At 41.5% G+C, this 144179-nt stretch overlaps 2 protein-coding genes and 1 long non-coding RNA gene across 8 annotated transcripts; 2 read left to right on the top strand and 1 right to left on the bottom strand.

Annotated features, from left to right (window-relative positions):
* The first annotated feature begins 8012 nt into the window (after positions 1-8012).
* Positions 8013-21310, top strand: OTULIN (OTU deubiquitinase with linear linkage specificity). 3 transcript variants are annotated; one of them, XM_062610798.1, is made up of 8 exons: positions 8013-8157; positions 8656-8997; positions 11523-11596; positions 12358-12452; positions 14379-14522; positions 15894-16019; positions 17047-17316; positions 19692-21310. In XM_062610798.1, exons 1-8 carry the CDS (start codon positions 8066-8068, stop codon positions 19884-19886), a joined length of 1338 nt encoding a protein of 445 aa, XP_062466782.1. In that variant the 5' UTR covers positions 8013-8065; the 3' UTR covers positions 19887-21310. The 3 variants fall into 3 exon arrangements, with proteins under 3 accessions (XP_062466782.1, XP_062466783.1, XP_062466784.1); XM_062610800.1 differs by lacking the exon at positions 8013-8157 and adding an exon at positions 9615-9812 and having other exon boundaries at positions 8892-8997; XM_062610799.1 differs by lacking the exon at positions 8013-8157 and having other exon boundaries at positions 8656-8767.
* Positions 21311-36172: 14862 nt separating this feature from the next.
* On the bottom strand, positions 36173-133824 carry ANKH (ANKH inorganic pyrophosphate transport regulator). 3 transcript variants are annotated; one of them, XM_062610794.1, is made up of 12 exons: positions 133106-133824; positions 77176-77392; positions 69025-69143; positions 67899-67982; positions 65366-65536; positions 64637-64771; positions 62906-62998; positions 59410-59505; positions 42586-42715; positions 41457-41580; positions 40771-40870; positions 36173-36409 (listed from the first exon to the last, which is right to left on the bottom strand). In XM_062610794.1, the coding sequence occupies exons 1-12, from the start codon at positions 133199-133201 to the stop codon at positions 36293-36295; spliced, it is 1482 nt and encodes a 493-aa protein (XP_062466778.1). In that variant the 5' UTR covers positions 133202-133824; the 3' UTR covers positions 36173-36292. The 3 variants fall into 3 exon arrangements, with proteins under 3 accessions (XP_062466778.1, XP_062466780.1, XP_062466779.1); XM_062610796.1 differs by lacking the exons at positions 77176-77392; positions 133106-133824 and adding exons at positions 74882-74989; positions 76272-76614; XM_062610795.1 differs by lacking the exons at positions 77176-77392; positions 133106-133824 and adding an exon at positions 74882-76614.
* Positions 54709-66593, top strand: LOC134159648 (uncharacterized). Of its 2 annotated transcripts, none has more exons than XR_009963237.1 (3): positions 54709-55101; positions 62786-62873; positions 66233-66593. It is a non-coding gene; the product is annotated as an uncharacterized LOC134159648 (long non-coding RNA). The 2 variants fall into 2 exon arrangements; XR_009963238.1 differs by lacking the exon at positions 66233-66593 and adding an exon at positions 64288-64641.
* Positions 133825-144179: the final 10355 nt, after the last annotated feature.

Below are 144179 nucleotides of genomic sequence, written 5' to 3'. Positions count from 1 at the left end.
ATACCACATGGAGGAGTACCTGTGGAACTGTAATAAAGGCACACAGTGTACCTGTCCTGACTTTGTTACCTCTAAACCAGCTGACTGGACTTTATACTTTCTGTAAGCAAAGACTCACAGCTTCTTTGAGGCTTGTTCTCTGCTTGTGTGAAATCTTTTCCTTCTAATTTCTTTTATTTGATGTATCTTATCTCAATAACCCAATGGCTTTTAAATTAAACCTGTCTTGTAGGGAACATTTCCTTATTGTTCATGCATGGTAGGTACATCTCTTCTCCCCATAAAAGATTTAATTCATAGCAACTGCTAAACCTAAAGCAAGAGATGGGAGAAGGTATGACAACTCTTTGCTAGGCTGATACATATGCTCAAACGTTCATTATCTTCTAGGTGAGAATGAAGAGCCCAGAATCTTCCTGTTGCAAAATTCCACAAAAAGCACTAATGTTTGAGATAAAAATATGGAAGGTTTTGGGTTTATGTGGAGACTAATAAGGCCTGCAGAAAATGTCAAATTAGAAACAAGTGACTAACACTGCCCACAGTAAATTGTGACTACAATCTCTGTTCAGATACTACACAGATCCATTGGAGCAGAACAGGATGCAGCAACTGCAATGAACTTCATGTAAGGGACCTGAAGGTACTTCTCAGGGTATCATCCTTTATGCTTGATCACTTCTGCTCCCTTGACATTTTGATGACAGAATAACCGGAAAATTCCCCCTTTACAGATCTCTCTCTTAGCTCAGTGTATCTCGTGGATCAGCCCTCCTATAAAAAGATACTCCTTTTTTTTTTTTTTAAACTAAAATTCTTCTGTATATATTAAGAAGGTTTAAGAACAGTACCACAGTAAAGGGTTTATGTTGTGGCTGAGACTTACGGTCTACTTCTTGGTGAAAGCCAAGCATATGTTGCCAGCTGCACTTTGAGAAGAAGAAACAGGCTTATACAGTCCACAGTGCCAATTCTAGTACCACAGTTGGCTGAGGGTTAATGGAGGAGGGCTTCAGTAGCCCTTGTCTTCCTCACTGAAGAAGACTGATACAAGGTCAAGCCAGAAATGGAGAGCTGTACCTTTTCAGGGGGTCAAGAACCTAATACAAAAGACAGGAGCTAGTATTAACAAGTGGGAGTTCGAGGAGGAGCTGGTCTGCTGGCAAGTAGCTGCACAGCAGGTATAAATATATTCCTTGTTTCAAACAAGTATTTGCAAGGGCAGCTGGACCGAAGCAGCTCCAAAGGCTTGTTCATTAGGTAGACTTATGAACATCAGCTGACAGGGATTTGTTCCAAATGAATGGATCTAGTTCATTCTATTAATGAACTGAAAAAGATCTTGAGGCTGATTTGTTGACTCATTAGAGTAAAATGCTACTTTGTTTCTTTTAGAAAATGGTAAAGGGGACTCATTAAATTGAGCAGTGTAATAAAAGCCACATAGTTTCTTGATTTTTGATACTAAACCACAATTTTTATGGTGGAGCTTGCATACTCTTAGAGCTTTTTGTAATGTTTTATTATTTCAGTAACCCAGCTGAAGGCTGCTTCTCTCAATGTCTTGACCCTAATGGCACACTACATCACAAAGTACACTTGACTACAAAAGGTACCTCTCATTAGATTTGAAGTCAGGCTTCCAGGTTTGCCATCTGTACAGCTGATGAGGATGGTCTCTCTGTGCTCCTCGGTGGGTGCACAGATGTGCTTTTACCAGATAACCTAGCAAATGTCATGGATACAGACATGCTGGACTCCCTACGTGGAACGTTACAACTCATCACTTGACTTCATCTTGCACTTCTGGCATCTTCACATGGTGATTTTGCTTCTCACTGTTGGTCTTTCATCTACCTTATTACTCTCAAGTGGTCAGGCAGATTCATGATCGTCCTCACTGAAGAGGAAGTCGCAGCATTTCAGAGGAGAAGGTGGTGGCTCTACTACCAATTGCCTGCTTCTCAACTGAGACTTCAACAAGCCCTACTAGTAGAAAATTTTCCCTGAAGAAGATAATGTGATGCTGCAGGCCAGAAGTTGTTGTGTAGCTCATAACCCAAGTACTTCACCATGTAATCCATCTCATGGGCTGTTTCACAGCTGGGTGTGAGTAACTTCTGACAGCAATGAATTCATTCGCACTAACAGTTCTAGCAGTAGCACCAGTGACCACAGTGTTTTACGCAAGCACAATGTCATCTTCTTTTCTGCTGTCTTATGAAAACAAGACCCAGTTGTTTTCTTCTTTCCAAAATAATAAAAATGTGTATATATTTTGCAGATTTAATGCAAAACCTGGTGCAGTAACTCTTAATTCTAAACTTTTTCTGTAAGCTGAAAGAAAACTGAGTATTCAAGTGATCAATAAAGGAAATATGTATTTGATACTGTGGGTGGAACAGATGGGGCAACCCACATTTCTGTCTTAAAAATCTGATGGAGTTTTGCATTTAGTATCATTACTTGGTTTCTGCAGACCTCTATTTCCTCTTCGTTTTTTTTTTTTAATATGAAAAGGAAAAAAAGACATGAAATATACAAATTATTCTGTATTATTAATTTATTATTTCAGCCATTCTTGCTCTAGCCACCAGACGGTAGGAGGTATTGCCTTATCTGACACATTAAGTGATGAGTGTTGATTTACTGAGGGCACTCTAAAAAAAATATTTCTAGCTATATTTTCCAATTAGAAGACATGAACTACTCTTTGTTTAATACTGAAAAATAATTGCTACACCATGCGGTAACTTCTTTTAACAAACATTTTTATCCAATGCACAGACAAGATCTGTATTCATTTTAATCTGCATGCATTTTCAAATGTGCAAACCACATCTGTTCAGAAAAATCTGTATAGCAGGTTTTTAAAGATGCCTTTGTTTTTCCTTTTTGTAAAGATTTGTTTTAATTGTATAGGCTGGTGCACCATGACAAAGTGACAGTTTTTTAATTTGCAAACAACTGTGATTTTTACTAATGATGTGTAGGTCATATTGACTTTTTTCACACGTTCCATTTTCTGTTCAGGAGACTGAAGAAACCCACCCACTGCACCAAAGCCACAGCCTACATATTTTTTCACAGTCATTTAAAAAAGGAACATAGTATACTGGAACTGTGTTTTTGCTTAACAGGCAGCAGCATGCCAATTTAGAGCTCACTTAGTAAAATACAGTAGAAGACATATCTTTCTAAGAATACACCTCTAAAAACTATCATCAAATTCAGGGATGCTAGAGAACAAAAACCCACCCAAGAAATACGCAATTACAGAAGTATTTAAGGGATATTGTACTGCCCATTGACTTTTACTGGTGGGTTTTCCCCATCTATTTTCTTCTAAATGGTATTCCCCATCTATTTTCTTCTGAATGGTATTCCCCTATAGTCACAAGCAGAATTGATGACCCAAAGCTTTCTAATTGTACTCCTGAAAACTTTGGAGCAATTTTCAAGTAGTGGACTGTAATTAGTTTGGCAAAGAAGACAACTGCTGGCAAGCACCAAGATGCATTAAATAAGGTAAGAGCATCCAAAATTCTTTTTCACAGTGTCTGATTGTTTTTTTTTTGGTATCGAAGTCTGAGTTGCTACCATCTTTTACCAGAAAGTACCAAGTACAAAAAATGTTTCAGATCTACAAAATACGAGCTTTTGTACTACACTGAATGTCTCTGTTGTGTATTTTCATGAACTTTTTAAAGGATGCTAATGTTACTCCATGTAAAAATGAGTAAAAAACCTAATCCAAATTAAACTGTAAGTAAGAAAAACTTCTTCCGTGTAAAGACTGAACATTCCACCTCGTCCTCATGAACAGCAATAATAAAATAGAGCAAACAGTACCAATAAAATAAAACAAAGTCTTGAAGCGAATAATTTGCATGTCCATCAGGAACCTAGGTCTAGTTTCCTATATAACACTTTATGAAATGAACACTGATGCATTTTATCACTGTATGCATGTAACTATTTCAGAGTCTTCCAGGTTAAAAGGTTTTGCTTTGCAAAGATACTTAACTCAGTTCTGAGTTGAAGAAGTCAGAATCCTAAAGTACCATGTGCTGCTGCTCTTTCACTCTGTGCTTTGTCACCTCTTCACAGTGTCAGCCCAGAGAAAACAGTCACAAATTCTAAATGCTTGGGTCAAAAATTAAATTAAACTGCAATATTTTCTTCAGTTTGGGTATCTACTAATGCACTTTTTGCTGTTTGTGTGATTTTTTTAAAATCTAGATTGGGATACATGCTCTTATTGTAATGATAAAGTTGAACAGTTGCACCTTACACTTACAGAAGGATATGGGGAGTTTACAGTAATAAGTAAACCCCACTGAATTAATTCCAGGTTGAATCAGCATCCCAGATAAATGTTCTTGCAAATCTGTGAATTATAACACAGAACTGCATTGCAATAAATTGCTCACTGATCTTCATTCACATATGATTTTGCAGGCTTAAGCTTGGTACGTTGGCGTTGAGAACTGAAAATCTCAATTTTGTTTTCATATAGGAGGCTAAATCTTTTCTCTCCCACAGCTACTGGAACTATATAGCCTTCCCATGGGACATTATGGCAACAGGAGAGCTAGATTTCTAAGTGAAATAATCTGAACTATTAATAGATCAATTGCAGGACAAAAGGCCTGACTTTGGTCTTTGGCTGTAGGCTTCAGTGATACTTAGCTTTCTACTGACTTTGCAGACAGAAGTTTGAAAATACAAGTTTTAGGTGCTTTGGGAAAAATACAAATATCTTGGGTTTGCATGTGTAAATTCTGCTTAAGCCCCATTCTCAAAAAACCCACAAAGTGATTATTTTGGTATCGTCAACAAAAGTGAAAACCTGCTCCATTTTTTATTCTGCATAAATACATCTACCTTGCTTGATCTTATTACACTTTTTTCCGAATGTCAACGTTGTTCTTTCAAACTAACTTCAGAAATTCAACAGAATCCTCTTCTTAGCATCTGTAATTTCAGTATTTTTGTAATTTGTGCACATATATTTATTATTTGCCAATACTGAAAAGCAAGACAGTACTTCTGCCCTGAAGACTTTGCAAAGGGAAACTGTCCTCTGTTGGTAAATACAGCATTGTCTGCCAGTGGATACGGGTGATCACGTATAGCCCAAGCTCTAAATGAAAGTAATTATGATTAACATATTATTCTCAAACATCAGTGCAAAATACTGGAAGCAGGTGTGTGCAAAAAAAAGTAAACACTGCACTGTTGTAGCATCTAATGCACTTAGTTCATGTAATTCTGTTGCTCAGAAATGTTACATACTTTGAGCAAAGAAGACTAATTTGTTTTGTTACACATAGAACATGGAACTGAATATACAAATCACAAAGCAGTCTCTCTGGTTTGAGAAATCTGTTTAAAAATGGATCATCATAGAAAAAAACACCCAGTTCATCACTGCCACAGTCTTTAGAAAGCGAACTTCAGGACTTCATGCTCAAGACCTTTTGTTTTTTTAACTTGGTAGTACTTGTAAAAAAAAGCTACAGCATTCAGTTCCTAAGACACTGTTTTATATTTGCAAGCTAAAACTATTCTTTGAATTTCTGCAACCTGGGAGGCAATGACTAATATGTTACTCTTTTGCCACACTTGATCTTGTGAAATGTGTCATGGAACTTTCCATTATTTCCAGTTAATATACATCTGGTATCATATCAACATTAAACACCAAAATACCCCTTGCTAAGAAAATATACGCTTACAATATGTTGTTTACAAGAGGCAGAGAGAAACACAATTTTTAAAAGTAATCTACATAAAGGCTGGACTGACACATGTTCCCTTGAATCACCTTGAATCATTTCAACTATGGAATATATCCAGTTTGAAGATTATGAACTTTTCTCCTTGTTCTTGTGTGGGGAGCATTGGGCAGAGACTTTTCTGTCAGATTTATTTATTCAGCTAATGACATCTGGGTATTCTTCAGTTAATGCAAACACAAACTTTTATCAGGAAAATCACTCACGTGGGTACTTAGTTTTGGTCTTTTTGTGATGAAGAAAAAGGTTTTAGTCATGTGACTGACGTAAGCCGTGAGGGTTATGTCAATCTATAAGCAGATACATACCAATGAAAAAGACTGAACTCATTTTTTTTTTTATTTTTTTTAAAGTTCATATGGCAAGCATTACTGTAATGCAGTCTGAAATCATAGAACCATAGACTGATTTGGGTTGGGAGGGACCTTAAAGATCATTTGGCTCCAACCCCCTGTCATGGACAGGGACACCTTCCACTAGACCAGGTTGCTCAAAGACTCATCCAACCTGGCCTTGAACACTGCCAGGGATGGGGCAGCCACAGCTTCTCTGGGCAACCTGTGCCAGTGCCTCACCACCCTCACAGTGAAGAACTTCTTCCTAATATCTAATCTAATCTACCTTAAGTTATTGAATTTAGAAGATTCACTTAACTAAGGTGCTCAGGCCTAGCAAAGCACATACCCCTCATGTAATTTAAGCTGACGTCCCCTTGCTTTACAGTGTGATGAAGCCTCAGGCTTCCTTCACTTGCTTCAGTGCCTGACATCATCATAGCATGGTTTTCAGCTAGTAATTCTTGACAAAGTAAATACAATTTGCTTTTTAGGAGCTTTCTGTTACAAGGAATCAGTTCTAAAGAGAGCAAGCATAGCATCTGCAAATTGAATTTCGTAATTCAGGTACAGTTCATGTACTTTGCAGTGTCATTTTGTTGCACACTACTTTGCTCCTCAGGACGAATTAGGTCTAGGTTGCAAGTTTTAAGCTTTAAAACTTTAAATATAATCATTCTGCTCTGTAGTTCTCTGAAGGGTTGTGAAATGGCCACCCATTACATCTCTCCCATAAAGTTGCTGAGAAAGGCAAATGTGGGTAACAAAGAACCTAATCTTAAAAAGCCTGCAAGTCTAATGATTATTAAATGCTACTCCTACTGAGTTATTTTAATTAGAGGAACATGGGAAATAGTTTGGTGTATTTCAAGTGGACTAGCTGTTCAACCACCAATAATTCTTTAACGGCCAATGTGAAACAAGAATGCATTCTGAGACAAACCCATCCGTCAGACAGTTGTTCAAACAATGAAAACTGTCCATCAGTTTCATGTGACTTCAAAATTTCAGGATGTTGGAAATTACTTATCATTGTTAATTCAAATTCCTTTGGGACGAGAGTATTTGTAGTTATTTCCCCCCAGTCTTAGCATCACTGGTGCTGCTCAGAGAAAACATATTCTTACGAGTGCAATGCCAGAAAGACAAACACTTTTCCATTTTCTGGCTCATTTTCAAGGTGAACACCCTCCAAAATGCTCAGACTTCAGTGGTCTTTTTTCTACCCCAGCACATCTTTCCCACTTTTTGCTGTTCTCAGTATTTCATTTTTTATAGCATTGGGTATGCTTTATTCTGCATAGTACGTAATTTCAAAAGGTTTAGCATTTATTCTCTCGGTAGGTTTCTAGCCTGTCCGGAGCCCCTCACTAAGCCGTACATCAGCTGCGGCTCCCACGGGGAGTCGGGGTCGGTCCCACCCAGCTCGGCGGCGAGGTCCCGCTCCCACAGACGTATACCCGCCCCGACACCGCCCCTCCGGGCGGCCATTGCGGCGGGTCCGAGGGTAGCGGCCTCAGCGCTAACCAAAGTCACCTGCCTCTTCACCCCCCCCCCGGCCCGGCACTGGTCTGACCCGCCCTCCCCACGCCAGGCCAGCACGCCCACAGCCGTAGACACGGGGGCAACACTCGCTCCTCCCGCCACCGACGCGCTGCGCCTCGGCATAACGACTGCTGCGCAGAGGGCAGGAAGGGACCACGGGTACGTAGAAACGTTATTTCCGGCGTGATGACGCACACGCCGAGGCAGCTCGGCGGCAGGCGACGCGGAAGCGAGAGCGAAGCTGCCGCGGCTCCGGGAAGTCTCGGCTCTCCGTCCTCCCGCGCTGTGTCGGCCATGAGCGTGCCGTGCGCGCCCGCCCGCCCCAGCCGTCGCAACCGGGAAGGCGCGCCCTGAGCGGGGGTCTCTTCCTCAGCGAGCCCTGGCATGAACGGCGAGCGGCGGGCTGGTGGCGGCGCGCTGCCTGCCCCACACGGCCCCGGCGGGCGGTGTCGGGGCGGACGGAGGGTAGCGGAAAGGTGAGGGAGGCTTCAGCTGCCCCGCGCGGTGTGGCGGTGCGGCTAGTGATTTGCTGTGCAAGGTCTGGCTTGTCCTCGAGGGAGCGAGGCGGGGAGTGAAGAGAGGAGGAAGGGCTACAACTCTTCCGAGCTTTTCTCTGTGAGACAGCTTGGTACCTAGCAGGGCTCTAGCGCGGAAAGACAGTTATGAATGGGAAGGAGAAGTTTGTGGCAGGTCGGAGGCTTTTAATAGTACCATGTTGTAGGGTTTTAAGGTGTATATAGCGGGTATTAAGAGTATCACGGCTGAGGAGACCATATCTATATAGTTGCTTGCCAGAGAGATGGGTTTGGAAATAGCCTGGGTGCTGTGTTATTTTATCCATCTAGTCTGGATTTTTGTTCCCGGTTTTTGAATAATTTAAGTACTCTCTGAGTTCTCAGGATATAATATTCTGAAAGCATGTACTCTTGCTGTTTATCAGAGGTACTCTTCATATATTTCTTCATTCTTCAAAGCCAGGATAATTTTCAAGGGTGGATGACAGAACCAACCGGCCTTCCTGTGGGTGCAGAACAAACACTGAAAAGAGTGAGTGTTGCCACACAGCTGATGAAGCATGAAAAGGAAGTGAGTGTTCCTGTTCCTTCTAATGAGCTTGATTCAACAAAAGCAGCTGCTTACCATGAAGAGCAGTCTCCATCGGAGTTGAGAAAGGGCTATGTATACAGAAATACTGAGAGACCTGAGAAGACAGAAATTATTAAATCCCTTGTGACAGATCATGATGCATTTAGAAACTGTGAACTATATCTACCTATGTCTAGTAATTGCTCAGCAGTGGAGTCATCTGAGGGAAGGTGAGGTTTTTTTTAATGTATGTATATCAGCAGCTTTTCTGTAGAAAGGGAGGGGTACTTTCGGTTCATGAAAGTGAATTTCTTGGCAAAATTTCATGTATGTTAGAGGGTTAGTGAAATAGGTCTGAATGTAAGATCTTGAACTACGAAGGCCACCTTATTTTTATAGTTTATTAATCTTCTTTCACCAGCTAAGGGTATTTAGGGCAAATACGTAAAACTATATTTTGCCCATAGTCCTTTCCCTTCTGTCCAGCTTAGTTGTGCTTGCTGGCATCTCAAACTATGAGGTTTAGGTGTTTGGGTTTTTTTTTGGTGGTGTAACTTTTTTTTTTGTTGGTTGTTTTCCAAAAGCAAATACTAAAATACTCTTAAGTAAAACATCATGTGTAGTCTTTTTTTCCTTGGTATCTTTGTTTCAGGAGAATCTGATTTACTAGTTCAGCAGTTCAAGTGTTTGCACACAACACTATGCACTATTTATTTTTTTCTTTTGTGCATGCATGCTTTCCTTTAATTATTCTTTTCCGTCTGCTATTTTATTTTCACTCTGTTGTTAAATATTAATGTAAAGATTAAAGGAAAAGGCTTAGATTTCCACGTTCTTGTTTCCACAGTTTTACCTAACTGTATGCTTTGCTAGAACAATGTTAAGATGCACTTTCAACTCTGAAATGAGAGTGTCTGGGCAGATGGATTGTACCTTGATTTCAAAACAACTTAGTTAAATTGCAGTATTTTGTCACACTGCATGTTGATCTGTCAGTTTCTGGATCTACAGGTTCTCTTTTGTAAGCTCCCAGAAAGAAGATGAGGTAATACTGCAGAGGAACATGACACTGCTTGCTCTACACCAAGCTTCTTTCTGAAGTAAACTCACTAGTTTACTGAGTTGAGCACTTTTCTCTTTGTGCCTTATAACCTAATGTGTTTGAGGCTGTATCCTTAATTAAGGCTTCTCTCTGCCCTGCCGCCTCCTTTGAGATCTCTTGTAGAAGCAGGTTTGTTCATGCTCAGAGAGGGACCTTGTTGCTTTATATTTTAAGTACTTAGCTTATAGATAAGCTAGGATAGCGATTGCTGCTGTCGAATACTGAGGAGTTTGGGTTTATTTCATAGTGTTTTTAAGGTCATTAATCATTCCTGAAATTCTTCACAAACTTTAATCAGCCTTAATCTCTGCTGAGAATTACACGTGCAAATTAGGGTTTGTCCAGTGGCACACTGTAACAAGGATAAGGACTTGGGATAAGTATTTCTTTGATTTTACTTCTCAGCATGTAGTACTCTTTTTATGAAATCCTGTGCTTAATATCTGCTGCATCTGTTGTTTCTCTTTTGATTAAATATTATATAATGTTGTTATGAGTCAGATTTCAAGCAGCTACTTGAGCACCCAGGAAGCCTAGTTTGACAGGTAAAGGTTTGAAACTTGAGTAAAAACTAAACTGTAGTCTCGTATGACTGCACAGTAGATTACAGTTTCCTGATATTAACCTATATTTGTCTTCATACTTCTCAAGGGAAATGTATGCAAATGGGTTAGAAATGTTATCTTTTTTTTAAGTAAGCTGGTTTGGATGAGAAGAAATATAGAGCCATGATTTACTGGTGTAGTCTTTGAAGTTTAATGGGAGTAATTAATTAACAGCTGGCTGCATTAAAGCCTTTCTTGCACTCTTTCTAACTGCTTATCCTGTCTTAGTTATTTGGTAGAGGTGATTATATGACCTGCCACTCAGAATCATGTTTAAAGGAATGTGCAGTTTATTATTTGTTTTTTAATATTCCATGAACCTTAATTTTCAACAGTAATGTTTATACCCTATCTTTGAGATCATTTTCTTGATAATGATAGGCTTTGCATAGAAACAGTGTCCTTTTAGGCCATCATTTCCTCTCTCATGGTCATAACTTGACTTAAGAATCTTTGTGTATAGGCTCAGATGGAGACATTTGACTCTTCAGACAGCAAAAAAGCCCATATTATTAAAGGAGGAAGTATTTGTCTGGATTTCAGTAAGGCTGTAGGCTGCAGTTTGGATTGTGAGAATTTTTGATGTCTTTGAGTTTGTAATGTTCAAACCATCTGCAGATAGCTGGCTACTTTTCATTGTGATATTCTGTCATGTATTGTGCTTGTTACTAGGCAGGTTGCTCAGCCTCGGTGGAGCATAGCTACAAAGCTCTGGTGATTAATGCGTTCTTAGTTGCACATGTAGGTTGTAGTATTTGTATACTCAGCTAATAGGATCTTGGCTTGTGTCTTTCGCAAATTTATCTGTAAGATTTACAGATATAAAGGGACTTTAGTATTCTGTTGCCTCATTACACTCAGAAGAAATTCAGGCAGTGATTCGTTACCAATGTAGTTGTCATATATGAGGGAGGTGAATAGATGGAAAGTAAACTGAGTTGAAAAAAATTGGAGAAAGAAGTATTTTGCTGGGGGTTGAAAATGGGGGTAAAGGCAAGTGGCTAAGATTTGTGCTGTTACATGAAGCATGTTTTGATGCTTATTGCAGTGAGGAGGACATGTATCGTGATGCAAAAGAAATAGAGAGAGAGAGAGTATTACTTTGTGCGACAAGCTCTTCAGGTATGTTCAAACTTCTTGTGTTGTTTCAAATACAGTATTATAATTCTGTATGCTAATTAGTAGCACTAATTTGTGATGATTTGACACCCCTGTTCCCAAGGATTTTTGTGCACAAATGTCTCTGTGTGCACTAGAAGTTACTTATCAGGACTGAATAGATTGTGGAGTTTATTTCATGAAAGATAGGTTTTATGTAAAACTAGTTGCTCTTAGTATATTTTCCCCATGTTTCAATAATTATTTTACAAGAGGATGTAAATCTTTTGGCAAGCAGTCATATAGCCTACATTAAGAGTGTTGTGTTTGAAAATTACTGATTTATAGTCATTATAGCAGCATCTGTTGCTGGGATCCCTTGATAAACCTTAGTGCTATATGTTTTGAAATGAAGGCTGAAGGGATTCCAAGAGAAAACTGTTACTTCCTCTTTCTACTGTTGTTTCTGGCTTCTTCAGAAAGATCTATTATCTTTCTCCCTTGACAGATATTTTTCTGATTGCTAAGAAAATGAGGAGTACTTAACTAATTTCTACTCTTTGCCAATTAATATTTTGTTAAGAGAGGAACATAGGAACAAAATTATTTTTCTTGTCATTTTCAGAGCAAGCTTTTTTTTTTTCTTTCCTCTCGGCTACTATTAATTACTGAGTGCTACCAGTCTCCTGTGGCACCAATGTTATTTTAAAGTGAGAGTGCATTTAGAAATTCAGTTGTTCTGTTTCGTAGTTCTCTTCCTAATGTTACTTACTCTGTTTTGACAGAATATAAACTAAGTGTTGCACCTGAAATGGACATCATGGAGTATTGCAGAAAAGAATGGAGAGGAAATACACCAGTAGCAAAAAGGATGAGAAAGGTATCAGTTCACTTTTTGTTGAATTTTGTTGGGGCCTTTTGCTTTCATTTGTATGTTTAGTAGGTGATTTCCTATAGGAGCAACCTTTAAAACAGGCAGTGCAATTGCAGTGTTTTCCAGTGTCTGGTCTTAGAAATGGCTGACAACTGGAAGATAGTTTTGTTCATATGTTCAAAATGTGTTTTTTAATAAGGCTACTTGTTGATAGCGTAGTGTTTTGACTAATACTGTTCTTCATTACTGGTTTCAATTGAAGTTCTAGATTTGGTTTATTACCATAAAATGGTCAATTTCGTGGGCTGTTGAAATGGCAGAGCAGATCACCAAATTATTTGGCGGAAGGCAAATGACTGCAGTTGATGAATTGCATGATTTTTAAGATGGAGAACTTTAATGAATAAGCTCAGTTTTTCTTAAATTTTTCCTGGATTTTTTGTAGGCTTTGTGCTAGTTTTCTTAAAATAGTCTTGAACTAGAATGGTAAAAAATAAAGCATAGGGTTGGTTGGCTTTTTTGTTTTGGTTTGTTTTTTTTAACACATTTTTCATGTCTAATGGTATGCAAGTAAACCTAAAAGTACTTTCCATAAATTGAAATATCAGTGTGTCACCTTCAAGAGATTAGTAAGAGAAATACAAATGTATTGCTGAAGAGACATGCTGAGCTTCACAAGTTACATTTCAGTGCTAATGCTTCTGCTGAAAGTGTATGTAATGGGAAAAGCAGGGAGGGGACAAATGTGCTGATTCATGTGTCAAGATATTTCAGTGTAAACAAAAATTTTCCCTGAGGCAGAAACAAAATACATGTGACATATATTGAGTAAGTAGAGACCCCACTTGGAGTATTGTGTGCAGTTCTGGTGTCCTCAACATAAAAAGGACATGGAACTGTTGGAACAAGTCCAGAGGATGGCCACGAGGATGATCAGGGGACTGGAGCACCTCCTGTATGAAGACAGGCTGAGGAAGTTGCGGCTGTTCAGCCTGGAGAAGAGAAGGCTGTGTGGAGACCTCATAGCAGCCTTCCAGTGTCTGAAGGGGGCCTATAGGGATGCTGGGGATGGACTCTTCTTTATGGACTGTAGTGACAGGACAAGGGGTAACGGGTTAAAACTTAAACAGGGGAAGTTTAGATTGGATATAAGGAGGAAATTGTTTCCTGTAAGGGTGGTGAGGCACTGGAATGGGTTGCCCAGGGAAGCTCTGAATGCTTCGTCCCTGGTGGTGTTCAAGGCCAGGCTGGACAGAGCCTTGGGTGATATGGTTAAGTGTGAGGTGTCCCTGCCCATGGCAGGGGGTTGGTACTTGATGATCTTAAGGTCCGTTCCAACCCTAACTATTCTGTGATTCTACAGTGATACTTCCCTGGGCAGCCTGTTCCAACGCCTGATCAACTATGCAGTAATTTTTCCGAATAGCCAATCTAAACTTCCCATGGCACAGCTTGAGGCCATTACCTCTTGGTCTAGTGCTTGTTATTGGGAGGAGATGGACCCCCACCTCACTACAACCTCCTTTCAGGTAGTTGTAGAGAGTGATAAGGTCTTTCCTGAGCCTTGTCCTCTCCAGACTAAACAAGCCCCAGTTCCCACAGCTGTTCCTCACAGGACTTGAGCTCCAGATCCTTCAGCAGCTTTGTTGTCTTTTTCTGGACCCTCTCCAGCACCTCAGTGTCTCTCTTGTAGTGAGGTGCCCAGAACTGGACACAGTATTTGAGGTGCAGCCTCGCTGGTGCTGAGTACAGAGGGGTGATCGCTTCACTTTCGAATTTTCAAAATGGGTAGTGGGTCAAACTATTTTTTTTTTTTTCCCTAATAGCATTAGCATTTGGATACTAATATATCTTTTGTGATACCAGTGCAAGATGCTAAATGTTTCATTAATGCTTTTATGTTATTTGGATTTTGTGTGTTTTTTTTCCTAGGGATATGAAGCAGTTGCTCAGAAGTTTGCATCTATAAGGAGAGTACGAGGTGATAACTACTGTGCTTTCAGAGCAACTCTTTTCCAGGCACTAAGTCAAACAACCCAGTTACCAAGCTGGCTGCAGAGTGAGGATTTTACTATGGTACGTGTCAAGCTCTGATCTCTGACAGTAAAGGAATGTTGGTTCTAACCTGTTTGATAATTTTGTGATCTCATTTTTCTGTTATGCTGTATATGCTCACTTCATAATATCCCCTAAATTGCAAAGTGGTAATGTTGAATTTTACTTGTTTACAGTGATTTTTCCAACTTGAAATTGAGTCCAGGTCCTGTTTATAATGTATAAATGTAACTGTAGTGCTGACTGTAATGTAACTTGTTTGTCTTCATCTTGCCTTCTTGTTCTTCTTACTGCATGTAATATGGCAGTAAGATATTTTCCACAATACAGCTGGCAATAACAAAAGTACAGACAACTTATTCTGAGCACATTTGAAAAAACAACAAGTTTTCAAATTTACTGCATGTGTTCTTGGGTGCCATATATGGTTTCTCTAGGAAGTAGATTAACAAATTGGATGTTGTAGGCTTTCCAGAATCTGTGTATTACCTGTTTCTTAAATGTTACTTAAAATAAGTGGAGGAACAGCTCCAACCTGATATGAGGAACAGATCCTATGGAGCATTGATGGATAAGCAAAGTGAGGTGCCTTCCTAAAAGCAGAAGAATGTTCCAGAAATTGTCTTGTGGCAACAAAGTCTATTTGATGATATTGGTGAACATGGAAACATATAAGAAGCTTCCTATACAAAAGTGGCCCCTTTCAGGGGAGTAAGGTTCCAGTTGTCCAGGCTGCTGCTGGAAGTGTAAATGATGAATGTCTGATGCAGACTCTGTGTAGGCTCGCAGTCCAGGGTTAATAAATAAGGATAAACTGGGCATGCAGCTGCCAGGATGTCCTTCAAGAGAAGTGTAAAAACTTTTAATTGAGCAGGTGTAGCATGTGAGCATAAAAGAGGCAGTTCAAAGGCTAAAGTATGATCTGTCAATCAACTAATGCCCAGGTTGTTTTCTTCTTTATAATAAAACCTGTCCCATAGTGTTTTAATTATGTTCCCTGAAAAGAAAACACAGTTTGTGTGTTCTGGGCAAAGCAGTTTATACTCCATTGAGAGTCCTGGATTATCTGGTGGATATCATCACATCTTTAACCTTCTCTTCTCTTGGTTTAGGGACACTTTCAAACATGGTCAGTGTCATCTGCTGCTGGAGTTTTGTTTTAATTAAAAATAAAGTAATAGACCACTATTTGGCTGTTATCCAGAAAGTGTTAAGTAGAGCCAGCTGTGTTTAAATTATGGCCATCTTACTGTGACATCTGTTTAGAAGAACAGATGGTTTAAGGATCTTTTTAAGGTGCAAAGTGTTTTAAAAAAAAAATCAATAAAAAGGTGCAAATTGGTGGCTTTTCCTTTCAAGACTTATGCTGCCTTCTCTTCTCTTGACTTCCAGCTTCCTGAAAATCTGCTGAGCAGGTATGACTGGATCAAGCAATGGCAGCTAAAACAGAAACTGAGCAGGAGGATGGGGGAAATAAGTGATGAAATTAAAGACTATTTAATACTCCTAAGGAAAAAGGTTGGGATTTTTTTTGTTTATTCTTGGTCACTTGTAAATAAGAAAAATTACCAAGTTTTTTGAATGTGCTGAATTTAGCATAATAGAGCTTTCACTAGTGAAAGTCACTTCATGTATACTGCAAAAAAAAAGGTATTTTATCATTTCCTCAAGGAAAAAATATGTAGATCTGTGTGAGTTTTCTGGTCTTTCACTGCTTGCATTAGGCTGCTGCTGGAATTAATCTGTAAGCAGCTGTGCATAAAGCTTTTAGTTAGACAGGTTTCAGTGAAGACATAAATATAATAGCGTTAACATTTTGCCGCAGTTTCTTGTATTTATTTGAAGGAACAACGTATACTATGGGTAATGCTGTTCCTGCCTTGAACAGACAATGTGAAGAAAAACAACAGAATAATGTTGAAGTAGTTTCAAAGGAGTAGGTTTTATTCCATGTTCATGTGTTTTTGTTCAAGGGTAATGGAAAATGATTGTGCCCTTTCAGTGTTCATACTATATTACCTAGCCCTATCTTTCAACCCCTTTAAACTCTGGAACCTATGTAAGAACTCTTCAGTTGTTCCTATCTTAATATGTATGCGTATTCTCTTTTGTGAAAGGCTTTTAAGAATATTGTAAAGGCAGTTTGAGGGCCGCTATGAAATACTGCGTTCTGAGTAAATGGAATGTAAAGAACATGATGGATGTAGGATTTATGATACAGGAAGTAAAAAAGGTTATTACCTTATTGATTATTGTCCCATGTCAATATTGGATTTTCCGCCTTGCACCAATTTCCAGCATCCTGTTCTTTTGCTTTGCTTAGGCTGATTTTGATTGAATTAATCTTTATCTCAACTTGACCATGAAAGGACTACAACTGTGGCGGTATTCTTGGTGGTATTTAAAATCGCACAAAGCCTTTCATAAGTTAAATTCAGAGTGCCTGCGCTGAACATCTGACAATTCACAAGCAGCTTTTTGCAGCTCTTGCATAGTGATTGCTGTTGGTAGATGTTGTGTGTTATTTCTTTTTTTTTTTTTATAGTGGAAGAATATAAGTGAAATCAAGGGTCCTATTGAGAAACAAGAAGCTTGTGATAAATTGTTTAAAAATGAAGAGGAGGAATACAGTCTTTATGAAGCACTGAAATTTTTGATGCTTAACACTGCCATTGAATTATACAATGATGATAAAAATGGAAGGAGAGTTCCTGTCTTCTCATGGTTACTGTTTGCACGGGATACATCTAGCAACCCTTGTCAGTTAATGCATAATCACTTGAATCATATCGGTCACAGTGGAGGCCTCGAACAAGTAAGGAAAAATTGCTCTTACACTATTATTTTCCTGCGTTGGAGATTTTAGTTCCAAGTAGTTTAATGAATCACAAAACTTTCGTTGGTCTGGCAAAACCTTATAGTGTACTGTCTGGTCTTTTGTTGGAAAAACATAGTAGAACCACTAGTTTGTAGTAACAGTATGTAAAGGCCTTCCTCTTAAACACTGATTTTTGTCTCACAGCTGACACTTAGGTAGCATCCTTTGGACGTACGATATTCTATTAATAGTAACGTAGTCTCAGTCATTAGCTTTTTAAAAAATATTATGATAAAAGCTAATACTCAAATTATGAAGAGAAGGTGGTGTGTAGTATATGAACTTGGTGAATTCTGATAAATTAATCACAGTTACTGCCTTATACATTGCAGAAATGATATGCATGTTACAAAAAAAGTCCAAAACCAAAATGTTGTGGTTAATGAGCTGAATTGCCAGAAAGATTTTAGAAACATCTGTTTTAAAAAATCCCATTGAGGATGTTACAAGTGTGGTACTGAAGTTAAATTCACTACTTAATTGCAGACACTGGAAACGTGGAAGTACTATGTTTTGTTTCTGTTTATTGGCTTAAAAATCTGATGACTGTAGTATAGATGACACAGGTTGCTGTTACTGTTAAATAACAGTATGCATGGACCACTCTGTGGATAAAGAACTGGCTGGATGGCTGCACACAAAGAGTTGTAGTCAATGGCTCGATGTCCAGCTGGAGACCAGTAACGAGTGGTGTCCCTCGGGGATCGGTGTTGGGACCGGTCTTGTTTAACATCTTTGTCGCTGACAGGGACAGTGGGATTGAGTGTGCCCTCAGCAAGTTTGCCGATGACACCAAGCTGTGTGGTTCGGTCGATACCCTGGAGGGAAGGAATGCTATCCAGAGGGACCTTGACACACTTGTGAGGTGGGCTGGTGCCAACCTCATGAAGTTTAACCATGCCAAGTGCAAGGTCCTACACCTGGGTCGGAGCAATCCCAGGCACAGCTACAGGCTGAGCTGAGAAGAGATTCACAGTAGCCCTGCAGAGAAGGACTTGGGGGTGTTGGTCGATGAGAAAATGAACATGAGCAGGCAGTGTGCGCTTGCAGCTCAGAAAGCCAACCGTATCCTGGCCCGCATCAAAAGGAGCGTGACCAGCAGGTCAAAGGAGGTGATCCTGCCCTTTACTCTGCTCTTGTGAGACCTCACCTGGAGTATTGTGTGCAGTTCTGGTGTCCTCAACATAAAAAGGGCATGGAACTGTTGGAACAAGTCCAGAGAAGGGCCATGGGGATGATCAGGGGACTGGAGCACCTCCTGTATGAAGACAGGCTGAGGAAGTTGGGGTTGTTCAGCCTGGAGAAGAGAAGGTTGTGTGGGAACCTCATAGCAGCCTTCCAGTGTCTGAAGGGGGGCTGTAGGGATGCTGGGGAGGGACTTTTCATTAGGGACTGTAGTGATGTTACATGGGGTAACGGGTTCAAACTTAAACAGGGGAAGTTTAGATTGGATATAAGGAGGAAATGCTTTCCTGTGAGGGAGGTGAGGCACTGGAATGGGTTGCCCAGGGAAGTTGTGAATGCTCCATCCCTGGAATTGTTCTAGACCAGGTTGGACGAGGCCTTGGGTGATATGGTTTAGTGTGAGGTGTCCCTGCCCATGGCAGGGGGGTTGGAACTAGATGATCCTAAGGTCCTTTCAAACCCTAACTATTCTATGATTATATGATAAGTAACCAATTCTTGGTTGACTTTTTTTGCTGCCACGTTTAGTCAATAACTAATGTTGTCTGTGTGTTTTGTGCTGACTAGATTTATTTATTTCAGTGCTACTCTTTTTAAGTTGTTATTTGTAACGGGATACACTTGCCACTGTAGCAGACAAGATAGACTGTTTTCCAGCTGCTTGTTCTGAATTCCTTCTAATATCAACTGGCTTTATAAGGACTTTCCATCTGCTTTTTATTTGGCTAGAGGATTCAAAGTAGCCTATAAGAGGCAAAGGATCATTGCCTGAAACTTGTTCTTGTCTGGTTTAGTGAATTAACAGGATGAATAGTGATATGAGAGAATGTCTTTCCGCCTGTTTGTGGCAGGGCAGTAGGGAGCGGGATTCTCTGTGTAAAGTAGCTTTTCTTTAGGACTAATATCCTACTATGCCATTGGGTCTGAAGAGCTTCACATTAAAGCTATGGTGTCTTACAGATATATGATCAAGATACTGAACTAGAGCTACACTCTTCATTTTTTTTTTTTTTTTTTCCTTTGAAAAAGTAGATCTGATGGGTATTAGTTTACTATTTCTATGAGAAAAATCTTGTAAAGGATATGTGCAATCTTACTCATTGTATTTCTGCTTTTTTCCAATGTAGGTGGAAATGTTTCTCCTTGCTTATGCTCTGCAGTATACCATCCAAGTGTATCGTCTGTATAAATATAGTACTGATGAATTCATCACACATTATCCCAATGACCCAGAGGAGGACTGGCCTGTGGTAACTCTCATAACTGAAGATGATAGACATTATAATATTCCGGTCAGAATGTGCCAAGAGACTATGCTATAAACACATGGTTTTTGGCAGATGCTGCTTGCTGAGTTTTCCAGTCCCATTTTGAAATGGGATGACAATGAAATCTATGTTATTAAATCCACAGCAACTTTAAATCCATGTTTTGAAAGTTGACATCTGAAAGAAAATATCTAATAGATACTAGCTTAGAGTAAAAACTTTGCAGGTATGGCTTTTGTTGCCCATAAAAATAGGAAATTCTGAAATCCTTTTTTTGAAGGGCTTACTCTGAATAGGAATGCAATCACTATAGATTACCTTGATTTAAAAAGCTAGGTGAGGCTCTTATCGTCAGGCATAAGCTGACTGCCTGTTCACTACCTAATGAGATAATGATGAATTGAAATTTCTGGAAAAGAAAGCTGTCAGTGTCCTGATTGTTATCTGTAATGCTGCTTAGAAGCAATCTGTACAAATCTTGGGTCATGGGAAGCAATGTAATTCTTTTGCAGTTGGAATTTAATGCCTGCCATAGTTTATGCTATAAGAGAGATGTTACTGAAAGTTTCCTTATGCTTTGGGGTTTTTCATGCCATGGGTATCTCTTACTTAGAAGCCTGTTGTCTGGTACACTGAAAATTCAGAGCTCTTCCCTTTCAACCCATTGAGAGGATCATGGCAAAGAGAGGTGATGATAAAGGAGTATGAAGGTTGTTTGTTAGCAAGTCACAAATTCAAACCCTACACAGAATTCCCTCTTCAGGTACGATAACTCATAGGAGATAAGCAAGTGCCTGCTAACTTCCATGTCTCTTCATATTACTGTTCTTGTAATGTTAGTCCTCACTGGTAGCTGCTGTGGAGGACATTAGAATCCTTGTTTGTCTGGAGAGTGCAGTAGAAGGAACTCAACATCTGGTGCAGCGTCTCCACTCTTTGGAGGAGTATGTGGGAGGTTCTGTTTCTGCTTAGAATTGTTATGTTCTGAATTGAATAGTGAATATATCAGATGCTGGGAGTGCCAACATACCTAAAAACCACAACAAAAACTGTCACCTTTTAGCTTAAAGTGTAAATACACTCTGCAGGTGATTCCTGCAACAAGAGAGTGGAAGTTGATTTGTATGAAAGGCTGCTCTTAAAAGGCTTTATTTAAAAGGGGTAAGATTATAAAAACTACTTATCATTTATGTATTTTGAAGGAAATGACATGCAAACTTCCTGGCATGCAAACCTTCAAATTCTCCCATTTTGTTTTACTTAAAATTAATTTGTTAACTTTTATTGTGAAAGGTAGTTACACAATGGAAATGCGTATTCATTATGTTCTAAAATGTGTTTTAGACTTGCCTTACTGTGAGGTCTGTCATGTGTTTGGTGTTATATTTACCATATTGTCTTTGCCTTTCAAAACAATTAGTTTGATCTGTAACTGAAAATTCCTGGGAGCTACAAGGGAATAAAAATAAACCAGCTTATGTGGCAGTGTTTTGTTTCTTGGTTTATGGCTGGTTTTCTCTCTAGCTTTGTATTTTTTAGTTTTTAACTTTGAAATTGTTGTGCAAGTCAGTTATTTCTTAAAAGCTGCAAAACATAGTAACCTATGTAAAACAATAAGTTACTGTTCAGGGGGTCTTCCAAGACTGGGAGGAGGGCAACAAAGTTGTGTGGTAATGTGTAGAAATGGTTGGCTGAGGGGTGGAGTGGTATGCTGAGCTGGTGACGCAGCAGGCATAGTACCAGAGCTTAGACAGGAGTGTTGGTTCAGAACTGTAACTTCCTTCAGACAGCTGAGTGGAAGCTTGACCAAACCTTGGCCAAATTTACTTTTGTGTGGCTGTGGCAACTCCATTGTCACAAACCTGTCAAGGAGGATGAAGAGCAAGGTGGAAACTTGTATCTTGCCAGAATGGCAGATATGATCATATATCCTGTTTTAGGTTTGAGAGGGAGCTCTTGCACTGTACATCGAGTATAGGGCTCAATTCTTGTTTTCCTAGTATCTCATAGCAGTTGTTGCACAGCCCCTGCATCTTCTCTTCTGGATGTGCTTGCCATTTATACATTCAAGTCAGGATATACCTAGCAGACAGGATAGCCTCTATTCCTGACTTCTATTTAAGTTGATGGAAAGGCAAAAAAGCACCCTGAGATGTACTCACCAGCTGCTGCCTCCAGGGGATTGTTTGCACAATTTGCCCCTTTTTGGAACTGTGTCGTTTGGAGTTCTTCACCAGGTCTGTGATGGGATCGATTTCATTTGGGCTCTTGTTGCAGCCAGCAGCTGCAAGAGGCTGTGGTAGGTAGGCAGCCTCTGCGCGCACTCATCAGGGTCAAGTTTTCAGTCTGATGAAAACCCAGCAATTTTTTTTTGATCGCCGAAACCTCAACCCCCTCATTTGAGGGAAATTATATTATTATGCAGGCTGAATGTGGTAGGCCTGTCCGTGTGTCTCCCTGCACTGCCTTACTAAAATGAGGTAATTCTGCAAGTGTTGGTAGCTTGCATGGGCACTGCCCGTGTTAGACCTGTGTGCACCTGGCCATCTTTAATCGGGGGGCGAGAAAAGGTAGAAAAAATGGAGAGAGAGAAAAGGGAGAAGGGGTTGGAGGAAAACAAAGGCACCCTTCTCGGGGAGCGGTGCCGCGTTTCCCCGCGCGCCCCGCGCAGCTCCGTTCCACCGGCAGCCCGCCCCGGGCGCGGCCCGGCAGGTGTCGCTGCAGGCGAAGGGAGGGCGCAGCCGCCGCCTGGCTGTGCAGTCGGGCAGGGCAGGGCACGGCACGCCGGGGCAGCGGAGCCCGGCACCTCACCGCCGTGTGGTGGCGATGGTGAGGCAGGCTGCAAATGGAGGTGTAGCTGAGGCGTGTGGGTTAAGCCAGCAGCGCTTCTGGGACCGCCTACTGCCTGACAAACGCGAGGCCGTGGTGTGCCAAGGGTAGCGTGTGCGCTGAGAGACAGCGGGGTTGGGCCCTCAGGTTGTCCAAGAGCAAACAGTAACTTAAAATCATGGAATTATAGACTGGTTTGGGTTGGGAGGGACCTTAAAGCTCACCCGGTTCCAGCACCCTCCACTAGACCAGGTTGCTCAAAGCCTCATCTGACCTGGCTTTGAACACTGCCGGGGATGTGACAGCCACACCTTCTCTGGGCAACCTGTGCCAGTGCCTCACCACCCTCACAGTAAAGAACTTCTTCCTAATATCTAATATAAATCTCCCATCTGTCAGTTTAAAGCCAATCCCCCTTTTCCTGCTACTAACTGTCCTTGTAAAACGTCCCTCTCCAGATTTCTTGTAGGCCCCCTTTAGGTACTGGAAGCTGCCTTAAGATCTCCCCCGAGCCCTCTCCTCTCCAGGCTGAACAAGCCCAGCTTTCTCAGCCTGTCTCTATAGCAGTGGTGCTCCAGCCCTCTGATCATCCTCATGGCCCCCCTCTGGACTCGCCGCATGAATGCACTTGCATTTTGGAGGATTGCGTTCCTTTTTGCAGCATGCCGGCAAGCAGGAGTTAACAGCAGTTTCTGTTCTCTCACCTGAATGCGTCTTTTGAATTTACGTTGTTGAGAAAGGGAGAAGAATCAGTAATAAAATTTCTCCTCTGGGGTCATCATTTATCCGCTTGGTTAATAGGGTTGAAACGAAAGAGGGAAGGAGACTTTTACAAGTAAAACAGTAAGAAGAGCCCCAAACTTGTGGGAGTTGGCAGTTTATTTCCCTTGCATTAAATAGCACAGTGGCAGCCTGTGATGTCTCCTGCTGTCTGCCTCAGACTCTCATCTGCTGTTCAGGCCCCCTAAGGTCATGCCCAGAAAACACCGAGCTGTGGTGTCACCAGCCTCCTGCCCCTCCTGCAGGTATTACCACAGGGGGCTGGCATACAGTGCTTATGTACTAGCTTTTAGTATCTAATATTAATGTTACTTTTAGACTATGGAGTGGTTCCATAGTGTTCATTTACTGATGAGCCCCCTGTAGAGCTCTCTTCTTTCAGATGTGCTGGGTTCTGTCCTGCCAAACCATGCTACAAACAAAAACCCTCTTTTAAATAAAATGATTGAGTGTTTTAAAGGTTCTAGGTGATTGGGAAAAAAAATATTTAAGAAGTTAATTTGGAGGAATGCTAAGGGCTGTTTAAAGTAAATCTGTGATGGCTTCCACAATCACCTAGTTTGTAAGACATCCAGATGAAAGGTCCAGGTGTTACTACATCCCTTCATCCCCCCCATCCCATGAATGCTTCATTCCGGTGTGTCTGCCTTCCCGGTTAGAAGATGGAAAACAGCAACATGGAAAAATGAAACAAAGTGATGGTGTGAAATTTCCTTTGAAGTACTAGTATAAAAGGTGTAAGAGCTGCGGCTGTGACAGTGGTCCTGTTGCACTACAGAGGCTACCTTGTCATTGTGGGGCTTGCCACTGACACACCTGGCTCTTCAAAGAAATGTTGCACTGAATGATGTGTGAATTAACTACCAGCTTGTGGTAGGTAGGCTTGTCATGAGCAGTCTATTTTGGCTGTAGATTTTGGAAGCGCTGGCTCCAGATGCTCCTCTGCTCATGAGACACAGGAAGATGTGCACCTTTCAAGTCACCTAGACAAAGGAGACTTGCTTTTCAGAGCTACAGAACAGCCTGTGTAGAGCATTAATTACTGCTTGACTTACCTCTGGGTAGTATCTTCCTCCACAACCACTCACAGACATTGGTTTTCCTCCCAGTGGGTCTCTGTGCCATGTCTCAGGGACTGGGAGAGTGTTCACGGTTGTCTGACACCTCGCTTAGAAGTGCCATTACAGACAAGCCCTGCCAAAGGATGACGGCAGTGCTTCTGCTCTCTTTGAGCCATACCTTTGTTAGTTGCAGGATTTTTTCACCTGTCTGTGGTAAAGGAGCAGTTTTCTCTTCCTTGGAACAGAGCAGATAGGTCTCTAGCGGTGGTCATATTGTCCCACACCTTTTTCCCTCCTTCTATCATTGATTATTAGGTGCAAAAGCAAATGCTGTGCAGTGCTGCCTGTGAGTGGGATGTCTCTGTCTGTGGTTGAGCACTCTCTTGTCTGAGGTCTGTGTGTGCCCTTTGGGGAAATAAACTGGTTTATATTTCAGTATACCTAATTGAAGGAAGAGCTAATTGTCCTCTTTACTGATGGAGGAATAGTCAGAGGAGGGTTTGCTGATGGGAGGGAGGGAGGGAAAAAGGGAGGAAGGAAAAGAGACTTTCAAGACTACAAGTAAAGAATGTGAAGTAATAATGTGATTTGCCATCATAGTGCATGTCTTGCATTTAACTGCTTGCAGTCTGACCCTTTCTGTTTAGGGAGAGAGAAACAAAGCCTTTGTGGTCCCTGAAAGAGAAGGCTTAGTTTGAGAAAGTCAGACTCTCCTCATGTGACTCTGTTTACACTTTGTGGCCGTTCTCAGTCTCCTCAAAATGAAGCACCATGGCAGTAATCCTCATGCCTGTTTTCAGACAGGCCCTGGCCTTCCAACCTATTGGCCCATTTGCCCTCATGGCAGGCACCCAAGACCAGCAGTCACAGAGGCAGATCTTTTCCTGAGCCCTCTCTGACACCCCCCTGTTCTTTTTCCCTGTTTTCCACAGCGTGGCCTCCTGCCAGGCCAGCACCCTGGGCAGAGAGAGCCAGACAAGGTCAGGCCATGCTCTGGGCAAGCGGTCGTGGGGAGGCAGCGGTGGGTGCCACCAGCTAACAAGCGTGCGCCTGCGAGCAGCTAAAGGAGTCACTGTTTGCTGACACCCTAATTATATTCTCGGCCTTCTCGGCATTCCTTGTCTCTGGCAGGAATGTGATGAGACATGAACAGATATTTTCTCCAGCTGTGGCTGGAGAACGCTTACGGGGAGCTGGACATGGCAAGAGCCACAGCTGGTTCAGGGGTCTCTGAAGGCCCTGTCCAAGTGGAGAGGCCCACAGAGGGCCAGGAGAAACAGATCTGCTGTTCTCAGCCCCATCACAGGGTACACCCTGTGGAGGCCAGGGGACTACCAGCCCTGCGCTGCATGGGGCATGTGGCCACAGACGGCAGGGGAATGAGAGGGTACACAGGGAGCCCCAAGGAGAGGAAACAAGGTGAGGTGGGCAGGATTTAAAGGGCTCACAAGGTACATGGGACCTTAGGGCAGGCCAAGCTTTAGGGGTACATGATGCTGGAGATTGCAGGCTACTTAAAAATACAAATTAGTCTGTGAGACAGTCATTCTATGGGCTGGAGAAGCTGTACTTCTCTCTGAGACCATCATCTGGATATCTGCTGTGGTCTGGAGTGGGCAAAGGTGAGGCAGCAGAGTCTGGGGGATGTCAGTCACAGGTATGAGCAAAGCACTACCATCACACCTCTCCAGGTCCTTTTTAAAAGCAGTGGCTGCTCAAGTGTTTCAGGAGAGATGTTTAAGGCTGTGTTCCCATATTCAGCCTTCTTGCTGAGTCTGGGTGGCTCATATTCAGTCATGCGTGAGTACCCAGGGGATGTTCAAAATCAAACACTGAACATTTTTTGGTTAAGGAATGTTTTCACAGCTTCGTAAGAACAGCTTTGGTGGCTTGCCAGATGGATGGATGAAGCATCTTCTCATGACATTTGAGTTTGCCCTTGCCTGATGAAAATAACAATATCCTTTTAAATACTAAGTGTCTATTTCACAGGAATGCTAAAACTTTTAGAGTTGGTGTGGAAAAAGTATTCTGACCATGGTATTCTCATATCAGCAACACTTGGAGGCATTGTAGAAATAGTGCGCTTGTCTTGCATCATTTTATGGATACCCTTGGATTTCATTAACTTCAAGTTATGACAGTTGGCAGCATCATGCTCGTAATTCAAAACCAATTTGCCTGTTGGATTGATTTCTCACCAGGAGGTATACTTTGCTTTTCCCAAATGAGGACTTTAGATCACATCAGATTATCAGAATTAATAACAGAAACAATCAGAATCGTTAATCATATGCAAATTGTTAGAACTTTACTTAAAGTAATTAGAGTATGAAAGCTATTGGACAATATTGGAGCACAGATCCCCACCAAAGAAAGCATAGATCGTTCTTTTTAACAATGCAAAAACATACATCCCTGTAAATACATAAACAGCACTCAATTTTAATGCAACATGTACTTTTATACATTTGACCTTAGCAGTAATTTTAAAAATGTACAAAGTTTTAACCTTCATTGGTTTTTTTTAGAGTTTAAAGAAAACCCATGTTTAAAGCAAAGCAAAATGGCCATTAAAAAACAAACCAGTAGCTTTAGCATGTGTACAAATTACAGAAAGCAACATTTATTTTGACAGAAATCAACTGGAATTCTACAAGTACGACAGAAAATGATGCATGAGGTAACATTTCATTTAAAATCTAGGATCCCTGTACTGTAGTCCCGAATACTGCTCTGGCCTGACACCTACAGTCCTTGCAAAATTGACTTGTTTAAGTAGTTGAGGATAGCTATTAGGCACACTGCTTTGCATAAGGATAGCTTTATCCTGAAAGAAAGAATCTGAATCTGACACTGAAAGATATTCTGAAAGAAATGAAAACCAAATGATACCTCTCAGGTGAAATATGCATTTGCCTAGTTTTCAGATTTGCCTTCAAATTACAGAAATTAATTGGAAAAAAGTGGGCCTTTTTTCTCTCCAGAAAGGTACTTAGAGAATTTAATCCCAATGCAACTGCAGCATGCCTTAAAGTGTAGCCAGCTACTGCTCTTGCTTCTTTCAGTGTTGTAAGCCTGCTGAGAACATGACAAGATATTGTCCTGCAGAATATGCCATGGTCGAAGGACCAGGTCAGGAAAAGACAAGGCCCCTCCCAATGTCCCTTCCACTCATTTCCCAAGCAAGAGTCATCAGACTTTGGGCTGCCCTTTTTTAGGATGCTGCATCCAGACACTAGTCCCTGCTCTCAATTTTAAAAGTATTTTCATGAAACTAAAACCAAGTCAATTTTAGAGAACCCAAAGGCACAATTAGAACATGCAAATATGAATTCAGTATTTTTAGGCATTACTGTGGTGCTGTTCCCTGTAGTATCCAAACATCTCACTAGCATTAGAAAATTCTATTCTTTTAGCACCTCTTGCTAAAAGAACAGAATTCACTAATATACCTTGTAGTATAACTCTACAAATGGTGCTATCTGACCTCACATGATGTGGTCAAAGCTACCTTGAACCTTGGTTCAGAAACTGCATCTCCTTTGAGATGACTGAGACTTTCTGGAAGTTGCCTCTATACAGTTTAGTTCTCCTCCATGATGATTTCCTCCTGTGAAGACAAACAATCCAAATAGTCCTCATTTTCTACTCTGCCCTTCAGCTTTTGCTCAACCTTTGTAGTTTCTAGAGTGACCTCGTGGCTGGGCCTGCTTAAGTATGCAAAGGTGGAAAGAGCAGGGTATATGAAGCTTGCTTCTCCATTGCAAAAGGCATGACTAAGTTTGCTGTCTTTTGTGCTCCTAGCACTATAAAGTTCATCTTTGCCTAGTAACCACTATCTAGTAACACTGCCCAATAACCTTTAAAGGCCAGTGAACCTTTCAGTAAAGATGATCGATATAGGGTTTACAGTTCTCTCTAACCACCGGTATGGTCCTAGCAGGGTAATGCAGTGTGGGAGAATTGCAAAAGACACTTCAACTCCTTCATTTGTTCCTCTCTTTCTCTCTCTACATATACATACTCACTGCTCCACACTCACTTTCTCACATGTGGTCCTCCTCAGGAACTCCCAAAAACTTTCTGTCCAATACAGATGAAGCAAGGCTTTCCCAAAGCTTGGGAACACTGTGAGGCTGTGCTGCCCAAGCATCATTAAACACATTTCAGCCATTCCACTATGCAGAGTTGAGTCCTTGGTCTCCAATTTGGATTTCTGTGGCCTGTAGTAGCAACATGCTCTGCCAGCATTGCAGAACAAATAACACAAGCAGCACAGAGGGCTCCAAACACTGCCTGTAATCCCAACTTCAAATCCACCAGCAATGAGCAACATCTATTTCTCCTCCTCCTCCCAACAGCCAGCTCTGAGAAGGATCACTGCCACCAGCTCATGCCCAGGGGAGGAATGACAAGCCATCACACCACATATTTCTAAAGGAGCTCTGTGCTTTCAGCCTCAAGCCACTCTCCCTTTCAGCAGATGAGCTCTGGGGTTGTCCAGCCATGCCTGTCTCTTAACCACAAACCCTTCACAGGTTCCTGGCTTTGAGAAACAAAGGTGGAGTCAGCAACACTGAAAGCTTTATAACAAATAACAAAGCAGTGACAGCAATGTTCTGAAACATCAAAACCTCAGGTGATCTAAGCTTAACTGCCTTTGTGATGGTGGTAGGGTTTCTGCCCAGTTTAACAACACAGGTTAAATTTTGCATCTTGTGCGTTTCCTTTTGAAAAATAGACAAGATATTGCAGGTAGATTTTTATTAAACCTAAAGTAAGTGAAGTGCACTTTGAACTATGTTAGAGAGTGATTAGATTTATTTTAAAAAGCTTACTGATGGTCATAAGTGAGGGTATGTCATCCACAAAAATGCATATGTACCTTCAGCTTCTTTGGAGGTTTTGCTTTTGCAATTTTGTGGTGCTTGCGAATTCTGCAGATGATAAAATAATTTGATCTAAGTAACCAGTAAATTTATAGCCTGTAGCTTTGCAACTGTTTCATTATAGCTCAGTAAGGATTTTTTGTTTATAGTAATAGGTCGGACAGATAAAAGCAGAGTTACATTAGTGCTGCTTCAGAGAGCAAACTACAAAGTTGAGCAATGCATGTTAGTTCCAGGCTCTGCTGTTTTCTGCATGTGTATATGTACTTTACTTTCCAGCAGGCATTATTCTCATTAAAAGTTAATGCAATTAAAATGATTTTTTTTTTTTTACAATTTGTTTTTTTTTCTTTTTTTTTCCTTTGCTGTTCTGTTGCATTTTTGATGAATTATGGATAAAGCTGTTCCAATTTTAAAATACATCCTTTCCTAAGAGGGGAATTATATGCTCTCGTTTGTAGATAGGCCAAGCTGTTTTATTACATAAATGCAAGTCTTTACTTTGCATTACATTGATTACAAAGGGAGCTATGAGAAAGGGTAGATTTTTTTTTTTTTTAATGGTGAAGAGAGATTTTAATGAAGAGAGATGGGAGGAAGCAGGTAACAGATGCAATTGCTTGCTATTTCCGGGTGGTTTTGCTTAGAGAGTTAATTGGAAAAGTGCAGTACAGTGTTCAAATATTTCATCTGCAGATACAATAGCTTATTTTTGCTTTACCCTCTTTGTGGGTTCCCAGAGGGTGGGAGGGTACTCTACAGCTGGCTCTGCAATAAGAAAGGTTTGTCATCAGCAAAAGAATCTGCACAGCTCAGATTTTTGCTCAGATATCTGCATTGTTGAGCCCTAGTAGGCACTGTCTCTCAACCCTAACTGCAAGCCTAAAAAAGGCAAGCATTCTTTAAGTCCCTTAAGACGAAGGGACCTCTCTAGGTTCTTGATTGAATCAGAGAACAATTTAGGTCAGAAGGGGACTGCGGGCAGTCATCTATCCCCAAAGCAGGGCCACCTTAGACATTGGATCAGGCTGCTCATGTCCAGCTGAATCTGAAACTTAATGGATTGTCCCTGTTAATCAGGCTCTCCAGCTCATTAAGATATACATTTAGTTATGAAATACATGAAGTCTTGTGTTGCTCAGTGCTTCAAACTGTTCTGTGCTGCTCTGGGTACGCAGTACTAACTTTGCTGGAAAAGTCTGGGTTGTGGTCTTATGGATCCTTAGAAAGTCACAAAGTGGCTGGAGTTAAGTAATGAACTTTAACTATTTTCATTCTTGTTTTTAAATAGACTTTCAGCAATTCCTGCTACTTTGCGACTCTCCTTTTCACCTTAGCAAAAAGATGAGTAAAAACCAGTCCATCAAAGAAGAGTTTTGTTGTAAGCTACTTTTTAATCACAGCACTACTCGACATTCAGTCAGCATGACAATTACAATTTCAAAATGCCAATAGACAAAGTAAGCCTAGCAGGAGCCTTCAGAAGAAAATAAGGAAACATCTGAAGATGCTGAACTAGGAATGACAGAAGATAAGGATGAGGTAAGACTAATAAATTGATCTGAGCACTGACAGGCTTGGTAATACTAAGGAAAACTATCTCCTCAGGGCTACAAAGACAAAAGAACACTTAAAATTATAAACCAGTTCTCCTGTTTTACTGAGATAGAGTGGATATCTTGATGATGAAATGCTGAGACTGAAGCTCACTCTCTAAAAGTACAATTAACTTGCATAAGCTGCAGCCAAAATGCCGTTCTGTGCAAGTATGCACTCCAAGCCAAGCTTAAAGCTTGATTTCTCTGCCCCCAAATTTTGTCTTTGGCCTTTTTGTTCAGAAGGTGCCAATTACTGAGGAGTCTGGCAATGGTTTCTCTGAGGAGTGCATCTATGCACTGACAACTGAGCTTGGCTCTCCAAAGCGTATCTACGCAAGCTGTCCAAACTGAAGCAGGGAGCCAGGGCTCCCTGCGCCCCCCTGCTGCTCTGCACTGCTGCTACAGGCCAGGGCCATGCTTGGACCGAGTTTCCTGCTAAGCTGACAGTTCTGCCTCCTTTCAGGACACTGTCAGGCTGCAACTAAACACAGTGTGTTGCAGGGTGCAGAATAAATGTGGAGCTCCTCTTCCCACTGGGGCTCTCCCACAAGACACACACCCCCCCCCCAAGGCTGCTCTGCACTGCACCCCCTCTCCACAGGAGCTTACTCCCTTAAAAAAATACAGTATTCTGCACTTGAATTCTAGTAAAAAAAGCAAACATGAACAAGGGAAGGGAATCTTAACATTTTATGGTTAAGCTGGTATTAGGGAAATGACAGTTTGATACCAAAACTGAGATAATTTTGTCTTGTGTTTAAGTGATATTTATGTGACATCTATCGAATGCAACCCTGCCAGTTACTCAGAAACACAAGCTATGTAGTGCCTCTTTTCTGCATGTTATAAAACCTGCATGCCAATTTACTTCTGCTTGAATAATCTTCTAAGATGTTTCATACTCTTCTCTCTGATGGCTCCTCCACTCAGAAACCAAAATACTTAGAGGTGGTACCTCATAGATGCACTGCTCCTTGCCCTTCAATCCCCACCACAATCACAAAACCTCAGTGAGAGACGGAGCTGGTACTGCCACCTTGCCATCCCCTGCACTGTCTTGAATTTCACCAGCGATGCTGGCAGTGGGGCTGGGATGCTGGAGCCACAGGATGCCCTGTTCCTGTTGCCACGTTGCAGCCCAACACCAAACTATGCCCAGCAACTCTGGCGCCTGGACCCGAAAGCATTTTTTCTCCCTTCTGTTTAAGCACAAGGCACCATCCCACAAAGGAAGGCACTCTGGCCTTCAAAAGGTTTCTGTTCATGGCCTGCCCTGAATCAGCTGCATTCATCAGCTTGCCCTCTGTCTTGAGCTGCTCTCTCTCTGGCTGCAGATTCGGCAGTACACCGAGCAAGAGCCAGATATAAATCTCTCCTGCTCAAAGGAAATATTTAGTAGCAAAATGAGTAGAAGACAAAAGACATCTCTATTACTCACCCGATCCTCTCACTCAGGGTGGCTCTATCTAACAAGCGGGCAACTGAGTGCTCCTGCCTGGAATGGCTGTGCCAGGGGATGCCTGGGAACCTGCTGGTGTGCCCAAATGGCCTCAAACACTGGCTGGGAAATGCAGAGCTTTTTCCATCAAGTCCACTGCTTGGTAAGCATGAAAGGCCTGCTTAGGGAAGTGACGGGGGAATAAACCCCAGTGTTTCCTCTTAATTCTGCAAAAGGAAAACTCAAGACAAGTTAACACAATTTTATGTATATATTAAAAGCCAAGGAACATTAATCCACAGTTTATGAGTGTTCTTATGAGAGTTCTGCTCTTATTTACAGCTGTGTGAGCTGTTCTGAAATTTAACGTGTAGGATGCAGATCAGCTTTGTTCCTCTTTTTATTGTATGTTCAATTGTATAATTCCTTAATTCTCAAGAAAGTCTGGAAAGGCCAAGTCTTCATGTGAGTTCATTGAGATGACTGAGCTCTGACTCTTCAACACAGAAACTTAATAGGTTTCTATTGTAAAATATTTATCGTAGAGATAGATAGCCATTTCATAAGCAGTAACACAAGAGAGCCATTTTATTAGAACTCAGAAGAGTCCTTTTGGGAAGGAAGAGGCACAGGACAGGGCACACACCAGCAACTGCCTGACGGAGACCCTAGAACCAGTGACAGCCTGACTGGAGCTTCTAGCTGAGTTGATCCGCTGCCCTTTCCCAGCCAGTAACCCATCAGAGTAGCTGTTTAACTAGCCAAGCTGAATTTGCCACAGACTGAGAGCTGGAGCACTGAGGTTTCAGGTGGTCACTGCAGCTCCTGGCAACAGTACCCCAAAGCAGAGCCAGGGGCAGCAGGGGACACGTTGATCACCCTGCCTCCCCATGCAGTGAGCACCTAGCCCAGCCTAGCACAAGCGGCTGCTTTGGACTTGCTCATCATGGACATGTCAGCATGTTCTGTTAATCCAGCAGAGCAATGTAAAGAAATAAATGACCTGCAGGAAGCAGAAAGAGATGCATTGCATGCGTGCTTATGTCACTGCTGGAGTTATTGCCCAAATCCTACCACTCCTGTGCTCATTCAGTATCTTGCAAAGTAAATGACTATTAAGGGTTAACCACACAACTGAAAATGTATCTTTCACAATACCATTAGTTTAGCCCTGTATGACCAATACTTCAGTTTCTTGTATTTGTTCATCTTCTATCTAAAGCAAAAATTTCATGTAATTTGTTTTTTGAAGTTTTACTTTTTGGTGTAATTATTACCTTGAAACTACATAGGTAATGCTCAAAATTCTTCAAAAATACTGCCATTTGAATTTTAGTCAAGAAATATTACACAAAAATAGTTTCTTGCTTTATCTCTACAGCTCCTGAAAAAAACTGCATCTTGTGGACTTGAGTAGAAAACATACTGGAGAAATCAAAACCACTTGAATAGAGAAGACTCAAATGGCCACTGTGTCTGTAACAGTCTATATACACATTATATACACAGGACTGTTTGAGAGAGCCTGTGTTCATGAATGTGTACAGTATACATACTGCACAAAGTTAATTTGTCTGAGTCATTTTTTTAAATTTTTTTTTTCAATCATTGTCAGAAACAAGAACAAACTTGTGGTGGCACAGAAAACATGTGGCTACTGGATTTACTCTTGCCCTCCTAGTGTCACTGCTCATTAACTGTGAACTGATTTTGCAAATCTATCATTCAACACACTAATTTTTACTTTTTTTCCTTATTGCATTTGTACATGTAACAAATTGGTACAAATGTTTACAATAAAATGTAAAGTTCATTGATACAATGCCTTTCATGATGGCTGTAACTGGATGGCCGCAACTAGCCAACTCTGTAGCTTTTTTGGAGATGTTTTTAGCTGAACTTCAAAAAATAGGAAATGTAACTTAAAATAAATGTACATAATATACAATATATATATTTATACACATGTGTATGTCCACATACACATATATTGATATAACATTTAAAGTAATGTTTAGTTTTAATCAGTTCTCTGAGTTCTGGGACTACCTGGCAAATAAATCTAGAAATGGAATTTGTCCACAATTAAATAAAAATTTTCACAACTTAGAAAAATATACTTTGACTAAATAAGGTTTATGGATGTAGCCTGGAGGATAACAATTTCCAGACTGTGGCATGATTAAATCTGACAGAACGCGAGCTACTACAAGCCAGAAACGAGTGCTGCCCCGCAGCCAAACGCAGAAGTACACAGAAATATGAGCTGCTGCCAGCCATTATCAGTGGCACCCAAACCCTCTCTGGTCTGGTCACATTTTATATACGTTTCACTTCCACCTGATACAAGTCACCCACCCAACTTCATGCTCTGTGATTTAAGGCCCACTTCAATCACAACCACACAGCGCCTGTCGTCTTCCCCAAGTACAGCACTTGCTGACTGATGTGAGCAGCTTCCCACTTCCACAACTCTTGCCTTGAGAACTAACATATGATCACAGTCCCTAATTAATGACCTGGAGGACCATCAGTACTTGAGCTTCACCATACAGATTTTGATCTACTGCATAGTTAAATACATAATAGCAAAGCATACATAGAAGTGTGTGTGTAAAGTAGATGTACATAAACACAGTGGGAGTGCGTATGTGTACATCTCTATATAAAAACTTTCATGGAGCTATGTGTAGTAACGTGATATACCATGGTATCCTGCAAACGCTATCTGATCCTTCTTTTTAAATATATAGGCACCAGAAATAAGTAGAGCAAATCAACCTTTCAACATTAAAGTTAAATCAGTGGACAAGAACTTTGGTAAAGCTTGTCAACATTTATTTCTTTTAAATTCAAATACAGTCAAAGTCTATCAGTTGCCATCACCCTCTTCACAAGAGGAAAGTGCAGTCTTTTTTCCTAAAGAAAATTATAGGTAAAGTGGGGCTTAACGATTCAAGAAAATTCTGAATTAAATGTCTACCTTTGTCAAAAGACTACTATCTTTCTGATGGAATGAAAGCTAAATAGAGTTCTTGTCCTGTGTGCATTTATTGTATGCATATACATATATAAATATATAAATAATATATATTATTTATATATTTATATATATTATTTATATATATTTATATATATAAATATATATGTATGTCTCTGTTTATGTACCTGTGTGTGTATATACACATCCACACTTTTAACACAAGAAAAGAACCTGTTTTTCTCCACTTTGTATGTGGAGGCTTACATGTTCCTCCCTGTCTTGTACCCTGTGCAGTATAAGCTCTAGTGATGAAGCCAAACAAAAAGATACAGTTTACCATAGTATATTAGTTTATGTAGCAAAGTCATTTTCAAGCAAGTAAAATAAAGCTCTGTATTCCAAACTTCTTTTCCTTTGCATTTCTCATAAAGAAAAGGAAGGAAAAGCAAAGAGGGGAGGGAGCAGGATCCTGGCAGTAGCACTAAGCCAGTGGCATGTGTGTGTGTGCAAGCGTGCAAGTGCATGCACGCACACACACACACACATGCACAGAAAACAGGGCTTTGGTTGACAAATGCAGATTGTCCAGAGAAGGTGGATGCATAAGGAAGACTCTACAGTGATGCAATTGTATCTTTTATGGTTGCATGGATTGAGAAAACAGATTCAATTGGAAAAAAAGAGAAAAAGCAAAGACCTCTTTTTAGGTCCCACATCAGTGAGGGCATACTCAGTATGCTAGAGAATTTATCTGAAACCTTTTAAATCAAGGCCTCTTTATTACAAAAATAAAAACAAACAAACAAAAAGTATGAGAGACGACAAGATGCTGAAGTGTCACTCCAATCGTCCCTGCAGAGAACAATTGCATCCCATTTATTATTCATTCTCTTCTCTCATTTCTACGATGTCTGTCATTTCCTCTGTGTGAGGCATGTCGGTCATTGCAGAGTCTTCACCTTCTGTAGCTGTTTCATTCTCATTCCGCTTCTTTTTCTAGATTGAAACAAGCATTCAGAAACCTATCAGTAAGTTGTGCATGAACACAGTCCTATGGACTTTAGGCACTGGGAGAAGTGAGGTGGTAATAATGATTTTTTTTTCTTTTATAGTATGTTATTAAAAGCTAGAATATTTGTGTCATAGTTGTGGCTTGTCACTAATAACTTGACTAACTTAGAAGGTTTCCATAACCTTCTGGGGCTCAGCTTTCTCCTTTCTAACATAAATTCAATAACAGAGGCATTTCTTATGCTAAATGACAGCCAAAACAGGCTTCAGCATGACTAGAGGGAAGAGAGCATCTGGAATCTTTTACATCACAGACTTTTTATTAAAATAAAAATAAAACAAAACAAAATAAAAACATGAGAGAAGATAAGCTGCGCTAGGGGGGAGACAGAGGTGCCAACCTAGTTTCTCAAATGTCAAAACTTCAGGAATTTTACAAGATGTGAGCACTCTGGCTTTTCTTGGTATTGCTGATCCACTGTGCTCCTCACCCTACCAAGGCCAAGGAATATTAGAGTATTTTTGGCTAGCAGGAGCAGGAGGGCATTCAAAAGTCCTATGATTCATCCAGGATGTCCTGGATTAGTAAAGCTAAGAAGCATTCAGCTCCACTACAAAACAAGTTGAAGCATCTGTTCCTTATTACCCGTTTCTCAGCAGGCTGACTGGTTTTACAGAAAACACTTGTATAGCTGACAAAAATTCCCCTCCAGGTATAATTGATTCAGCTGAGTTGGGCATATCAGAGATTCAAAATTTCAGAGGTGTCTACACAGCACTTGATTTGCAGCTCTGAAACACTGCCCACTTATTACCACTGTAGGTGAAAACAAGTTGTATACAGATACCAGTTTGCTCTGCCACTGTCATGCTGGCTGTTGAGACAATGCTGTCAGCTACATACTAATTCTGCTAAGGGAATAAATTAGGTTGGTACAGTTATTATTACTACTACCTGCACTCACCACTGCAAAAAATTAAGCATCATGTCCCTGGCCAGAAATACTCTACGAGCTACTACTGAAACAAGAGACGAGGAGGTTGTTGTGCAACCATAGGCCAAGAACAGCCATTTCAGTGTCTACAGGTTTTACTCTTTGGCTCCCAGGAAGAGCATGACAGACTAATCATGACAGAGATCAACTACTTCTATTTTCTTATGAACTTTGTACACTTTGTACACATTAACAGTGTGCAGGCCCACTGTTAATGGCCTGCACACTGTTAATGCATATCAAAACTGGGTTTAGTTTGTTCCAACACAAAGCTTTTAGATATTCCATCTTCTGCATATTTTTGCTAAGAACAGAACCAATGGGCCTTTAGTATGAAGTTTAATTAAAAAAGAAAAAAAGTAAATGCATAGGTTATATTTTCTGCTCCCATCCACAGGGTCCCTCTGCACTATGTAATGCTGTATACACCATGCCATTTCTGCTTGGAGCTGGACCTGGTACCCTACTGGGCTGAAACCACAACAGTTCTTTTTGGTGCCCAACGTGGGGCACGAAGGGTTGAGATAACGACAGATCTGACCAGAGTGTGTCTAACTGTATTTGTGATAAGCATTTATTGGTTTGGATTAATAGTCACTCATCACAATGCTGATTTATTGGCTCTCAAAGTTGTTGCTCTTGATCTTGGAATTTCAGCATGTCGTACCTTACTTACAGCTGGTATTTGCTGTTTTAGTGTTTATCAACCCCCCCTCAAAGCTGGGGGGCTTGGGCTAAGGTTGTTGTTTCACTGTACTTTATGGTAATGACTTGTGATACAGTAGAATCATTGATCATGAAACTGATCTGGCTTGTGTTCCCAGTGTGGTCGCCACCTCTATACTTTGGGAGGTATATAATAGAAGTGTTTAGCAATTACACATCTTTTTTCCCCTCCTCGGGTGGTCAGCCTATGAGGGAGACATTCCCACACACCCTAGTGACAAGTACAGCAGCTACTCAAACTCTGACTACAACAGATAACACAGCTACTCCAACTCCAAGCACAGCAGCTACAATAACCCCAGCGACAAGTACAGCAGCTACCCAAACTCTGACCGCAGCAGACAGTGCAGCTACTCCAGCTCCAAGCACAGCAGCTACACCAGCCCCAGTGACAGGTACAGCAGCATCGTTTGAGAGTTCTGAAGGTTTTGAATGGCCTTTGAGTACCTTTGAGACCTGCCTGCTGATTGTGATGGGGATCACCATGTTGGCACACATACAGAGTGTGTTTTATGCACAACTGTTTTGTCTGATGTCAAAAGTTAAGCAGAGTCATGTTTCGGTCTCGTCTAGGGTTAGATGACGACATAGGAGGACCAAGAGATTTTCCCCAAGGCTGGACAGTCATGAGTGACAGGGTGTGTGGGACAGTATGGGCAAGTATCTAGTCCACTGGGCCCCACCAGTGCTTTGGAAGTGTCGGAGATGGAAGGCAGCTGTATGGAGTCCCCAGCAACAAGCTGCAGAAACTGCTGAAGGGAAGGGTGAATTTTTTTGAGCCTGGTGGGCCCATGACTCTTCAGGCCATCAGGGCAGAGATGCAACACAGAGATGGACTCATGACTGAGGGGTGGACTTAGCAATGGACTCTATTGCCCAGGTTATTCACGAGTGTGAAACATGTGCTGCAATTAAGCAAGGCAAGCAGTTAAAGCCTCTTTAGTATGGAGGACGATGGCTGAAGTACAAATATGGGGAGGCTTGGCAGACTGACTACATCACACTCTCTCTTCTGCTCTGAAAGACTCTTACAAGAGATGGAGCCCAACATCATGGATGGGATGGACTCAGCAGCTTTATAGGGATTGGTCCATGCACTACGGAATGATCTCTCTCTCTCTCTCTGTGGATGTATATATATGTATATGTATGAGATAAGATTGATGGTATATTGAAAATGTGGGATCTGAGCATGACATGAATGGCATGGAATAAGGGGTGGATACTGTCCTGGGTTCATCAGTAGCAGTTATTTTTCTCCTTCTTAGTAGCTGGTGCAGTGCTGTGTTTTTGACTTTCAGCCTGGGAACAGCACTGATAACACCGATGTTTTAGTTGCTTCTCAGTAATGTTTACTCTGATCAAGGACTTTGTGAGTCTCATGCTCTGCCAGGGAGGAGGGGAAGCCAGGAGGAAGCAGAGACAGGACACCTGACCCAAACTAACCAAAGAGGTATTCCATACCACAGCATGTCATGCTCACTATATAAACTGGGGGCAGTTACCTGGAAGGGTTAGATCACTGCTCGGTTGGGCTGGGTATTGGTCGGCAGGTGGTGAGTGGTTGTATTCTCTTTCCTCGTTACTTCCCTTATCATCATTATTATTGGTGGTAGCAGTAGTGGTTTGTGTTATACCTTAATTACTGGACTGCTCTTATTTCAACCTGTGGGAGTTACATTCTTTCGATTCTTCTCCCCATCCCTCTGGGAGTGGGGGGGGAAGAAGGGGAGGAGAGTAAGAGAGTGACTGCGTGGTTCTGAGTTATGGCTGGGCTTAAACCACGACACCTACACAGTGCCTCGAACACATAACTGGAAAGACACAACATGCAGGTAGTGTGTTATCCCCAGTCACCCAGCTGACATTTATCCAGTGTTTGCCTTCATTTAATGAAATATTCCTTGAAACCCATGTATCACTACTGCTTTGTACATATAGAATCATAGTGTGTGAAATAAGTATGCCTATGAGAAAATCTCACTTATTTCAGTGTTTGTAAGATCCTATCCTCTACTGCAGCAGGTTTTAAGTCATTTGTTTAGATGGCAAAAAAACCCTAACTACTTTTTGTCCATTTCCAGCAGTGCTGGTTTTATGAGGAAATAGAAGTATACATATAGATACATATACACACACACATAGAATCATGGAATCAACTAGGTTGAAGAAGACCTTTAAGATCATTAAGCCCAACCCTTACCCCAGGACTGCCAAGTCCACCACTAAACCATATATACATATACAGATAGGTATGATAAGCTTGGATGAGTAGTTCCTACGTCTACATAAAAAAGCTGTATTGTATTGCAGTAGCTGATCTACAGCACAAAATAAGTGGTGGTAAGGACATGTTATCCATGATATCCACGAGGAGCAGGAGGTTAACTTCAGGCCAGCATGTGTCATGGCCTCATCCCATGGCCTAAATGCCCACTAGCAGCTGGAGGAAACCTTTATTTCAACCCAAAGAGTTCCTAAGTTGCACATTCTTGAGAAAGCAAACCAAATTCAGTAAGCAGGGATGGTGGGGAGCTACATTTCAAAAGTGAACTCTTAATCTGAACTAAAATCCACTATATTCATCAACTGCTTTCACTGTATCCTGCAGAGTCTTATTCTTACCTGTTTCCGATAGACATAACAGGCTGCTATTGCAACCATGGTCGATTCTCCTACAAAACCAGCTAGAAGGGATCCTACTCCAAGAGTGGCTCCATGAACTCTGTGGGTGCCATAAAAAGAAAGTAGTCATGGTTATGTGAGAATGCATGATTTGTCATTATATTTTCCCATATAGAACCAATTTGTTGTTAGAAATATTTCTTTCATAGACATAATAAACAGGCAAAGAGAATAAATGGTATTTTAAAGTTCTTTTTTGTTTCTTAATGGCTTCACTGTTTAGTAAAAGAGCCACACTCTGAATCAAATTATGGACTAAGAATTTGACGTCTTGTTCAGAGTGCTGTAGAACAGATTATTTAACTTATAAACAGGATATTCTTCCATTAGCTTTATTAACAGTGCACTTAATAGCAAGGAAATAAATTCCCCTTAGGACATGATTCTGCCTCTTTGACATCTGTGTATTTTTTCAAAAGGGACATCACTATTTTGCCTGCCTACAGCAGTCACACTTGTGAATTTGTAAATGTTTCTTTTCCAGATATTGACACTGTTTAGGATTTATATTATAGTTAGTATTGGGGGAAAATGTTCTGAGCTATGCAAATTCAGTTATCAAGTGACAGGGAACAGGAATGAAGAGGAAAGCAAACCTATCAGCTCTGTGCAAAATAATGATTTACCCCAAGTAAGGCAGCACAATGAGACTAGTGATGAGGACGATAATCCGCAGCACTGAGCTGGGTGCCAGCACAAATGTCTTCTTCAGAGTCATCAGCCAACCCGTCAAGTGTGCTCTGACAGTCACTGTAAACAGGGGAAGGAGAAGGAATGGGGATAAAGGAAGCAGGAGTAATAAAAAATCAGTCATCTCACATGAAGTTTTTTCATGCAAAGAGCACTGTTCAGAAATAACCACGTGTCCGGTAACTTTGCATGCTGGGAAACCCTACTAGAAATGAAGATCTTGTACCCAAATTGCTTCAGTATCTTGATTTTTGAAAAAAAAAAAAAGGGGGGGGAGTTACAGACAGCAATCCTTCCTAAGAGCTGCTCTCTTCAACCAACGTATTAGATGGTCTATTCTGTTTTCTTCACTAAAAAAACCTATCCCCTTTCCTAAAGAGGAATCATACCAAGGAAAATTTCCACCTAATTCCTATGTGGTATAGGGTATAACAGCTAGGCACAAAAAAAAAAGTATCTACATGTACTTGTTCTTATGTTTGTAGTTTACCTTATTACAAAAAACTGTCTTGTCATATAAGCAGAAAATACTACATGATGTAGCATTTAATTATGGAAGTTAGAATTTTTTTGAGGGGAAAAATTTTGATTACTGCTGTCAAGCTTGCCTCTCTCTTGACTTGGGGCATTAACTTTTATTCTATGTTGTTTATGCTCTGATGATATCTGAAAAAGTCACTGAGTCTGGCAGCTGACAGGAGACTAATGGAGGTGATGATACTGTGGAGGTGGCCCTAGATGCTATTCCAAATAGTTAATTTCAGTCTTGGCATAGTGTCGCTATTGCCATTCATGTGTGTGTTCTTGGTCAGCTACAATAGACAGAATTTAGGCTCCACTTTGACAGTCAGAAATCTGCCTAATGACAGACTGTTCTTACTGCAATATTTATCTGGACTATGAATGTAAATGGTCTTGGTCTCTTGGTTTCAATAAAAACGGTGTTACTTATACTAGGTATGCATTTAGCCACTCTTGTAAGCACAGCCATGCCAGAATCTATGACCATGCCTCACAGCTGGTTTGATTTTGAGGTTACAGAGTTCTTATTTTCTTGGTTTTTACCTGGAATTGGAAAGAAGGAGAAGATGCGCAAAGGAACAACACACAGCTCTGCAAAAGCGAAGTCGACTCCGATTATGTCAACTAAAATCTTCTCTGACACGTTTGGTGTCCAAAACATCACAAAACAGAGCTAGGAAGAACAAAATGAAGCAATGTTTATATTTCAGAAAGGAAGCACAAAAAAGGATAGGCCTTCCTGGTTTAAAACATTTGTTTACTAGTGGGTAGATAACTACTGATGCTAAATACACATATATTTATAATTAGCTTGCATTCAAATATACAGAGTATACAAGTGTACGTAAGATGGCATGTTATATTTCAGAAGCAATTCCTACTCTTCATGTTCTTACATACCAAGACTGATGCACATAGAAAGAATTTTTATGGTGCATGCAAACGGTTGTACTTGAATGGTCTAATTGTTACAAAAACAGTAAGAAACTTGATTTTTATAGTACTTGCCCTGGTTAAGACATCCATATTCCAAAACAGACTAGCAAATGTAACTAAAGATTTGAAGTACTCCAAGACTGAGAGATCCAACCTAAATCTAAGACTAGAGGTTTAAGTGCACTGCTGATACTAGTACTGTTGCTAGGTATGTAACATACCTGATTAGCAAGGCAAAGGTGTCCTGCAGACACAGAGCGCTCAGGCCACAAATCCACTAAATCTTGTTATTTTTATTAAAGAGTGTGCTGATTAGTCCATATATGAAAGGAAAACATCCATAACAACCCCACAGTAAGTGGTACCGCAGTAGAATACGTTAATATTTTGGTCAGTTCTGACACAGGGCTCCAGTCAGAGCTGAGGGGGCTCCTGGCAGCTGGCAGGTCCAGCTTCACTTCAAGGCGCTCACTGAAGAACAGGGCTGACAGCCCCTGCAAGGTTTTTCCTGTCAGAAGGGGTACCTGACATCCTTTCAAGTATAACTATTTTGCTATTTAACTTGGTTTTGAAGTTAAAAAAGGTATTTTTTCCCTGTTATTCTCCCAGTAGAGCAGATGTTAGGGAAGTGAGCTGATTGAATAGGGCAAAACTTGGAACCTTAAATGCTTTGGCACTCCTCTTGCCAGGTTACAAACTGATGTAATAGGTGAACTATGTGCAATGGCTGTAAAATATTAAGACTCTATAACCACTCTCTTACAATTTAGCTTACAAGCTAGTATTGTAGTATCTAGCTTTTTTCTTTTTATCCAGTTGTCACATCCCTGCATGTTCAGACAGCTTTCAAAGCTAGCCTTTGAAGTCCTACCACCTCCAAGACAGCTGGGATTGCACTCTCATTCTTTGCGTGCCACAGATAGTCCTTTCTGTTTAGCCTACAAGCACCCAGATGCACAAGTTTCCCAAGGCTTGTGACCGAGTGGCCCATGGAAGGTCTCATGTTCTGACCACCTGTGCAGTCAGAACAAGACATGTCACCTTCCCACAAAAAGGTTCATCTTCAGTTTTCTTCTCTGCTTCTTGCAGTAGAAGACACTATTTTTTTTTCACAACTGAATGTTTCACTTGACTAATTTGATGCTGTCTTGCAGTATATCTCCATCACATATACAGGGAATAGTAAGTGGAAGAAGGTAAGAGCAGAAGACAAATGAACTGTGCATGGATTCTTTTCTGCTTTAGCCAACACTTCTCTCTCCCTGCCAAATTACTTGTACAGGGTACAATGGAAGCAGAGGGGACAATCTAGAACAGGGGTTGTCCAGTTGAGAATCCGGTTACTAAAAAGTAACCGTACAGCAACAAAGCAGGGCATATTTTGTCAAATCTCTCTTTAAAGTCCAATAGAGAAGACACAAAGACGCCCACTCTTCAATTATAATTTGCTGCTTTCATAAAAGCAAAAACCTTTACGCTGCTTGTCCTGCACAGTGCCATTAGCATCCTACTGAGCAGTATAGTTAGGGCTGCTTTGAGAGTCCATGCATCTATGCCAACAGTGGAGTCTGCCCACTGCTAGCAAAGGCAAATAGAGCAGTCTTTTCCTTCTGGCAGAATATTCTAATATGGTTAGACAGACAAGCAAGCAAATAAATGACCAAAAGCATTGTTCTCAGCCTTGTTCTCTCTGAAGTTAGTTTGTGGCCTTAATAAGAACAGAGTCAACCTCCATCCAGCTGCTACGAGAGGAAGGTCTATTTGCAGATCGGGGTAATGACTTATACCCAGGTGGTATGCAGTCATTCCTCCTCAACTGCTGCAAATTGCAGTCTTCCCCACTTCCCACTCCCCTGATCAGTAGAGTCAGTGCTGATAAATGGCTTCAAGAAGCACTTCTTATACAGCAGCTGGTGGGGAAAGATAACAGTGACTCCTAAGCTGAAGAATCAGCAGTTTGAGGAGGTGAGGCATGGCAGCAGAAGGACCTTCTATTTCTGTCTCAGCATGTTTCCATCTTTTTTGGTTGCAATGTTGATAATTAGTTTCATTTTGCTAAGAGATTCCTCTCTGTCATCTTATGAGCAGATGATATTCTCATTGCCCACAGGGAGCAAAGTCTCCAGAAAAGAAATGAATGCTTTGCATCATGCAAGCCCTATTCAGTTTAACTTCTAGAGCACTTACAACTTGGGAAATTTCTCTATTATTTCAAAGACAAATTCAAAATGTAGTGTGTGTGTGAAAAATAAGTTCTCCTTCAGGAAAACAGTGCCACTAATGATGCAGAGGATGGAAAGATATTTTGGCTGCTGATTTTATTACAGATAAAGCCTACTGGAAATAGGATGAAGTCTTAGCTTTTTTTTTTTATGCTGACTGGTCTCTATAGTGTTTGTGAAGGTGGAAACTGGTAAAAAAGGAGACCAGAGCAGATGATAACAGATGAAATGATACAAGTAGTATGGTGAAACAGAGAGCGTGGCATGCAGAATTAGAGATGCAATCTACCGGATCTTACTTGGAGTAAGTGGTGCTAATTTCAAGATTTTTAGGAAATGTTTACCCACAGTATGTCTCCTCTCTCTAGTTAAATGCTGTTTCCCCCTCCCCCTTACATCTTTCTGCATGTCTGCACGGTTAAAAATAGAATAAATAGGCTTGGGTAAGGTTACAGTTCTACCCTCATTTAATCTAATCAAGAGGTGAAGATTAAACAGTAAAAGCTTCCATACAGGCTAGCAACACGCATGCATAATGGTACTGCAGCTTCAGGTTGCTATTGCAGATGGCTGCAATGGCTTTGCACAGTAATGAAGATTGTACTTGGCAGCTCTGCTGAGGCGTTTTAATGCTCTGGGGGTAAGCATCTTGCTTGTGAAACTGTAGCAAAAGTTGATTTGATTTTCTGCTGTCTTAGGGTAGAAGTGCAGCACGATATTGAAGGATAAATTTGCTAAAGCCTTTGATCATTTAACCGTAATTTTAAGTGAAAAATGTTGACTGCTTTAAAAATACAGGAAAAAGTTAAGATCTAAACATGACAGTGGAATGATACAGAGAATATGCAGGCCTGAGTAAAGACAGTAATATTATGGTGGTGTTGCCTCTGTGTAAACAACAGTACACTAAAGCATTTCTGGAAGTGTTTTAATTATTTGAACTGATCTGAAGGGCTGTGCTATTTGGTAGTATGTCTTTACCTGATCTACGTAGTACAATTTGAAAGACTTCAAAGAATCATGGAAAGATTTGGGTAAGAAAGGACCTTGAAGACCATCCAGTTCCAACCCGTCTGTCACAGGCAGGGATACCTTTGACAAGACCAGGCTGCTTCAACCTGGCCTTGAACACTGCCAGGGATGGGGCCGCCACAGCTTCTCTAGGTGACCTGTGCCAGCATCTCACCACCTTCACAGTGAAGAACCTCCTCCTAATGTCTAATATAAATGTCCCCTCTGTCAGCTTACAGCCATTCCCCCTTGTCCTGTCACTACTTGTCTAAGTATGTCAGTAATTTATGGCACCGTAAGATAATCAGCACAGCTGTGCCAGAGCAGATCAAAGCCCCCGTCTCTCTGCTAAAACTTGCTGTACGTTGCCTCAGGGGAAGGGTACAAGGAGCAGGGCAAGTGCAGAGTAAGAGATGCCCTTCCTGGGCTGTATGGTCTGAGCTGCTGGCAGTTACAACTTCAGGAGTTCAGTAACTGTGGTGCACCTTCATCCGATGCAGCATTACGCTGTGCACGCTACATGTATCATAGGACTTTTTTAATGCAGTTCTGCATTAAAAAGAAGTCAAAGAGCAAAAAAGAGCATAGATGCTCTCCATAAGTAGTTGTGCTTACTTTCATGTGGGACCTTGCTATTCTTAGCTAGCAAATCCAGTGTCTAGGCATATTAAAAGGTTACACATCAAGAACTACTATCGACAAGCCTGAGAGAATGCACAGATCTTTGTTTCAGTAGGGAAAGTACACTTCAGGCATTTGACTTTCACAAATGACTGCAATTAAAGACTGTTCATGAGATTTTGTTTCAGTTGCTGCATGTGTGAGTTTGAATGCTAGTAGTTCTTGAAAACTAACAGTCTTTTCATAGGCTCCTAGAAACTATTTCCATTTATTCTGGTTGCTGACAGGGATTACTAAGCCTCAGAGACCCACTACATAATGCGTTATAATACATTATGCTAACAAAGGCTATTGTCATGTGTATAGTAATCTGCAGGGTGCTAGACTGATTTTTCAGCATTTGTGGAAAGCTGCCTGTCTTTTGGGACATTCATTGATAAATATAAGGCACAAAAGAGTATTCCAGTGAGCTATGAATAGCAGTACAGTATTTCTAGACTTCAGTGCAGTCTTCGGTTAGAAGCAGCAATGCCTGATGACAAATGACAAAGATGTGATATGGCTCTATGCTCCTCAGGAAGAAGCTGCAGAATCCAAAATAGATTACACATACACCAGCCTGGAATGAGACTGAAATAACAATATTTTGCCATGGGGAAGCATAGCGTTAACCTGTTAAACCTGTTCCTGTGATGAAATGCAGTTTATATTTTTTTTCCTGCAAAACAACTCTCAGCAGATGTTTTCCACTATTTGTTGAGCATGCCATGTTTGCAGAAATATGGCTGTCCAAGAGAGATATTCTACTTGCAGAATATTCTTCTGTGTATCTATTGAGGATTTCATCTTTACTAATTTAACATATGCTGTATTCGTGATCTCTCTATTCCTACTTATGCTACATAATGCCCACTGAGGGCAGAGAAAATCTACACCTTCTTACCCATCTTAGCTTTGAACTACACCATAGATCTTTGTGGTAGCATCAGCTAAGCATATCACTTCTGTTAATACGGAAGAATACCAGTCATATGATTTTGCCCTTTGAAGTGTGCAATAAACAATTCCAGTTTTGAGGAGTTCTTGATATACAGCTTTTAAGACAAAAAAAACCACAAAACATCCGCCCAAATGGAGGCATTGAAGATTCCCACAGCCTGATGCTCTGTTGGGATATATCACAATGACTGTGCTCACATGTCCTGTAATTCTTAAGTGGGCAGAAGGTGGGCCCTTTTCTTGTATGGGAAATACAAGGTTTTCAAGAGTAGACTGGCCGAAGCCCCAGGGAACCTGCCCTGACCTCACAGCTGACTCTGCTCATAGTCAGAGGCTGGACCTCATGAACTCCCAAGGCCCTTCTAGCCTGACAATCCTGTGATTTTATGAAGCAGAACGCCCTGAATCTGTGTGCAGAAAAAATGTCAGATGGCAGTTGTATGTGAAAGTGGTTTATCATAATGCTGATGACTTGAATCACCAGGACGTTCTCTTATAGCAGTTATGCCTCAGGCACACAAAAGTCAGTATAGATTTCTGTGAACTTTGTGTACTGCAAAGGTGGTGTAAAGCTAGAAACAGCAGTCATAAAATCTGTCAAGCAGCAGGGGGAGCAAAAGAAACCAGAGCCTGCCTGTGGGGAAACCCCCAAACTTCACATCTCCCGAAATAACTGGTTTCTACAGACCCAAGTCCCCTACCACCTCCCACAGCTTTCCTTATAGTTCAGTGATGGAACTTAAGATTCTTCAGAAATAAAGCTAGGTCCAACACCTGCACAATAATATGCTCACTCTTTGCTAGCATTAACATGATGCCACATCTGCTTTCCTCTGAGCTGACAATACTTACGAGGTATTTTTCAGGCTGGGGTCACCAAATTAAGGTAGTCATTATATCTCCTCATTGAATTACGCTGCTTTATTTTTTACAGAAAGCAAGATATTTTACTAGGTGCAGCTTCACATTTAAAAAGCTCAAATAAACCAAAGCCGGCAGATTCCTAGGCTCTCTTTGAAAACTGTAGACTTCACAACTTTGTCATTTTCTTCTGTCCTGAGTTTTCTCCGTCTCTTGCTGCTTCCTACTGTGATTAGGGTTTAAGCAGAAACATGCTGCAGTGAGTTTTTGACCCTTCCTTTTCTGCTTCGTCCAGCCACTAAGGCAGAATAGACTCTTTGTGTAAAACCTGAACAATCACGAAGAGACATTAGTCTCCACCTCACTGGAGCAAACAGAAAAGCTTTGTTCTGGGACAAAGGCTCAGTGCAGTACCATGGATGGGACAAGGCCCTCGTGAGGATTTTATAAAGTTCTCAGGCCCAGAATCTTCCTGTGCAGGCAGCAATGCTTCCACTCGCATCTTAAGTAATTCTTACTGAAGCAAGAGCTAAACTTGATAGTGAAAAGGTAAAAAGCTTTCTGAGTGACTGTCTGCCACTATGTCATTTTCCAATTGTTATTTGTGTGCTGGCAGCTTGAAGATAAAAAAAAAACAATCTGGGAGTTCAGAGACGGGCAAAATCAAAGCAGTGAAAACCAATTCATTCACTGGATGAGTGGTATTACTCTAAAAGCATCTTGGCATCTATATAAGGTATGACAGTGAAGTCAAAAGAAAGTTTATGCTGTATTTAAAATGTGAATATCCTAGATAGGACTTATGCAATCTCCTAAATACAGTGACGCTGTAAAGAAGTAATTGATGAAATAAGAGTGGGGGGTATGGGGGAAGTCTGTTCCTCTTTATTTATTGCCCTTTTTTGTATGCTCATGAGAGATAATGACACTGAACTCAAGTCATCCAGGGAATTCTGGATACTGGCACTGCTGGCAGCTGGGGCTGTATCCTCTGAAAGGGATCAGCTTCTTGTGGCATTCCTCCTGTGGATTTTGCTGCCTCTCAGTCCTATTGTCCTATGAGTCTAATAAAGCCCAGCTGTAACCTTTGATAATAAAGCAATGCAGAAATGTAAAATAAAGACAGCCAACAGAAGACAAAAAAAAAAAAAAAGAATGAACCTTGAACACAGATCCAGTGGCCTTTGCAATGGTTTAAACTTTTGGTTGCTTTTTGATCTGTGACAGGTCACAGGTATATATAGTGGCAACAAAATATGGTTCCTTCACCCGTTTCCCTTCATTTACCTTTTAACTTGTGAGGAAAAACTACATGAAAGGCTAAATAATGTTATATAGTACTTCAGTTCTGAAGAAAATGCAGTTTGTATTGTTTCTTAAACCCAACTGCTAGCCATGCCTATGCTCTTTGTTATAAAAAGATATTCCTGAAAGCAAGCAACAAATACCCAGAATGGAGATACATGCTGCAGTAGCTACTCCAAGTCTGAGGCTCTTCAGCACTACACAGGGGCAATTTGTTATTCTCACAAGCAGAAAAGGAGATATTCAGGGAAAATCTCCTGTTGAGGAGAGCTGTAAACATGACCTTGGACAGGGAAGGATGAACTGTACAAGGTACTATAAAGTGCAACTGCTTTAAATTTGGTGGAAGTGGGACCAGGGTAGACAGTATTAATTTACAGTCTGATATGGTGTGATGCATTGAAAAATATCAGTTATTATTCAAAATCTAAAGTCACAGTCCATAGTCAGAGTTCCTACAAAAACCCAAACAAAACACAAAAATCATATAACCTTGGTCAGCTTTAGAAAATAACAGAGGCTTGCCCTGGTTAATGTAACACAAACCACTTTAAGAAAGTTGGCTCTTAAGTAATCTTCCATTTCTAAATTCTAGTGCAGTGGCTGGTTAATTGATGTGCTAGAACTGCAAAGCTGCAAAACTCTAGCTTATGTCCCTGGCCATGTTTGTTAAAACACAAGCATCTCAAAACCCAAAAAGCATTACTGCTATCAGAAGTCACGTTACCTTTCTGATCCAGAATTGAAATTCTTTATTTCTATAGAGTCACTTAGCCTGTGCAATGTTATACTGTGAGCACACAAATACTGATAGACTCACACATTTCATTGTTTACATGAAAGAAGTCATCATGATGAATCCTGTTTTCCTTGGTATGGCTAAGCTATTTCTTCTAGTAAGGTAGAAAAGTAGCCAAATCCTCCAGACAGAAGAGATTAATGAGGTTTATAATTGGGTGTCATACAGCATTCTCCTTTTGCAGGAAATATGTAGAGTATCTGAAAGGCCAAGGCAGTTGAAGTACGGCTCGTCCTTTTCAGACCCTGATGCTCTGCCCTTGACCATGAATCACAAATTCAAGGAAAAATTGAGGCTTTGTTAACTTCAGTCCATTTGGAGCTACTTGTTCAGCTGCTGGGCTCTCCTGCACCGTCACTGCACAAAGACTACATCTTTGGCTCTCTCTTCAGTATTAAATACTCTTATATTTCACCCCACCATCTCCAATACCTAACTTGAACTCGATGGACCATCTTCTGAATGTCTGCTGTCAGTCATCTATATAAAATTTGAGATGGGCAAGTGGGAAACTTTCAGTATTGCATACAGTTAGGTGTAAAGCAGAGCTATAAATGCCTAAATTAAGGACCTCAAAAATCACCACTTTGTTCTGAAAATGCTTTCTTTAGCTTGTGAACTAAGAATTAGCTCATAATTAGCATTAGCAGCCTGGAATGTATATAGCTATCAAAGATATATACCTGGTAATAACTGGGTAGCAACTGTCTCTCAATGCAGAATAAAACTGTGGCATCAGTCACAAGGAAATAGAAACAGTATTTTTTCTTGCTCCCCTTTCCAGCATCTGAATCACTTGAAATCATGGGGATGAGGTGACAGATACTTGGCTAAAGGCCTTTTAAGTGAGAGTGAAAGAGGAAGAGCAGATTAAAAGCCTTGATAGTCTCTTGCATCGGTCAGAACTTGCAAATCACTTTGCTGTACTCCAGGTTGATCTTTACCAAACTTATGTTTGGACACAGAAATATTCTCATTCTGTTTGCTCAAGCTGATGAAGGTGAGGGCATGAATACCTGTATTCCTGTGTTTTCTTGGTACCTGACATCCGATATTGATTCACAATTGTATGGTAACTGACCTTATTTTCTTTAGGAAAGGGTTAAAAAAAGAACGACAGTTTTTCTGAAAGTATGTTCATGTATACTGCTTGTGGCAAATTCTATTTTAAAACACTTCTTTGCACACCCTCTGGCTACAGTGAAGCTGCCTAAATTATCTGAAAATTAAAGCTCATGTCCTGTCAGGCCCTGAATGCAATTTACTGTCTCTCAGGCTTGAAATAAGACCCTTCAGGTGTTTTGTCTCCAAAGATGGAAACAAAAAGCGAAGCGCACGATGCTTCTGTAGGTATCACAACTCATTAAGTGCATTCACAGCAGCTGAATGTCAGCCTGCATGGGACTCCAGACACCAACCAAGCTGACACCACCCAGTGAGAGCTGCATACTGCAGGGAGCTTCTGTGCAGCTATTTTGTGGACACTAGTAGCTATGGGCACTACTCTTCTGCCTTCAAAAGGTTTCACCAGTGAAAACAGGAATATGTTCCATGGCATTTCTCAATAGGCAAGCCTAACTGATACTACCCTGATGCAAGTGCAGGATACTGAGAAGTCAGTCTTGCTGCAGAGGTGCAAAGAATCCTTTAACTTCTCTCCTTTAGCAGCGGTTAATGTCTTATTGTTTAGCAGGACAGCACAGCTGAAAATTCAAATACATCATTGGCTTATGTATGCAAGAGCTTTACTCAGGTTACTTTATCATCTGGAAAATGAACTTACTGGTAAATGCAGAAACTGATATGACATGTCATATTTATTAAACTAGAGATTGAAAATTTGAGAGCAAATGGTCTATTGAAAACTGGATAGTCTTTGGTGCCCCTCATGGGAAAAATCAGCTGCCAGCCTGATGGCTGGAAAATAAGATTTGCTGAGAGTTCAGCCGGAAATAAAACAACTATTGAGAATAAAATAGTTGCATAGCATCAGGGAATATGTCAATACAGCAATGTTACTGCAATAATACACTGAGCTGGTATGAATATTCTGTCTTCATTCATGCAGGCTTCAATTTTATCTGCCAATGCCTATGTTTCACTGGCTGGTGAAGCCTTGCTGATCAAGAGGGCAGAAGTCACCTCGTGGTATCCACTTGGCAGTTCCTAGCTTGGCATAACTAAATCCAAAGCAGAGTACAAAACCTCAGGCATCTGGAATTGCCTTTTAAATAGACATGGCTTCTCAGCCTGAATAACACACAGCTGCTTCTCTTCCACAGCAACTGGCTCTAGCTCTCACAGAATTAAGGAGTAAGTAGAAAGCAGCAACTACTGAGTCCTGAATTCTGCACTTTAATTCTTTCATATAGGGAATTTTCCCTGTTACACTGGCTCCCTTGTTCTCGATCAGTGCTTTCTTCTTATCTCCTATGTGCTTGATGATTAATTATAGAATATAACCAAGCAGACGACTGGAGATCAGGTAAGTGATGGGATGGCTTGCAGCAAATTGTCATCAGATGGAACCAAGAGTTTTCTCCTCTCTTCTCCAGGCTGAAACTGAATTATTGCATTACAAGGACCCAGCAAAAGAAACTCTGCAACTGCTGTTTTAATACTGTGATGGGGTCCCTCTACTGAATCTTGCAAATTCAGTAAAACAGCTTGTGGTCCCCAGCAGTGTGTCCCATTTTTTTGCCCATGGTTGAGGGAAAATAAGATGCACAGGCAAATGTTAAATGCTACAGCTTAAAACTTTTGACTGTTACAATAAAAAAACCCCACTTGTCTATAACTACACTGCATATCACTATATATTTATCAGATACATATCCATAGATACACAGACTACACATTAATATGTAAGATGGATATAACTACCAACTGATGGTAGCTTACGCTGCTGTGCTACAAGAGATGAGCACTAGAGCTGATGCAATGCATGCATGCTGCTCTTCCAAAGGGGCTGATAACTTCCATCAAATGAAAGAAACAAGACAGTTTGCCAATAGTTATTCCTTAAACTACAGATGTTCACCAGCAGGAGCCCTTAGAAATCAGTACATGTTTTTTCCCCTGGCAAAAGAATAAGTCGAGATACGAATCTAAGTACTGCATTCTGTTTACAAAAAAATGTAATGTTTTCTTACAGAATATAAAAAATGGCCTAACATATGACACAGAAAGTAATGTTTTAAGTATTAGAAACATTTTAAAGCTATCATTAGATTCCTCAATTATTGACAAACCTGACCATAAAACAGGTGACATTTTGACATGTATTGACACTCACATATTCAACAACGGAGCCCAAACACATAAACCAGTAAACTGACCAGCTGTTTGCTTCTGAGTACAATAAATTTAAGCTTTCACTGAGATTTAAGTCTCATGTAGGTTACCCGGCATTTGAATTTGGTTACCACAACACAACCGATGCATATGGATTTGTTCAGCTTAAGTTCCTAAGCCTTCACTTCAGTTGAAACTTCATAGCAATTTTTTTTCTTAAAAAACCCCAAAACAATGAATATACTGGTTTGTCTGTGGTTTGTAACACGTAACTCTGAAACCTGTAAGCTTTGCATAAACCACACACACACAGTGGTGTAAACGTGAAAAGCTTTCTCTCCACTCTTTCAGTCTCCTTTTGGAATATAATGGAATGAAAAATTACAGGGCAAACTCAAACATCTGGATTTAGTTTCTCAAGAGGAGTCCGCTAATTATATGTAAGATAGTATTCTACACAATTAGCTTCTCCCCTTAATCAGTTTGCTTATTCATGAAAGCTGCTACTTTCCCTGTTTGTCTGTAACTACCTGTCTGTTTAAAAAAAAACCGAAAAGCAGCACTGAAATTCCTTTTATGATAGCACTGGTGCTACAATACTTAATGCTGGGAAGAGCTTTGATGTATTTCTAATAAACAGATGTTAAAATGGAGGAGTACTGTGCAGCTCTCCTGCTGCACATTAACTTGGTGACAGACGCGTGAACATGGCGTGGGGTGCACAGCGTGTCACCCTTGGCACCTTGAGCCTGTATAATTGGTAAGGGAAAGCCTGTTGCGATGCATGAGCACTCAAGAATATGAAGATATAAAAGACCATGTGTCTTGACGTGTGACCTGTTAACATTAGTTAACAGGAATGATGCAGCTAATGAGAGCTGGTGTTTGGAAATGTATTGCTAAAGGCACCTTGGTCTGTCCCAGCTGAGGCAGCTTGAAGAGGAAGCTGAACCAAATAGTGTAACTACTGCTGCAAGCACTGACTGCTCCTTTCCTGATACAAACCAACAAGTAAGTACAAGACTATTCAGGGTAATTTTTCATGACGGTGAGCTAGGGAGCTTCCACAGTGCTGTCTGAGAAATTGCTTTGTCTCATCAGTACCTTGTACACTCATGCAACAACCCTGCTTCAGCCACGCAGCGCTGGGCATGATTTTACCCCGAATAACAGCAACTTAAATGAGGGTGCTTGCAACTCTTGTTAAGTAAGACATCACTTGACTTCCAAGCTCACTCCAAGACATGAACAGATGCCGCCACTGCCAGTCTCCTCAGAGAATGTCCCACATCCCCTAATGCTGCTTTCAACTCAGGGCACACAACCTCACCAACTTGTGCAGGGTTTGCACACAGACGTGTTCACGAGGGCAGTGCTGTGACCCGCACATGGAGTGGGCAGCAGCTGCTGTAAGTGAAGGAGCTTGTGCCCTCCCAAGGGAGCCCCCTCTGTCCAGCACTCTCATAGAGCAGGCATCAGGATGAAATCAGTCTGGAAAACCTTGCAGCTAAGAGGCAGATGACCAAACACAAATCACGTGTCTACCAGCAGCTGGCATTAGCCAGAGAAAAGCATTTTAACTGACTGCAACTTCTGTGTCATCACAGAAGACCTAAGGAAGAGCTCAACTGGGAAGTGGAGACAATTAGAAAAAAAAAAAAGAAAGCAAGAGAAAGGTAATTTGGCAACTGCTGTGCTCTACACGCTGCCTTGGAAAACCCCAGAAGTCTGCACTGTGGTGTGTCTGAGCTCAGAGACACTACCCACTATTCTAAGAAAAACCCTCACTGAAGCACAGCCTATTTGCTGTTACTCCTGCTAAGCAAGGCAAGGTTCCCTTGAGCAGCTCACTCCTCACACAACCTGCCCCTCTACACACTGCTCACAAATGAGAGAATGCTCGCCCCTGACAGAGCAAACTTTTGCTGCAATGGATAAATGCAGTAATTTAGCACCCAGATAAATTATGTTGGGAATTCTGCACTGTATGGAGGCTGACACATCCCACAGACAAAGGGATGTGTGCTATAAATGCACCAGTTTTCTGTGTCAGGAGTCTGTGTCTTCACTTAGTGCAGTGATCTCAGGGTTGAACTGTAGGGTCATCTAAACAGATCTACCATTGAACCAAAATGTTTAGCTCTTGACAGCCTTAGCTGGCAATGGCAGCAAGACTGGCATTTGGAGCAGTATCTCTACTTATATATAGGAAGGAGCATTTTTTCCTCAAGTGCCTAATAGCAATGAAATAACAATGGCAAGCAGCATTAGGCACACTTCTTCAGCTGACAGTAATTAACCAAGCATGCCCAATTTTCTAAACTCAGAACCAGTTCCTTAATTGCTTGGGCAAAATTCTTCAGCTGAGTCTCTCCTCTCTGCTATACAAATTTTACATTCAGTTACATAGCCACAAAACAGGACTGTTGGAAGGAGTTACCACTTATAATCAAAAACACATCAATATGACTAATCACATCAGCTCTCTTACATATTGGGAGTCTAATAGCTTCTATTTACAGCCTTTAAATAAAACGGCTTCTCTACACATCTTTCACTAAGCAATATAACTTATTTCCATTTTTTGAAGAAGAAGCTTTAATACCCACCTGATGCTTCAAAGCCATGAGGCAGAACTTACGATCACACTTAGCAGAACACATTTGCATGCTGCCCAGTTAGTCTGGGAAAGCTCAAGTGCAGTCTTTCAGATCCCATAAAGACTAAAAAAAAACCTCCAAAGTTATATTTCTTAATAGAACTATGCCTTTTTTTGTGCTCTGACCCACTATCAACAAGGGTGAAAAAGTGCTTCTGCTGTAATAGTAGGTTCATCATACTTGTACAGGCATGACTGGTCTGTGGAAGGAGGTAGGACATTTTTCTTCCAACTCTATGAAACAGCATGTCTTCAATGACTGGGAGGTTTTTCCCAGGGGTTTACACTGTGAGGGTACTTTCGTGCATGGCTGCTGCTCATACTACATGTTCCACTCTTATTCCAGTTGTTAATGGACTTTCTTTATCTTTCCATCTTCTGGAATCCTTCTATAGATCATCTACTGGAGGATGGATTCACATGACTAAGTATTTGACATGTTTTGATCTCTTGGTCAGCCTGGGAACCTGTTTCCCACTTTCCCACTGATCCCAAAGAGCAAGATGTTTCTACGTGTGACGCCACTAGTCCAACTGCCATTCACTGCAGTAGAGCTCCTCCAGAAAACCTCAGCCATCACCAATGGCCATGGGAGCTCAGCTACAGTAGCTATCTGACCTGGCTGTGACACACAAATTGGAAGTCCAGTTCCTTAGAGCTGGTGGCACATGGTAATTTCAGTCATACCGATGTCTACTGAGCTTGTGCACTGAAGCAGTTCCAGGCTCAGGCCCTTGAACCAACCTGAATCTTTAGAGCTCGTGTATTTTTCTGCTCTGTCTGTTGACAAGCAATCCTAAGAATCTGTCACTAGTAGGCAAAAATAGAAACAGGACAGGAAAAGCTATGGACCTCAAAAGTGTTTCTGGAATTTCAGTGCGGACAAATCTCTCATGATGAGCTTATGAAAGAGCTGCCCTTGCAAGTACTATGGAGAGCTTCTGGGAAAAAAAATCCTGCATTCACAAAGCCTACTGCAGTAATTAAAAATTACTCTGCAGAGCACAGTGACGGTAATGTGAGAAGTTCACGATCTATCAGAACTGGAGTAAGCTGGTAAATGCCCAAAACACTGAAGAAAATAGTTCAGAAAAGGCTTTGAGATTGAAGTACTATTCTCAGCACAATTTATAAAGCAGAAAGCTTTCCCCTTCATGGGTCTCTAACAACACTGACAGATTTCAAGAGAGTCTGCAGCTGTAGAGAACATAACCTTGGCCTGGCACAGCACACAAGAGAAAACCTCAGGGTGTGTGTTGGTAGATTACATGAGAGCTGGGTCTCCCCAGACAATGGCCAATCCAGTGGAGAAATATGTCTCCCTCCATTACATGCTGTAGGAAACACAAATTAGCGCCAGAGCTGCTGGCCTCTAAGCCACATGAAAGGAGCTCAAGCTTAAGTCTAGGAAATTAATAGACAGAAGAGATGCCACACAAGCTCATTCAGTTCTGCCTTTGATGCTGGCCAGTTGTAGCTGTTTAAGGAAAAAGAATAGGAAATAAAGACCGGAAGAAATCTCCTAATTCAGCTATGAATGGATTGAGTTGCTTCATTTTCACTGTGAAATAAGACAGAGTACATTATCTCACTTTCCCAGGTTGTGACAAGGGGGTGGGGATGGTTAAAAATACTTCAGGCTGGTGAACTGTAAGGTTTCCTTTGATGTAAATTAGTTACCCTTTACGCACAGGCCATGTGCAACTCAGTCCAAAAGACTCTATGCAAAAATGGAGGGTAGAGAGAAATTCTGTCAGCCCTTCATTACTCCACTGTAAATTTGTGAATGTGGGGAGAAGAGAGTTACAAAGCATCAAGCATCCATATACTCTGTGGATGTACACAGCACTGGGGATAAAGAGAAAACCTGTGTGGGGAACGAATTTTTTCATTTTTATTATAGATTTATTATTTTTATTTATATTAGGTTCAATTTTAGGACTCTCAGCAGTTGTATCCTAAAGCAATTGCAGCATTTCCCATTTACTTTTCTACTGTGAGGAAGGACTTTTTCTCCAAGAAACTTATTTTCTAGGTTCTCCTTGGCTTTTGTCCTGCTCATGCAGGTACTGAGGGGATAAGCTGTGATAGCCCTGAGGGCACTGCCAGCCCTGACCATCCTGCCCACCCTCTGGAGCTCCACCCACCTTGCCCATGGTCCCAGACCCCAAGTCAGCCCTCTGGGGCCGTAAGTCCTGCCCAGCAGTGGTATCAAAGCATGCCAAGCGAGGCAGCAGGGAACCACTATTCTCAGTGGATGAAGGATGCCCAGGGACAGGCTGCCATCCCACCGCACATGTGACAAATGCAGTTTTTCATTTTCCTGATGCACTGGTTACCAGATATTTTTATCATTTTGAAAAAAGAGAAGAAAAGCAGGTCTCCAATATCCCCTTGTGTGGAAGCTGACTTGAAATGAAAAGTAGTGAGAATCAAATAAAGTAACTCTAGCCCTTACGATATCCAGCCTGAGCTAATGACAGCCTATTTTCTTGATACTCCAGTACTGTGACCACACTCCCTCTTCCAGATAAGATCAACAGAGTTTCATAAGAAATGACAACTCACCTTTCTTGAACTGCTATTGCTGTTAGCATTAGGGAGAGGAGATAATTTTCTGTTTGAGATGAAAGGCAGAGAGTTGAACAAAGGTTTCTTACCGTTAAGGACAATGCCATGCAAACAAAAGTGAACTTCTTGATATGTGTTGCTGTGACAGTACTGTTGGTGTTCACCAATTTATTGCTGGGGTTATTCTAGGTTAAGAGAAAGAGATAATGAGCATTAGTTTGGCTCCAGACTGCTGTGAGGCTGATGGCACCAGGGTCATGTGCTGGACCTGACTGTCTGTGCCTGTGCATGCCTGCCTTTGTTTGCTTTTTAACCTAGAGCTTTCTGAGTACTTTGCACCGCTAAGGCATATTTTCTGCTTAAGCTGACAGCAACTGCTCCTATAGTCAGAGAGGGCTGAGTAATGTCCCTACTTTTCTAAGAAATAAGTCCTATTTAACAAATTCAGCTTTGAAAAAGGGTAGTAGCTCTTTCTGAGGAAACTCCACATGATTTTCTTTTTTACCTTAAAGTTTGTAGCATGTTTTCACAGGAAAAATAGGACTTCATTCCCTTTTACCACAGAGTGGTATCAAACCCATACACCAATGAAAGCACCCTTACTGATTCAATTAGACAAGTAGGTAATACAAACAAAGCTCCTGGAACAGCTGGCTCCATTAATGCCATTTAATGAACAGAACATAGTTAGGACTATTAGGTGTTCCACCTTGAACATGGGCTCTGTACTCACATGGCAGTGAAGTTTTATTTAAAACAACAAAAGCCCTCTTCCAAATGTCTAATATTGCAAATGAAGCTGAAGATTTAAAATTGCCCTCAGGGAACACACATAAAAACAAACTAAATGGTCTGTGAAAGGAGAGGATGGGTATCAAAAGCAGGGCACCATTAGGATCCCTGTAGTAATAATCTGCACTCACCCTGGAGCTGTTTGAGATACACAAGTATGCGCCCACGCTGATAAAACCTGTACCATGAGATGCAGTACAACATTTATTCATCCTTGATGCAACTCAGGTAGAACAACAGTATCTTGTCACACGATCAGCCTCCTTTACTGAAATTACTTTTAAGAGAAAGAGGAGCTCATGCCAACACATCTTGGGAGTGGACAAACCAAACGTGAGCTCTGTGAAGGGTATGCCATTTCACACACATTCAAGAAGCTGATGGAATTGTGCAATTTAAAGCTTTTGTGCTGACCACAATCCCGCCATCCAAAGGGGTTGTGAAGAAAAGGGCGTCTTGTTCATTCCCACCCTGCTGCTGCTAACTGTGCTCTTGCTCTACTCCACCCGTTGCTCCAACTCTTGACCACATACTCTTTGTTCCTCTCTCTTGCACACTGTTTAACACTTGGATCAAAACACTATGCAGATTATGTAGCAAAAAGAGTATCCATTCCCGTCTATTAAGTGTTTATAAGTCCTCTCTCAGCCAGTGGTGTTGCTCTGAATCAGACAGCACAGTCTGAGTAATGACTTTATCACCATGTAAAACAGCAGTCAGAGCACAGAACTAGGATATTCCTGTTTTCTTTCAGAAAATCAATAGTAAGCCTTTACGTGAGTGTACCTGCTAAACCATGAGGTTGCTCTGGATACAGAGTCTCATAAAAGACTGAAACAGGACCATGCATCTCTGTTATGAATGTGAACAGACGGTAATGATTTCCCTGTGAAGATAAGAATCTGACTTCTCCAGCAGAGCCACTGAAGAGGGGCATGCTATCAGTCTGTTGAGGCAATGCAGTGTGCTACCAATGGCCATCAGCCTTGCCAGCTTTCTGAGTAACTGACAAAAGAAAATGAGAGTTTGCATGCATGCAAACTGTTTCAACATCTGAAAATCACAGTAAAGAAGGCTTTACAGAGCCTGGAAATTAAGAGTGTTTCTACCTGGACTCTTCTGAGAAAGCCTCAGCTTAAGGAAATAAAGGTTTTGAAAGGCATGGTGACATGAGAATGGCGTGTGACCGAGGGTAAAGCAATTCTCACAGCTATCTAAAAAACCCACTGTGGTTTCTGGTTTGGTATTTATTGTCTGAAAGGTACGGTGGAGGCATTTGCACACATGGTTGCCAGAATGAGATACCCTTTATACTGCTGCTACCTCACTTGGCACATTTTTATGCCAATTTGCTCTTAAAACATATAATCCCCACTGTGTATTTTTTCGGCAGTTAGATAAATGGTATCTACTTGTGCCTTACTCCACCTTTTTCTTCCTCACATTTGTTCCACAAGAGCACGATGAGAAGCCTTTTAACTGAAATAGACAGACAAATCATGGTCTAATCCTGACACCACTAAAGCTGTCAGCACATCTTCCACCAGCTAAACAAGACCTGAATTTAGGAGTCTTAATTGCTGTTAATTTTACTTGGCAATAGTGCATTTGATTGTGGCTCATAACGGATGAGGTTAGCAGCCCCTGTGTTTCCTGTCAAAAACCACTTTTATCTTTCAATTCATTGGTTTTGCATCTGCAGTTCCTTTTCAGCAACATGATCTGGCTGCATGTTGTATTTTATCTCATAGGTCAATTTAGCTGTACACAGGCAGACTAAGAAGCAATGACTGATTTGATTTTCCTTTGGTTTAGTTTTAAATTCTTGGAAATATGGTGGATGATTTCAAACAGGGCTTGTTTCAGCTAAGTACATCCTGGAGCAAGCAAACATTTTCGTCATCAGTATTTGGAGCTAGAAAGTTCAGTTACTAATTGGTAAATAAAGGGAAGGAGAGGATTTGGTAGTTGAATTAAGTGTCACAGGACATGACTGTTCTTTGCACAACATATGGGCTTGTGAATACCAGTTCTAAAACAGAGCAAAAAAAGACCCTAAACAAAATTCATTTTGATTATGTATTTACTCTGTGCTCAGTTCCAGGAGCAAGCCCTGTGTTCTCACATAATTACATGATCAGTGCTATTAAAATAATGCATGTTATCTGTGTTACTGTCAGTCTATGAAACAACCTTTGCTAAATGTTAACATAAGCAAATGAACCTAAACCCGCGAGAGATACCACAGAATCAGGAGCAGAGATGAGAGCTTGCTTACTTACTAATGGACACTTTGTGAGAAGTCACTTCATTAGCTAAGCAGCTACATCATGGTAAGTAAGTGAGGACTTTTTTTAATCCTTAAAAACACAGCACGTATGTAGTCAGAAGATAGCTCAATACCTTCTAACACAGAGCTAAGGTTAAAATCATAAATTTTTTCAAGACAAGAGCTTGAAGCCACCTAACCCAATATTTTAACTAGGCTTTTTAAACCTTATCAGTGGGACAAGGAACAATAGGTATCAAAAGCAACAGTAAAGAGAAACCAGAGAAGACAATAGATGTCCATTAACACAGCCCTAGTTAATCTTTGGTTGGTTTATTTTTTAAAGAATCTGTTACGCTTTGCTATGGAGCCATGAACTAACTTTCTTAATATTTGTTTGGCAGAAATCCCTCTGACATCACTGAAGACACCTTAGATAAGAATGTTGTAACATGGAAAGATGAGGAGCACGCATGCAAAACCACACAAGAGGTATTTATTACACCCCTAACCTAGGCACTCACCTTGTCAAAAGCAGGGTATACTGCTCTGATCTCTGTCAGCCAGCCATAAGGCATGTGTCCCACAGGATACGTAGCTGTTAGGATTGCCACCGCCTATGAAAAGAGACAGGGAAACATGAACACCCAGTCTTTGACAGAACAATTAAACTAACACAGGTTGCCACTTCCTACCAAGATCATCACCAAATTGACCTTGATACAGTGAGAAACCATGCAGGTGACTGGAAGCTCTTTGTTTCAGGAAGACTGTCCCAGTGGCCACATTTGGCCTGGTATTTTAAGCTTATGAACACTTTTGTGCCATGAAGCTATGGTACTCAGCTTTGTCGTTTCATCATCCCTCTGATACTTTGGGATTATAGTTAACTTGAATTGCTATGTGCCCCTCAGCCAGCTAAATACCTCCCTCACTGCACCTGAGTTATTTTACCTACAGATGTCAAGAGTAGCAGAATGCCTTACATTGCTTCAGATGCTTCAGATGAAACGTCATAATTTTAATTTATATATATTTAACTTGGCTATTAATAAGTAAAACCAGGTTTAAGACAGATAGACTACAGAAGAGTAGGCCTCGGTGACTGACTGTCTTCGGACATCAAACTGCTCTGGGGCAAGACACAAAAAAACTACCCTCTCCTCATTTTGGTGCTCATCAACAAACCAAAACAAAAATCACTCCAGATGTCCATTTTTCCCATGAGAAACAACACACTGCCTGCAATTTCAAACAAGTCCCTTTTTTGCTTTCACACCTACAGACCCAAGAGGTATGTCAAAGACACAACCCCACATGCACATATTAGGTGTTTAGGGAGCTCTTCCTGCAGATGTTTTTACACATGTAAAAAGCATTACACTTCATAGAATCACAGAATCATAGAACAGTTAGGGCTGGAAAGGACTTTAAGATCATCAGGTTCCAACCCCTCTGCCATGGGCAGGGACACCTCACACTAAACCATGCCACCCAAGGCTCTGTCCAACCTGGCCTTGAACACCGCCGGGGATGGAGCATTCACAACCTCCCTGGGCAACCCATTCTGGTGCTTCATCACCCTCACAGTAAAGAACTTCTTCCTTATATCCAATCTGAACTTCCTCTGTTTAAATTTTAACCCATTACCCCTTCTCCTATCACTACAGTCCCTAGTAAAGAGTCCCTCTCCAGTATCCTTGTAGGCCCCCTTCAGATACTGGAAGGCTGCTTCCTAAATTCTGTCTCCACAGCTGTTTATCTGCAGCCACTGGCAACTTCCGAGCAAGTGAAACACACAGTATCAGGTATGACAAGTTAGCAGTGCTGACAGAATGTTTGTTAGGCATCAGCTGTTTGAATTTTCCTTTCCATTTAGTATCTTACAGCTTTGTCTTTCCTACAGAAAAACTGACATCAAAGGTCCTTCCACCTCTTAAGAGAACAGGTCAGTTCATGGTGATCATTGGTGAAGGCTCTGCACCACAATCACAAGCCTGGCTCCCATCAGCTGCAGGAGACTATGGGAGTGATCTGAAATTCCTCAGGAGAAACAGGGTGCATTTCATATCCCAGCCAGGAGAGATATTTTTTTCAATGTGCTTCAAGACTGTTTCAAGCTTCAAGGATAGAGAGAGCACTAAACAGAAATGTATTTAAGACAACTTTTTGCTTGTCAGTATGGCTATGAAGAGAAATGCCAAGGTAACTCCATGTGAGTGACCATTTGCAGTAATGGAGAGCACTTTTCTTACCTCTGTGGCTGCAGAACTGCCGCCTAGGTCCCGGGAAACAAAAAGGTTGACAATGGGCCTACTTATTCGCTGAGTTGCCAAAATTAATGCCAAAGGCCACCAGAAACTCAGCATCTTCCTTATTGTAGCCTCTCCCTGCAACACATATGAAGAAATAAATAAGCAGAAGTGGGTTTGAAAAAATTCATGCAGAACTGAAACAAAAGCACAGAGAAAGGATTTTTGCTTTCACCACCCATTGTCAGTTTGGTACATTCATTTCAACAGTTTTCATGATGAGCCTAAAATATTTTTCACTCATGTTAGTAATACTGATTCAAAAGAAGCTGTGTCATGGATCTCAATAAATAATGCATAAGGTCCCTATCTGCATAATTTGTTCTGGCTACCAGACAAAGATGTGAAAACCAATATGACATTTGAGGAAAAAGAGTAATTTTGAGACTTTCTTCCCTCTGATATAAGGGAAGTTCATGCTGTACTGTTCATGCTGTACTGGCTTACAGCTCAGTATAGAGATGTTCAGTAGGCAGCACATCCATACCATGGGAAGCATTGCCTCATGTGCACTGTCAGGGATAGTTTTCACCATGTCTCTTTAAGTGAAAACGTTTTTTCCTGCAGGATGGAGAGAGGAGGCCCTTCAAGGCACACTGGTTTTAATACAGTATTATAACACAAAGCGCAAGTTTTAGATTATTCAAAAAAGTGCAAAGTACTGAGACATACCCCCATTTCAGGCCCACTTCTGTCAGGAATGACATTATGTATGTTCCTGTAGTATCCGAGGCATAACGTGGTACATCGGACAAGTGCTCCCATGTATAAGGACAAGATGGGGATCAAGAGAGGCTCCCTGCACTCCAAGTGACTGTGAAGCAAAATGGCTACAAAAACAACCTGCAGGGCAAACAAATAAATGATTAGTAATCTCTCCGTGTGTTTCTTTAGGGCCAGCATTACCTCTTGTCTGACTCCCAGATACTACAGTATCTATCTGGCTTTGACCTTATGGCATTTGAAACTTCAGTCAGGACACCCCTGCATTCCGTCATACAAATGAAAAGAACAATAGTTAACATCATACAGAAGCTCTATTAAACCGTACTTGAAGGTATGGGTAGGTGTCAGACTAGGAGCCATAAATAGGTTAGCATGAAAGTCTGGCAAGGTCCATCAGGAACCATGTGGCTGTCACACTTCCCAGGAGAATGTGCTATTCTGATATACACTGAGGCTGGAAACATGCTTCTGGTGTCAGCTTGTAAGCACTACTTTTTTTTTATTTACAGGTTGTGGGGCAGTGGCAATTAAAAAGTCAGCTATTTTAAAGTATCCATTCCAGCATTAAGAAGCAAGACGTCTTACGTCATCCTACTTTTCTACTTTTTTTGAGTGAGATTTCAGTATTTCATCATTCTCTTCTCAGCTACCTGAGCACACTGATGTAAATGAAATGGAAACTTTTGAGCTAATGAACAGCTCATAATTCAGTCTCCTAAGATTAAATTCCCAGTCCAAAAAATGCAAAGGAATTAATATGACATTATTCTCTTCATTAAGTACGGAGCTGATGGTGTGCCTGTTGAATTCCAGATGTCTCTGGATTGGGGGCACAACTGGAAAGCCAACTGTGTTTTGTCCTGTGAACAGCAGAATCAAGGACAACCCTGCTGTGACATGCTGGCATGCCAAGAAGTACAAAACACATTCTTCAGAAGCAGGTTCTCTCTCCTTCATTGCTAAAGCTCAAGAAATACTTAAGAAAAATCACACTGTGCAAATGTTTATTAGGCAGGCCATGCTGCTCATGAGGGTTTGCAAAACTGCTGTTCTGAACCCTACAAAGGAATTGTTTTTTCAGTAAACAGGAGCAAAGGCAGTCACAAAAAGTGTGCATATAAAGCGAGCCAAAGAGAATCAGCTACTGCCTGCGCATCTATTGCTTGTGTAGGGAGAGCATGTAGGTGTAGGGAGTTCTGGGGTATGGAGAGTCACAGCTTCTTGTCTTCTGGATTTGCTCTTGCTCTGTGCAGTATTTTGTTAAGCGAAGATGACAGGTGTCTTATTCTGCACAGTCCTGGCACCCCACTCACCAACCACTGTTGAAAGGGCATGTGTGCCATGGCCAAAGTAAGAATTGGTTTTCTGTTTTTAGCTGTATATGACCTGACATGCATCTAGGGTCAGCAAACTTTGCATGGTTGCATCAGAACAAGAGCATATCCTGAGGGCTAAGGTCATGTGCAGTAATTAGGATTGTCGTCTGGGATTTAGTCCAGTATTGTAGAGGGGCAGACATGCAAAACACGAAACAGCAGCTGACTGAATGGTTCAACCTGGTTTATGGTTTGCTCATATTTAGTGGGAGGAAAATGCTATGGAAAATGGAACTACATGCTGTTGACTTCATATTTCCTTTGATGCTGTACTGTTATTAGCCTCTTTCTTACCCAGTCATTACACCATTAAGCTGGTAATGGGACAGTACAGAAACTGTTTTACAAGTGCTGGGACTCTCCATTTAGCAGTATTTTTATATATGCTTTAAAAAGAGGGTGGTGTATTGGTTCTCAACTGCTGCAACACTGGCCAGCAGCAATGTGTATGAATGCTGCTTTTAAGTGTATCTAGTACAAAGCAACAAGATAATTAATACCTCCCCCACAAATAAAAGTTGAAGCAACATTTGGTCTTCTCTGCATCACCCAGGATCTATCAGCACAGATCTCTTCTGCTGCAGTTCTGAGCCTTCACTTTTTGGACCATTAGCAAGGACAGTGTCATAGTGGCACTTGGAAGATGGCTTACACTACTGTATTTCACTGGATCAGACAGCATGGGCAAAACTGACAAGTGAACTGGAGAATCAAGCCTTCATTCACCTCCCTATCTACAAGCCCCACTCAGGATTTCAGTGCAACTGTGTGATGCATGTCACACATGAGAATGCACAACATGTTTCTGCCATTCTGAAGCATGGTTGTGGAGGCGCTGTAAGACACAGCCCTAGCCCAAAGGATCCTGGTTCCCATCTCCTGACATTGGTTTGGGACTGAGCTGATCCAGCCAAGTGAGACCAGCCTAAACCACAGCTGTCAGTAAACAGCCTCCACATGATGGAGCAAGCAGTCAGAGAACAAACCACAAGATTACTTCCTCTGGCTTGTTGTTCAGGATAGAGAAAGAAGGCAGTCTCTGTGCAAAGGAGTCGGTAGTCTGTAACACAACAGAAACAGTGACTGCTAAGTGGAGTCATTACCTGAGCTATGACATCTGAGATGGAGGCACATCCCACTAGGAAACTGTACTTGTGTTTCAGCAGAATCCCAGCATGGGTCCATGCCTAAAAATACACAGAGGAGAGTTTGGGAAATGATTATGATATTTGTGAATGATTTCAGGTCCCAGAATACTGTTTACTGGTTGTTACATTGTACACAAAGAACTTTTAAAGCTATTTTCTACCAGCAGCATTTGGTGTGAACCTGGCCAAATGTTAAGCTAATAATACATAGAAAGCACTGCTGCATTCACTTCCTTACAGCCAGGGCTGACAGGGAGAACGGGAGTAACTTTATAGACTTCACAGAGATTTCTGAGCAGATCTAATAAGAAACTGCTCCTTATTCATGAAACAGGTGCTGCACAGGATGGCTTATCATAATAAATAATTCAAGGGAAAAAAATATTATCCTTCACCAGCTGGATGCACCTCTGAAGTGTAAACCTCATTGGCCCACTGAGATATACTGAGTCCTGTGTGTGTATACATATATATATATATATATATATGAAGAAAAAACTTAATGATCCAACTTCTTATGGTCAGAGACTGTTTCAAGCAGACAACGTGGTGGAGGTGTGCTGTGAGAAGGCTGTTCTTTACCAGTTTTACACAGAAGTAGAGTCATTAAAGACAGCTGCTGTATTTCTATGTGCAGGCCACAAGCAGTAAGCCTGGTGATCTGGAAATCAGCAGCCCACCCCACGTGTGGGTGCTCTTTCTCACGCTTTTGAGATATATCGGACTTAGCTGTGCTTGTAAATATGATCATAAAAAATATATTTTCAACAAATGCGCTTTGAGAAAATACTGAGCTTATTCCCTGAGCTCTGCAAGTGCTTTCCAGCATGCACATAACAGTAACTCTAACAGGACAACTGAGGTTTTTACTTTTGTTATGAGCTCTGTATGCCCAACCAGATGATTCTTCCAGGCAGCAGGGGACAATGTGTCCAGATATATCCAGAGCTACTGCTTGCAAAGGACACACCTCCCTTCTGCCCACCTGCAGCCTCGCACCAGGTAACAGACTTCGTGAACCAAGGTCACCAAAGAAAAAATAACCTGAATATTAAAATTCAGCTCTGTATCAGGCACTCACCATGGCATCCATAAAAGGGAAGGCAGCAAGATAAAGGAAGGCCCTCCGAGTTTTACTTCCCACTGATTCATCCACATGGTGCAGCTTATTAATAATGTAATACCCCAAATCACTATATGCTGTAGAGACACAATAAGAGAAATGAATAATAAAGGTTACATATGGGCTCTGGGTGAGCTACTCACAATTACCTGAAAGGCTGTGAAGCCTAGGACATGCATCTTGGTAAACAGCTGCAGGGGCTTCAGGGTATTAAGGTCTCACCAGCTGCTGTTTATGACTAAGGAATACTCTCACGGTTCTTTTTCAAGTAACCTTTGGCAGAAGAGTGATAACAAATGGCTGTGTTGGGACATGGGTATATTAAGTGCCACATCTGTTTGCTAAATGAACACACTGGTACTCCAGAAAATCTACTGGTCCTTCATTAACTCAAGGCTCTTCGTTAGAAAAGCTGTTTTCACTAGACATTGTGTATTTCATGGGATGTAGTAACTTATAAATACCAACACTATCTATTGGCACTGCATTCATATGACATTATCTGTAAACCTGCCCAAAGCTGTAAAAGAATACTCTGAATTGTGAAAGGATGCAAAAATCACACTCATTAAGCCTCTGCCTTACTCTGCCTAATGATCACCTCTACTGGGACCTGTCAGGGCACTGCACCCTGTACAGTCTCTGGGCAGCCCTGACCAGCCTTATTTTCCTTCCTTATCTACAGCCCACATCTCAGAAGCCACAGTCAGAAGAGGGAACCACTGGATGTCAGGGGTTTGCCACTTCCGACTGCCAGTATGTTATTTCACTGTCCTGTTTCAACCCAAGACAAGAATTTTTACTGTTGGGCAACACATCTCTTGCCAGGTCTCTCTTCCCAAGGCGTTGGGTTAAAGACAGCACAGATGCAAGGATTCACCACACAACTCTCCGAAGAACTCCTCATACCTCTACGGGTACCCATGTTATCCAGCTGTTTTAGTGATCCCAGAGTCCTCCCAGTGACCAGGAATAATGAAGAGCTAGCTATGACTGCAGTCTCTGAACTATGGGAACTTATATGCACAGTTAAAAATAATACAAATAGTTTTTAATCTTTTATAAACTATGTTCTAGATCTGCATATCGTTACTTAGTTTCCTCTATACACTTGCAATAGCTATTGAAAGAGTGACTAGTTCATAAAGTCGACATTCCAACACAAATAATGGCAGCATTACTTGTGAATAGGGAACTTTACCTCAATTCTCTTCCACTAGTGTCTTTTCTAATTATTTCAAATATTGACATCTGATTTTACATATATAACAATTCTATTATCATTGTACAGACCTTCATACATGGCATTTCAGGAAAGTTCTTATTTTCATGCATGCAGGTCACATAATCAGATTGACAAATACTAACATTAGTTGCCCAATTCAACCTTTTTAGCCTAAAACTCTCTCTTGTAACTCACAAACAAGTGTTTGGAAGCAATTAAAGAGGAGTTTAAATCCTCATTGTTTTGTGATGGCTTAGCAATCGATATAGCAGGTAAATGTTTAACAGGACTGAAAAGACTTTTTCAGTCCAAACAAGACAGTGTAAGCAAGGTAATAAAATAGAAGGAGGTGGTTTGACAGCATTTGGAACAGGTGTGAGCCTCATTCCAGATATCCAGGATGCCCAAAAGATGCTAAAATGTTAAAAACTCTACCTTTCCCTATGCTGGTCCCTATCTACATGTCTTTTATCTGAACTATGACTGTTAGACTCGCAGTCTCCCAGTTCACCCAGAAATCCCCAAGTTGCTTAGCCGTACTCCTGAGGCACTCCAAGCCTTGTTTCCTTTTGAATGGGGTTGGGGAAGAACTTTAAACCAGGACTCCAACCTTTCCTCAGTTCAAGGAGGCCAGTTTAGTTCTCAAAGTGTTGATGTGCTTGTTGCAGTCCAGCCACACATCAAGAACAGCCCCTTTTTATTTTCTGCACGAATAACCATACACTGATTTTTGCTCAGTATCTTGAAAATTCTCATTATCCATGGAATTTTGTGTGGTAATACCCTGTGGAAAGCTGCTTGTCTGGCATGGCAGTACATGGACATTTAAGAATTGACTTATTTGAATGAAGAAGTTTGGAAGGCTGCTGTGAGGGTCAGACTCATCCATCTGACTCTCAGGTTCTGCTGAAGCTGCTTTATACTTCTTCACAAAAGCTTTAAAACTGCTGTGGGAAACCAGGAAACAGAATCAGAAGGGTCAGAGGCTGAACTACTCTCACTTCTAGGAACAGACAGGTCACCAGAGGGTTGTAGTTTATTGTTGGCATAGCGCTCTCAAGGGACTTGTACCACCACAGCCCACAGCACCACATTTTTAAGATTTCCAGAGATATCAGCACTGTGCTCTGTAAGAATCATAGAATCATAAATGGTTTTGGTTGGAAGGGACCTTAAAGATCATCCAGTTCCAACCCCCTGCTACAGGCAGGGACACCTTCCACTAGACCAGGTTCCTCAAGGGCCCGTCTAACCTGGCCGTGAACACTGCCAGGGATGGAGAATTCACAACTTCCTTGGACAGCCTGTTCCAGTGCCTCACCTGCTTTAAGATTCTTTTTTCTCTCTCCCATCCAGAGAAGAAAAAAAAACAAACCAACCCCCCAAAAACTCTAACTGTACTTTTCAATGTGATTTTGATTTTAAAATTGTAATGGGAAAGTTTAATAGCCAGTTTTAAAATGGCCAGCTGTTCCACATGGCAGTGAAAGCACACAATCACTTTTGCTGATGTCCAGAAACATTTCTATCCTCAGAAAAAGGACTCAGCGAATGAGATTTACTGACAAATATACAGGCATGTGTCTCAGAGCTGTGAATAAAGCAATTGTTGTGATGCAATTAGAATTTAACCTTGGCCAACCTCACAAACTTATTATGAAGCATAGTACAAAATTAATAACACAGACAACAGAGCTGAAGAGTATTACATGAATCTAAAGCAGATGGCTCTTCCCATTCCTTGCATAATTTCAACCAAAACAGAGTAGTCCAACCCCAGGACAAGCTGTCTGTTTGCACTCCTCTAACACCTTATATATTTTGATATGTCTATGGCGTAGTTTTGCTACAGAATCTAAGCAGGAATTCCTGTTTTTGACTTTTACAGTTAAGTTTTAAGACACAGAAGCTTAAGAAATTACACTGAAAACTGCATAGCTAATTGGATCACCTCTTCTCTACACTGATTCCTCTAACAAGGCAATTACTACCATAAATGTCAGACATTCTCAAAACAACTGAACATACTCTTAATGATGCCAGCAGTCTCAACAAATAGCTGTACCATGGTCATTTTGGAGTTGTCTACTACCCAGCATGTTACACTTACATCATAAAGAAAACAAAAAGAAACCCTCATAGGAAGTGATACCATTTACTTCCAGACAGTTACATATGTCAATATTAGCTTTGCTAGAGGGAAAAACAAATCCAAGAATGTTTTGGGGTTAAAGTGTGTTCTCTTTAGATACATTCCATTTCATATTGCACTGCCAGTTAAAAAATGAACTGGGAGACTTGATATGTGAAATCTGTTCTGCTGTTGGTAAGAAGGACGGTTCACATGGCCAAAACTGGTGCTGGTCAGGGGTGTTTGTTCAGCTAAGTGATTTGGGCAGACAGATATATGCTATTTATAAAAATATAAAAAATGAATGGCAAATCTTCATTTGGAGATAGCAGAGGGTACAAAAGATTCCTTTGTCTTTGATTAGCATTGTGATTTTTTTTGCTTATAGTAATAAATAAACTAAAAAAAAACCCCAAGAAACCAAACCAGATTAGGAGCATCTCAGGGCAGTCTGATTACTGCAATCATCTTTTCCTGTGCTAAGCTCTAGTTCCAAAATGGCACTGTTGATTTTCACAAATCTATCTATAAGTGTTGGTCTCTGAAATAGCTTTAGGAAGGCCAACATCTCATAAGTCTCAAAATTAGCCTGTTATAACTCCAACTCAATTATTGCTATCCTAAAATCCACAAATGCTTTGATCATAGTCTTTCTTCCTTCTTCCTTTGCCCTGAATACCTTGCTGATACGAAACTGCCTCTGCTGTGGAAGAAGGGGCAGGGACAGCTGGGGAAGCACATTGCTGCTTTAGCAATGGCCATCTGAAGATGCTGAAATAGGACACATTTTCAATGAATGACATTTTATCATCTTTTAGAACAAAGAAAAAATGCAAGCCTGGATTATATTCTGCTCTGTGTTCCTGTGCTATCATCCTTTTCAGAGCAAAATGTTTAGCACAGGCCATTGCAGTGGGCATACCAGAACAAGACTGACTGGAAAAAAAACCCTCAGGTTATCATAAACAACTGTTATTACAGTAGTGTCACTCTGAAAGGTGGGATTACACCTGTATCCCACTTGTTATGCAGATCTTTCATGTAATGCAGTGACCATGCACACAGGAAGTTCAATGTAATCAGCTGATTTGCTAGCAGCTACTCAAGATTTCTCCTGCGCAGCCTGTGCAGGCAGTGGCCCATGTCCAATAGCCTGTCAGTAATAAACTGGCACAAAACAAATCACTCACATGTCTCAACCATTCAGCCTGCTATAGGTTCGCCTGGTTACTAAAGTTTTTAATCAGTAGTAGTAGGCTCCAGTTAAGGATGTTTATTTAAGCAAAGAGGATTTCTCCTCAAAGTCACTTCTGCCTTGTCATTTCCAGAACCTCAGAGAGCTGTGGAAAGTAATATTAATATGCAAAAGGAAAGAATCTTTTTCAGTATACTATTTCTCAGTAAACTAGTGAAAGGCTGAACAATGCTGTTTTATTGCCAAAAAAATGTGCATGTCTTTCATGACACTAGTGTTAGAAGGACACAGTACGGGGGGGCTTACCAGCAACACCATGAATTGCATCATGTTAGCATAATGGTATATAAATTATTTCTTTCCTCTGTCAAGCTGGCAATTTAGTAAGATGTCACAAATATTCACAGACAGGCTTAGAGTCTTGAATCCCTTCTCTTACAGCCAAATATTCCCACCAAAACCCAATCTCTGAAGTAACGAGATGCTTTAGACCCTGGCTACACAGTGAAGCTCCCACCAGGAAACGCTAACTGGTGGTAGTAGCTGCCCTCAAAGTAGCAGAAGGGAAGGTAGGCAGCATACTATCTTCTACTTCCAGATCACAACTGAAACAGTAGACTCAGAAGTACTGTCCTGACCAAGGTCTGAAGCAGCATTTTAAGTGGGATGAGAATATGGTTTCAAAACCCTTTGGTCAAGGTCAACTTGCTTCTTAGTTCTTACTGCCACCTGTACAGGGGAGTGATAGGAACTGTTGGTGAGGACTTTGTGGATATTCATGGGAATGTGGTGTGGTGATGAGTGAGGGACCCAGAGCTGTGAGTTGGAGTGGTTTGGCTCAGGCAGTCACTCCCACAGGGGACTGCGTTAGCTGCGGTAGGGAGGCAGTAGTGGGGAGCTGGCGCTGAAGCAATTAAGCATGAGTCAGGTGGGAGAAATGGTCTGTTTTGATATTGTAACTATGCAGAGGCTGCTGTTTGTGAGGAGTTGTGTGTGCAGACTGCAAATAGTCTCTATCACAGTTGGAAATGTGGTGATTCATTGTGGTCACTGTGTTTCTACCACGACTTGTTTTCTTCCTTCCAAATTCCAGTACTCCTCCTTATTTCATTGGGCTTTTTGTTCTGTGTTTCTTCCTGGGCTTCAGCAGTCCATAGCAGACAGTCATGTCATCTTCCTTAGCCCCATAGACATGGCATGTGGAAGAAACTCAGTCCCCCCAGCATTGTTTGTTTCTCTTTTTCATCTGCTGAGCATCAGTAACCTGTATTTGGGTCCTCTATAGATAGCCTGTGATAGGCTTGCATGTCCTAGGAGGCTGCTTGTCTGTCACTGGACTCCTTCTCTTCCTCCTGCTAGGCAGATTGTGCATCTGTGGGTCAGAGAAGAATAATCAGGATTTGAAACAGGCTCAGAGAAAACTTGGAACATAAAACTTGGCAACATCACCCAGGCAATTGGTGCTGGAATCTGACTAACTCCATTCTCTCGGGCGCTCTGCCAGTCTCTGCTGTGGCCTTTGCATATTTTCAGACATAGACAAGTTAAAATACTAAAAAATATTTTGCAGTCTGCCACCATAAGCAGCTGAAAGACTGCGAAGCCCTTTATTCAGGACCTTTAAGCATGGTAAGTACAGCCTTCTTTTTTCTTTCTTTCCTCAATATCTGCAGAGAAGGCATTTCAGAGGTTCTGAACTCAGGCAAGTTCTTCTTCCCAGAAAAGGCAAGAAACTTATCTGGCATGCTTTCCAATAGTTGCCCCAAACACCTCCCTTCAGTAAGAAGTCTCACACAGAAAATCCAGCTATGTCTTTCCCCTGGAAACTGAATAGCTGTTCTTCAAATTTTCTTAAAATCCATCATAGCTTAAAATAAAATACTGGATGACTACAAATTACTTCTTTATCCAGCTGGCAAAGCCAAAATCTTTGACCAGCACTGACAGGAAAACAAGTGAGCAACTAGAAGAGCAGCTCTGGGGGCTGAAGAAACATTCCAAGCAAAGAAATATGAAAGCCAAATGTACAAATGGCCCAAAGTTTATATTACTGACTCAGTAATGCAGCCTCAACTGTAAACATACTGAGGAATTGACTGACTGATACCAGTGAATTAAATTAATTCAAATGCATGAATTCAGCTTATAAAATTAGCAGCAGCTTATCCCTGGCCATGGCTAGTGAGCTGTTACTGTATGCATTTATTATGACTGTAAGATAAAGGTTAACAGCACAGGGCTGCTATATCACTGGTGGAATAGAAGACATGATGGTCAAACAAACTGGAGTGCTTGGGAGGCATATAAAGCTGGTGAATATAACTGGCAGCCTTTTAAAGGGTTAAGAGCAGGGGGCATTTGTATTTACCGGATGGGTCTTGTACCTACTTAGGCAGCCACTAAAATAGTCTATCCTGCTCTTGAGATACTAACAGCCTGAATAATAAATGTGTCTCACTTACAAACCACTCTGTAATTTCACAGCAACTCCAGCTATCACCATCATGCTCACATTTCCCATCTTTCTGCAATGGAATGACCTCCTACTGCTAGTCAACCAACTCTACTGCCTGTCAACCAACACATGCTTTCATAGGCTGTTGCATTACCTCCTTCATCCCTTCCCTTAGAGTTCCCAGCTTTTAGTATTTTACCTGTTGAATGCAATATACTCTTTGCTTCTTCCTCCAGTCTCTTGTTCCTCCTTGTTGAGGTCCAGAGGTTTTGGCTCTGTAGAATGAGCCAGAAGGTGCAGAGAATCTGGTGCAGCTCTTGGAGAGGATGAAGCTGAAGTCTTCCAAGTCACATAGCTTTGTATTGCTGTGATTGATGCTTGGGTTGATATCTCATTTCTCCAGGCTCTCAGAAACTGGCAAATCCTGTGGCTGTCTTACTTTTTATGTTCAGTTTGTATCTGCTTGTGTATTTTGTTTGTTCCAGAGTACACTCAGGGAGCTGGGCTCAGTTTGGTGTAAAGTGCTTTTAGTAATGATTTCTCTTACAGAACAACAGAATATTCAACAGATCAACTATTCAACAGAAGTGGGTGACAACTAGCACTAGTACTGGGTTATACTGATATTTTAATGAGGATGCTGGCACCTACTTGCTTAGAGTTTTGTACTGTGAGATAAATAGTAAACGGATAGGTACAGAGGCAGTACACAAACAAACACAAAAAACACCAATGAGTTCTGACAAACAGACCTACCATGAAAACCAAAACCCATTTGTGACAATACTGCTAGAGTAAGACTGAGCTCTCAGCTTCATGCAACCTGCCAACCTTGCCAAAGTTTTACTCACACACCTGACCGAAAGAGAGCAGCAGCATGTTTTGCTGCCAGGCAGGAGAGCCCTGGAGGTGGAATCTGCCACTTAACCTGTTTAAAAAGTAATAAAAATTGTATAGATGGGTGTGAAACCTGCCCAAGATTTAATCTCTTTTGCATCTCCTGTTGCCCTTACAAATGAAATCTTAAACCTACACATTAATCAGTTTGAAAAACAGGTGAAAGAAGCAAATTAAGACATTAATTAGATGTGAAGTGACCTTACCTATTAAGGTATGAAATACAGCAGCTACAGCACCAGCCACAACCATGCACAAAACTGCTTTGATCCTGTCTCGCTTGCTGTTCACAAACACCAGACCTACATTTTTGAAGTCACTCATCGGACCCGTGAAGAACTTCATCAGGGAGTATGCCAGCCCATAGCTGGCCAGCATCTCCACAGCATCTTCCTTGACAGCAGCGATGCCCCGATTCAAGGCCTGTTGAAACACAGAAAGAGCAAATAATGTAGCACATGTGGAAGTGAACCCAAACCAATCTTCAGCAGCTGGTTTCTGAAGGACCAAGCAAGTTTAGCTCTCATCGTTTTCATCCTGAGTTGGACCTTATTTCTCTGGGTTCAACAGCAGTAGCTTGTGACTTGTGACACAGGCAACTTCATAATTTGATATGAACAGTAAATTCAAGTCAAGTAGACTTGAAGATAAGGTAAATATCTATTTGTGAAGTATATAATGGAACTCCTGCTATACCACAAGTCAGTGTCTCTCCTTTTTACAGTAATTTTATGACCTGCTAATAATCATGGATAGTACAAGACCATTTAAATTCCATTTTGAGGCCTCAGCCCTAAAGCAAACAAAGCACAGTCCTTGCAGGCCATCCTTACAGGTAAAAACTCTGACAGTATTATATGCTAAAATTTTAGCTCAATTCATTTTTTTCAGTGTAATGACCTTTTCATTATATCCCATGTAATTGTGGATAGCTGATATTATCCTGTGACATTTATTATGAAACTAGGCCAAATATGCATGTGCCTAATTGTTCTCCTTTCATGAATTTCGCAATGTTCCAATCCTATATTCATTTATATCTCCTTGTACCATATTTGAAAAGAAATACAGCCAGCACATATATTTCAAGACATTCAGATTCAACTAACCTACTAATTCATTCTAGGTCTGTATGTAGGAAATGTCTGCCAATGAATCACTGAGAATTAGAAGGATTATTTTTATAACTAAAGCGAACCATAGAAAAAAATGTGTAACATTGCTTTAAATTCCAGCTTGCACCAAAATGGTTCTAAAATATGGAGCAAAAATTACAGAATGATAACTTTTATCTTCATTGTGACAGCATCAGTCATCTGGTACACCCAGCAAACTGTTAAAACAAGACTAGGTTCAAAAAGCATGAAGGATGGAATACGACTTGTTGGATTTAGTTCCTATGAGTTATAGCTGATGCATGCTGACAGGGCCATGGCACTGAGGCCAACCTGGAACATCTCACCAACCCACCCTCCAAACTTCAGTCAATCCACTTACACAGCAGTTCTAATACTGCTTTTTCTGAATGAACAAACCAGGCAGAGTATCATCAGGTAATCATAATGAAGTTTTTCTCTTTTAAATATAAGCATAGTCTTTTTGTTGCAGTCTTCTGACTTTTTTTTTCCCCTTCCAAAGACCATGTAGGCAAGAAACTACCACTGACTTCAAAAGAAACCTCATCCCCGTAGCAAAAATGAGCATTTTTCCTACTGTTCTTTTCCACTATTTCTGTGAGGAGTGCTTAGTTTTTCCAACTAAAACTGCACTGTCAGAACAAGAAAGAGCTGTAGAAAATATCAATTTCTCCATCCTTGGTATCTGCAAAATCTCTCTCTTGCAATGTGCTTTGACTTGAACACCTGAAGCTCCAAATGTTTTCATTTGTGTCCCTCCAGGTCCCATCCTGAAAATACTATATAGAATCATAGAATCAATCATAGAATAATTAGGGTTGGAAAGGACCTTAAGATCATCTAGTTCCAACCCCCTGCCATGGGCAGGAACACCTCAGACTAAACCATGTCACTCAAAGCCTCGTCCAACCTGGTCTTCAACACTGCCAGGGATGGAGCATTCACAACCTCCCTGGGCAACCCATTCCAGTGCCTCACCACCCTAACAGAAAGAATTTCCTCCTTATATCCAATCTAAACTTCCCCTGTTTAAGTTTTAACCCGTTACCCCTTGTCCTGTCACTACAGTCCCTAATGAAGACTCTCTCCCCAGCATCCCTATAGGCCCCCCTTCAGATACTGGAAGGCTGCTATGAGGTCTCCACGCAGCCTTCTCTTCTCCAGGCTGAACAGCCCCAACTTTCTCAGCCTGTCTTCATACGGGAGGTGCTCCAGTCCCCTGATCACCCTCGTGGCCCTTCTCTGGACTTGTTCCAACAGTTCCATGTCCTTTTTATGTTGAGGACACCAGAACTGCACACAATACTCCAGGTGAGGTCTCCGAAGAGCAGAGTAAAGGGGCAGGATCACCTCCTTCGACCTGCTGGTCACGTTCCTTTTGATGCAGCCCAGGATACAGTTGGCCTTCTGGGCTGCAAGTACACACTGAAGCCGGCTCATGTTCATTTTCTCATCGACCAACACCCCCAAGTCCTTCTCTGCAGGGCTACTGTGAATCTCTTCTCAGCTCAACCTGTAGCTGTACCTGGGATTGCTCCGACCCAGGTGTAGGACCTTGCACTTGGCATGGTTAAACTTCATGAGGTTGGCATCAGCCCACCTTACAAGCATGTCAAGGTCCCTCTGGATGGCATTCCTTCCCTCCAGCGTATCAACTGAACCACACAGCTTGGTGTCATCGGCAAACTTGCTGAGGGCGCACTCAATCCCACTGTCCATGTCAGTGACAAAGATGTTGAACAAGACCGGTCCCAGCACCAATCCCTGAGGGACACCACTCGTTACGGAATATCTGCAGTCGGTACATGAACCTTTTCTGGGCTATAGATAATTCCATCTATTGCACTGATAAGAGTTAAAATTATATTTAATCTGTAGATGCCAAAAACACTAGAGTGTGCATAAAACTGTATGCAGTTTGTGAAAAAGACTGTGGCCTTTGAAATTAATAGTCAAGTTTAGCTGTCTTTTGTGATGATGCTTTTGATGATGTTGTAATCCATATCAAGGTGTGTACAGAGTTATAACCTTTTCATTTATATTTCCTATAGATGCTGAATCTCCCTTCAGCTGTCGCCAGTGATAGACAAATAGCCTTAGATTACACCATATAGAGGGCTTCTTGATCATGGCTTTCACCTCCTTTTTTGTCAACAGTGAAGTATTTCTGGCAGCTCCACTTTAGAGAGGAACAGCTAACCAATTTCAGGTAGTCTGGTTTAAAAGCCTTCTGTCACATGTAAACAGCTGAATTATTTCCAGCACAGTTTCACAAGCACAAACGCTTCCTTCCTGCTTCAGACAGCTACAGAATACCAAAGTATGTGGAGGATGGTAACCCAACTTCTGACAAGGTCCCTGGGATAAACATGGCTTTAAGAAATCACATTCTGTCAAGGAGCACTGTGATACCTCTGCAGAGAGACAGATCTTTACCAAGCACAGTACCCAAACCAGTGAAAACAGCTCTGTGTGACATGGGCTATCTTAAGTTTTTCCACCTAAGGAGGACAGGCAGAAAGACTTGAGCAGCTCTCCTTCTCTCCCTCTCTGGTTTTACAGGCTGAACTCTGATCTCTTTTGTATGAAGAAATGACAGCCAAGTAGATACTTCTGAGTAATCTTCCCCAGAGACACACTGTGTACCAGGTAAGGCAGACTGGCAAATTCCAAAAGGAACTTTCATAAGAGGTATGTTACCATTAATTTATACTCCTGTGGAATGGCTGACATGATGAAATACTCTAGAGGGTAGCCCTGAAAAAGCAATCCTACCAAATGCTTCTTTGGAAAGATTCTTAGGAAATGAATTGTTAGTAAGGCTGCGTACAGATGATTTAGCTTCTGTAGCTTTTTTTTTGCTTTTTCAGTTTAAGATGACAACGCAGAAGGTTCTTCATCCTCATCTTCCAAACACTATATATGAATTTTAGTAGCTTTTCTACCCATGTACCTTAGAATATTTTCACTACTGAAGCTTCTGATGTCATATCTGATATCCTTAAATACACAAGAAATCCCAAATACTTCATAAAGCATCTTAAGTGCAGTATGAAAGACAGAGGCACTTCATCTTTCATGGCATGTCAGCCATGAAGTTGGTAATCTAATCTCCTGTTAAGTTTAATTTCCTTTTATATTTTCAATTAAATCTCTCACAAAGTAAGAAGAATATAAACCAGGGCAAGGTCTCAATTTTTTTATGGGACACTATTTTGTACACTTTTTGTGTGAACAAAAATCAATAAAATTTCATCAGTAGCATCCGTATTCCACGTTCGTTTCATACACAACAGAACATATCTCTAGAAAGATTTGTATAGCTTGTCAATAAAATCACACAGAACTAGGTAGTAATAAAAACAACTATTTAATAGAAGAAGTTAGCTTGATCATACATATTTCAGATGTCATCCTACTTTCAGATGGCTTATTCACATCAAACTTGAAGGGAAAACTAAGAAATCCAGATGCTGGAAGAAAAGACTGTTGGTGATGGTACCTTCTCCTGCGTTTTTAATGAACAGCTAACCTAATAGGTGAAAATGACACAGTAAATTGCTATTCATCAAACGTGATTAAAACAAAGCCACTGACATCGGTGACTCCTCTTTTAGAAATAACAGAAAAAAAACCACAGAGTAATTCCAAGCTCAGCACAATCCGGTAAGTACATGAACAGGTTAGTAGAAGTAAGTCTTATTCCTAAAACACCTCTCAAGAAGGCAGACACCAAGATCTACAGCTGGTATTATGCAATGTCTTTTTGTAACACATTATTTTATCGCTAGGAAAGATAAAATCTTTACTAGGGGACCAGGTACTAACCTCTTGAGCCATTTTTTAAAATGAGTAATTGTGTGCTGTCCCTAATGTTCATTAAAATCAGAGAGAACTAGCATTTATATAAACTCCCATCAAAAAGATTCAAGTCAGAATAATACACCTAATGATATTTCAAGCCAGTAACCACGTCTTTACAATTGGGTACTACAGCTGGCTTTATCCTCTTAGAAGGAACATATGAGACCTCTATCAAATTCCTAGGACATGCATAATGGATGAATCCAACAAACTTCTGTATGCAAAGGCAGTGATTCAAAAAGCAACAATTCTGAGAAAAATGTCAAGTCTAGCTTTGTCCTATTTTGCCTGAGCTCTCAGCACTATTCACTAATGTTGGCAGAAAAGGTTTGGTTCGAGTCTACAGCTACATACCTCTGCTGCCAAAAATTCAAAGTCTGTCCATTAATTCAAAGTCTGTTGGTTCTACAAATCTGGCCATTTCTCACGTGATCCTCTCAGAGACTACTGGATGACTGATATCATATTTTTTATCGGATTAGACATATAAAGGCATTAAAAAGAAAATCCACTGAGAAAGCCATGTGTATTATATGTTTTTTTGCTGCTTTTTCAAATGTTTTAGTACCTACATACCACATAAAATTTAAACAGTCTATATCTAGAAGGGAACACTTTCTACTTCATTTGATGTTAACTATTGACTATGCAGTCAATACTTGACCAGTGCATGTGTTCCAAATAAGAGCAAGTAAAATCCAAGAAGTGTAATTCTTGTCAGTCCTCAGTTTTGCTTATCATGGAAAAGCAGACTGTGACCTAGTGGAAGCTGGCCTGTTCCTATGGTTTCTTTAAAGCTGGGATTCTGCCTAAGATGTTTTCAAGTCAGTTTTAGCTAGTTACCTACTTAAGCATGACAGCAAAAACTCACTCAATTTGGAACTATGTTCAGTTCAGTGAACATCTGTAACATGTTTTCCCTCCTCCTACCTGCCCTCTCCTAAGAAAACGGAAGAGAGACAGAGTGTTCAATCAAAAAGCAACCTGATGTAGGGGACAGTCTTTCTCCTGTGTCAAATAATCTCTCTCCCAACAACTGTTGGCTGAGTTTTCATTTACTAAATCCTGTCACAGTGAAATCTTTGGTATCGGAGGTACAAGCCGGCTTCTGCCTCCCCTCTCACTGCTGCAGAAACTGTGCTGCCAGAAGGACACCTGACAGACCCGGTGCTCTGTACATATGGCATGATCAGACCGCTGTGTCCATGCAACCTGGGCGATACCACATCTGCATCTCTGCTTCTGGATCCATTTCTTGTAAAGGCAAGGGCCCGTGGTAGGCAATTAGAGGGAAACAGCTGGTACTCTGACATAGGTGTGTGTAAGACTTCCATGGCCATAGGCACAGGAGTGGGAGGAAATGGGATAAAAATAGCACAGCATATTTATTCTGGCTGAAGAAGACTGCACATACATAGAGTATGAGGAGATAGCCCTGAAGGGGTGGAAGGAGTCTGACCTTGTAGCTTGAAAACTGTTACTTTTTTTCCTTTTGTTTTGGGGTTTTGTTTTGCAACACTTTTACCCTAATTCAGTATCTCTAATTTTGGTTCAGCATCTGATGTAGATCATGTGTCAGATGACTGAAATGCCATCTGAGGTCAATTCCTGTTAGCCCACTATTAAAATACTTTACTTCCTCCCTGCTCCCCTACTAAAGCTGGCAGTCAGCCTTGTCCACAGTGCTGCAAATGCTGACACTGCTTCAACCCACTGAAATAATCTCAGTCCCCAGCAAGAGACCGTGTCCCAAAACCATGATCTGAAGGAAGAAGAGATGCCCATCCTGAGAGAGGGACACCTGGACAACCCAGTGGTACATGGCCTGTCTTTGGAGAGGCCATTCTTGGAAGAGCATTAGGACTGCCCTGAAAATAAGATCTAAAATTCTTGTGTCTCTTGCTTCTTTGCCATTCAAAAGAAACTGCAAATGCAGGCGTCATGGTTTTGTCTTAAAAAAGAGTCAGTGTACCAAAATTTCAATCAAATTTACCCTGCATGCTTAAGTAATGAGAATATGGCCTAGAAGAAAGTCAATATAATCTGTGAAACAAAAAACAAGCCGTGAAAACTGAGTGCAACCAGTAGCATTTTTTTTTTCCCATTCACCTTCCTGAGCAGCAATGGAAAGCAAGAATAAACATTTTTGCAAGATTCCTACTGTTACTTGAAATACCTATTACTGTGACCATGACCAAGATTTCAGTTTTACGTGTTGACACTATCCATTCACCATCCAATATCAAAGCTGTATGAAAGTGTGCCATGGGAGAAGTTTAAATAAAGACTCTAAATCCAAAATAACATCATTTCAGAGCACTCACAGCTTTCACTTGACCTGGGTTATATCAGGGAACAGCACTTTTTAATAGGCGCAGCCAGGAGGCACAGGAATAACTAGGGCAGCAGTTACAACAGTGAAAATCAGTGAAAATGGAAATCTTTCCCACTGCAAGAACTAACACAGAGGAGAATGTGTTGGGGTGCTGGAAGAGTATCTATTGCATGCTGCCCTAGGGCACCTACCGCCTTTGTGTAGAGTCATGAACAACTGGCACAACAAGGCAGAGAATAATATAAAAAACACACAAGACTGCAGAAGATAATGGTGCAGGACCATGGGAAAGAAAACAGCTGCAGTGAAGCCAAAATGTGCCTCATTTAAAGCTACACTTAACAAAGTGCCAGAATATTTATGACAGGGAGAGATCGTGGAGGGGTGAATCAGTTGCTGCAGATGGTTGCCTCCCCAAAGGACATGGAAAACACTGATCCTGAAGCCAAGAGAGCTATGAGCCGTGACAGTGGGAAGCCCTTCGGAACAAATTCCCTGGGTAGTCCTTACTGAACAGGATGTCTGATACCTGTATGAAAGAGGCCAAAACCACTGCCATTTCCACTGATGGCTGTGGAGAAATCCATCCCCTAAGGTGAGACCATAACCACTAATTTTTCTGGGACTTTTTTTAGGCAAGCAGTGCTTGTAGGGGCACAGAACAGAAGCAAAATGAGCACGTCAGAGATATTGCCCTGCAGTATGACTTTCTCGCTATCCTCTAGCTGATGCTGATCAATCATCCAAAATGTATGTAAGTGAAACTCACAGGGGCATACTTTGATCTCAAAGCAGCATGCAAGTGTTTCATTCAGGTTTTCCCAAAGCTCATCCACAAAGGTGAAAAGCATTTGTGATTACATTACAGAAGTATGATAAACTCCAGGCTATTTGTCTTCAGATCTTCCTCACGTGGAGGCCAGTGATTCATTTCCTCTCAAAAGCTATTTCTATTTCTAAGTCTATGAGTATAGACAAATAAAATTGAGACATAAATTGAGACACATAAAACTAGAAGAAGGTCAACTCACTGTCTCTTCAAAATGCCCTGTGGAATAGCTATCATTTCTTCACCAAATTCCATTTTGATTACTTTTGAGTGCTAGAAAACACTGGGGAGGATACAAATGCATATCATATGTATCCACACACAAAGAATATTTGCCTTAATCACAAGTGATAGAGTATCTGCATCAATGCTCCTTATTTTCTCACAGGGACAGGCTCTGTTCTCTTCGTCAGATTATCTCCCCAAAGTAAAAAGTAAACTGATTTACTACCAGTTGCATATTTCATAAAAATCCCATTTTCTCATGTTTATAAATTAAATCTCTGCAAGGACTGTTCTAAGACTTGTTCGCATGCACACAGCAAATTTAATCTACACAGGTCCCATACCTGTCAAGTCTCTCACAATTCTGGCATATTGCCTTTTTATTAGCATTATCTCAGTTTTTGGTGAAATACTCCTCATGGCTCTCTCCTCCTGAAATGGAGATTGCCACTTTCTCCATGATCACACCTTCTCACTAGGCTCCAAACAGAGAGATAGGTTTGGGTTGGAAGGGGCCCTTGGAGGCCAGTTTAGAGCTGCTGCCCCAGGTTGAACATCTGGGAGACATTGTGCAGGAGACCCCATACCTTCCCAGGGCAACCACCCTGAAGGCCACCCTCACCCTGAACCTTAACATGTAACCAGAAATGGCATCTGAAGATCCACGGCTGTCTCCTTTGCATATTAAAACACACTCTCAGGCCTGCAAAGTTCATTTGCCTGAATCTCCATGTCCCATGTTTGCTCCTCCTTTCCTGAAGGATCTTTTGCCTCATTGCTTTGTACCGCTTCTCCCTGCTGCTCCAAAGACTTGCTCTGTACCCCTTCTTCCCACTTTCACCAAGGATCTTGACAATAACTCAAATATACCTTCACCTCATGGCAAGAAATGATATAGCTCCACTTGCCTTCCAATTTTTACCCATCCTGTTCTGCTGGTTTTGGCTTTTTCATATATAACTCACAGCACTTTTCAGTGATGTAGATGTTGTATTTGTTTCTTGCATTGCACATGAAGCTAGGCTTTTGCTTTCTCATTTTTTCACATATTATTAAGCAGTATTTCTTCACATAAGGTCACCTGACACTCCCAATTACAATACCCTGTATTTAGTGTAAGTCCAATTTTAAACCCTTTAAAAAAATCAGCCTAGGCAAAGACCTAAATTAGCAAGAAAACAAAACCAAACACAAAACCCCAAGCAAATACTGCAAAAATACTTTTGCAAAATGCAAAGACAGGAGAAATCAATGAGGTTTGTCCATGGCTTTGTAGATTTTATACCCACTTTCCTTAAACTTTTGATGTTAAACAAATCCTAACGCATTCAGCATTTGGTGAAAACTCCTGAAATTTGGCAGAGGCTGCCGAACGTGACTTTAAAATGGACCAACATTTGGCCAGCCATCTGCAAAATATGAGTTGCAGGGATTCAGCAGAACTAGGTAAAACTACTTTGCCTGCACAGAAATGTTGTCTATATTTCAGCTGTAACAAGTCTACTCCTGAGCATTAAAATTAGACAGTGAAGGTCAAGCACCACACAACAGATACTGTATAGGTTCAAGTCCTCAAGGTACCAGGAGACAAGGAAACACTACTTTTTTTTTGCTCAAAGCAAAAGGGAAAGTACTTCCCTTTCCATGGACTGAAGTTGCTGTACCCTACAAAGACTTCCTTCTCTCAGGAATTATGAAGTGGGTTATTCTCCTATCTTGGCTTTCATAGAAAGGACCCTGGAGGCCAGATCTGTAAAATTTACTTTCATCGCAGCTCTCTTACTTCTATACACTTTCTACTCTTACTTAGTGATTAAGATCCCATGTCCTCCTACTCGGAAGACAAATAATTGTCATTTCCTCTCTATTTCCTTTCCATGTGCTATTTAAGTGATGCAGTAATCATATCCTGCAAACTCTGTGAGAGCCAGCAATCAAATTTAAGGCTGTCAATACTGCAGCAAAGTATTTTAGAATCATCACAGGTAGTATTTTATGTACCCCCTCATGGTTGCTCTAGAGAATACCCTCCTGCTGCTGTCATTTAGGGTTACTAATTCTGCCACAGACAGAGCTGGTAGTCAGATAGGAGAGTTGTGTTACTTCACTGGAGTATGGCCATGCAAACAGGTATTGGGGTTTGGAAGCCTCCCAGTATGGATGTCCTGTGAGGGGAACCTTCTGTTAGATCAGCAGCTGACCCCTTTGGGAAATAAATCCTTGAGACACCTAGTTCAGTGGTAGATGTCCATGCTGTTTGATTGCAGAAGATCATGAAGTTCAGCCTCAGTGACAATGTGCAGGATGGGACAAAAAAGGTTTCATACAATGGGGGTGTAAGGGAAGTGGTGAAAATGTCAGAATTGGGGGGTGGGGGGTGGGGGTGTGTGTCATATTTTGTTGTCTACCTCTTGCTCCCTCCCTCTGTCCCCCAGTGTAGCTCAAATTCATAGGTAGCCAGCAGCAGACCAAAGTAAGCGCAGCTGGCAAACTGCAACACCTCTGTTGTAAGTGGGGCTCCTCTAAATCATTCAGAGCAATCTGGAAGTGTCATCACATGTCTGCTAGGCAAAACATGTAAAGTGACTGAGAATCTGCCACTTAATGAACATCACTTGTACATGATGAAGAGTTAAAGCAAACTGAAGCTAGGGTCTGCGGGTTTTGTTCATTAAGCTTGGGTAAATGTTCTCTCTCACTGAAGACAAGAGAGATAAAAAGCCTGCTGAGCAAGTGCACAAAATTCTTGGCTCGTCATATGGCTGGGCTTAGGAAGAAGAAAGGCAAATAACTGCAGGTTGGTCTTTCATCTTCCTCACTACTGCACTATGTCAAAAAATAAAAGAACAACTTATAAAGTGCGTGCCAAAGCTACCACTACAAAAATACACAGAACCATTAAATAAGGTTTCTGTACCTGACTTAAGAAGTGGGAACTTGCCCAGCTGTCCCTGAACATGTAGTACAGCCCTACCTTTATGTGTACTTAGTGCACTATGCAATTATCTACTGTCCATTACCTTACTCGTAAAGCATTTACCTCCTCATGTGGCCCAGCACTGACTTCTTATTTATGTTGTAGGGCTTTGCCCAACATCAGCAGAGCACAACATATTTGAGGTCTGTGATTTTCATCAGCTGTTGTGTCAGGAGCAGGGAGCATGGATGGTTATGGTCTGTCATTAAGCAGCTGTTCCCTCCAGCATGCTGCCGGCTAGGCAAAGCACAGTTTGGGCTACACAAAGCAGAGTTTGTTAGGTATGAGTGCCTGAGACTGCAAGTGTAGAGCTGCCAGATTAGCTCATGTCCTAATTGCTTAGAAGCGATAAACAGAGGGCACCCAGATCACCAGCCTAAATACAAACTTAGTGTTTCTGCTGCTGGAAACACCCGTCATAAACAAGCCCATAACATCAGTAAGAAAGTCTTTCATTTGTATCTATCTGTTTTCTTTCCCTTCTATTCTTATTCTTTGAGGCAATTTTATTAGGACGAGGTTACTCAGTTGAATTGGAAACAAACTGGATAGCGATAGTGATTTTCCTTCTCTAGGGCTAGTGAATTTATTGCAAAACACACTTTGAAGCACTTCTAGTTACTACAGCACTTTCCACTACTCCCATACCTGCAGAAAGCAATGGTCTCACTAAACCAGTAATTTTGTCTCTAGAATTTAGCTGTTTAAAATAAATGGGAAATGGGTGATAAAGACGAGGGAGTAGAGGAAGACAGAAAAAAAAAGGTAGACTTGCTCCAAAGTGAATTCTTTCTCTTGAAGATCTAACCTTCTATGCCCCCAGCTTGAGTTTTGAGAAACCTGAACTTCTCTCCTGGTTCTTGCAGGTGGTGTGATAAGATTGGCTAACGTTTCTTGTTAAAAATAGCTCAACCAGCTCTCTCAGTATCCAATGACATGAAGTCAACAAGTGAACTCACAATGAAATTATAGCCCATGGTTTTTTTTCCAGCGGGTGGGTGTATGGAGCACAGTAACTGTAAAGTTTCTCTTGAAATCATGCACTCTTTTTGGAACAAGGGGAAGCACAGTTATATTTCTACACAAGCAAGGCTGAAAATACCCCCTCTGACCTAGAAGAGCAGGAGGCCACGGGAGAACCTGATTACTGTTGCTTATGTGATCTCATGGCAGCTGGCAGCTGTTGCTGTTATAATAAATGGCTTTCCTTGATACCGGAAATATGGATAAAATACCAGTTAATCTGAAATGCAATCAGGATAGATATGCTCTATTCTTACTGGGTTCAACAAAAAGGGGAGAACTGGAATAGAACTGGAAAACGTATCAATGCTTCAAGCTTTTCTTCTGTACCTGTTGGCAACACATAAGTTATGGAGGGAGACAAAAAGGCATTACTTCTGAATATACAGGGACATACAAACCCTTGAGCCAGGGGTTCACTGGAACAGTTCTCTGGAACTTCTAAATACCTGGCAACAGTCAAGCCTGGTGTACCTTCAGCAAATACTTGGCTAATGTTTCTACTCAGAATTCCTTAAGCAGTACCCAGGCAGCTGTCTTCTCAGAGAAGAAGAGACTTAGAATCACCAGTGGAGTTGTAGCAAGCCTTGTAACTTATTTCTGTGCGTCTGGCAGGAATGAGTCCTAACCAGAAGTGCAGTCACAAGTGATTTTGTGAGCCAAATATGTGGAGTAATTTGATACCTAATGTAGTTTCAGAGGTGTCTACCTTTAGGTTCACAAAATCCAAATTCAAAAGATATATATATATATATTTAAATCTTTTCCAGCTGAAGAGGTGATCAGACACACAGTGGATGGGCTCCTCCACTGGGGAGCTGTAAAAGGTGTCACAGTAATCCTTAAATGTCTTCAGCTGGTTAACAGCATCTCCAAAGACACCTTCGGCAACAGAGCCCTCATCATCATAAGACACTTAATTTGTAAGCTCAATGCTCTCCTCATCCTTGTGCCTATACCAAACTTAACTCCAAGCTTAAAATTATCTTTACTGACATCCTTTCACATTCATGCACTCCTTATGACATGATGCAATGATCCCATCTTATCAAAAACGATTCTTTCAATAACAATGGACATTTTTCTACTAACCCACTCCCTCTAACTCCTCAACTTGAATTGCATGGTTGAAACATATCAAGTGTCTCATGATGGTCTTTTTTTCTTCTGTCTTTTTCAGCCTTGTACCTTGTATTGTATTTTGTTCTCTGGCATTGAAGATTTCATCAAAGGATAAACTGTAATCTGTTGTTCTAGAGGGATAAGTGTGGTGAAGAATTCACTGGGTAAGACAAGCTTATAGGTCATACGATGCTATCAAAGCAAGCTAGCTCAATTTTTCAGTCCCCTTAGTTGAAACCTATTAGATTATTTTCATTTATTTTATAAAAGCAGAAGACCCTGACTTGTTAAGTTCAGTAAAAACACCAAGGGGTTCTCAGAAGCTTAAGTGAAACTGATGCTGAAACATCACAGTGCAGCAACAGGTAATTTTGCCTAGTAGGGCTTCTGTCTGAGTCACTGATTTTAAATAATGGATTTCCTTACTCCTGGATTTCAAAAGTAGCAAGAAATGTGATGTGATAGACTTATCTACCATTCTTTCATGGTAGTACTCTACATTTTGCAGAGGTTTCACTGCGAGAACAGCCTCCTGTCACAGTCCCTCTACCTCCAGACCAGTCTTGTTCTGTTTTCTGAATCATTAACAACCCGTTTCCACTGAGCAGATGCAATCTCTTTTCTGTCTTCCCCCTAGCTGGGTTTTTTTTTTGTTCCCTGGCTGACAGGCAGGGGAATACACAGGATTTAAAACAGCTAATTTAATTCAGCACAGCTAAAATTTATCTCTGAGCTGCTTTAATGTGAAATACAAAATTGGCTCCAGATGGGCATCCTGCCAAGATTCTTACCAAGGAGGAGAGAGTCAAGTTGAGTGTCACACTACTGACAGTGTGGGGATTGAAAAATTGAGCTGACTTGCTTTGATAGCATATTATGGCCTATAAGCTTGTCTTACCCAGTGAATTCTTTATTACACTTCTCTATCTAAAAGAACAACAGATTACAGTTTATCCTTTGCTGAAATCTTCAATGCCAGAGACAAAATACCACACAAGGTATGAGACTGAGAAAGGCAGGAGAAAAAAAGACTCTCATTTGCAAAGCCCTGGATGCACCTGCAGTAAAAGGACCTGTGGACAAGTGCTGCTATGAGGACAAGTAACCATAGCAGCCTTCCAGTATCTGAAGAGGGCCTATAAGGACACTGGAGAGGGACTCTTCATTAGGGACTGTAGTGACAGGACAAGGAGTAACAGGTTCAAACTTAAACAGTGGAAGTTTAGATTGGATATAAGGAAGTTCTTTACAGTAAGGGTGGTGAAGCACAGGAATAGGTTGCTCAAAGAAGCTGTAAGTGCTCCATCCCTGGAAATGTTCAAGGCCAGGCTGGACAGAGCCTTGACTGACATGGTTTAGTGTGAGGTGTCCCTGCCCATGGCAGGGGGGTTGGAACTAGACCTTAAGGTCCTTTCCAACGCTAACTATTCTATGATTCTATGATTCTAAGTTGATGGACTCTGTAACTAGCTGTATTTTCCCTTAACAAAACTTGAAAACTTGCAGGGGGTGCAAAACCACAAACATGGTATTTTTCTATCATAATCTACCCAAACTACTTGCCTTCTGTCTGACCACACTGACGACTCTGGTGTGGTGCAGCAATAAAGTGGGAAACAAAGGACACAATTCAGCTCAGCTCTGGATTCTGAAACTGGGGGTGTAAATAGCTTATGCTGTATTTGGAGTCCTCAAAAAAGTGTAGCATAAGCAACTCTAATGGCTTCACCCTTAGGGTTTAGCAACACGGTTTAAAACCTTTTTTGCAAACATATCCTATCCTCATTCATCTGTTTATTTAGAAACACTAATTTTCTACTGAAAATAATATCCTCTACTCATCATCACATTTCCATGGACTCCAGTATTGGCAGAACTCCAGCCCTTGGAGGCTGGTGGGCTTTCTTTGTTCAGGCTTCCAGGGCAGTCAGAGAAAAACATTAAGTGCTCCCAAACCAGACCACCAGCTTGAACTGCAATGGGCACACCATCTTGAGGTAAATATAATGATGAAGCTCTTGTAGCAGTGGCGCGCAATATTAGAATACAAAATCTCAGATGCATGCATGAAGCCAACAGCACACAGTGATCCTGACAGAACTCTCCTTCTATACTTGCATGGTAGAAAAACAGAAGTAAGGATACCCACAGCAACTGTGGAATACTTCTGGGAAGTAAGTGCCAGGAAGGCACAAAGACTACAGAGTCTCCAGGTGCAGGTCAGGAAAAAATTAAGTCTGTGCTGGTCTTGATGAATAAATTCTTTCTGACATCAGGGAAATGAGGTCCTGGAACATGCCTTGTAGAGCAGAGAAAAGGTCTGAAGTATTCTGAAGCAGTCAAGACTGGCTGATGCCTTAAAACAAAAGCTGGAAGATACACTTGCAAAGAAAATGAACATTTCTTTGAGATAATGCCGTGTGATAGTTTTAATTGCTACTCCCTCTGGCCGTGTTCCCGCTGATAATCTAATATGTTTGTTCTGAGGAAGGCACATTAAGAACATTGCTCATACTAGTCACAGGTCTCAAAGGAAAATGTATAACTGGAGCTAAAACTAGGCTATATTCTCCTGGAATGCAAGAAGTGCTCTAGCTTAGGAACTGTGGTCTAACAGCTGTAGGAGTATTGTGTGATGGTCCTCCAAAGCACTGTCATATGGGAATGGTGATTCTAAAGAGAGAGATCGTCAAACCCAGCTTACTAGAACTGTAAAAGCATAGGTCTCTATTCCAGGTATTTAAGACATTAATGATGCTGCACAGCATGTACCTTTTTTAAACTATCTATTTGAAACTCTTTGTCTCAAAGAGTCAAAAGTATGGCTGTCATAAGAGTAAAGTCAAAGCAGGTGTCATGACAACTCTCTTGAATAGTATAACCTGAAGGTTAAATGATCTGTAAAGGTCCCTTGGGTCACCCCAAATTTACTGCAGGCAGAAAATTCCCCAAAATTGGTTACAGCGTACAGCAGGACTCTTAACCCGCAGAGCTCTGGAGACAATCCCCAGGAAAATACACCTCTACACCTGTTGCTAGTGGGTAACATACAAGACCAAATGAATTTGTCCCTTGCAGGTTGATGTAACAGCAACAGATTCAGCTTTCTTTAGGTCATCATGCACTTGACCACAGAGCGGTAGATGGTGTCACAGAAAACAGCTTCTCAGTGCTGCCCACTCTCAGATGCTTTAGACCTTTTCCATGCTTTCCTCCTCTCACCCTCTCCATCCTTGGCTGCATCTCTGGCAGCTCAGGCATGGGGCAGGGATGTACCCTCTCTCCTGCTTGCTGGCTGAACCAGACCATGGTGGGCGCCCACTGTTCTTAGGTCTCATCACAGATAGCTGAACTAGCTTTAAAAGCACTGCAAATTGCCTCTTGCCCTGCCATACAGTATGATCAGACTGCCTTAAACATAGGAAAAGTACTGTATTTTCATAAACTTCAAAGCAGAGGAAATATATCTCTTTATGCATATTCCATTGTCTGTAAGACAACTTGCTACTTCTTCTTGTCTTTTTGGAAGACCTGACTTTATGGTTCAACTTCATTTTAGTGTTTGATATTGGAGAACATCCTTTGTTGAGGCTACAGAGGAGGAGGACTATTGCTGTCATTGCTGTCTGCAGATTTAAGCTACCAGGGGTGACTGATTTGTCAAGTCCAGGCAAGAGTGCCAAAATCTTATAGTAAGAACTGAGCTGCAATAATTCTGTAACTCAATTAACAATCTCTTAAACAAATACAGCTAAAATCTGGGTGAAGGATTTAATTTCTTTTCTTAGCTATATGACTTATTTCACTCTGAACAAAAGAGAACTCCTCAATTACACATTCAAATGCTGTAAATTTCTTTTTGCAGCCAGTAACAAAGCTGCTGCTGTTGATCAGAAAGGCTTAAGGAAAAGAAGGTATTTATTTTTATTACAGAGCTTTTGTTATGTCTTCTCCCAGGAGACTATCTTGATTCTTTTTAATAAAGATGCCTTCGAGGAAGCAGATGCTTGTCACAGTGGTATCTAGCGGACTAAATCTTTTCTCCCTGAAACTGGGCGGGGATTTATCACCAAAGAGCCTTGAATTAAAGGCATTGCAAAATTAAAAGGCAATTCTACTCTGAAGCTCTGTTGCATGCTTATCTTGAAACCCACATAGCATATGACAAAGAGTGATAGCTGAACCTCCTTCAGTCATGGTATTTATCTGAGCTCCAGTTTGGGGATCAACTCCTGAGTCCCGTTTGGGCTAGCACAACTGTGTTCCCCACCACTCTCAGGCTTCTTGAGAAAGATCTACAGCACCAATGGATGTACTGTCAGTAAAGGTAAAACCCAAATTTTTCTGCTAACTACCAAATGGACTGGTACACTCTTCATGTTTGTGCAAGGAGATCTGCAATGCAAACACTCAGACTAGACCATGTGGAATGAGATGGGGCTCCAACCAGTAGTACGATAATAACCTGAAGCACAAGCTTCTTTTTTCAAACTCACGTTTCATGAATGGCAAGTAAATGTACTTAAAATGCTAATTTATGCAAGGGGTAGGACCTGATCTGGTAGTCTCTGAACTCGGAGCTACTCAAAAGTGTATTTTTGCCTTGAGGAGTAACTTTCCTTGAGTATTTTTGCTTTCCCAGATGTCTTACCAGAAGATATGGAAGGATGTAATGACTGTTGAGACCTCCCCCTCTCATCTTGTCCAGCCTCACAAACTTAAGCAGATGAAAGTATATCAGCAATGGAAAGAAGGAACACTACAGTTCTACATGAAGTGGTGATGCTACGCTTGGCTTTGTTATATTTAATATTGCTTTTAATGTTCCAAAGGTAACAGATTTTAAAGATTGCTATTGACCATGCTACCTGTGATCATGACAAAAGTCACATCTTCTTTTGCATGATTCGGACACGTTTCTTTTATAGTTGTTATATGAACCTGTCTTGAAGTTTCAGATACGTAGTAGCCTTTGCTTTCTGTCCTAAATTCCTATGTTGGACATTTAAGGGCTGTTCACAAAGTCTTCCAGACATGTTTACATTTCAGAGCAATGTTTACCTGGAGTACTTCACAGTTTACCTTGTACTATAATAAAATAATTGTATAAATGCCATTTACTTATTTTAGTTTTAAAATACTGGTTCAGATTGGGGTTACCATTCTTCTGCAGAGATCGGAAGAATTAAAGTGGCTTAAAGCACCAACAAACTCAAGAAGGCTTTGTACCACGTCTGTACACTGTGAAGCAAGCCACGGTGCCACAGCTACAGCACGGGGCTGTGCAGTGGCTGGTGACCGAGACAGTGTCCGTATGGATCTGGAAGTCTTCCACAAGGGTCTTTCCAACTTTCTGATTCCAGGCTGGTTTGTCTGCCTATAGCAGATTAATAAGCTGCAAAGCAAGCCTACACCAGACCTAGACAAAAACACCTTCATCATACTGGCACTAAAGGGCATTTCAATAATTTGTCTTTAACTAGAAGTCATTTTTCTCTTTCCTGCTCCTAAAGAGCTTGATGTTAACATCATACATTTGTTTGTTAATTATTTCAGTGACAGCATTATGTCATGCCACAGAAGAGTATGATTTCCCATCAGGACAAATTAGTTTGGAATAAATAGATTTTAAAAGAGGAAAGTGAAATCTAGATCAATGCAAGAATGGATATTCTGTTTTGAAGCCATACATACAGTCTACATCCTTATGCTTCATGACTTAACATTTTTGCACTTTTGGATTGAGATTTATTGATTCGGTAACAAGTCAGCAAGTTCTTTGGGATGCTCAGCTATGTGAATTCAGCACGCTTACCAAGCTCACCTGCTCACCACGAAACCTGTGATAGGAAAACAATTTGTTAGCTGGGAGCCAGCAAACCCTATGGAAACATGCAGGCAGTTATGCTTGTGCTGGTAGGTGTGAAATGGAGGGAGAGGACAGGCTTGGAAGATGCAGTGAGAAAAGGTTTATTAGGTTTAGAGGAAGAGACTTGAAGACTTCAGGCCATAAAATACTTGCAAGTATGGCTCTGGCAGACACTCAGTATCTTTCTATGTTCCACTGCAGCAGACATATCTACCTCTGCATCTCCATCAACAGCAGTAAGAACAAAGGAGACCTTGAAGTCAACTGAGGGAAGCAACGTTGCATGCCTATCGCAAATGCTCTTTTGACAAGCCTGTTTGGCTGTACACACACATTTATTTTGGAGGCGACAGTGGATCTCATGGTGGAACACTACCAAGTCAGTGGGAAGCAGGACTGCTGGTTTCAGCTCACAAAAAATCCCACTCTGCTGTGGATGCCTTTGCACAGGTCTGTGGGAGTACTGCTGGCACTGGTACTCCAGTGCATTCTGAGCACGTTGCATACTTTGCCCACATCAAGTAAACAACCAAGCTTGCATATTGCAGCAGTGAAAACAAAAAAAAAAAAAAAGGGAGGAAATCTTCCAGCAGTGCTTACATGGGAGAAAAAGTAGTGATGAATACTTCAGAAAATGGCCAACAAAGTAAAACATTCTGCTCCTCTTATTATCACTTGAAATGGTTCATGTTATAATAAATTCAAAAATCAAAAGAATATCTCACCACTGTATTTTTTGGCAAATACAGTGATGTTGAACACAGGCAAAGCTGAGGACTGAAGCTGTACTCCATGAGATTCCTGCAGGGTCCAGACAACAACAGCTAGACAGGCGACGCTTCAAACCTTCAAAAGAGCCAGTGCATGAAATTGCAGGGGATTTAATTAATTTGTCATGCTGGCGTTTGTACAATCTGATTAGGTAACAGCATCAGATATGGTATCACATAGGAGAGGATTCATCAGACTGAATAATTACATGGATTAGAAGAGGACCTCTGAAATGCTTACAGGGCTGGCTCAAAGAGAAATGCAATCAGCAGTGCTGAAAGGGGATGCAACTGCCTCAAAGGAATTCACTGGTGGGGCTCCTAAAGATGAAGCTGATATTCTTTTGCACTTTCATTAATTTTTATTCACCACATGACAAAGATTATGAATATGCAGATTACATATGCTAAGGATGCAAATCTAGTAAGCACCACCAGCACAGATGACTTTGAAACTTGTGTAATAAAAATGGGATTAAAAAAGCATAAAAGGCTAAGCCAAATACTGGGGACTAGTAACAAGAATTTCTGCCGTGAGCCAGGAACTCAACAGCTAGACTGGGTGTACACACATGCTGCCAAATGGCTGACCGGGAGGGCGATGCAGCCATGGAAAAAGGCAAATGCAACTGGAGAATGGGTCTGGTGAGGCATTTCTGGTAGAGACTGAGAATTACTTTTGCTGGTTTAAGGCCTTGTTAAGATACCAGCAGGAATAGCTCTGCTTCGGATCAAGGAGGCTTTCAGAGCATTCCCAGTTCAGTGCGAGGTTACTAAGCTGAACCGAGGGTACAGGGAAACCTGATCAAGTGAGAGGAAACCAGAAGAGCTTGTTTTCCATAGCAAAGGGAAGGCTGAGAGGCTGCTCTGTTTCAACATAACCATGACGGAAAAAACAGGGAAGAAGAGCCATTTGATTCAGAAGACGATGCTGGCATTAGAACAAATGGGTATAAACAGGACTCGAATACATTTTAGCTGTAGTTTAGAAGGTGTCTCTCTAACCACTGGAAACATAAAACTCTCTTTCCTTTAGGGGTAACTAGGGCAAAAAGATATGTGGCACAATCCCTTTCGGCAATATATAACTTGTGCACTTGAGGGTAGGGAAACGTGACCTGGAAAACCAAAGGAGTGAGTGCCTGTGTCTTTTTTTTCAATTCTTTCCACAGGTACTATTGTTGCTTCAATCTCTCATCCCATTTCACCTCTTCTTTCAGTAGAACATGCAGCATGAGGATGAGAAAACACCCCCAAAAGCCCGCTTTCAAGCAAGGGGGCTTTGAGCCTTTTTACAGAGGATTGCTCCCAAGGACAACTTCAGCAGAAGGCTCAGGCTTAGATGTTCCAGGTCCCATCCCAGTGGTGTTTTCCCCTCCTTCCCCAGCTGTTTTCTAACACAAAACAGCTGGGCCAGTCTCTGAGGCAGCATGTTTCAGTGCTACTAAGAGCCCAGTATGTGTGTGCAACAGCTCTACTACATAGAGGGAGGTTGTTGGGTTCTGGTTTCTTTCATAGTCCTGCCTTGTGCTGCAGGTTACCCTCCACTATGCTGACAGCTTCCTCTTTGTCTCCCTGTTTCCTCTTTCTTTCCAGCCAGTAACGGGGCAAATTTATAGTCTTTCAAAAAAAAGCCTGTAAGAGAGGGATGGGTCACAACCACATTGCCCCTACTTTCCTGTGCTCCTGACCACCACAGCCCCAGCTCCTCTTTCCCTGCACACTGCATTCATGTTGTACCAACCTGCCAGCACTGTTCAACACCGTTATACTTGCAGGTACCACCTCTTTTTTTTTTTCTTTAATCATTCTGGCTTCAGCATTTATTAGCCTTGCCTCAACTTATCTCCTTTAGCATCAGGTAAACCAATATTTTATCAGCATTATTGTTTTTACTTGACTACATGTACAAACAGAATAGATGAATATATATTAAAAGATATAAAGGAGATAACTGCATGTGAGCTGCAAGCCAAGATAATGAGAAATTTGATTAAGGATTTTTGTTGTACTTTTTAGAAGTAAACATCATGAGGACTCTGTATTCAGTAAGGTGTTCAGGCTTGGAAGGGTGTAGGCTGTGAAGCTTATTTTAGTAAAAGTGGGACAGGTTCTGTGTCCTTATTCCCCTTCCAATACGTTCACCTGCTCTAAAGTATTACTTTTAGAAAATGTCTATACTGGCACAAACTTAGTCAAAATGCCTAGCAGTAAAAGTGCCTGCATTTGTTTTCTGGAGCAGCTGCAGAAGCTTCAGAGGTGAATCTCAAGAATCCTCTCTGACTTCAGAAATCCTTTCCAACAAGCTTCTATATGAAGAACGCAACAGGGGAAAGCTTCAGGGAGGATTTTTCACTGCCTTCTACTTTCTATAGGTGTTTGCATCTGGATAAACTGAAAAGAAGAAAGCTCTCCTCCTGAGGCTGTAAGATGGAGAAGAACTGAAATGGAAAATGAAATAAATCTTTCTGTTTTGACTTGTGAGTAATAACTGCTGAAGCCAACCTTTCCGCACAAAATGCTCCATCGGTTTATGTGGCCAGGATGTTTTGCCACCAAAATCTAGGTGGAGTCAATTGAAATCTGCCCTGTGGGTTTTGCGGTACGTTAATATGTTTTCTAAATTTAATATACTCCAAGGCAGAAGGCCTTCAGAATTCCTGAAGATAGCAACTCTTGTATTTTTTTTCCTTTTTCTTTCTTGCCAAATAGACCCAGATGGAAAGGTTTCTTACAGTTTTCTCTTTCTTTCTACCACAGGCCAGTCAATGAACCAAAGTTTATTCACTTTGTCCCTCTGGGAGTGGCATTCATCTGCATGTCCAAGAGAGCAAACGACTGCTAAAGTAAGGATAAACATCCTGTAAATGTCTGGAGGAAGAAGCAGCAAACTTAGACATCTTTTGAGTAATTAAAAACTGACTCTATCTCCTCCATTTTTTCAGTGCTTTGAAGAAATATGATGAGCAGTGAGCAGTTTACTGGGGAATCATGAACTTTATTCCTCTGCATTCACTGCTGAAAAACTAATCAGCAGATCAATAGTTCAAAGAATGGCACTAAAAAGTGACAACAGGAAAGGCAGAGCTATGATTTGTCTGGCAGTGTACTTCCTGATGACTAAGTATTCACAGCACACGAGTGGAAAAATCTGATACTACACATGAAGGCCAGAGGCCATAGTCCAAAAAAACAATCTTCTATAACAAGTAAAAGGTCATCAAGACTAAGATTTCATTTAGCCTATGAAGAGTGTCTTCAGTTTTTCAAGGGCACGAGGGTAGGCATGACTTCAAATGCCAGACCTGAAATTGTGATACAGCCAATTTGGCAGAGGATGAATGAAAACCTACCATTCTACTCCCTAAAGCCTAAATAGCTTTAAAAGGTATCTGAGAGAAGAGAGCATTCACTTCTAAGTGAAGACAATACACTGATCTAAGCAGTCACACGGGTTCTGCAGAAAGAAAATGCTTTCCCGTCTGGCTAGAGAAGTTGAGTGCTGCTTGTCTTCTGTTCAGAGGTGGCACTGTAATGCCAAGAGACAAAGGGCGATATTAATGAAAAAAAAAACTAAATCAAACAATCCATCTGCATTTAAGTAAAAGCTCACAACAGAATTACATTATGGATTCTAACAACACTTCCAAAGGCCTAATCTGGGAGCCAAACCAAACAGTGGGGCTTAAACCACTGCTATGAAGCTTTGTTTAGCTAAGGCTGAAACTCAACTGAACAATTTGAGCAGATATGAAATGGAAAAAGGCGGTTTGCTCCCTTCCCTAGTGACTAGTCATACCTTTACAGGCCCTTCTGTTAGAGGTTAACCTCTCAAACCTCTTTCCCTTATTTGCCAAAGAAGAGTCAGGATACAAGCTATTCCCTAGAAAGCCAGTAACTTTTTTTCAGGATGGTCAACAGAAAATAATGCACATACATGATGTAACTCTAAGGAACTGGAAGCCAGACCACAGCCTTACTTACAGATGCCACAGTGTTTTCTTCTAATCTCCTTGCTCCTCAAGGACCAGACCTATGAGGATAGGGAGTGCCTCCTCTGTATTTGAACAGTGCTTAGCATCACTGCACATATTTGTTTTTAAATGAGGACAACATGATAATTGAAAATACTGTTCCTAGTCTTTTCTGATGATGGAAAGAAGACAAAATAAACAAAGGTCTGAAATGTACCGACTGAAATTTGGACCTGCGGCGGTGATAATCCTATAACCAGAGATGTATCTGAATAGTTTTGTGTGTATGAGAAGTCCTTTTCAAATTGGTAGGTCCAGTCCCAGTCATGACTTTTTCAGCATTTAGTATTTCTCTCACCTTGAAATAGGAACAGAAAGCCCTCAGATTAAAAAAATCAATCAAACAAACTGGGGCACTACAGCTTTGAAAGGTATCTTCACCTGCTGTTTCAAAAAAGCCTATCATCTGTCACTTGTCTACTGTCCTATTCTATGGTGAAGTATAACAGATAACCTGATGCTCCCTGAAGGCAGCAATGAACAATTGAGCTCCTTTCATTTCTCCAACACTGCATAGCCAAAACAAAGCACAAATAGTTGCTATGTTTGAAGTTTCAAACTATCCTTTTATTCACTCATCATCGTTCTGCACAGCTCTGGTAAGAAAGCTGGAGGCAGAGAAAGGGGAAATACAGTGTTTGGGTTTTTTACTGACAAGCTCAGCCATGCGTGGAAGAAATGGTTTTGCCAAGTTTTCTTACACTCACTCTTTCAAATCCAGTAAATTCTTTCAACCAGCATTACCTATACACTTGCCATATCTGAGTTAAAAGTAAAAAACCAAAACATACCAGTTCTAGTGCTTTAGAGGCACTAAAGCAAGAAGAAAAAAAAAAAAATCAGTATCTGATACAAAAATATCTGTTGATTAGCTTAAAAAAATTGAAGTTTGTATTTTTTTAATCCTTTGAAATGCATGCTTTCAATTTTTGATTCTGGAGTGCTGCCAACTTTGGAAAGACGAACTGTTGGTAAAATCTCAAAATTTAAGAATTAGCATTTTAGGAAATGTCAAATATAATAAATTTTGATTACAGTGAATGCCCAAGCAATTTTTTACTTTGTTGTCAACAAGCCTAAGTATGACTTATCCCTGTAGTTATTAACCAAATTACTTCACCATATTACTCCCCTGAAGGGCTGGATTCCAGTGCTAGAATACTTTCTTATTGTCCAAAGGCATTTCACTTCTGTATTTGCATTTAACTGAACTGGCTTACTTGTCCTAAGACAAGTCCTCTCCTTCAATCTACACATCAAATGAAAAAGAGTCATGAGCTCCAGTGCTGTTATTAGCTCCATTAACTGGATGGTGTCTGGATGGAAATCTGGCTTACTGTGTCCTAAGCTGACTCTTTCGATGTGTTTCTTAGCAATGTGCTCAGCTGGGATTTCCTAGTAAGAAAAGACTTACTTATTTGTTTCCTGCTTATAGCTTAGATGCTTGTTAGAGGCCAATCATTAATAACTAATTTGGCAGTATCATTACTTTCTGCTGCTGTCTCACTATGTGATTCAGCTATTTTACCAGCAGAAGCCAAACCAAAGCGTATAATGATGTGATGTTAATTCTCTTCAGTGAGACAGGTAAAATGCAGAGGTTGAAGGGAAGCAGCTTTGGGAAGTGGCAGCTATCCAAACAGCTACCACTGCTGCCTATTTCAGACTTCTTTAAAACTACTGCCTTGGCAGAAGGTAATGCCCTGAGCAATCCCTCCAAAGCTATTGTACTGTGCTCCATGAGGTATTGTGCAGCCCACATCTGTATGGCAGATATAAATTTCCCTCCTGAAAGGAATAAATCTTTCACAAGTAAGGGAATGAGGAGATATGGTTTCTAAATGAATGATTCACTGTTGGAGGGTGCCGTCTTGATTTGCTGGAGTTGCTACGATACCACAGCAGCGATGCCAACTTGTCATAGCCCTTAACGTTCCCTGGAGCAAGCCGAAAAGGCATTGGTGGAAGAAATTATGTATTTTTAAACAGGACATGTGTATTTACCACAAAACTACTTTCAATCTCTCACCTTTCCCCATAGGCTTGAAATTAGCCTTTTTTTTTCCCCCACTGCAGGTTCTGGGGGAGTGAAGGGCATAAACAGGAAGGCAGCTTACACTGAGAAAGATGGCAGGATGCCCCAAAATGGTAATTTAAAAAACTCTCTTGCTGCGCCTGCCAAAGCTTGGGTTCGGGCCCTTTTATTTTTTTTTTGGATAAAAAAGAAAAATATTGTCAACAACCTTCTGCTGCATTGAAAGCATATGTGGCTTTGCTGATTCATGTTTAGCTAGGAAAAGTAGGAAAGCGTACCGCGTATATCCTTTGTGGGAAAGCACAGCAAAGCTATATAAGAATAAAGTCAGAATTTCTTTTGGGAATTCTTGCGCTTAAAAGTTTAACTGCAGTAATACCAAATCTGTCTTTCAGAAGCATAAAAACGGAGTATTATGCAAGCTGACACTTTGAAGTCCTGCAGAAAGGGCTTCTGCAGAAGCTAACAAGTACAAAAGTACAAAACAGGGATGGGCACTAACTGAATACCAGACCACTGAACTAAAAAAAATGGCTAGCGAGGCTGTGAGGTTATAGGCAGGGAGAATGAGTTAAGTACCAGCATGTAAATGTGGATGCAGCAAACTGGAAAAAATACGGAAATGAACTGCTATTGCTGCTGAAGGAAATTTGGCTCCTACTGCAGAAGAGCCTGTGACGTTCCTGGGAAGATGAAAGCTCTGGAAGAGGAAAGCCTTATGTCACATCCTTCCCATGGGATGTAGTCTTTCAGAGAAAGTGAAACAACAAAATTAATTTAATGAATAAACAATGCCAGCAAGTTATTTCATAAGGATCATAGTGATAGAAAGATGACAGCCTCTAGGTAAAGCACACTTCTCTGTTGCAAAACTAACTCAGGTTTCGTCAAAGAGCTACACCGCAAGCTGCTCCTCCTTTCTTTTGAAGTTCTCCTTAGTCCTCTTGCATTCAGAAAATAGAGAGTACTACAAAAGTGGGAGGTCAGAGAGGACTGCTATTAAAAAGTCTTCTGCTTCTACACCACGTCCCTACCAAGTCACAAAGTCAAGTGGGATGGAAACCAAATAGGAAAATTGCTTGTATAGAAGAGACCTGACCAGGGAATGGATACCCAGCCTCTACTGCCAAAAGGAACTGACATTATTTTGAGCTTAGCTTTTGTTTTTACTTCATTTTTAAAGACAAGAAGGTTTTCTTTCTGAATTCATGACTGAACTGGCATGAGAACCGTCTCTGGGTGGTTCTTCACCAAACTGAGTACCTTCTTGCTTAGGTGCTCCCTTTTCCCTGCTAAAGACTGGTAAGTGGCGTCTGCTTTTAAAGAGGTTGTACTCCTTGACTCACAGGTCCATCATATTTTACTTTCAGAACATACTGAGAACTGGCTCAGGTTGGTTTTGTGGGAGGATAATGCTTCACTGTGTGCTTTTTTTCTTAAATAAAATATATTTTAAAATTGCCATTAAATCTCTCTTTTTCACATCACAATTAAAAAGTCTCATTAAGTTACGGTAGTGGTCTCAGAAGGACATACATGAGCTTATTTATATAGACGACTTCTCAAAAAGTAATTACTGGTACCTGCTCCTTTCTGGTTGTTCTGTAAGATCCTCTATGCTGATATCCATTAAGAGATATTCACTATGCTGACCAATACTGGCTAATTACATACAAATACCTATGAAGTTAATACTATTACTATTAACATCCACATAGGATTAGTGTGTTTGATTCTATGTGCCCTCCCTGAGCCCTAATCTTACTGTATTTTCTTCAAAATAAGAGACTTTTACATTTTATTGCTGTTTCCTACAGGTGACTGACTGGTCAAAAATACCCAGTTAAAGTCTACAAAATGACCCAACTATAACATACCACTGGCATTACACTGAACACATATACTTCAAAAGACACAGGTTTAATCTAAATAAATGGAATCTGCCGGTGACTTGTCATTTTGGAGTTTGCTCTTAAAGCTGAATAGGCAGATGTTTCATCCTTGGGCTGAACGAGGATATTCTCTGTAAGTCCTGTTAACTTCTCAGTCTTTCCCCCTTGGTATTGTAACTTCTGAAGAAACTGCCGAGACTTCCTATTCTTTTGGTGCTTGACAGTAGCAGGAAAATAGGGAGGTTAAAAGAGCCATAATGCTTGAAAGGGGATTCAAAGGATACTTAAAAAGACTTGAAAGGAAGTACCAGCAGTGTCAGGAGGAAAGCACACTCTCTGAACGAACACACTGCTTCCCTATGGCATCTCCAGCCTTTGATTAGGCTTAACCCCATGGAGCCTCCTGGAAGGAGCCTAAGGGATAATTAGAAAAATGACATGAAAGACTGAGAGTCTTCCCAGGTGGTCTTTATCCTTTGCTTTCCTTCTGAGGGGAACAGAAAAATAGCAAAAGGAAGGAACACCAGTCAGGTAGTAATGGAGCTACATTTGTTATGGTGGTTATTCTGTTGGATTTGTGTCGCAGTCCCAAGTACTGAGCTGCGTGAAAGGAGGCCACAGTATTAAATAAGGGTCATTCCCTAAGAAGCTGTCCATTGGAGTGTGTGTGAAAGGCTGCAGGAAGAAAGCAACTCTCAGGCAAGGCTGTGCTGTTGCTACACATTTTCAAACACAGTTCAGCGGGAAACAGCATGAATAATTCACTCAGGAGATTTGCTGGACTGAAGTGGGAGAAAAGATGAATTTCCTTCCCTTACTGCAAGTGTTTACAAACTGTACCTTGCTTTAGTTTCCCTTGTTGATAATTCTCACTGCTCTCCTCTGACACTGGATTAATTATGAGTTGGACACGATGTCTGAGAAGCAGACAGTGCAGTGACGCAGCAAAAATAAATAAATAAAATAAAATAATCAGGAACCAAAACTGATCTGCTTGCACCAGCAGCTGAAATAGTAATGACAACAGAAGAAAACAGCACCTACCATATAAGCTGCACAGACTGTGGAGTATATACTTAAAGGTAGCTCCACCTACAAATAGTTACTGCTGTAATTTATTACATTACACCTTGCTTAACAGGAGCATCCTTGGATAATAGCAGAGGTAAGAATCAATCTTCCTTGGTCTGGCATTTCAGCTGCGTTACTAAGCCTTGTTACTGGGTACATGACAAAGGAGGAGAGAAAATAAGTGACAACAGCTGTCCTAGAGGAAAGAGCTGTACCTTTCAGCCAAGCATCTTAAACCACTTCTGTATTCAATGCTATATGAGAGGCACAGAGTAAGATGCTAGTGGTGGTTGTCACAACTAAAAGCTTTAGCATGATGTGGCCCCATGTCACTCATCTGAATCCTGAATATCACAAGGGTAAGGATGATATAACCAAATTGGGCCCCATGTGCAAAAGAAGAGCTCTGTGTATAAGGAATGTTCTCCAACAGAAAGTGAAATCTGCTTCTCTTAAATTTAATTTAAATGCTATTTTAATAGGAAGACATTGTAGCTTTTTCACTGATGAGAAGAACACAAGTCTCAAATACAGGACCTCAGATAATACAGATGTAATAGACAGAGATGTGCCTATTTGCAGGGATGTGCACATTCAGTTGGAAGTGGGAAGAAGCAGGCTATTAAAACCAAAAATAAGAAAGTGACAGTATCTTGCTGAAGGATGAGATGTTCAAGAGAGAGAAAACATGTCCCAGAGTTTTTAAGGATGTTGGCTGAAATGCTGAAAGTGGGTCCTGTTTCTTGTACAGCCCTGGACTTGTATGACCTTGTCATATGACCTTGTATGGCAGTGTCTTTGCAATGTGCATTGAGAATTAGAGTATGCAGAAACCACATAGTGGAAAATGCAGCAGTAGTATAGAAATAAAGAACACCCCGTGACGATCTTCACTGTGTGGATCTGGATATCTGATTTCTATATGCAAAAGCTGTGATTTTCAGAGAACGATGGCAGGCTTTGCACTGTGGCAGGAAGAATAAGGCACCTTCATGTGGAAAGACAACTGAACGGTTTACAAAAAAAAAAGGTATGTGCAAGCCTCTGCATAATACAAGTGTAATGAAATTGGAGTTCATAAAATCTGAATTATAAATTATTTATATATATATATTATCAACTAAAAGCAAACGAATGCTAAGTAGTATGGGAGATTTTACACGATGATCCTCCTTATGTCAATATGTGAGCCCGAATGTCCACTGCAGTATCACTGCCAATGACAGACACAACCTCCCCACTGGACAATATTCCACAATCATCCCTCAGCATCAGCTTCTAATAAATGTTAGCAACTGTGAGAAGCAGTTGCTAGACTAGCGGTCAACTGAGTGGACACTGATGCACAACCAGAGGGACACTGGTTGCTCTGGTGTTAATAACACACATTTACTCCTCACTCATACCATTTGAAATACTACTAACATAACTCAGAGGATATTTATCAATATCTGAGGTGTGCTTGGAGATAAGAGCCCTATGCACAAAATATGTACCTAAGTTTAAGGAAAGTAATCTGTCTTCTGTGAAGGTATTTAAAAGAAGAAAATCTATATATGGAATGCTGGTCAAAACAATTGTGACAAGAAAAATCACAAGCCCAGATCATTCAGCATTTACAGGGTTAAGTTTTTTGGTAAAAATTACATTAAGTCACACTCTTACATCTGAAACCTTCAGATATTTTCTGAGGTGCTAAATCAAGTCATTTCTATGATATACATATAGGAATGAATAAATTGACATCAAACAATTTGCACTAATTGATCTGTTGGTTTTTAATGTATACTCGATGCTCCAGTTGGTGGTTTTCCTCAGTGCAATTAGGAGAGAGAGGCTTTTTGCCAAAAACCCTCAAGAGAACGCAGCACCCAGCTGCTATGGACTCACAGCAGCAGGCACCCTAAATCCCTCAGCTGATTCTAGGCTGGAGCATTTATTACCTTCCCAACCTTTACTGCTGTGCTGTTGAACCCAGGTATGATGGGTTGTTCTCCTTCAGCAGGCAGGAGCACCAGGCTCATTTTGGTCTCTCCTGAGAAGCTGGCTTCTCACTTCAGGGGTGTTTCATCACTGAACAGCAGTAACCATCTCACCAAGTTGTCCACTATTACTTTTGCTCATCTCCCCCTTTAGCTTCCAGTGTAAATCTTAAGTCATTTCCCATGGGAAGAGCAGAAGACACACATGCTAAAAACACTGCATGGATAAGTAGTCCAGAAAGTTCAAGACAAGGAACTACCTGATCAGAAAACACTTAAAAATAAGCCAGGTACCAAAGGAAGAAGAGACATAGAATCACAGAATCAATTACATTGGAAAAGACCTTTAAGATCATCAAGCCCATCTCACAATCTCTGTCCCCCAAAAGCAAGCTTTTTACCAATGAATTATGTTTTGCTGTGTATCCTACAGAGACAGCATGTGACAAGAAATCTCACAATGAAGTAAGTGTCATGTCTTGCTCAGTAGCTTTTCTGGCAAACTGCAATACTGTATATGAACAACCACTGCTCTTTTACCGAAAATATAGGTTAAAACCCCAGCACCAGTTATGGAGATGCTGGGCGCTGCCAGGCCACATGGCCACAAACACAGGCTCCACCATGTCAGCCTCCCTGTCACTCTTCCTCCTGTAACCCAGCCTTAAGTCAACACTTAAAACACTTCTTTGGCTTCAATCAGTATTGGACCATGTCCCCTATCACCAAGTGAACTTGTTTGTTTTCTCCTGGAGCGACTTCTGTATTTGCAGGAAAACTGATTGCGATAAGCCTAAATTTAGGTGGAAAAAATAACCATCTCATGGTCCATCAGGCTGCGGGCTACAGGGAGATGCCTCCCCCGCCACAGAAGAGGGAGGAGAGGTTGGCCCTCTGCACCTTTCAGCCCATGTGAGAGGTGGCCAAGCATAGCAACTCAGGCTGTGCGGAGGAGGAAAAGAAGGGCCAGAGATGAAACACCATAATGGGGATGCCATAATCAGTTTTGGTCCAAATTGAGTCATGGAGGGGGCTGGTGGTGCTGTTAAAGAGCAAGACTGGAAAAACACATTGGAGAGCTATGCTGTGAAGAATTTGAACTTAATTTTCTCCTAAACCGAGCGGACACGTAGTTAACCTATTCACATTGTCTCATGCTCCTATGATGATACTTCATTAAAACGTTTTTTAAAATCTTTTTGAAGTATTTTCATTAATAGAAATGTCAGAATGCTTCAGGTTCTCCAGGGGAAGTTTATGACTTGCTATTATGCAACTTCAATAATTTAAATGCCAGTGTAACAATCCAGGAATAGAAGAAGTACGTTCCAGGAATGCTGCAGTGAGTTAGTAATCATGTTCTGCTTGTAATTGCTGATAATCACCATGAATTCTACCCAGACTAGGAGTGCGAATGTTTTTTAACTGAGGAAAAGAAACTTGGGAATAGTATTAACTTAACAAAAGTCAAATCAACAGTGGCCTTATCCTGCTTCCAACAAGGTTTTGACTCTCTTTATCAATTATATAAATAATTGCAGAGGTTCAGCATGTGGAGCAGGAGAGCCAGGCCAGGGCAAGAGACACGTACCACTGTACATGTAAATAGGGGATCCCGTTACCAGGCACTTCCATTGCAATGTCAACACAAATACTGTCGTTAGGGGAAGGAGAACAGCCAGCAAGGTTGGAGAGGCAAGGCAGCTGGACAGAAGACAAGGTAGCAGAGCCATGTGTGACCTGGGCAGTTTGTGCGTATGCCAGATAATATTTGAATGATGCATTGGACATGCTGCAAAATAGCATATGTTCATTTGGATGTGGTTTTCCTACTGACTGCCCCATTCACTCTCATTTCTCCTTTGACAACATTTGTTTTGAGAAAAGCATTTGTGGTTTGGAGGGGTAATAAATACAGCATTGGCATAGACTTGAATGAGCAGATGCTGGGTTTTTTGCATAGCAGGTTCAGAGGTCAGACACACAGTCATCAGGCAGTACCAATAAGAAAGCCTGAGAAAACAGGTACAAATAGAAAAAATGTTAGGAGTCCAAGATAACAGATGGTTACAATAAACAGAAATAACAAAAGTTATTTCTAAAACAGAATAAACAAAAGTTAAGGAGACTAACAAGAGAGAGGGTATGCAGTAAAGAGTGGTGAACTGCAATACAGACAAAAGGAAAGAAAACAGGAAGAAGAAAGCAAAGGTTTAAAGTTTTGTCAGTAGTCACTGTAGATGATGAAATTAATTTCGCTGAAATGGAACAGATGTCAGTAGTGAATTCAAGAAATTACTAATGATCTGAAGACATTAAACAAGTCAACTTTTGCAGATGAGCAGTTCACAGCACTGGCGCGCCAGCAGCTTGTTGATGCCCAAGGGCCATCAGGAAAATGAAAGAGAGGTAGGTGAAGGGGCAGAGGGAAGGTGACCAGAAGCACGGATGAGTAGAAAGTACAGTAGGAAAAGCTGCATGGAAACAGGAAAGATGACTTTAGTAAAACTCACTCCGGATCATGTTGGACAAAATATGCAATTTGGCATCCTGGGTTGTGACATAAGAACGCGCTCACCCGATACTGGATCCATAAACTACAGTTGGTGCCTTTTGCTATTCTACCTCTGAGCCTCATTCAACCACACTTGATTGGTACCAAGTGCCTTCAAGCCTGACCATGAAATAATCTGTTGAGGCATGCACAAAGCTGCTTTGAAGTCAGTGGAGCACTGCAAGCATATGCTCATATGCATCGTGCCAGCACCAGACTGACACTGACCAGTACAGTTTTACTTGCAGACTGCTTGTGAGACACTGCTCAAGTACATGGTGCATTTTGACTTTCAATTTTTAAATTCCTATATGGCAAATCTAAATAATTTGTGAAGATTATGGTTATTACATTCTGTGAAGAAAGTTGTGGACTTGATTCTCCTTTTAGAAGTATTTATGATGCTTGAGAGTTAAAGTGAGAAATGTCATGTAATTTATCATAATTATGGCAATATTAGGAGGTTCTAGCTGAATATTGTTCTATGATAGCAAGTGATTTTCCTCACTTGAATGGAGATGCCCAGTGGTATTAAATCTGTGGTGGATTTGAGGCAGGAATAAAAACACCTCACAAATGAGAAAGCTTCCAGGTTCTTGGAGCTCAAACGCTTACGTTTGTGCTGAATGACCAAGTTTTCAGAGCCCTAAGACAATATGTAAAATTGCATAACCTTGCCTGACCAACATTAATTCAACTGTAGGTTGTCTAAAGAGACAAAAGACAAACCACGATTTTACAAAAATCATCTTAAAGCAAGATGCAATAGGAATTAAGGTAAAATAGAAGAAATAGTATAGATAACATCTTTATCTCCTGAAACAAAACTTCACACAAGAGAGATCACACAAGTGATGTTAACACTGCCTAAGTCATGCCATGCTAATAATTAGTTTGTTAATTGTTGAGAATGTCTTGTTATTTGAACATGTAGGTTTACCTATTAACAAATGCTAACTTAAAATCTGACTCTGAAGTATCAGCCATCACTGATATCAGCACATGAAAGAGAGAACAAATAAACAAGCTTTCAAGTTTGGATCTGCTTGCTGCTACCTCAGAGCTCCTCTGTGTCCAGTCAACTTTAGTGTCTCAACATTTTTTACTAGATGGTGATCAGACTCATGAAGTGTCCAGAGTTTTATGCTCACCAGATAACTGAGTTTGGATGTGGACCAGTATATCTTTCCTTTGGTCTGGGGTAACTTTAAGGGAGAACCTTCTTTTGTCTCCCCAGTAGCCCTGAGACGTACTTCTTTCACACAAATCCTGACTGTTAACATAGAACAAAGTAGAACTTTATGGTCCAAATGTCCAGTCAGAGCTATCCCTATTCCATATGTCTGCCTTTACATGCACACACATGCACAACCATCCTTATTATCTGAAGCACTAGACTTTCCATTTTCTACATATTTGCCAGTTGGTGGTTTGTAAGTGCAGGAGCAGATATGGCTGAGATACAGCACAGAGATTTTGCAATTTATGGTTGCATAAGAAATAAACAGAATTAGACAAAAGAAAAACTGCTGTTTGCATTTCCCAGCTTTGGAAATTTTTCCTTTTGATCATTGTTTGCCAGGGAATTTGGGGGCATTTGAAGTATTTGGGAACCTTCACTGACATAGCTTTGCCTTCTGCATCATTTCTTCTCTTGAAAATAACTGGCAAGATAAGTTCTTCCTGATAACCAAGGGTCAGGTTTAGTGACCTTCTGTGGACACCCTTGCGACATCACTGCTTGCAACTGCAGCCAGATGTGGACTGAAGAGATCATTAAGATAGCGGAAGGAGAGATTGGGCTTACAAACAAATGGAGCCTGCTGTACGAAAAAGGTGCTTACACAGAGCTCAAAATCTCTGAAATGCAGCTCACAAGTTGCACTGTCCCCAGACAGCCTCAAGTGAGAAATCCTTTGTCCAGTACACAGAGGCCAGCACTCCTGCTTGCCCTCAGGAAAGCACAGCAACAGCAATGCTGCAATGCCACGTTTATCTGCCACAGTTGGCCTCAGCAACGCAAACACCAACCTTTCTTTTTGGTGTGGTGGGTAAAGGGGGAAGGGAGGTATTCTGACTTCACATATTACTTTATGATGTATCTCTTTAGTCTGAATGAACCCGTCAGCAGTACCACCATGTGCTGGGTGATGGCTTCAGAGCCACCTCAATATACCCAATTTGGTATGCCAGGTCTGTAGTGACCTCCACATTGGGATGCACAGCTCCCAGGCTCCACGGGTGGCTCCGTGACCCCTGCCGCCAGAGGACAGTCAGGACCAAGTGCCTGCTACTGAGCTGCTGCATCCACAGCAGGAGATCTGTTTTCAAGGTGGCACATCTTCTCAGTTCACTTTGTTTCGTCAGCTCAAAAAATTTTGGCAAAGGGCAATTCTTACTGTTTCAGTGAAGAGCAGGAGGCTGGTGGTCACAAGCTGTTAAGTGAAACTTGAAGGCAAAAAGGAGGAAGCAAGATTCAACTCCTTGGGCACATTCCAAATATGTTATTTATACTTTGCCTTTTAAAGTCCACTTCTGCTGTTAGATACAGCTCATTCTACATGCAGCAGCCACAAATACAAAATGGCCTGGAGTTCAAACCATGAAAAAATCAATGCACAGTTTTCATTTCATCACACATACATGATTGGCTGGATTTGCTTCCTCTTAACAGCCTGCAGCCCAAGGATCGTATTTACAAACTAATCCACATTTATTTTTAGGTTAGCTAAGTATTCATTGAACAGGAAGGAGGAAATTGAGCAAAGTAGCAAGTGATTTGCATCACACAACTCCAGGTATTAGACAGGACAGGTGAAATGGTGACGGTCCCTAACAGAGAAGGAAAATCTGAAAGCAGACTTCTTAATTGTGACAGATGTTCAGCAGCGAACTCTACTTGTCATCGTATTTGTTTACAGCACTCCTGTCCCGAATTCTTACTTCCACAGATGATGACCTAACAAATAGTTCAATTGCTTAAGCAAAAAATAGTTTTAACCCGAGTTCTGGCTTGGTTAGCTGCACACTTACACTGAAGTTGCCAGAGATAGCTTTGGGACCCAGGTGAGAGCAAGAGGGTCAGTAATGTAAACACCCCTCGGTGGTTCCTGGTGATGACTGGGAAAGTGAAGGGAAGAAGCTCAGGTGCCATTTGAGTAAGAAGTCCTGAGATATGGTGAGGGGGGGGAGGTGGTTTTTGTGGAAGGGAGGGAATTTCCTTTAGGATTGTGAGGTTCTCTGAGGCATGTATTTTATGCATTTTTCATCTTCAAAGACACTGGCTGCAGAGCTATGAATTACCCCAGTGCTGACATCTAAACTGAGACTCCAGCAGCATCGCTGAGACCAGCAGTACCCCAGAGTAAAGGAAGCAGTGAACAGGTAGCTATAAGGTAGCAGTGTAACATTAGGTCAGCTCCATATTTAGGGAATTCATTACATCTTTCCAGAGAAGCATGACTCAGATACATGTGATCAAGAGCATCTGCATAGAAATTGGAGGCAGATGTTTGCTAGCAGTCAAAGCGCAAACTTCAGAAGCAATGAGCTACATTCAAAAGGTGGGTCTTTAGGTTTCTGGAGGAAATAATATTTTTTTGACTACTGCTGCAAGAGCAAATAAGGGATTACAGTTACAGTACCATATGAAGTAGAAGGGGAATTTTTTCCTTTTTTTGCTGACTATGCCTGTACATGTGTGCAGGTTATATCATCTCATCACCTGCAACTTTATTTGTCTGATCTTCTTTTCTGAAACATAATACAGCAAATGATGCTGCTTGCTCCCCATGGCTGTTGTATAGCTTTCCCAATTTTAAGCTGTTTGTTTGCTACCTGTTACTGAACTGGGCTAGCCTAATGCTGTTTTCTGCTCCTGGTATTAGTTTTATAAATATAACTGAGACAATACAATACTGAAAAATTGGTTCTTTACCCATCTTCCAAAAAGGAATGAAATGTCGCTTCAGAGCAGCCTGTTTCATGGACAAACTAGCTTTCCTCCTTTGTTTAACTATGTTAAGAACGGGTATAGTCAGCTGTATGGTTTTTTGATCTTCTCTAAGTAACATAAACACATATCTGTATAGAAAATTGTGGAAAATAGAACTATTCACATAGCGTAGTTCTCAATTTGGAGTTTCAAACAGAAACAACGCACTTGCACGAATCGCTGCCTTGAATTTAATCTTCATGGAATTAACGTTAGGGGGGATCAGCTTTATTCCCAGAAAACATCTTACACTTATGTATAGTGAGAATCAGTTTTTGGCTTGTTCAGGTCCGAGCTTGTTCTTCCCAGCAGACGCTATCCAGATCCTCCAGTAGGCAAAAATGACTTCCAATGGAGGCACTGCAGACCACACTCCTTCAGTACCCAGTGAAGGCAGAGGCAGTGTTTCTTCATCTCTTCTGGGATCTCTTCTGCATCTTACTATAATGATACTAATGATTTCTTCACAGAAGTACCTTTCAGTTAAAGATAAAGACCAGGCTATTGGAGCAGTAAAAGAAAAGAACATCCTTTGCCTCATTTTGTTAGTTCCATTAAAATCTGTGAGCTTCAGTTACTGCCTTCTACAATGGACATCCTTCAGCATCCTTAGGATTATCTGGTAATAATTCTTAAGTAAAGATGCTTTTTCACTCACTGCTGCTGTGTCTTTTTCTGTCAGTGATGACTGCCAGCTACCTTCATTGCTGGCTTCCTGGTCTATGGCAAACAAGCCCTAGTGATAGTTGGTACAAACAAAGGCAATAATACAGTAACAGGTGTTTCAAACACTAAGTTCTCTATTCTTTTCTCTCCTTCCCTTCTGAAATACCTAATACGCAATAAGCACTCAGTAGTGATTTCAGCTCTACATTACTGGAAGCAGAAGATGAATTAGGTTATATGAATCCGCAGATACCGCTCACTTTTATAACTGCACTAACTTCTGACAGAAGCTGTGGAACTGTTAGAGGCTTTGATGTTACAAGAGAAATTGCAAAGGCACAGGTGGCGTTTTTCCGTGTAGGTGAAAAACTAGTGAACCTTCGTCTTAAATGCACATTGGTCTGAAGGGTTAACAGACTGCTATTTGGAGCCTTGCATTTGTTCCTCTCTCCTGATCTTTTCTCTTATTGTCTGAAAAGGGGAGATTTGCTTATTGGCATATCCCAGGCTCTTGAGTTTTATTCTTTTTACATAATAAGTTCTTTGTCTGAAAAGCACAGCAGTGTGATGACTATAGCTTTTGTTCCAAGGTCTGGACTGACTTTTGGGCTGTTAAGACTCCTTCCAATTGTAAGATCTTGTTCCCTCAGGCTTTTTGTGTACTGGGTGATAAAAGAGTTGGAAAGCAAATTTATTGCCTGTTTTTCTTAAAGGCTTTCCTTTTATTCCTTGACAGTGGTAATGGGACCTTTACTGCTGATGCTATTGGGTTTCTCCTCAGTGTTGTGTTCTTCGGTGTCATTAACAAGATAAGTTATCCTTTCCTAAATCTCCTCCTCCTGCTCACTTTCAAGGGTCATATTTTTGCATGGCTTCAATGTTAATGTGAAGAAAGTTCCCACTGATCACATGGAAACTCTACAGGCTGTCTTGGGTTAGAAGTGCACTTACTGGTCATGGATCTTCAGTTATCTTTTCTGTGGGTATCAGATATTACAGACAGCCAAAAACTTCCAGTGAGCCAAAAAGAACTGGAGACGCTTTTACGTCATGTGATAGTCCTTTCTTTTTCCTAGACTTCTGTCTCTCCATTTTCAGTTTGGAAACCCACCACATTGCCTGATACTCACAGCCCAGTGAGGAAAATTTCTGATGACTTCACAGTTTCATAATGACACTAAGCAACGGCTGACATCTCCCAGCACAGGCTGCAGCAATTTCTATTTCAAGACTGTCTTTATTCTGCTTGGTTAACAATGATACAGCAAATTTCAAATTCACTACCAACAGTGAATAAAACAGATCAGTATTTTAAAGAGACGTGGAAAGAAAAAAACACACCAGTTCTCCACTTTCTAAGGACATTACTACCTTGCTATGGCTACGGGAAGCACAATGACTATTCAAGGAGTGAACGTATTCAGGGAAATGTGAAATTTCCCTACACAATGAATAGAAATGAAGAGTGATCATTAGAGATGAAAAGGGAATAGTTATGTTGCAGAAAGATTTCAACCTTTCCGAGTCTAGGATACAAGTATAAAGCAAACAGATCTGCCACTTTAATTGTGCAAGAACGAACTCTGCTCTGATTGAAAAAAATATAAAGGTCAACAGCCTTTAAAGAAGCCAGAGAATTCACCTGTCTGCATGTACAGCAGTGGCAGAGTGAGACAAACTTTTTGCCTCCCCCTGTCACTGGCTGCCCCTCCTCAGCATGGATGAACAAAGAGTAAAGCCAAGTAATGGCTGTAGGTCAAAGAAGGTACACACACCTTATGGTCTGGCCATTTGTTTCTGTCTGCTCTCAGCAGAGTAATTACACCATGCTCTCTATCAGCGCTTGGACACCCACATGTACATGGTGTAACTAGAATGAATGCAGAAGCCCCCAAGTCAAATAAAGCTCCCTTTTCCCTCAACCCCAACTCAGTCAGATGAAAATGCTTTATCTTTCAGACATAGAAGCAAGCCTCTCATATTTCAGTATTTGCTCTCCTTACAGGATGCATTGCTCTAGTCGCATCATGAAAACATTTCAAAATCACATTTTTAATTAACTAGAGCAACACTAGTAGGGCTTCTTACTTGACACATTTATGCAGAGGCTAACAAATGTAATGCCTGCACTTCTAAAATGACACATTTCTGCAGGTACTGCCTGCATTTTACAAAACTTGTGATACAGGTTTTCTTTCAGTATTTCATTGCTGTATTAATTGTTGCTTTGTTTTCAGAAGAATCAAAGCAACGCAATTCAAATGGACTGAAATACACAGACTGAGACTTTTGAAGTGGCCAGTGGGAGTTAAGCATTTCTCTCCTGTACACTCTTCTGGTATGCTCAGCACAGTCTGGATGCTTCCCTCTCCGGCACACTTTTGGCACTTATTTTCTACTAAGAATACACTACAGCAGCAATGTTTAAAAGGATCTTCAAATTACAATGCCAGCCTTTTATCTGAAATGCTGGGAGAAGCCATAAGCAATGAGAAATCAAACAGGTATTTCATATTTTGAGATCGTCCTAAATCGGGGTCAATGACAACCACAAAACAAACACTGACACTCAGCTTTGATTTATCATTAGCATGTGAAACAGCAAAAATGAACAGATAAGCTATCCTGTGATCAGCGATAAAAGGCACTGCCAAACCCTTCCAAATTTTAATGTGTTATCATTGAAAGCACTTCTTTATGAACCTGAATATACACTGTCTTCTCTCATTATATTTTTCCTCTTTGGATTAAGCAATCTCTACCCCCAAGATCATCCTTCTCCTATCTCATCCCCCACCCCCCACTCATTCTGCTGGAGCTGAAAATGAACAGAGCTTCATTTGTCTGCTGGTGCCAGAAGGAGCAGCAGCAATGTCAGCCCCACAGAAGCAGCCACCCTGCCTCTGTGGCCCCGGGTGAGGGCACACATCATGGTTTTAGGAGTCGTGCATCCCAATGAACTGCCATTCTTCTGAGAGAACAGGGCTTGTGGGGGCCTCAAGTAAGCAATGATTTATTTATTCGTTCATTTATTCATTTAATCTAAGAAAGAGATTCAAAAACAAGTATTAAGTGTCCAAGGCCAGGTTGGATGGGGCATGGACTCGTGGAAGGTGTCCCTGCCCATGGCAGGTAGGATGGAACTGGATGATCTTCAAGGTCCCTTCCAACCCAAACCATACTATGATTCTGTGATTCCATTCTAGAACAACAGCATATTCAGAGAGATTTTAAAAATTGTGATGAGAAGAGAAAGCATTCAAAGTTAGAGCTTAAGCAGCAATAGCAGGTTCTCTTAGTAATAACAGGACAGTAGCACCTTCACTCAGGGTCTCCTGTTCCTTTTTGTGTATCTAGGGATCATATATTGGAGATACATACACATATATGCCCAATGTATACACATATATACAAAATAATATTTGTTTGTACCAAGTTCTGCATTCTCTGTTTCTTCCCATCATACAGGGAATGGAAACAACTTCCAAGGTTGCAGGCTTCAGTCCTTTGCTGCGCTCCAGGCACGCACGCAATAGCATGTCATTCATTAACACAATCTTTACAACAAGTAGCTCAGCTTCCCTGCTCTTGCTGTTTCCAGAGCCTCATTCTTCTGGTAGTCTGGAGACTTTCTCATTTCTATATTAAAAGTACTCACTGCCTGTTTACAGTCAGATGTTGCTACCCAATGTGCTCGTTTACAGTACACTAACATCTTCCCTTACCTACTCAAAGGGGACAACTTTATTCATGCTCTCCCCATCTTTGCTTGGATACAGGAATTAAAATTTTTCAGTTTCTCGTTCTCAGACAGGATGATTTAAAAAAAAAAAAAAAGAAGAAGAAGAAAAGCTAATACCCAGGGTTTCTTTTGCCTAATCCTTAGAACAAGCTTGAATTGACCTTATACATGTAGGGCCAGAACTGTGCAAAGTATTCCAGGTGAAAATCTCACTTGGGGCATATATTCTCTCTACTGGGAGAGAACTCATCAGATAATCCTGCAAGATCTCCTATCATCTCATCTTTATGTCATTCTCATGTATTTCATATTCTTCTTTCCCCTCTCCCAAAGAAAACACGAGCCCTTTGTGGTTATATTTCAGGCAGTCTGCAGTGCCTAGGTAGGGAAATACTCATTAATATTCGTTAGGAGATCCTGCTTTAGTAAATTTACAAGATTTGCAGTCTGAACCCTTGAGAGTGTTAGGCAAGCTAAAAGCTAACTACTACTGAAGCTGTTATTTCACTACTTTTTTATCCAGAATACTTTATCCAAGTTGTGTGTTTTGACTCTTTTCATTGTTGGCTTCCTTAGTCTCCTCCATGCTTCTGCTTTATTTTTTAATTTGTTACCAATCTCTGTAGAAATGCTATCAGAAATTTCTGTAAGATGGGGAGATTTTTACAAAGAGTCTGAAGATCAATATTGGCTCAGCAGAAGTTTAATTCAAAACATGTGATGGGTCTGACTCACACAGTGCTATTCATCCCTGATTTGAAACAAGCCTAGTAGTTTAATTGCAACCTGGAAATGTCTAAAGCCAAATCATTTATAGCTTTTTTAAAAAGTGTTTATAATGTGAAGTATGGTTCTAAACACCTCCGCAGTCCCTTGAGTGATGCACAGGTTCAAAATGGACATGTTACTGTTTGAAAACTACACTGAACACCTACTTCAGAACACCTGGACCTCTCTACTCAATTCATTCACGCCTGTGTACGAATTGACTGGGCTCGGCATGCTTCTCTCAGGTCTCCTCAAAGGACTGAAAGAATACACCAAAGAGCAGAACTGCCCTCTGATCCAAAAGAAGTTTTGCTGAGATTAGATTCCCTCAGCACTCCAACATCTTTATCTCTGGCCCTGCAGGTAAGAAAACATCACTGGTCATTGCTACAGCAATGAGACCTATATGGCAGGATGAGCAGGCATGCAAGGAATGCAGGCAATGTTTTTCTCTTCTGTGATCCAGAAACTGGCTTTAAGACTCAGCGAGAGAATAATCACCCTGACCTTCGTATGCAACATCTTATAAAACCCCACCAGTGAGGACAGCAGGCATTTACCATGGGACAGCATATACCAGCATGCAGGGAGAAAAACTTTACTGCTTCTCTGACACAGCACCGTGCTGAGCAGGAATTCAAAACAAGCCACTGGAGTGAGGATGAACGGGAGCCTCAGGTCACCATCAGTGGCAAAGCAGCCAGCACTGAGAGAAAGGACCTGAACCAGACTGACCCGGACCTGCTCCTGACATGGTGGGACATGAAAGGAGAATTATGGATAGCTGGGTAGCATATTTCCTGATACTGCAACTGCATGCCTGGAGGAAGAAGAGGAGAGCATGGACCCTTTCCTAGATAAAGCCTTGCAGCTTTACACAGCTCAGATTCTTCACTTGAAGCCTGGTTTCCTCACATGAGATAAACACCTGTGCATAAGCTTAACTCAGGCCTAAATTCAAAGCCCACAAACATCAAAAAGATTTCAAGTTAAGCATTTCTCTTGCTGAACTCAGCCTCCTGTTTGCAAGGAAAGCCTGTCAGAGGCAGGCAGTGGGTGCCTTGCTGTCATGATTACAGGGGGCTGCTTGCCTCCAAATAGCAATGGGACATGTTCTGGAGGCAGCCCCTGGAAAGAGAGAGAAAAGAAAAAGTAGGACAGAAGGGAAGCAGATATTTGAAGATTACAGACTTCTCTGGACAGAAAAAGGGTAGCAAATGGGTGGCAGGGTGAGAAGGAGGAGGCAGGGAAGAGATTCAGGAGCTGTCCAGGGCCACGAACCACAGCAGTGCACAGGTGGCCCCAACTCAGGGCTGAACCCAGAAGATCCCGTTTTGAATAAATATGTATAAAGATACAAAAAAAAAAGAAAAAACAGGTTAAAAGCTGAGATTGATGATGCTTGATCCTGTTGGGTTCAGCTTGGGAGGCTGCAGACACCAGACAATTGGTTATCGTGCTGCACCAGTGCACTGCCATGCACAGATTCAGTACAAGGGGAAAAAAAAAGACTGAATTTTTATATCCTAATAGGATGTTTTCTTTCTTTCACAAAGGAATCACAAAACAAAGGGGTATACACAAAAGATTTGAGGTTATAGAATCTTATCTGGCCAAAACAGAAAGAAGAGAAACGTAGAGGTATTTGATGCTAAATGTCATGAGACTGTAGAGGCACTACTCTTTATGGAGAGCAAATGAGGGATACTCATGCTTGTAGTGGCCTTTGAAACTAACTCCTAGAAACTGCAATAATAACCTCTTGCAAAACGGTTACTAATCTTTTTCTTTTGTAACCATGCCAAGCTGTCTGTGCATCCCTCACCCCTACACTGTGTCAACAGCAAAGTGAAAGAGTGCTCAGGGTCCCCAATGCTGTGAGTGTGTCAAGAGTAAAAAAAATACTCAAATATCCTTTGTTATTCTGGCTGCAGACATAACCGCTTCCCTGTCCAGCTCATTTGCTTATTTCTTGCCATAGCACTCCATACTCAGAGTTCTCACGAGACAAGGCAAACTCATCCAGAAATCACCGTATTCGTACCTAATGGTTTCAGGTGCTGCTACTATTCTTATCTGCTCTTGAAGAAAGGTCAAGGATATTAGTGACTCATATTTTTTCCTCCATTTATTTCTATAGCTCAGAGCAGGTTATCCTTTATCGCCATCTGCACGAGTACTGCTTTAACATTCTTCTTGATGCTGGTCACAGAGAACCTGATGGCCTTCTCATTAAGTTAAATTTACACTGGCACGACTCCTTTGTCTACTTTAGACTTCCAGTGGGAGGAGGAAGGAAAAAAATATCTAGTTCCTTATTCAGCGAGATAAGAGTAATGAAACTGTGGCCCTGCAACCACTTTGTTTGTAAGCATCTCAGCCTTTCTAGTGTGGTGAAAAGCTTTCATGACCCGAGACAGGCATTTGCTGGACACTGGGACTTCTGGGATGCGCTTGTACTTCTGAAGCCAAAGTTGTCAGGCTTTTCCCTTTCAGGCAGCTTCCCTCTTGATCTAAACCCCTCTATCTTACTACTCATTTCCCCTTTCCAATCAGTGGATGCGCCCTGAATACAAGAGACTCCACATCTGCAGATTGCTGCAAACATGACCCAACCCTTGGAGCTCAAGTCACAAATATGTAACTTAACATGAGGTTTTCTTGACAAAGTCCTGAGGCAATGATTGTGCCTTTGCTAGATATTTTCTCCTTAGTGATGCAACCACCCACAATGCGGTAGGAGCTTGCAGCTGATAAGAAAGGCATGCCGTGATTTGGAAAAGCTAGCCCACAACTATACTGGCCTTTTCCTGACAGCAGTTCAAAGCTCACCAACAGGTCAAGTCTACAACATGAAAATGTCAAGCAAGCTACCTGCTGTGATTTCTCATAAATTCATTAAAGACAGAAACATTGGCCTCCACACAGTATCAGCAGAAAAAAGCACACTACTGATACATTAGATCCAGAAGGCATTGCTGATGAAAGCTCTTCCCAAGACTACGACAATGCTGGAGTGTATCCTAACCAGTAGACCGTTGACAGCATCTCAGAAAGCTCATATGAGAACAAGACTGTGAATGCTGAAAGGTCGTCATGCTTTCATGCTTTGAAATAAAACACTCTGAAGTAAAATGACTGCCCACAAGTATATAAAGAACAGTGGTGCAGGGATCAAGAGTACTCTCAAGGTCACATTTTGAAAAGAAAAAATCCATCTACAAAACCATTGATTCAAAAAAACAGCATTTGCACATCCAATCACTACAGTGCAATGTAACCAGAGGTGGCTCAAAATATAAGCAGTATCAGGTGCATGTGCAATTACCTAAGTAGCTCCACGCACAACTCTTGTCCTCATTTCCTTAACCATTTGGCCTTGCATATAAGCCAGTAAGTAATCAAGACAGTACTTTAGCACCACATGATGTATAATACTCCTATCAAGGTAGTCTCCTGCTCACAACACAGCGCATACATGCGCAGTGTATGTGTGTATTTGAGAAGTACCTGGAAGAAGCATTTACCTGTAGCAAACAGAAAGCGTTTTGTGGGTGACTGCCTTCGGTGTCTTAAGCAGCTGAAAAATATTTCGTGGTTTGTTCTTTCTCTTTTAAAGCAAATGCTTAAGATTGCAAAATCATTACGCCCCAACATAACCACAGGGGAAGCTGACAGAGCTGTCAAACTAAATTTGGAGCCCCACATTACCAGTTGCTTTGTACTACCAAAGTGCAGAGAAAAATGACCAGAGATGACCCCATGACTGTACAAAACCAAGGACAACTGGGGTTATTTTGACAGGCTTCAAAAAAATATGAGCAAGAGAGGGCAAAAATTAGGATTTAATGAGCAGGATGATCCTAATACTCAGATCAGGAGATTTATTCCCCACCACCACAGGCCATACAAATGGGGAAAACCTGCTATCCTTCCAAGTACATCACCCAGTATGTTCCCAACCGCTGGGTGGAGTTGATAGCTGATTTGAACTCATCTCCTTAGCTGGCCTCTTGGCCTCAGTGGGTTGCAAATAATTCTAACGTTCAAAGTCATCTGGAAACCTTTTCAAGTCTAAATTGTGTTTAACCAACCCCAATCTCACTCACTGCTCCTGGACACATTCTCCTCTACAGCACTGACCTAGCTAGCCATGTTTCCTTTCTTTCATGACCACACTGCTGTTCATACAACTGCAGACAGTTATCAGATTCTGTTTTTTGTCCAAAAAATAAATGCTTCACTTCTATAATCTTTCCTCTTACATAAACGACATTTTTTCCCCTCTCACCAGAACTGAAAATGTGAAGTGTCTTCTTGCCCTGTAATGCCACTATTAGTCTTCTTTTCAAATAGCCTAAATGCTCTTCAATTGGGAGGATGCTGACAGAGGAAATGGTAATGATGGACTTGTGCAAGAGTCTGTCTTTCATCTGCAGGATGGTGGATCTGAGATCTAAGGCTGCCAAGTTCTTGAAGCATGTTGGTATGTTACAGCAGGGAAAGCCTTTGCAATGAGGAAGGAGCTGCTGTAGGTGGATCGGAGCTACCTCACCTTAGCTAGCTATGGCTGCAGGAACAAGAGCTGTTGCTTGCTAACAGAGAGGTTAGGAAAATAAGAGACTGGTCACCAGTCTGCAGCAGAATGAAGGAGGGGGTAACATGGCACAAGGAGTAAGTGAACAAGAAAAGCAGACCACCAAAATCTAAACATAAATCCTGTATTTTCAGGGAAGTAGGTGTCAAACACCACCAATAAAAAAACCTGGAAGAACAGTGGGCGCCATGTGGTTGCACCCCTTACACATGCTGTCCACCTGATTCCACGAAGGAAAAATATCAGTCTTGGCTGGCATGTGCCAATGTTTTCTTTGGCCAGAGCAGGTGAAAGCCATGCAGCCACACAGCCCAAAGGCCAGCACCTGAAAGCTCAAGCATTGCCTGCATCTGACACTAACTGAAGTACAAATCACAGCTAAGAAGGCCAGAAGACAGACCATCTCCCTGCCAAAAGCCTTTCAAATGTTATTTGTCAGCAAGAATAGTAGTGTGTGCTTTGGCGCCATCAGCTTTCAGCCCCACAAAACCCTATACCTTAGGGAATATTTTCAAGGGTTGCAAACAGGTAACTGAAAAAAATGTAAAAACAAATATGCTCTCCAGCATGTATGGATGTGATGTTCTCTACACCTCCAGTGGAATGTTTTCTGGGCTCTGAAAATTGAAGGAGATTGGGAACAATTGCCTCGCTCACCCAGCAGCAATGCAGAAAAACTTTGTGAAGCAAATCACTTGAAAATAACTTGCATCTTGTAGTTCATTCACGTCCCATGCTAAAAGCTGAACTCTTGCTGAACCACCACATCAGTAAAGCAAACTAGGCATGCTGGGCAACAGCGGCCACCCTTTCTCCAGCAGCAGCGCTCCTGCCAAATCAGAAACAGTGAATTTTTTGCATCATTTTGGGGAAAAAAATTGGCACTTGAGATTTCATGCCACTGTAGCACTTAGTTTTCAACAATCTGCTCTTAACTCTCCAGTATTTTTCCTCTGTCCTTTTCCAGAATGCTCTTGCAAAAGCTACGGAAATCAACTGTGGTTTTGCAAATAACAATGCTGCGCTTCAGTCCTCTCTGGAGCCGAAAGCGTGTTTATACCTGAAATTATTCTTACCTAATGCTTCATGCAGGCAATTTTATCCTGCACTACATCAGAAGGGGAACTAATCAAGAAAAACTGTATATGCAGACAAAATCTAAAGCAAAGCAGCAAAGTCCCGTGGAAAATCTGAAAGAGAAGTGATACCACAGAGGAGACAGAAGATGGAAGAACTATAGAGCTTTGCTGTTTCAGACACTGAAGTTCATGGGTCATTTAAGTCTCTTGCTCTTATGGCAGTTCTTTTTTAATTCTCCAGCTAATGGTTATCTGAAAAGGCAGCAACGGTGTCTAAAACTGTAGCTATAGCAATATAATGTCACTAAGAAATCAAGCAAGCGGAAGGAAGCATAACCTGATGATCTAATTGCATATTAACATTCCTATTTCCCTCTCCCCCAAATACACAGGTTTCCAAGTATAAATAGGATGAGGTACCAATAGCTGGTTAGATTAGCATCATTATAAATTTTCCATTTCTTCTTTTAAGAAACACATGTTCTGATATAACATTTAAACTGGAGTTGAGCTCTGCAGTAATACATGTTATTTAAAAACATCACAGATTTCTGAAAGTAGCTACAAAGCAAAATCTGTTTGCAATTGCTCAGTTTTATGCACGGAGGTTTCTGCATGAGCTGGCAGATATATTTAAATTTGCTATTTATACAGCAACTTACATCCATGTTTTACAAACATGAAGGAATAAACTCTGTAACTGCCTTGTGAAACAAACCACTGTTTTAGAACTGACAACATTCACACGAAGACAGAGATAAATGTCTAAGTTCAAGATAGGAATATAGAGAATGAGCACTTTCAGAGCTGGAGCCTTGCGTTTATGCCTTCTTTGCATATAAAAAGTCACTTATCTTCAAACAGTCATAAGGTTGGTCATGTCATATAAGCCACTGTATACAACTGAGATCTCCATGCAGCAGCAAAATGAGCAAAGATTAAAAGGAAACCAGTTCAGACCCAATCAATCGCAAAGAGAAATAAGCTTTCTTGGTTTTGTGAACATGCAACCAAAAGAAACCACAGAACCAATAAGGTTGGAAAAGGCCTTCAAGATCATCAAGTCCAACTGTTACTCAAGGACTGCCAATTAACAAGAAAACCCCTGAAACAAATCAAACAGTCAGTTCAACCCAAAAGTTTTATGTAGAGGATTTCTCTTTGTGACACAGAATATGGTGGTTCAAACCCCTTTCATAATTTCAGTTCTGAACCCATTTTTTCAAATTAGGCTTGGGTATTTTCATCTATCCTTCCCAATGCTGTCTTAAGTCTACTAGATTTTCAGTCACACAGGGAGAAAGACCCAATTCCCTTACATCTGCAATATGCACCAGAAGTATTTGGCTGCCCCCAACACTTTTCTAGTGAATATCTACTGACAGTGTGACTGCAGTATCTCCAGAGAATGACCTCCACACTGGAGACTGGGACTCAGGACTGCTCAGCAAAGTGGTAACTGCAATACATACCTTACTCTTCTGACACAGAGAATTGCTCCCACTCCACAGACTTCAACATTTTATTTTCCAGCAACCGGATCTGGGCAAATATCATCTGAACTCACAGTTTTGAGATGAATTAAGCTACTTCAGAAATAAGTAAGCATCTGGTTGGCGCTGCACAGGGTTGCTTATCCCTCCCTCCTTCCATTCTTTCCTGGAATAGGCTATCTCTGCAGCTATACAGATAGCCAACTACTTCAGACATGCTTAATGGGTATCACCAAATACAAAACCTGCCAGTTTTTAACCGTAAAAGTCTGGAGAAGTCCCTAGAGACGGACACAGCCATGGGAGGTTGGAGGCAATGAGAGTGGGAAGCAGGGAACTGGGGGGGGGGGGGGGGGTGTGAAGGAAGAAGAGGGTAGGATGAAAAAAGAGAAGATACTAACAAATAAGGCATAACACAGATTCTATCTCTAAATTATATACTTTATACTGCAGCAACATGGAGCACTGCAGGGGACAGACACTTCATTTGTAGGTTCATTCTCATCATCTCTAGTATCATCTGGAATCTTCAGCAGTGATAGCCCTGTTGCTCTTCATAACCTGCTTACTTTGTACCTGGCATGCTATAAAATGCAAATACATATTGGTTTAGTCACCGGGAGTACGTGTCTGTGTTACCTTTGAGAACATCAGAGCTTTGTTGAGATCTGGCTTTTATCTGCAAATGTTTTATGAGATCTTTGACTTCTTCCCAGATCTCAGCGTGCATCACTTGCTGTGAATCTCCAACAAATGCTCTGCTTGACTGGGGAATGCAATGCCTGGTATCTAACACCCACTACAACTAACATTGACATACAAGCCTAATTAATCACTTGAGTAGTCTCAAGAACTGACCATGTGGCCTACAGGCCACTTAGCACTGGCTTCAAACCCCCCAGTGCCTGGCAGGTGACTTTTAAGGAGTTAAGTCCATAGGGCTCAGGCTGGCATGCAAAAGGAAGTAAAGCTGCACTGCTTAGAATAAAGTCTCTGGAGTCAGTATGGAGGGACAAATTCTGAGAATTGCTACTTTTTCATCTTAAATTGATTTAAAACTCCTGTGTAGCTCCCATTTATGTAAAACAAATAGGGCATTTCCAACAGCACACCCTACTAATAACGTGGTTGTGGTAATAACACACCGTCAAAGCTTACACCAGTTGCAAGACCTTGTTAGGTTTCTTGTTTATATAGCGCTAAAGTCCTGCATGATTTAAGCAAGTCCCTGACCTCTCACAACATCAATAACAGGTGCACTTTGCACTCATACATCACCTTTCATCTTGGAGCGCTTCTGACACGTGAATTTTCATTTCATCCCTGTGACACACAGGTAGGTGTGTAGGCACACTTCAAAGGCAGGCAAACTGTGACACAGAAAGGTTACACAACTTGGCCCAAATCCCTGGTGAACAGCTGGGAATGTGAACTCTACCATTGCTTGTTCTGAATGTCCAGACAATAACACTTACCCCAGAAATGAGCTTCATGAAGCATTAATCAAAATGTTCAACCCCCTGCTAGGTTTGCAAATAGCATGAGCAGACGATAAGCTCACTAATACTTTTTGATACATTATTCATGACTTGTTCTCCTTTTCTGGCAACACTTAAAAACAAAACACAAACAGAACCTATTCAACTACATGAAAAAAAAATCAAAACAGTTTGTTTTTCAAGCAATTATTGCAAAATAATTTGGCAGCCAAAACATTTAGCCTTTACAGCTTGCCTGTTTGATTCCAACCACCACCCTTTGCACAACATATGGCAACTTCTGTACAGGACCAGAGCACCTGAGTGACCTCAGGAGAAAGCAGCAGCAGGACTTTGCTTGCTCGGTTTTAGTTTCCAAGGACCTGCAAGCTGATGAACATGATGCCTGCATACGTAACAGTTATGCTGGCAAAAAAACCTGCTCAACCAACAGCTACTGACAGCAACTGAAACTAATGATCTAGAGCTGGCTATATGATAGCCAGAAAGGGAAAAAACCCTCCTACTGTTCCCGTTGATAATTAAGGGACTACTGCAGACAGGGCCCAAGTTCAAAATACTGCTCTTGGCCTGGCCTTTGCCACCCTGTGAGCAGCAGAGAGTTATCAGCCGCATTTGCAAATTGTACTTAACACTGCCTAGGGCAGATTCTGTGCTTCTGAGAAAGTTAGTGTACTAAATGCACACCTCAGCTTGCCCCTCTTACAGCAATGTCAATGGAAATGTACACATACATTGTGAATCAGCCCACCACAATATGTGAGTGGCTCTGAAACTGTGTTAAAAGGAAAACTGATGTGGGTGGTGATAGATTTTTGAACGCACGGGGTAATAGTGGTATTATTTGCTAGCAAGTTGTGTCACATGCTCCCATCAATTGCATGGGAGCAGTTTATTTATTGATTTCCAACCAAATATATCCAACAACATTTTCCACGGGAGCTGGGATTTTTAATGCCAACTCTGCTCTCCAGCAGCTGAGCTCTAAATAAAACACTTATTACTGTGAATCTCAGGTAACATGTTGAGAGTCAAATGCTCCCATCCAGCATAATGAAAGGGAGATTTTCTCTTCTGGCGGTAAGTGTTAAGCTCTTGGGATGAAAATGACTCTGTTGGGTATATTTGTGTGCGCATGCATATACCAGGAGATGAATAAATAAATAATGTGCAAACACACACATACAGACATATATTGATGTGGAGAAGGAACATTCAGCCAAAATATCTGGGACTGTTTTCCTGAAGGCCTTACTTTAACAAGAAAGCTTCGTAGTATTTTGTTTCATAAAAGCTATGTAGTACTGTAAATAAATTGTAAGGGAAATGGATTGCAGAAGGAAATCATGGAAATAGATTAGAAATTGTTTATACCCCTAATCTTCTGGTAATTTACCTGGTCATGCATCAGGACTACCTTTTGCAGAGGAAGAATCAGATATTTGTCTAAGAAGATTTTATGAGGTGAACAGATGAGGTTAGCTCACTTGATTGGAGTAACTCTGTAATATAGCTTTGTCCTAAAGCATTATTGGATTAGGGTCCAAGGGTCAACAGGAGGCTCTTCACTGGCTATAGGGGTTCTGGAAGTGACTGCAGGAGCTGAGCTTGTTAGTTACAAGGAACACTGCTTGAGCATTTTTCACTTCCTACAAACTAAACAGAATTTCTATAGCAAGCATCTCATCTGGGGCAATGGTGTCAGTCACAAACCATGTTCTACAAATATTCTCTAGCCTTACTGTAAATTTTCCTTGAAGTATCAATAAATCTAGAGGCAGTCCCATACCAAGGATCTGGCAATTTCCTAGTGATGTTTGCTGCTGAATAAAACTGTTCAACGCCTAAAGGAGCCTCTCAAGGCAAAAAAAAAAAAAAAGTAAAAAAAAAAAAACAAAAACAAAAACGTGAGATTCTCTTTGTTTCTCGCTTTTCAGTCTCAGGTACCTCACAGCATTAGGTTTTGTTGAAAAGGTTCTGCTTTGACCACTCTGCTTCCAAATACACTCTCCACTTGCGATATGACAAATCAGAAGGGTTTATGACTTATAGCATTTCTTAAACACTTCTTCCCTGGTCAAGCAAGCTCCATTCTCTCCCTGATTTTTTTACAGCCATCTGCTACTTCTGACCTATAGTCCCTCTTGTCTCTTTTACAGTATAGTCCAAAGTGGGTAATATTGCTTCATGCAAAGTTTACTTATCATTCTTAGAAATCTTTTTTATCTGCAGCGTATGTTCACAGGAGGAGGTATGGCAGCGTTTTCAAAGATATCTGTTGGCGCACCCCTTCTCCTATGTCGTTTCCATTCAGCCCTGCCATTAAAATTATTGCAATCTGGTAGAGCAGAAAGGTGACTGGTTCAGCAAGTCAGTATATTTTCAGCCACACAAGTCCAACTGTAATGCCCTACAAGTGTAAACAATGATTCCATTCCATTATACACAGAAAAATATAATCCATGTCCTTTTGCCTGTAAGAGGATCTCTACAGACCTGGAGTAATTTTGTCCATGCCTTGGTTTCCTGATTTCCATGTATTTAAGTCTCCCACTAGGCTGGTACAAAAAGCATCTTTCCAGGTCCCACTCCTGAGCTGGGGTTCTCTGCAGGAGTCACCCTGCTTGGCAGATTTTTCCCTTTTCAATTAAGCACCTCCTTAGGCTGCCATCTGAGACAGGGAACAACCCCAGCTCTCCCAGAGGATGAATCCTGACTCGACTATCAGATAAAACACATTTTCTGAGATATTTTGTCCCTAATGCCATCAAAGTTGCTTAGGTAAGTGCTTTCATTTATCATGCACATGTTAACGTCCCTCCCGTGTCACTGGTACCCAGCCAGCTAGAAGGCCCCTCACTTACAAGACTGCAACCTCTTGCTTGCTCTTTTTTTAAATCCTGGCCCAGAGCACACTGAATCCTGGAGGACGTTTTTCATGGGCTGACATGGATTTTTGCCTGAAGCTGACCTTGTATGAAGCAAATGGGCATACATACACCTGTCATATTCAGTTTGCTGAGTGAAGTGCTTTCAATTTAACTTCTGCTACATGTTATTAAGATGGCACAGTTATTAGCATTTAAATCACCTTCTCCCTTGCCATTTCTACCTTTAGTTTTACCTCCCCCTCACTTCTGAATATGATTTATAGAAGACTGACTTAGTAGGAAAGTACACTGTTGTTAGACAAGGATGGAATTGCATTTTTTAGTATCATGGCTTATTTAAATTTAAAGGACTAAGAAGCAAAATGAGATTAACACAGCCCTGACAAACATGTGATTAACGTCAGCTATTTTTTCCCACTGTAATATTTTTCCTTTCACTTTCTCCTTTAAAAATGGGAGAGAGTACTGCTAGTTTTCTAAGCATGTTTGCTCAAGGAGCATAGGAGCAAGTGCCTAGTCTACTTAGAAAACAATCTCAGCAAAACCAAGTGACTTAGGACAAGGATAAAAGCTATTTGGGATACGATACTTACTGTGGCTGCCCAGCTTAACACTCGTAAGTATTAGAGTATACTGTCCTACTAAAACTGCAATGACAGGCTCTCTCCAGTGCAGCCGGGACCTTACCTGTCATAAATACTGAAACAAGAGAGCAGAGATTTCCCCATACCACAGGGCTGTGGCAAACACGCACCCTGCCTGTAAAGCTTGGGCAAAGGAGGAACGGGCATGTCAAGAACAAAGCATGTTTTCTGTGTAAACGCACCAAGAGGGGATGAAGAGGCTGAAGCAGGAGGGCTGAATGTAAGGGGGTCTGATGTTAAGTCAGGGTACAATGGTATATTTCCTTGCTCCCTTGCCAGGGGACAGCCTCAGGTCACCAACGCCGCTAGAGAATTTCAGCAGGGCTGAAGTACGGTGACAGCAGCTCCCTTTGCTGTGCCATGACCTTTCCAAGCTTCTGCCCTGCGCCCATCACCGCGGACTCCCGACTCACAGCACACCGCCGGAGGAAGGAGCTCAGCCACAGCCTCACCTGTCCTGAGCCCCGCCGGAAAGCCGCTCCCTGACCGAAGGGGATGCGGAGCGGCTGCCGCCCTCCTCCCGGGATGCCGCGGCGGGGGCTGCCGGCGGCGGGGTGGAGAGGAACGAGCCGCTGCGGCACCGGCACCGGCAGCGCGGGGCTGGGCGGGGGGAAAGCGGAGCCCCTCGGTTTCCCCCCATTCTCCTCTAGCGACACCGGTCCCCGGGCTGCGCGGCGCTGCGCTAGGGGCTGCTGCACCTGAGCTGCAGTGTGAGCGCGGGGCACAGACCAGAACCAGACCCGGCGAACGCATGATGTAATTTCAGATTATATAATCCTGAAATACAAGGGGGAGAAAAAAAGAAACTAAAAGAGCAGCCAACCACCCAGACCCGCCGTCCCTCCCGTGCACCGGGCGGGGATGCGGGCAGCCCGTGAGATCAGCCGCGATGCGCCGGGGTAGGACGGCGGGGCCCGGCCCGGCACGGCACAGCCCTGCTCTCCTTCCCTTCCTTCCCCGGCGGAGGCGCCGAGCCCGTTCGGCCCGGCCCTTGCGGAAGGGCAGGCGGGTGAGTGAGGGTGTCCCCGGAAAGGCGCTGCCTTACCTGCTCCCCGAAGTCGATGGCGATGTTGGTGATGCCGAGAGGGACGAGGAACCGGATCAGGGGCCAGTAGTTAGTGAGCGCTGGAAATTTCACCATAGTCCCAGCTGCGCGGTGACCCCCAGCGCATCTGCCGCGGCAGGAGACGGCGCGGGAGGACGGCGGGGGGGGGGGGGGAAGGATGAAAGGGCAAAGGAGGAGGGTGCGTGCGTGTCCCTGTGCGTGTGTGCGAGCGGGGGGGCGCTGGGGAAAATAAGGGCGAGGGAGAGGAGCAGCAGAGCCCTCAAAAATAAAGCCGCCGGGGTAGCGGGCGGGGGCCAGTCCCTCCCTGCCCGGCGCGTCTCGGCTCGGCTCGGCCCGGCCCTGCCCTGGCGGATGCTGTCTGGGCGGCGGGGCGCGTTGTGCGGCCGCCTTAGCAAGAGACCCGAGAGATCAAGTCCATCCCCGCCGCCCTCCTCCCACACAACAATGATCCGCCGCCGCTGCCGCCGCCGCCGCTGCCGGAAAAAAAAAGAGGAGGGACCCCGCCGCCAGCCACTAGTGCGGGCAGCGCTGCCATCCTCGGGGCGCAGGGGCCAGGGGAAGGGAAGGGAAGGGCCGGGCCGGGCCGGAGCCTCCCCCCGCCTGACGCTCGCCGGCGGCGGGGCGACGGCCGCGGCGCCGCGCAGGAAAACGCCGCCCTCCTCCCGGCTGCCGGCGCGGTGCCGCTGCAGGCCGCGGTGCCGCGGTGCGGGTCGGCCCGCAGCCGGTGTAGGTCCCTGTGCCGGTCGGCGATGCGCTGTGCGGGGCCCAGGCGCCGGTCGCCGCTCCCCGGCGCGGGCTGCCGGAGCACGTGGGTTTGACACACGCTCGGCACACGGGCCGGCTGCCGCCGGCGGCCGCGGAGGGGGAAAGAGCGGCACCGAGCGGCTCCTCCTGGCTCCCGAGCGACCGCCCTGCGCCCCCCGCTCGCAGCGCCGGCGGCCGGGCACCTGCCGACACGCACAGCCCGCAGCGGTGGGTCCTGGAGGGCGCAGGAGGGGTCCCCATCTGAGTGACCCTCGCCGGCGGCGGCAGGGCACGGCCTTTTCTCAGGTGGGCATGGGACCTCTTGGGCAGTAGGGAACTTGAGGAGCTATAGGAGAGGTGGGGATCCTTAACAAGGCATTAAGCAGGATGTCCGACCCACGGCTTTTCTTCTAGAATCACAGAACCATAGATCAGTTTGGGTTGAAAGGAACCTTAAAGCTTACATAGTTCCAACGCCCTATCATGGGCAGGGACACCTTCCACTAGACCAGGTTGCTCAAAGCCCCATCCAGCCTGGCCTTGAACACTGCCAGGGATGGTGCAGCCACAACTTTTCTGGGCAACCTATGCTGGTGTCCCACCACCCTCACAGTAAAGAATTTCTTCCTAATATCTAATATAAATCTACCCTGGATTGTTTGGTTTTTTTTCTTTCTTCTTAATATTTGTCCTAATAATTTTTCCTAATAATTTGTTCTGGTCAGACACCTGAAATAAACAAGTGATGAATGCAGCATCCTTGTTTTTCAAAGTCTCTGCCTGAGTCGGGGACAGAGGACTGCATATGTGGCTGTAAGGCAGCTTCCAGGAGGGTTCTGCCTGACTGGGCACTCAGGTTATGTTCTGACCCACAATCCTGACAAACCGTGAGGCCCTTGTCAGCTTAAGGGGTGGGGAAAAGAAGAGAAACCAACTATCCCCCTTCTGAACACACTGTGTAAGTTTCTCAGCTTTTTCAAACTCACTGGGGGGATCTCAAGGGCTTCATTGTAATTGAGTTTCTCTGGGGCATTTAGGTTTGTGGTGTCCCCATGACACCTTCAGGGAAGGTTGCCAAATATTTTGGGAAGGTGGAAGACCCATGGGGAGGTAGATACCTGTATCTGACCCTCAGAAAGGCAGTGGCCAGCAGAGGAGTGGTGGAAAGCCTTCACTGCCCAAAGACTCCTGTACTGAAATATTCCTGTGACCAAGAGCCATTCCACATGGTTTGGAGAGTTAACAGGAGATGAGCTCTGAAAATCCCTGATGGGCAGATGACAGGCTGTGGGGTGGGAGCGTGAGAGCCCCTGGCTCCCAAAGTGACTCAACAAAGTCAGCCCCAGCTTGTTGTTGGAGGTTTTCTTCCCCTCTGCAGCTGGAGTTTGTCTCAGCAGCCCTTAAGCTGACACAACCTCCTTTGTGGATGCACAAAACCAGACTCAAACAGTTATGACAGTGCAGACTTGCCTTCATCCTGTTGATTACTTAAAATGCCATGGCCATGGTGTCCTGGAAACAGTGGAACAGGGCAGTGCAAGCAGGAGAGGACAATAAACTGGGAGGAGGGACACAGGATTTGTTTGTGATTGCCCAAGTACATCTTTGATTTAACAGCATCAAATCTTCATCACCCTAAGTAAGATTTAATCATCTCCAGATGGACCAGTGGTTGGTCCATCAGACAACTTCAAACCACATCTGTGGTGGGGAACATTCGGTCTCCAACTAACCACACTAAAGTTGGGCTGAAGCAGAAACTCTCCTGTAGGTGCAGGGGCTTTATGTCAGCACCTTCTTTTACTTGTTTGCTTTCATTGAGTTGAATTACCAGCTTATTTAAACATTGCTTACGTGTAAATTGTAAGAAATGCGTAGAAGAGCTGTGTAGTACATCCCTTTCTTTGGAGCAAGTCTCATGGCTTTTGAAGACAAGGCTGGCTGTATTTCAAAGCCATTTAATTCAATATTAAATTCTGTGTTCTGGAGACTGTATTTGGTTTTAGATAACTTTACTGCCAGTAACTTTTCTTTCCAATAGGACTAGATTTCACTTGGAGTGAGGTCATTCCACGTTTCCATGGGTCTAAGAACAACTTGTAGCTGAAATTATGGAAGAATATTGTTTACAACTCCATGTTTTTGCATATTTTCCTGGTAAGGTGTCCCTATTTTGTTTCAGTTTAGAGGGATCTGTTTTTTATTTTTTTTTTTTTAGGGAAAGAACCTTTAGTGCTGTTTGTGAGTCAGAGAAAAGTAAAAGGGAAGCCCCAGAGCCACTTGCAAATACATGATTTTCATTTGCCATTTGAAATTCTTAGGTGAGTTGATGTTTGAGGACTACCCTTCCTGGCAAAAACAAACCACCACAAAATTAAACTTCCTGAATCAAAACATTTGGGCACTGAGTATGTGGCTCACAGTGCTAACTATAAAGCATACATAGTGATTAATTACTTTGTCACAAAATTATGTTCAGTCCTGGAAATACTGATACACCCAAGTAGTTTAATGGAGTGCGAGGCGTATCCAGTGTAGGGTTTGTTATGTGTTCATAAGGTAGTTGATACTTTTCAACTCCAGTAGATAATGAATCAAGCCCCTGACATCTGTAATTCATTTCCATGGGATGGGTCACTTGAGAGCTCTGGTGAACTTTTTCTCTTCCTGCTGCCCGAAGCACTAGCACAGTTTTATTTTAAGATTACATTTTACCTCCTAACATTTACTGGAATGTTCTGGGCACATGTTAACCTAACTGATGTATAATAAAATCATTAAACTTATTTAATAAACTCTTAGGCTATGCTTTAGGTTTGTCTGTTTGCTTCCCATTCATGTCTTCTGTTTATGGGGTGAATGTGGTTCTTGTGTGCTTCTCTTTCAGCCAGGTCATGTTTACTCCTCGAGTTCATTACAGAAACAAAATTGTGTTTGGAACCAAAGAACAAGGATGGTTTCTCACATCTTGAAGTCAGTAGTTTGCTCAGCTGATGAGCTGAGGAAACAGGTCATTTTAGCTGTCTTAGGCAAAAAGCAGCGATTAGTAATCATTTCCTTTCTAGCATATTTTCTGTTACACTACATTTGTTACTCATATACCAAACACTGTCTGTTTGTTGAGAGGAATAAAAAAGACACAGAATGGGCAGCAGGAAATAATTAGGCATAATCTCTCTGCTTTTGAAAAAAATTATCTGGTCCAGGAATATCTCGAATAGAGGCTTCTCACTAGAGAGGTCCATATGAATCAAGTGCAGTGCAGTATTGTGTTACAGTATAAATGATGAAACATATCTGAAAATTCCCTTGTGCCTGGTAACAAAATGTGTCTGTGACTGCTGCTTAAGCAACAGAGTCAAAAGTCCAAAGGTGTTCCCAGTAGCAGATCATTATCAGGGCAGTGCATCTTATCTTTACTCCTGCAGTCAGAAATCCAACACATGGATCAGCACATGAGCTTTAAGACTTTAACACATGTTAGGGTCACAGTCCTTTCCTGAACTTAAAGGAGGTCCCTCACCACAACTACATGATGAGACTCTTGAGAGGACCCTGCTGTGCTATTGCCTTGCTTCAGAAAGATGCCTCTGTTTTCCTGTTGAGGCTACTGCTAATTAGCTACTAGAGAAAACAGGTCTTGGTTGGTTGTGGTTGGGCTTTTTTTTGTTTGGGTTTTGTTGCTGTTTTTTTCCCTTAAATCACTTTCCATCCCCAGTTGGCAATTCAGCTGTCACCCCTGCTTTCTGGAGCTACTGGCTCTCTTTCAAACCTTATTTTCTACCTAGGATTCTGTTTGTTTTTTTTTTCCTTGTAGTCTAGTGAATGGGAAGCACTCTTTGTTAAGAAATTCAGTTTGATGGGTAACATGGATAACAAAATCTGTGAACAAGTAGTTCCAAAAGGACAGATTAACTGGATCTCCCAGCCTACAGAATGACCAGGGATTCTGCTCTCTGAAGGGTAATGGGCTGGGAGGGAGCAGATGATGACTGTCTTTCCCTGTCTGTTGCCTGACAAAATGGAAAGTCATCTCCACAGGCATATTCAGCTTCTGTAGCAGCTTCCAGTTACCTAAATGGGGGTTACAGAACAGCTGGAGAGGGACTTTTTACAAAGGGCATATAGCGATAGGACAAGGGGGAATGGCTTTAAACTGACAGAGGGTAGGTTTAGATTTGATATTAGGAAGAAATTCTTTACTGTGAGGGTGATGAGGCACTGGCACAGTTGCCCAGAGAAGTTGTGGCTGCCCCATCCCTATCAGTGTTCAAGGCCAGGTTGGACAGGGCTTTGAGCAGCCTGGTTTAGTGGAAGGTGTCCCTGCCCATGGCAGGGGGGCTGGAACTGGATGAGCCTTAAGGTCCCTTCCAATCCTAACCATTCTTTGATTGTATAACTCTGTCTTGAGTTATTCCTTGCCCTGCAACAGCTGCCTCTTGCAGGCATAACTTTTAATTTGGAACTGAATCTGATGCACCTCTTTATACAATGACAATTAAAAAAGTAAGATTGTAATTTTAAAATGCTGTCAAACTATGACTGTTGCTGCAGAAATGCTCAGAATGTGGGTTTTGTGCACTTAGAGGAAAAATAACTAATTCTGATTTAGTACTGAGCAAGTACGAAGCAAAAATCACCTACCCACTATTTGTTTTTAGAGGACTGGCCAGGCACAAAGCTCAGTTTTAAGGAATCATTGTGACCCAGCTGAAGGTCCCCTTCTTGAACTGGCTCCCCAGTTCTGCAGAAAGCCTGTTCCTAGGAAAAATGTACACCTGGCCTCTTCTTTTCCTGAAGGGCAAAGGTGAGCTGTATGCACAACATTTTGTCTTCCTAGGTGAAAACTCAGCCTATGCCTCTGTAATCACTGTGAGCTGTGCAGAAACCCTTCATCTCAAAGGGTTTGTGAAACTCCTCTTGTCTTATTCCTCATGCATCATTCTTAGGATCAAGAGGCACTGTTCTTGGGCTTTGTGCCTGGCCATGACTTCTAGGCTGTGGCCATTCATAACTGGAAAGAGTACAGAAATGCTGCAGGAATAGTCTATATAAGATTTTATTCTGTGAATGGCTAGAGTTGAACTGAAAGATCAGACAACAGCCAAAGGATTGTCAGTCAGACAAGTATCCAGCTAATCCGATTCCAGTTTAGCTGCAGCTCCGTGAGAAGAATAAAAATGGTCTTTACATTCAACCTGTGCCCCTCCCTAAGGCCAGTCTGCTTCAGCTGCAGCTGGCTTGTCAAGTTAGATGATAAAAATGATGCCCCTGCAGGAAGCCCATGTCTTTCTTTTTTGGCTGGCACAAGTGCACTGGCAGCTTAAGGCGAAACTGTTTCCTGGCTGATGAAGAAAGAGAAGCTTGCTATTAATGCTTAATAGACCAAGAGCAAATGAAGGTCATGTTTCAGTGGCACAAGGAGACCTGGGTCACCAGAAGTGCCTGACTCATTTTTCAGGTGCGAATCAAAGCACTGTCTCTGGTGACCTGCATCAGGGGACCAGTCTGGAAGATGCCTCCTGTCACAGGGCATCTGGAGCATTGGCTCACCCCCCTGTGTTTGTACCACAGTGTCTGCTCCACTGCTCACTCAAGTTCACAAACTGGAGTAATCCCAGCTGTATGCATGTCTCATGGTCCTGAACATACTTGTCTTCAGGGCTTGTGTTCCGAGTCTGTATCTTCTTCTTCCAAGGCAACCTGAGGCATGTGACTCCAAGACAAGGAAGCTGATGGGAGCAGCTGGTCTCAAGCTGCAGGCTGCTGGCAGGGAGACATGGTGATGCTCAACTGCAGCTCTACTCAGTAAGGCAACACTGAAGATTAATACCAACAGATCCTGCCTCGGTGTTGGAGTTGCATGAATGTGGATACTGCATTGCAGGAGGCTGACTGGATTAGGCTCTGCCCAAGTAAAAGATTTCTCTTCCAAGTGCTCATAGTGTGGCATCTGGGATCCTAAGGGACTTCAGTGCTTATGAACCTTCTATGCTACAGAGGGACTCTCATTGTCCTCACATAAGGCCTGAGGCTCTGGCATTGTTTCGTGATCAGAGGGATGGAAATTTTCTCATCATCAAATCATCATTACACAAATTTTATGTCACCTTAGCATGAGAGAAATTAAGTCTTTAAACATTGGGGGTTTTTGTCTTGTCTGTAGGGTTTACCCCTGTAATTTCTAAATTATAGATTATTTAATGATTATAACATATGTGTTCAAACATTTTGATAGAAATGTAATAATTTAAAATGTTTTCCAGAACTTATTTGTAGTTAATGAACTAAAATTTATTTATATCCTCAATAAGATTTGGTTTGCCTGGAATTTAGAATCAATTTTTTTATGTACTTTGGCATCTTTACTACTTTACTATAACCAAGCATTAGGACATACTAGGACTTTCTGCAGCCTGGTTGCTTCTCACTAAAACATCTGTGTGTAATATGACTTGCTGTGCTACATACGAAAAGCAACAAGCACACAACGTTACCAGTAATGCAAACTTGAAAAGGTCAATTTTCATGGCTTTGGGTATCATTGAAACAGTAATTAATATGGGACTTTAGCTGTCTGTGGAGATTATTGGTGTAGTTGAACACCATTTAACTAAAACTTGCGGGAGGTGTTGGTGAATTTGTGTTCCAAAATCTCATATGCTATCTCCTTTTATGATGTTGAGTTTAGTAACTGGATTAATTGTTAAGTATATGTTTAACTGTTTCAGAAATATGCATTTATGAGCTTGTGATACGTCACCCTCTCCAGTTTTCTTTAGAATGGCATTAGTCTATCTGTATGTGTCTTGGCAAGTATGGCTTCTGTGTTACTGTAGCCATCACAAGAACAGCCTCTGTACAGAACCCATTGTAATGAGTAATCTAATGTATTTGTGAAAATATAGTTAGTACAAATGCATAAGCATTATTTATTAGTGCTTGTATGACTGAAAATGCTATAACATATGCATACTAAAGCCAGTATATCCAGTACTGGTATAAAGTTTTATCTTTAAAATGTACAGTGCTGCTCTGTGACATCTTAAGATAGTCCTATTGTCTGACCATCTAACTATAATATTTGATAAAATTCACTTATTTTAGAGAAATGAGATTTTGTTCCTAACTTCTTTTGACCCACTGTGAGCTTTTATGAAATATTTGCTTTTTGGAAGAAGCATTCTGTACTTTTATGATACGGATATTATTCAGGAGGGTACAAGGCAACCAATTTGTGAAACCATACAAAATCACTTTTCAACAATTTCATTGCCCTTAATGCCTGTCAGACCCTAAAGTGCTTTAGAAATCTGAAGTGTTCTTGTGATAGATGCTGCAATATCAGAAGTACCAAGGGCAAGAAATGTCCCTATTTTACAGATGTGCAAAACAGAGGGAAGCGAATGACCTGTGAAGGTTAGGCAGAGGGACATGTATCCCAGACCTGTAACTGACCCCTTTGCATCTTCTGATTCATTCAAGTTTTTCTGCTGAACCTAAATGAAAAAAAAAAAACAAAAGAACTGGTTCACAGGCAGGGAGCATAATCTGTTGAGTTAGTTGATAAATATTTAGAGAACAAGCAGAAATTTATAGCCAAGTATAGTCTGTTATTTGTGTGTGGATAATGTCCTTATCCAAGGTCTCAGACATCTCTTGTTCTTCAGTAGATGAAATTGTATCATTGTCTTCTCTTATAAAGAATTAAAAGAAGAAAAAAAGAACCATCTTCATCTGAAAGTTGAAAATAGCTCTTCCAAGGCCTGGATATTTTGGATTAAAAAAAAAAAAAAACACACAGCGAAACAAAAAAACAAACCACCACCACCAAAAAAGCCCTGAAAACAAAAAAAAACAGAAAAAGAAAAAGCAGCCTGTATAATTGATAGAAGAATATAAGCTGCACTCACTAGCTAATTAGTATCTTACACGGCTTTTCAAAATGCTTACTCCTGAGGAATGGATTGGCTCTTAATCATATCTCCTTGTCCCTGCAAGATGTTCATCTCTTCTAATAATGGAAGGATAGGCACTGGATAACTACAGGAAGTCTCTTCAATTTTCATTCCATGATTAGAGAGACAAAGTCAATATTGGCCTATCTGAATGAAGGCAGTTAGTGGGTTGATGAAAAATAAATGGTAAAAATCTAAAAGCAATTCAACTCCATCAATACAAAATTTTCTCTATTTATACTATTTATAACTACTCAAAGAGGCAGGATGGTCAGGTCCTCTGATAAAAGGAATGAGAAAGGTGATGAAAGAGAATTTGATTTGCACGAACCTTTAATGTTGGAATTGCGTAGTAGCTGATGAATTTCAGCAGAATATCTCTTGGTGATAAATTTTATTATTTTGGTCAAATGCATTTCCACATATAGAGATGAGTTTGATATTTAAAAATACCTCAAGTACTTCCTTGCACTTACATTATTAAACCTGTTAAAGGAGTGTAGAAGTCTTTTATTTCAGAGGATGCTGAATGACACAACTATTGGCATTTTTCCCCAAAATTTTTCCTATATTTTTGTTCTCTACTTTAAAAACAGCATTATGAAGGGACAGAAGAAACTAGCACAGTACTGTCTGTCATTTGCATGGGGCAATGGAGCATCTTAGATGAGTGTCATATTGTAACTGCAGCTGGCACTAGTGGGATGCCAGTGGGATGGGGAGAAGATTTGGAAAAAAAAAAGGTAAAAATCCATGGGTCGAGATGCTAACAGTTTAGTAATTGAAAGAAAGTAAAAATAGAGTAACAACAATAACAGGAAACAGAGAGAGGAATAAAACACAAACGCTGCCTCCACCCCCAACTGAGGCACAATACAGTTGCTTACCACCCACTGACTGATACCTAGCCTGACCTGGGCAGTGATAGGTCCCTTCCAGGTAACTCTCCCCAGCTTACATAGTGGGAGTGATGTGCTGTGGTATTGAACACCCCTTTGGCTAGTTTGGGACAGGTGTCCTGTCTCTGCTTCCTCCTGGCTTCTTGTGCCCCTCCTCACTGAAAAGCATGAGACTGAAAAGTCTTTGATCAGGGTAAGTGCTACTGAGCAACAACTAAAACGCCGGTGTTATCAGCATTGTTCTCAGACTAAAGCCAAAACACAGCACTGCACCAGCTGCTGGGAAGAAAAATAACTATTCCAGCTGAAAGCAGGACCGTGGGATTCTCTCAAAATCTCTCTCTTCTGGAGATTTCATTAACAGGATTCACATTCTTCCTAGGACATGGAAAACGAGATGTTTTCACTTAGGTTTTCAAACTTCTCAAATGTTTGCTTATTCTTTGGGTGCAGTGCAGTCAGTTTACTAATCCACTCAGACTCCAACTTCTTGCCTAAAACAGGTTGTATTTATATTTGGATATAGTCAGACAATTTTTTCTTGCATGCTGGTGGAATGAGACTCTTATTAGCTGAACCACATTGTGCTAAGATAAGCCTAAAAAAAGAACATTATGGCATAGTCTTTTCTGCCTATGGGAATCTGGATTAACCTGTTGCTATCTTAAACTGCAAGAGAGATCTGTTATAACCAATGGAATAAAATGGAATTGATCTACTCATTTACTAATGAAAGTAAAAATTGTGTGCTGAATGGATTTCTTACCCAAACTGTCTAACAAGTGTGTGGTCTCAGCTGGTGATGAATCACAAGAAATTTGGTGTAGACAAGCTCCAGACCCACCAATATATTTAAGTAATCAATCACCACATTTCCGTTTCCTTTCTAGAAAAGAGCCTTCCAGCAGTAAATGAATACTTTGAGAAGAACTACATTAGACCTGGGGCTGACTCTGAACAAAGACTGATTTGATGAATAAAATCCCGTAGCAGTAATCAATCTCCCTCACATCCAAAACACATCACAGTCGCTGTTTGAAGTACAATATGACATAAACTCTGTGAAGCAGAGCTCCTCCAAACAGAATTAACAAGTTTGAGCTGCCAAGGCCTGCTCTAGAAGAGGGTAGTTCAAGTTGCCCCAGTCCTGCAGGTAAAAGGGAGGAAGAAAGAGGTGGAGACCTGTCGTCCCGTTTCGGTTATGTGCTGCTCTTTCTGACATCTCAGCATCTTTTAGCAGACTGGACAGGGCTTTCACCTGTGAAAGTGAAGCACAGATTTTTTTCCATCCTCCATCCAGCAGCCACGCCATGGATTGGTGGGAAAAGTGGGTGAAAGGAACAGAGAAACCACATATTTACAGGTGGGCTTGGTATGTTTGGGAAACCTGTGTTATTATGGAAGGGGTCTGGTGGTATCTGGATCAAGCTGGTCAGATGAATCCCACCCTCT

Source organism: Pezoporus occidentalis, unplaced genomic scaffold, assembly GCF_034315485.1.
Source record: "Pezoporus occidentalis ecotype Australia unplaced genomic scaffold, CSIRO_AGI_Poc_V1 ctg15, whole genome shotgun sequence".
Classification (NCBI taxonomy): domain Eukaryota; kingdom Metazoa; phylum Chordata; class Aves; order Psittaciformes; family Psittacidae; genus Pezoporus; species Pezoporus occidentalis.
This window is presented reverse-complemented; position numbering and strand designations above follow the sequence as displayed.

What these genes read in the sequence shown, in the direction of transcription:
- OTULIN (XM_062610798.1), top strand. Translation starts at nt 8,066, where the DNA reads ATGAACGGCGAGCGGCGGGCTGGTGGCGGCGCGCTGCCTGCCCCACAC. An exon ending in TTGTGCGACAAGCTCTTCAG is followed by an intron (nt 11,597 to 12,357) that starts GTATGTTCAAAC and finishes CTGTTTTGACAG; the next exon opens with AATATAAACTAAGTGTTGCA. An exon ending in TAATACTCCTAAGGAAAAAG is followed by an intron (nt 16,020 to 17,046) that starts GTTGGGATTTTT and finishes TTTTTTTTATAG; the next exon opens with TGGAAGAATATAAGTGAAAT.
- ANKH (XM_062610794.1), bottom strand. Translation starts at nt 133,201, where the DNA reads ATGGTGAAATTTCCAGCGCTCACTAACTACTGGCCCCTGATCCGGTTC. An exon ending in CCATCGACTTCGGGGAGCAG is followed by an intron (nt 77,393 to 133,105) that starts GTAAGGCAGCGC and finishes GTGTTTCAACAG; the next exon opens with GCCTTGAATCGGGGCATCGC. An exon ending in TCCCTTTTATGGATGCCATG is followed by an intron (nt 67,983 to 69,024) that starts GTGAGTGCCTGA and finishes GTGTATTTTTAG; the next exon opens with GCATGGACCCATGCTGGGAT.